We start from the raw sequence: 144,179 nt of genomic DNA on the forward strand, positions 1-144,179 counted from the left end.
ATATGAAGAGAGAGAAAAATAGAGCGCGTCCAATGAGCATGAAGGCTACGTTACGTAGAAAAGTACCTGGAAAAACTCAAAAAATAGGAAAATAGCATAAAACTTTCACGAAACTAGGATTGTAGCATAGTAATTTCCTTACTTTTACCGAGCTTTTAGGTGCTTGCGTGTGGTCCCACTTCTGATATTCTCTCATGGTCATTAACGTACTGGAGGGTGACCATTAAGCCCGCACAAGATATTGGAATTTTGAAACACTTTCCCTCCATTAGAATGCTTTCAAAGTGAATTTCCCTCCACTAAAGCTTTTCTCTGAGAGTTATGGCATCCACGTCTTCTCGCCCAAGAGCCTCAAGGTGTTTACTGTCTCTCACACCAACAAACAACAACGGCACTTTGCCTAGAAGGCCAAGTAGTAGCATATCCTCAATTACAATACCAGCTTCAATAAGTGCAGACAACCAATGGGTTGGACAAAGGATAAACAAAGGTTCATGGGTCCTCATGCAACCAAGAAGACCCAAGAGGTTTAGTGGTATCAACGTTTACCGCTCAGCATGGAAAGCCAGGGTGTTGGATTTCAAAGTTGAGATCGGCAAAAGATCTGTAAAGGAAGTTCTTGTTCAGCATGTGTTTACCCATCCAGAGGTGATAGCAAACGGTGGAAATGTATCAAATATACATCAACCACGTTGCAATTGTAAGTACTCTTGACATGTGAACTTACTGATACTCTCATTATAACTTTTCTTATATATTTTGCAATGTTTCTCCCGCTTGTTATGAGTAATGTCTCTACTCTTCACAACTCAATTACATTAGATTTGTCATTTGTACTTATTGATACTCTTAGTTTAACTCTTCTTTTATATATTGCAGATGTTTATCCCTCTTCTTATGAGCAATGGGAGCCTGTGGAGTGCATAATAGGCCTCTTCCATGTTGTACATGCCCATATTGGTTCTCTACAGTATTCAGAGAGGAGCACCAAAAGATTGGCTGATGAGGGAATCTTTTTTTATGACCACTTTTACCAACTCAGCTCAGGCAATAAGAATGGCATGTTGGTGAAACTACCTCTACCGACTGATTGGAACACTGTGGACTGGCCAGTTCCCGAGGAAACAATGGTGGAGGCAATGCGAAGTAAGCTCTACAAGGATATACAAAGGTCTCTGCGTAGCTCTGTTCCTACCAAACTGGTTCGAATTGCAAACTTTTGTCCTGTTGCACTCTTCATAGAGCTGTTTCATAGCTACAACATCAGAGTTACAAAAACTATGTTCATGTGCAAGTCATTTCAGCAGTCATCCTGTGACAAACTTCTTGACAAAGGATGGTATGCAAAGGAAGAGATTGGTTTACGGTGCGAGGTCGCGCTTGATACTCTAGTTGTCAAGTACATGATTGCAAGCCAATCACTATTACTCTCATTTTGGTATATGCGATCACAAATGCTAAACGGTAAGTACATTCCTATGGACCAAGTTTCTGCAGGTTTGGAAGATAATCCTACTGTGGATGTGGAAGTGATTGATAAAGAGAATGGCCTACTATTGGTGGTTACAATAAGGGAGCTATGCAGTCTTCAGCATTTGCGAAATGACATCATTGAAGAGTCAATGGACAAGGAACTATCAGATTTTTCCTTTTTCTTAGCTGGCCGTAAGGTGATGCGGCGAAGAGAAAAAGATATTTTGTGCAAAGAGTTGGATGGTCGGGTTGAAGTAGTGTCAATGTAACAGATATTCTTGTAAACCCAAGTGTATACAAATGACTTTCAAGACATGAAGTTTATTGATCTCATTTTTCAATTGTGCCCTGTGAAAAAGTGTGCTTGAAATACATTTGTTTACCACGTCAAATCTCTCTCTCTCTCTCTCTCTCTCTCTCTCTCTCTCTCTCTCTCTCTCTCTCTCTCTCTCTCTCTCTCTCTCTCTCTCTCTGTCTATATATTAGAAAAACACAGATAGAAGAATCATCTTAATTCATTAGAAAGTACAAACTCGTCCGTGAACAATGGACTGAGATACAATTTCTGTAAGTATGGAATCAGAATATCTTCAAGGTAAAAATCGAAGGAATGCCCCTCGAAAGAAGGTGGTGAGATGGTTGTTCCCGGCGGATTTAGTTCTCCCTTTTCGGGAGTATCGTCAATTAGTAGTGTATTAGTTGCATCAAAGGGTACACCGATTTGGCTAAACGGTTTGTACAAAAGAGGTAATCCTGGTTTTTTAGGGTGGTAGTGGCCCTCAACAGTAACGCATTTTCTTTGATCATACAAAAAGGCAAAATCTGACGTGTGAGCTTGGCATACACTGCAAACTATTGCAACTAGTGGCGATAAGTTTTGCCTTTGCATTGAAGACCATATGCCAACTCTGAAGCGCGGAAGAAGAAACTCAATAAACTCCTTGGTTCCTGGACGAACCACGACTCGACAAGTTCCCATCCGAAACGTTTGCAAATCATCAAAGGGTCCTCTGTCACCGAGAGGCACCGCATCAGCAGCAATCCATTGACGTCCAAGATAATCAACCTCTGTAAAAGTTGACAAGTACATATAAGTAGTTAGAAGCTGAACATATTTTGCCATACTTGAATAGACATTACCGGAACAACCGTATCTACAGGTAGCAAGGGTCCATACTGGGTCTCTGTAGTGTTCATGTCATTGTTGCTCTCCTCCGCTTTATCTTCATAGTCATCATTCAAAGCTTCATCAGGGGTCTCCCCCATGGCCCTTTCTGCCTGATTCAAGGTTGATCGGCTTGCCTCATACATCCTTTCCTGATCCATATCATTTTGCTCGTCCCGAGGCCTGCTTTCCTCATCCATATCCTTTTGCTCATCTATAGGCCTGCTTTCCTCATCTTCGGTTTCAGCCATAGGCTCTTTTGGCTGTTCCACAGGCTGACTTGCCTCTTTTATTGTCTCCTCCGGTTGAACCTTAGCTGCTTCCATATGCTCATTTGTCCTTTCCTCATCCTCGACTCTTTGATCTTCTGCTGATATGACACCCTCGGCCCGATGTGATTCCACTGTATCGGATGTAGGGGTTTGTCGTGGTGGCACGTCATGTTTTGTAAGAACAATAGTGCGCTAGACATAGTAAGCAGGTGTTGTATTAAACTTACCCGGTATCTTTGCAAATAATCATATGTGTAGTTTTTTAAAGCACTCTGCAAAATTGAAAGACCACATGATGAGAATTCTTTTATAGACTAAACCAAAACTAACTGAATGCATTGCAAAATGGGTACCTTAGTCATGAAAGGTTTTAATGCAAAGTAGCTTTGCAGGACATATTCTGCATGGAGAAGACATCTCCAGCCGCAAGAATTCCCATCGGTTTGATTTGGGACAGGTACTTCTTTGATTGTGGCCTTGTATAGTTCATACCTTCCACATAGCTTGCCATAGGCAAGCAACAACCTCTTTATACAACTGCATTAGGCAATGTCAAGATGTTAGCATGAGGCTTCAAATTTACATGGATATCTATAATAAACACTTTCTGACACAAAACACTTACAGCCTAATTTCAGGGTGGGTTCCTTTTATTGAATTGAACACCCACACTGCTGGTTGGTCAACATCAAGGCATATGAGACTCCAGTGATGGTTGTTCTCATATGGGAAGATGATCACAGTAACTTCCAGCATAGCACAGTGGCGGAACCAGCTCTCAAATGTCCCAGATGGACTATTCTTTTGTCTAATAATTACAGACATTTGTGGATCAAGGAGAAACACCTCTGTGTGAGTGTGCAGTGGGAGTTGACTTTTGATCAGGCTGCAGAGACTCTACCTGAGTTAGCAAACCTATTATCTGAGTTTTCAAAGCTAGCAAGATAGTAACACTTACTTAAGACAAGCATAGATAATTGTGTCTGAAATCTGAGCATCTGGATTCTGCAATAAATCAATGTCCACCTTTTCCAAAGCTAGGCTTCTGGTTCCATCTACAAATGGTATCTCTGCAAGCAAACCATTCTTCATTGAAAGCAGAGTTTCTTGATTCATTGCCTCTATAGACAGGGTCACATTGCACTCTGTTTGTTTCTGGGACACCTCTGCTAATTTTGCTTTCTCCTGAAGCTCTGCTTCCCTCATTTCCTCTGTTTGGCGAGCAATAGTCTCTGCCTTTGCCCTTGTATTCACATCATGTGTGACATCTACAACTGTGAGCTGAGGCACTAGCTCCGGGGGGTATAACAAAATTTCTCTCATTTTCTTGTCCTTGCACACATTGGGGACCAGCAGTTTGTCATACCTCCACCTTATTCTTTTCAATGTCTCACTATCTTTGTCCATTATAGTAACCCTGTGGGCATGGGCTGCAACAATGGTCATGTCACTGAAGTACTCCAGTAGAAAGTCCTCAGCTGCTTCCTGTAGAGCCATCAATGCCACCACCTTCCACCTTTTGGTGCCCCAGGTAGCTTCATCACATATGGACCTCACCATCCTCTGGAAGGGCAGTTTTGGTATGCATAAATCTACACATTTTTGTGCCTTTCTGATTTCTCTGAAAAGTCCCATGCAGGTTTGGAGCTTCTTCATCCTTGGCCCTTTCAGAATTTTATTTGGTTTTCCAAGTCTTTTCTTTGGGGTTGCTGATCTACCACTTGCTTTCGATGCTAATCCTGGACCCTTGCCTGCCTTCCTTGCAGTGGCTTTTGTTCTAGCCATCTTACTGTACACCAAAAGAAGAGTCTCAATCCCCTTCTCTCTTTCTATGAATCTCTCTCCCTCTCTCTCTCTCTCTCTCTCTCTCTCTCTCTCTCTCTCTCTCTCTCTCTCTCTCTCTCTCTCTCTCTCTCTCTCTCTCTCTCTCTCTCTCTCTCTCTCTCTCTCTCTCTCTCTCTCTCTCTCTCTCTCTCTCTCTGACTCTCTGTGACTCTCTCTCTCTCTCTCTCTCTCTCTCTCTCTCTCTCTCTCTCTCTCTCTCTCTCTCTCTCTAGGTTAGCATATATAACTAGAGAGAGAGAGAGAGAGAGAGAGAGAGAATCCACATTACTAAAGGCGCGCACAGACCACTGTTTAACCTCAACAAACACGTCCGCGCGCCGTTAGTATAGGTTAAAATAACACACCGATACTCTCTCTCTCTCTCTCTCTCTCTCTCTCTCTGCTCAATGGACTGTACTAACGGCGCGCATAGACACATGAACTACGGGTATGACTCTCTACGCGCGCCGTTGGTATAGAGAGAGAGGGAGAGAGAGAGAGAGGGAGACAGAGAGAGAGAGAGGGAGAGAGATTGTGTGTGTGTGTGTGTGGGTGTGTGTGTGTGTGTGTGTATTTTTAAGATGTGTGTCTGTGTGTAAGTGTGTGTGTTTGTGAGTGTGGGTGTGTGTGTGTGTGTGTGTGTGTGTGTGTGTGTGTGTGTGTGGGTGTGTATATGTGTGTGTGTGTGTGTGTGTGGGTGTGTATATGTGTGTGTGTGTTTGTGTGTGGGTGACAGAAACAGAGATAGAGAGATTTAGGCAAAGCCAGAGGGAGAAGCAGACCTTCTTTATCTCGCTGCGTGGGGTTGCTGTCGGAGACGCAGGCTTTGCTCTTGCACACTCTCTATCTCACTCTCTCACTCACTCACTCTCTTTCACAAGGTGTAGTTTTTCTCTCTCTTCACCGCTTTATATGGCGTACAAAAAGTATACGGAAATAATTATGACCACACGTGCGACCGCATGCAAATATATTTTAATTGATTGTGACACGTGGGGCGCCGCCGTGTGTATCCGTTAAAGGTGTGATTTTGAGAGAGAGAAAGAGAGAGAACAATAGAGAGAGAGAGAGAGAGAGAGAGAGAGAGAGAGAGAGTCTTAGAGAGACAGAGAGAGAGAGAGAGAGAGAGCAGATTGTCACAAAGAGAGAGAGAGAGAGAGAGTGAGAGTCTCAGAGAGAGAGAAAGCGTGATCAGCTTGTCACAGAGAAAGGGAGAGGGAGAGACACAGATTGAGAGAGATAGAGAAAGAGGGAGTCCTTACTCTCAGAGGGAGAGAGAGAGAGAGAGGGAGGGAGAAAGACAGACTCCGCTTGACACAGAGAAAAGCAATGGAGGAGACACCTCCCTTTGAGTTCCTGCAAACCCCACCAAAAAAAGGTGATCTCTCACTCTTTCTCTCTGTATATCTAGCAGTTGGTGTGTGTGTGTGTGTATGTGTGTGTGTGTGTGTGTTCTTCAACACACACACACCTCAATACCCATAGTTCCATAGACAAATACACAGACACATCCTCTCTCTCTCTCTCTCTCTCTCTCTCTCTCTCTCTCTCTCTCTCTCTCTCTCTCTCTCTCTCTCTCTCTCTCTCTCTTTGCATTTGTCCATTGGACTAAAGGCGCGCGAGGAAGGGAAAGTTCCTTTGGCTACTCTCTCCGCGCGCCGTTAGTAATGCTATTTCTCTGGCAGTTGTACTTAAGGCGCGCGGAGAGGTTTGCACAAGGCACATTTCCTTCCTCGCGCGCCTTTAGTCCTATAGACAAATGCAAAGTGAGAGAGAGAGAGAGAGAGAGAGAGAGAGAGACTAGCTGTGTTTCTGTTTTGGTGAGAGACAGATATATTTATTTATTTATTTATTTATATTTATAGATATATTTATATCTATAAGGGGAGAGAGAGAGAGATCATGATGGTTTGGTTTTGGCAGAATTGTCATGTTTGCTCATGGTTTTGACTTGTTATGTTTCTTGATGATTAGGATTAAGGTCCAGTAGGCAGAAGAGGCTGAAACCAGATCCAGGGCTTGTGCCAGGATTTCAAACCTTGCAGGCTCAGTTGCTTAATGTATCTGCCAAAAGAACTGTTGACTTTTGTCAGGACATATCTGAGGAAAAGTTTCTTGGTGAAGACCAATCAGAGAGGTCACCAGGGCAAGAAGATTCCTCACCCGACAAGGGTGTGGTGCCCTGTAAGGTACATCTCAAGAAAAATACCAGAAAGAGAAATATAGACTTCTCCGATGATGCAGATGTGCTAGAAAGTACAAAATGTAAAGAAAAGGAGGATGTAACTTCTCTGGAAGACCCAGCTGCAACTGATGAGAGGCTGTTTGATTTTGCAGCATCTTGTGGTGCTGGGGACAAGTATGATCTAATTCATTCTATGTTTAATCCAAAGTTTGACATTGAAGACCTATTAGCTCAGCACAGTAATTTCTTGCAGTCCTACAGAGATAAGTTTGAGGTGATGGTGCAGGTAGGAAGGGTTGTTCTGCCTACTATGACTCTTGTGCATTTAAATGACTGTGGTGGAAAGGGACAGGGAGTGAAGAAGTATAGGGAATTACCACCCTCTTGCCGACATTCAGTCTGCCCTTTGCACCAAAAAGAATGCAAACTCATTCAGGAAGCCTTTGGCTTTATGATTTACCTCAACAGCCTGTTTGGATTCCTCATGCAGAATCCTGATGAGGTGTTAGAGGAGCAGGATGCAGCACCAGAAGAGGAATGCGAGGAGACAACTCATATGCAAGAAGTCGAGGAGGTTGAAGACACAGTCGACCTTGAGGTTGAGGCAATTGAAGTACAAAGAAGTAAGATGCTCTCCGTGAAAACCACAGAAATCAAACTTCCATTGGATGTCAGTAACTTCACTGAGAAGCATGCTCAGATGATGTTGCCAGCTGTGCCTGAGTTCAGGATTGGAGACAGGACCTATATCTTCTTACATGATGTGCAAAGTGTGTTTTATTTAAGGGAGGATTTCTCCCTGGCTATTATTTCCAGAGTCCAAGAGGAGAGGAGTGGATTTGTTTCAGAGGATAGTAGTGATGATGAGGCAATGGAAACATCCAGCAATCCAATGGAATGCCTTCGAAGATGCTTTGAGAAAGCTGAAAAATACAAGGAGACACTACCTGATGAAGCCACCTTCCAAGCAATAAGACAAAGCCTAAGACCATCGAAAAGTAACAAAGAAGTGGAGGATTGGTTTAACCATTCAGGTCAGGGGTCAACTACATCTGTAGACCTGTGGCAAGAAAACCTCTTTCTGCAGGATGAGAGCTTCATGGTATCTCTCTCTCTCTCTCTCTCTCTCTCTCTCTCTCTCTCTCTCTCTCTCTCTCTCTCTCTCTCTCTCTCTCTCTCTCTCTCTCTCTCTCTCTCTCTCTCTCTCTCTCTCTCTCTCTGTTTGTGTCATTTCTGACATTGTATGTGCAGTCTTGGATTGCTGACAAGGATGACTTCCTTCGGCGCCGGACAAGAGAGTATCGAGGAAGGGATGCGGCCCTAGCACAGTACCTTTCAAAGCTCTGCGAGTCACCGATAGTAGTTTTTCACAATTCCATGTCACAAGAGGGTTCAATAGCAACTTACACATTCAAGACACTATCACGCTTCTTGGGTGGACCGGTGCTGCCCAAAAGTGCAGATAAAGTCATTCTTGTTGACAAAGTGTTTGCTAGAGATTGTTTTGGTTACTGCCCAGGCTATACAGGTGGTCGGGCAGCGTATTACTACACGTACACAGCAATGGCACTAGCTCTTGGTAGACAAAACCCAGATGAACTTTTAGAGTATGGCAAACATCTCATGATTCGTTACAAGGGTGACGTGCCAAAAAACAAAATTGAACCTGCAAAATCTTGATACACTTCAAGTAGCAATTGTATAAGATCATGTATTACATAAATTTTTTACAATGCCATCCACTCAGAGTATCTTTCTCCACTTGTGATTCACATACACCATTGTCTCTCTCCACCTTCGTTGACTTTCACGAGCTCCGGAGTTGTTGTATGCCATTGATCTTTTAGCTTTTTGTTGTTGTAAATGTCTGATTGCTTGTGCTGTTGCTGAATTTGCCAAGACTTCTTTTGCCTGCATTCGATGAATGATTCTACGATAGAACCATTCAAATAGTTCTCTCAAACTGTTAGCCTTGATTCGAGAGCCACCATGTCGTGTGTGCCTGAAATAAGCATTTCTCGCCATGTAATGAGACTTTTCCATCCCTTGGGTATTCCATATTGCCGGGTTCCCATACTTCTGTATAAAATATGGCAAATGATTGAAGATGATGTGCTGGATATGAAAACAGATTAGTTAGAATGTTTTACACTCACATATTTGCACATAAGAGAGAAAGAAAAACATGATAATACCATGTAGTGAGTAATCTGGGTGTCTGTCCATGCTGTCTTGAATGATTTTTTCAGAAGGTTGAGATTTTCCTTGAACTTGTTCATATCACCTTGTGACCAGTCATCTTTGTCGCACATCAAAAATAGGATGTCTATTGATCGCCAAACCTCAGCCTTCGCGTTACGAGTAGTTGGTTCGTGGTCTTTGACTGCAATATGTAGCTTTTTCCAGCTCTGATACTCTACCTTGCTAACATAAGATGTGTTATATATTTTTCCATGTTTTGTTAGCTTTGGATCTCTTGTACCTTGGGGCTTAGATAAAAACCTCCGTGCCTTCACCCCACCGATGGATGGTTTGCATGGGACATCCTTCTCAGCAGTTGATCTCTTTTCATCCCGCTGGATTTTCACATTGCCACCATGAAGCCCCATATCCGACAGTACCATTTCTAAGCACTGCAAGGCTACTTGTCGTTCTGCAGAGTTCTTAATCTTCCAAGCAAACCCGATGTATAAGTAGACCAATTTCTCTACAATTCTACAAAGGGCATGCATTGTACAAATGTGAACATTCACAAGTGGTATTTTCAAAACTGGTCGAAAAGCAGGATCCTCAATGTGACGTGTTGAAGCTTTTCTCCACCACTTTGGGTTCATGACCTTTGCAGGCTCCATGCAGAACAAACACGGTGACTTTGCCATTGCACCCATTCCACAATTATACATGCACTTTAATGTTTTAAGGTCACCTGCAAGATGCCACTGAACTTGAAAGTCTCCCCTTCCATCTAGACGTAGTACCTCTCCCTGGTTAGTCTGTCGATCAATCAGCTCCGGAATATTAGTTCGATGGAACACCCAATATAGAATCTCATGATCTTCTTTCTTTACCTGCAACACAAAATAAATGAGACTTAAGTAGATCTGAATATTTGAGCTTACTTGAGAATATCGCTTACCTCAAACGCACCAAGCCACCATATGTTAGATTCTGATTGAACACTAAAATATAAAGGATCATCACTGGGACACTTTGAGAGGGCTCTATTCATTAAAGTAATAGTAACACGCTCTAGCTTTTTCTCTTTAACAAGCTCACACTCATCCAGTTTTAACACAAAATGTAATAGTCCACGTGACTCTTCAAATGTGATGTTGTAAAACTCCACCATTCTCTTCTGTAGTATCCGCAGGTCCATAAAAATATTGTTGAACTCATCATATGCCACAGTGTTGGCTCCATGGCCACTGTAAGTTGCTTTAATATGAAAGGGCTGTCCAAGATAGTCTCCCTGTGCCTCGTTAAGCTGAAGCCTCTCTTTCCAAACACTTGAGGCTGATGGTAGAAGTTTGGATTTTATACCCTTCCTAACAAAGATGGATGAGACAGACTTTTGGATAGCCGAATATCCTCTTTTGCTTACACCAAGTGAATCAAGTGTGCCTTGTATCTCTTTTGCAGGCACTGAGTTCTCTGAAATAAAGCGGTCCACTACATTTCTTTGTAGAACCTTAAACTTCTTGTCATGTACTATATCTGCTGCCAGGCTTCTACTTATAAGTGGCTTCAATCTCTTTCCTATATTGGCTTTGGGGTCAATGTTTTCCTTGTCAGGATAGATTGAGTCTCTACATGAAGACAATGCATAAGTAAATAACAGAAAATTTGCTTCACTAACACTATTTAGGCACATGAAAACAATGCATAACAAGAAAAAACAAAGAGATTACTTAACTAAGACAATGTAGCCAACCAAGAAGCATCACCTTAATGCTCGGATTCTTTTCTTGAGACCTCCTGATGCAACCTGCAATGTTTCAAGATTGCGCAATTTCTTCTTTCGGATACGACCACCCAAGATGGTGTCCTTCATTTGACAACTTCGCACCTTTTCTTTCAGTTCTTGTACCTCTGTTTTATGTTGCAAAATGGTAACCTGATCTGTAGAATGTAAATGTGAAAGGCGAACAATCTCACATTGTTGAGATTGGAAAATGCTCTTGTAAGTTCCAGCTTCTCTTGTAAGTGATTTACAATAACCCAGAAGGCCGTTTTCTCCATCACCAGCAAAGGTCAATAAGCTTGTAGGATTGACAAACGGTGGAGACGCATTAGTTATTGGATTCTTAGGGTAGAGAGAGCCTCTCGTCCAGATATCTATGTGTTTAGCTCCTTGAGCTCTGAGCGTGTCTATGGAGGTGGGAGGTATATGTGTGTTTGTTTTACTGCGCTTAATCAATGGTTGGTACTCATTGTCCAAATCAATGTGAAGGTGATATTTGGCTCGTTTGTGGGTAACATTTGTGCCATTTGAGGAGTGCGCCATTAGCCAAATGTGCAGGTTTAATGGAAAGTGAATAGCGGCTGCGGATTTGTCCCTCCATGTTAGCCTCATTCCCTCCGTATTGACGTTGTTCATTCAATACAACTAAAAAGAGTATTATCCCTCAATCACTACGAACGAATGTTCAGAGGGGTAAGGAATCTACTTAAAGTACACTTTTTGAAGTTTTACTATGAAAGACCCAGCTCTTTTATTTGTCATTTTTTCTAGAGAGAGAGTGCAAAAAATACATTTTCTTAGAAGGCCCTCCAAATGACCTCCGAAATTTCCTAATGTGCGAAAAAACCAGTTGAACATCTCCTCCAAATAATTGGATTGCACCATTCCACCATCATGTCGAGTATTTTTGAAGTACACTCCCCTTGCTCGATAATGGGACTTCTCCATGCCTTGAGTGCTAAAAATTTCAAGCCATCCATACTTGTGCATAAAAAATGCACCATGCGCAAACAAAATATGTTGTTCACATGAGTAAACGATCCACATTATTTAATAAAAACAATCCCTTGTAATAAATTCACCACGTAACATGGCTTACCATGTAATATGTGATGTTATTTTCACCCCAAGAAAGGGTGAAGACCTTGGTAAAATCCACCAAGGCTTCTAGAAATGATTGGCGTTGTTCTTTTGTTGTGCTGTTAAGGCCCATAAGCTTGACCATTTTATCAAAATGTGCCCAAACTTGCTTGCACTTGTTTGCAAGCTCTCCATGTGCCCAAACTTGCTTGCACTTGTTTGCAAGCTCTCCATTTAGGAACACTTGAAAATCCGCTTCCAAGCCTTGCTTCAAATTGTCCAGCCTTCTCTTTACTTCATCCAGCTGCGCATCTGCTACATATTTTCTTCGAAAAGCCGCTTCCAGTGCTTCATGATCCACCTTTTCCTCATTAGGCAGGCCATCAAACCATAGCCTCACTTTACCACGAACTAGGAGAGGAAGCATCTGTACCACACCTTCTTCCCTCGACAAACCGCTTTCCAGCATGAACAACCCATAGTCTTGGAGCCAGGTTCCTGCATCTTCGACCCCAGTGAAAATGAGAAATCCCGTCCAAGCCATTACTTCTCTAGCAACACTAGCTCTTCAAAGGCCACACCTTTGGTATCACCAAAATCATCGCTTTGTCTTCAAACAGGAGCATCAGTGTGCTCCTCCGTGGGGGAACCAGAAGATGGAGAGGGGGAATGGGGAACACACACGCAATTGCCCCTATATAGCTCAGGGTATCCACAGCACCCTTGTCCTCTCGAAAACACCTTCAAAAAAGACGATTCACACTAGCAGGGCCTCGCCTGCACTTCGCCCAATGCACACACGCTTTGCACAATCCTCAGACAGCTACCACACCGATCTTGCCCTCTTCCAGCTCTTCCACATCTCAACACCTCTCTCTCTCTTTCTCTCTCTCACACACAGGGGGCCCGGGGGACGCACACGCTCACACACACCGGCATCACACACCCTGGAGACGAACAAAGAAGAAAGGGGAGAAGGGGAGAAGGAGGGAAAGACGACACCAAAATCGATAATGACAGCTTCTCCTTCAAACCAGAAACCATGTACAAACTCCATGAATTATGCTCAAGGCTACACCATGGCCATTGCCGCTTCATACAGAGGGACACATACCTCCCTCAACAAACCAAATCCGTCGGCACACGCCTCAATAGAAAAATTCACCTCTGGCTTCACTTCGGCCATAGCTCCGTGTCTTGGTAGCCCTCGCTAGCTTCTTCTCCTGCAAAGCTCGTGCCCTTCCAAGCCTCTTCGCAGACCACGCGTGGCGACCTCGATTGCCGAGCGCATGAAAAAACTCATTCTTCTCCCAATTCCCTTTTTCAACTCCTCTCCCAAGCCAAAAAGAAAGAAAAAACCCTCCTCTCGAAAACCGCTCTTTCCCATATCTTTTTTTTCCCCTCATTCTAAAAAAAGCTTCTCTAGCAATAGCACCCGGGCGCTATTGCTCTTTGTACATCCTCATAGCTTCTTTCTTAACTTTTGTGACTTTGCAATGGTTTTGAAGCTTAACCTTTCTTTTCTTAACTCCAGCCAAGCTTTTTTATTTGCATTTATAGCCAAGGGGGCTTTTAGTGCCGGTTTCCTATGTGGTCGATGTTCCGTGCATTCAAGTTCGCTAAACACTCATCTCATCAAGCTACCCCTTGTCAGCTTCAAACCTTTAGAACTTTGCCGTATTCCAACCACTTCGCACCCTTCAATAGCCAGCCACAAAAATGGAAAACCCTGTCGCGATTATTTTATCAACTTGAAGTGGGTGCATCATAGTGACCATGACTCATTATGAGAGATCGTGGTGTTTACCGCGGGCCATTACCGCAAAACAAGAGAGAGGAATTCAAAATGAGGAGAGAGAAACCCTTTTGTTATTCAAACAGCATTTTACCGCCCTTATTACGGCGAGTATTTTCGCGATTATTGCAACGCGCATTATCACTAAGGCCATAGACCCCCTTCCCCTCCCTCTCCCGCGGGTTACCATTTAAATCCAATACAACTCAAAATGTATTTACACACTACAACTCCGATCCTACACTCTCCAGAATGCTTGCTCACTTCACTTAATCTCTCTTTCACTCTAAAAATTCTATACATAAATCATTGAACTCAGAACAAAACCATTACAAATACTATTCATAAGCACATAACGAAACATTTGCAAATTAATCATATACTACACCAAGTGAAAGAATGGAGAGTTTTATTAATTCTCATCTTGTATAAGATCTCTACAATCACTAGGATCCATATTTAGACCCATAGTATTCAAATCAATAAACAAGTTTAGAGATTCTTCCTCCTCTCCATCACCTCATGTAGAATCATCATCACTTTCTCCCTCTTCCTCCTCCTCAAGATGACTATTTGCAAAGCTTGGCTGACCTTCTTCAACTTCTACTACATCTTCCTCTGCATCTTGTGGTGATGGTATGATGGGATCAATTACTGACTCAATGTCCGTCTCTGCAAAGATAGATCTACCCCGCGGCATGACTGGAATGACATACCAAAGTCTTCTTTGATATATACATGGCACATAAAAGACCGGTACGTCACACACAAAGAATAAGCTGATATACATATATTAAATTTTTAATTTAATTTAATTGCACATAGCCTAAATTACCTGCTCGCAACTACTAGGATACACCAAGTTGTCAGTTTTTCCCCGATGGAATTGGGTGGAATCCACCATAATGAGCCCATTTTCATGTCTTTTGACCTCACCCGCACCATCGGCACTCAAAGAGGAATTTGTGAAAAGATCTGAAATCCACTTTGATTATTCTCTCTATAGTACCACAATATCTGACCTCATCTGTTGTTGTGTAAAATTTTCCCATCACGCCACAATCATTAGTGGTCCAACGCTCATCTATCTTGCGGGTGCGAAAATGTCGGCCTTCGGACCAAATGGAGTTGAAAATGAGACCCTACAATCACAATGCATAAGAGGTTACATCGCATTTCATTAAGTGATTTGCGGTCTTGCATACATAACATATACACACTCACCTTGCGCAAGCATCCTCGCGCATACTCCCATTCTTTAGGGCTTATTTGTTCTCCTTGTGCTTTGGCATTGGTCATGGCATTATGGATCCACTCTACTTGAATCAATTCAGGATATTTTGCAAGCTCTTTAGGAAAAGAAGGTACACGTCTACCTCCATGGGACCTCTTCCATGCATCTCTATCCCTTTCTCTAGCTGCACGGGCTTCCAAGTACATATTGACCCATTTGGTCATGATAGTGGCATTAAGTAAACAGTAGTTGTTGACTATGGCATGAAACTCTCTATCCATGACCAAGAGTGAGCCTTTTCCACTGGGAATGGTTGAGTGCTTCCTAGGATCCTCTTCTTCACTCCACAGACGAGACAATGATGGATCCACTGTGATGAGATACTGTGAGACATACACAAATGCCTCTTGCACCACCCAGCCTTCTGCCATTCTCGCCTGAAAACATTAAAACCACATATTTTTATTAGTAACTCCATAGCGTATAAATGCTATCTATATTGTATTGATTTTGCATACCTTCGGTTGTGACCTCAATCTAACAAAATCCTTTAAAGTCTTCAAGAATCTCTCCAAGAAGAACATCCATCTAGAGTGAACCACCCCACAAATGGCAATCTCCTCAACAAGGTGAAGCAATAGGTGTATTTGGATAACAAGGATTGTACGTGGGAATGCATCCTCAATAGCACAAACTGTCTCTATTGCTAGCTGATGGGCTACTGGTATGGCTTCTACTTCTATCTCCTTGGAGCTCACAAATCTACAGGGCACAAATAATATAGTAGATAAAAACAAATTCCATTGTTCATGCATGCACAACATGATATAGTACTTGAAAAAAACCCATTACCTCTCAATCTCACCCACTTTGAATATTGCAGCCTTCACCTTAGTGTCCCCATAACCACTAATAGTTATGGGAAGTACAAACTACAAACAATAAAACATCTTAGTGAATGTCAACCTATATATAAGGACACATAGACACCACAAACTGTTCTACTCTTACTTGAAGGATTTTATGCCAATCATGGGATTTCAATCCATACAATTGAGTGGAGCCACCCTTTTTGGTTTTTGTGAAAGCACCTTTGAGTGACCGCATATATCCCGTTGGAGTTCTGATGGATGCAATAACTTGCTTTGTCCGCTCTTGGTCTGCCTTTGACAGTATCCACGGTGCCTTTGGGAGAATCATCTTACTCCCCCATGCGGGGCGTGGCTGAAGGGGAGAGACGTCTCATGGCTCTTAAATCTTGCCTAGCACCCAATGAATCCTTCTTGCCAATTATGTGATCCCATATAGCTTGCCCAACATTTTTGAATACATGCATAGGGTCCAATAAGTGATGAATTTTCAACGAAGCCCAATAGGGGAGCGACAAGAAGATTGAGTACCTCGACATACCCTTTGGAAACCCATTGGGAGGTGGTGAGGTACCATGATGCTCCTCCCAATGGTTCGCCCAATCAGCCATGTTCCAATGGAATGGCTGCACTCCATTGATAGGGGGAGCATATCTACGATGTGAAGGAAGCAGGAAGCGATGGTTGTTGGGATAGATCACCTTCCCAAGAAGAGGAGGTCTCTCTGTCACAAGGGAAGGGCCACAAGTGGGACACGCACTATGTCCAGATGTTGCCAATCCTGCCAAGAGGTAAACAAACGTTACACATGAGATGATAAACCTAAAGCAAAGAGTACAATTAACATGTGCATACTTACTAGATACCTCTCCAAATCCTGGATAATCATGCATAGTCCACATGAGGGTGCACTTGATGATGGCTTTGCGGTCTCATGGTGGCCGTGAAATGTCAATGACATCTATGCATCTCCATAGTTCTTGAAACTCATCAATAAGAGGCTGCAGATATACATCCATGTTTTTTACCTTGTGCTTTCTTGGAATGAGAAGTGATAGTAAAATGTTTCCCTTTTCTGTTGCCTCCCAAGGAGGAATATTGTAGTTTACAACCACCACCGGCCAAGTGCTCCATGAAGTAGAGCGGTGCCCAAATGGATTCACTCCATCACTAGCTAACCCAATCCTCAAGTGATGAAGCTCATCCCTGAACTCTGGCCATGTGTCCTCTATGTGCTTCCACGCTGGTGAGTCAGCTGGCACTCTCATAATACCATCTGTGGAGCGATTTTTTGCATGCCAACTCAAAAGCTCGCTCGTACCCTTCGATCTAAACATGTGTTGGATGCGAGGGATGAGTGGAAAATGCCTCAAAACTTTACGTGGAATAATTTTTCTCTGTATTCCTTCTTTGAACCTAGACTCCCTGCACGATGGACATGTGTCACAATCGGCATGCTCATTACGAAAGAGCACACAATCGTTCACGCAAGCATGAATGCGATCATAATCCATCCCTAATGCAGTCACCACTTCGCGTGCTTTTCGTCTATTCTCTGGCATGTGATTGCCAGCTGACAGCATCTTTCCTAGCAACCTATCACAAGAAGAAAGTACCTTAGAAGCTAATTTATGCACTCCACAAGCATCCTTCACAATCTGTATGCATACCTCAAAAGTGCGTCGACACTAGCATTGCTCCATCCAAACATCGCCTGAAGGTTAAGGACTTCGAGAGATGCCCTTAAAATGGAGTAAGAGGATCTATCATATAGTGCGGTGTGTGCCGAATCGAGTAGCTCACTCCTCGTTCTTTCGGAAGCTTCTTCGTATGCACACTCTGGTTCATGCTCCTCCTCTCGTGCAAGGAGATCCTCAACCATTCTATGCAAATGGTCTTCTTCTGCATCCATGTAAGGAGATGGGATGTGGTCACTCGTAGAGGGAGCAGCAGTTGGCTGATTTGATGTGCTTCCTCCCTCTCTAATGGATTCCTGGCGCATGCGCTCTTCCACCCTCGTTTCCCCTCCTCCACCAACCACACGCCAATGAGGGGTGACATCAATAGCCGCTACAATTCGCGGATCGTTTGTTTCCATCCATGCACGCTTGCGAGGATCGTCCCATAGGCCATAATCTTCTACATGGCTCAAGCATATCCGTCAAAGTCGAGCAATGGCGCATTTGCACCGCACGCATGGGCATGGTAATCGCTCGGCCAACCACCGTGATCTATCCGGTTCAATGGACGGGCCAAAATCATCCCAAGAAACCTACATTAATACATTACATACACTAATTAAAATCAAATTACCAAAAAAAGTTAATAAAATATCAATAAAAAGTAAAAATAAATAAATTTAACATGCATGGTAATCAAAACTTTTAGGTAAAAATGTCATTTTCAAAGTACTAGGAATATTTTCATTTTATATACATTTTATAAAAAACATAGTACCAATAGATTTTGGAAATCAATAGTAATAATGTCAGAACGTGGCCATCTATGTGGATGGGCCGAAATTGCACCGCGGTAATATGAGCGGAAATGCTCGCGGTATTATGAGCAGAAATTCAATTTTTAAATTTTTTTTATAAATAGGGACACCCGTGTGACTCGCGAAGTTCAAAACCCTAAAATTCGAATTTCATCGTCTTCTCCACAGAAGCCAAGAGCACGAACCTCACAACCTTGAGCTCTTCCTCCATCTCTACTCTTCTACTCTCCTACCCTCTCCCAACAAGCTCTTCAATTCCATGTAAGTTTTATTGTTATGTTTTTTTATTTTTTCACACGCATACACACACATGCATACACACACACGCATACACACATGCATACACTCATACACACGCATGCACACACATGCATACACACACACTAATTAGTGCATGTGTTCTTTACACACTAATTACACACACTAATTAGTGCATTTTTCTTTACACACACTAATTAGTGTGTGGATTATTCTAATGCACACACTAATTAGTGTAAGTAAAGTCACACCAAAACCTAAATTTGTTAATTATTAGTTACTTGCAAAATCTAAACTTGTGAAACTTGTCAAATTTGTTAAATTTATTACTTGCAAAACCTAATATGTTAAATTTGGGATTGGCCATGCACACACTAATTAGTGTGTGTTAACACACACTAATTAGTGTGTGATTAGTGTGTGCATTGGCCAATGTGATTGGTCAATGCACACACTAATTAGTGTGTGATTAGTGTGTGCATTGGCCAATGTGATTGGTCAATGTACACACTAATTAGTGTGTGCATTGGTCAATGGGATTGGCCAATGCACACACTAATGCACACACTAATCACATTGGCCAATGCACACACTAATCACACACTAATTAGTGTGTGCATTGGCCAAGTGATTGGTCAATGCACACACTAATTAGTGTGTGATTAGTGTGTGCATTGGTTAATGGGATTGGCCAATGCACACATTAATTAGTGTGTTAACACACACTATTTACTGTGTGATTAGTGTGTGTATTGACCAATGTGATTGGCCAATGCGCGCACTAATTAGTGTGTAATTAGTGTGTGCCTCCGTCAATTAGATTGGCCTGTCTACACACTAATTAGTTTGGGATTAGTGTGTGCATTGGCCAATGCACACACTAATAATGTGTGTTAACACACACACTATTTATTGTGTGATTAGTGTGTGCATTGACCAATGTGATTGGCAATGCGCACACTAACTAGTGTGTAATTAGTGTGTGCATTGGTTAATTGGTGATTGGCCAATGCGCACACTGATTAGTGTGTGCATTGGTCAATTGGATTGGCCAATACACACACTATTTAGTGTGTGATTAGTGTGTGCATTGATCAATTGGATTGGCCATCACACACACTATTTAGTGTGTGATTAGTGTGTGCATTGGTCAATTGGATTGGCCAATATACACATTATTTAGTGTGTGCATTGACCAATGGGATTGGCCAATGCACACACTAATTAGTGTGTAATTAGTCCAATTACACAAGCCAATGCACACACTAATTAGTGTGTGCACAAGCCAATGCACACATTAATTGGTGTATGTTAACACACACTAATTAGTGTGTGCACAAGCCAATGCACACACTAATTAGTGTGTGCACAATCTAATGCACACACTAATTAGTGTATGTTAACACACACTAATTAGTGTGTGCACAAGCCAATTACACAAGACAACACTAATTATATTAAATTAAACAATAATCAACACAAAAACATAAACATACCTCCATGATTAAGTCGTAGGTGATGTATTAGGCACCAATGGCCATCCAAGTGATCGCGCAATCGGTCACACTAATCATATACACAATAATCTCTTATTAGTCAATACACACACTAATATCTTATTAGCACTCAAGGCTTTGCAAGACTCTTTTATAGGTTGTAGAGACACTTGGATTCTTTCCACATTGGATATTATAGAGAATCCAATGTTAAAAAATTCAATGTTTGAAAAAAATCAATGTGTAAATTTTTAATCATATATTCGAATTTTTATGCCCTAGTTTAATCTTTGTCGTAATAAATGCAGACCATGTCTTCTTTTTCCACACCACGCTTTCGCAGCATTGAGGATTTCTTGGCGGACGGGATGTCATATCCCGACGCTCTCTCTGCCTATCATTCATAGTCGTCGCCTCAGCAGTCATCATCAGGGTTCGGCTGGTTTCGGGACGCTCTTGGTGGATCCGCAGCCGTACCTGTGATCGATCCAGATGTGGAGAGGACACTGCGTCTTCGGGCTGAGTGGTTAGGTTCACAATAGACCCTTACGCAGCGCTATTCACCGGCGCAGCTAGCAGCTTTTGGATTATCAAAGGTCTCTACTCCGACTGGTGGCACTCCATACCTGCAGAGTTTTCCAGCTACAGCTCCAGGTTCATCTTTTCCTTCACAGGGTCCAACGCCCCAGGGTTCGATGCCGTTGGGTGCGACGCCACGGGCGTCCACCTATCCATCACCTATCCCACCTTTTGCCCCAGATTCACGTCGGCGCTCTTCTGGCAGTCAGCGCCAGGGAAGCTTGCGCACTAGCGCCGGTCGATCTCGACAAGGGAGCGGAGCTAGTTGTTGTTTTGGGGGGGGAGGGGAGTACTACTTATTCTCCTCCATAGTCACCGCTCCTTGCTCCAACAGAAGATGAGGACCATGACATGCCTTCACCAGATGCTCGCGGGTTATACTACCAGGTTCATAGAGGAGGTATGGTGGATCTTGGGACAGCGTAGGGCAGAAGATTCCGCACACACGTCAACCAATTAATCCACTCCACATATATCAATTGTTTTCTCAAATTTGATCAGCAAGATCCCTACAACCTCACATATATAGAGACAACCATACACATGCGTTTCCCCAACCCTAAGGGGCAACAATTCTCAAGGCAATGGTTGCAAGAGCATGTCAAAACATTTCTCAAGAACAAAATATCTAGTGTGGAGAGCTGCAAAGAAGACAATGGAGTCTCCAGAGCATAGCTATCGGCCAGGAAATGTCCATGATGTGGAGTGGGAGACAGCTATGGAAGAGAAAGAGGAAGAAAGGGCAACGGGTGCGAGGATGTATACGCGTCAGGTTGAGGCCAGATCCCATCAGACTCCTACGCATTATGGTTCGGGAGGGAAAACGGCTTGGAAAGACAAATATGTAAGTAAAAATATTAGTTTTATTGTAAAAAATCTAATGTTTTTCATTTAATTAATTGGTTGCTATTTTTTGTCAGTATAACATTACCATGAGTCGCCCGACCAGAGATGTGCACAGATATAGAGAGAATCATATCGAGTATCAAACTTGGTGTTGGTTGTTTGAAAATCAAATGATCTCTCGAGAGGAGTTCGAAAATGCGTGAAAAAGTTTGCAACATGTAAGTTTAATCTTATTTAAATTATCAAATTGTTGATTTTATATCAAATATTAAATAACAAAGTGTTAATTGTTTCTTTTTCCGGTTTTGCAGAGTCAAGGAGTTCCACGCGAAATGCCGCCATCTCCCCCATGAGCATCCTCTATTTTGTATACGCGGGCCCCGCTTGCCCTATCCCACATGACCATACTCTATTTTGTACACGCGGGCTTTTTTTGCCCTTTATGTAAATGCAATACCTATCATTTTTTGGCTCAATACCTCCCCCAATTGTAATTCCACTTATGTAAATAAAATTATCAATCTTTTTTTGGCTCAATGTATTGTCCAATTGTGATATTTTGTTGTAATTAATAATAATTTTGTAAAATATCTTAAATAAATAAAAAAATAGATGACCTTTTGGATGGTCCTGCAAAGGACAATCCAAACGGTCATCTGTTTTTTTATAATAAACGCGTCTGCGGTAATGTTGGCGATAACATCCACGTAGTAACTGTTGCGGGTATATGTGCAGTAAAGCACGCGGTAATAGGCGTGGAAATATAGCCGCATGCTGTTGAAAAATTTATGGTCTTGCCAGGAAAGCACCGGGCTTATGGCTGAGAGAGTTTGTGAGAGAACTCAACAAAAACTATATGAAGGAGTTAAACCATAGATGCCATGAAGACTAGGGTTTGGAAAGAAGTGCAATCAAAGAAGACTCACTCTTTCTCTCTTGCACTCACACACACAAAGAAAGAACGCAAAAGAGAATGTCAAAACAATACGAAGATGAAAACATCAAGGCTATGGTCATATCGTATCATGGGTAATATGAAAGGGTTAATGGATGAGTTAATGGCATTCAATCTTGGCTGGCCAAATAGGCTACGAATTGTTCTTTGGAATTGTAGTTTTGTGCTTACCATAATATATATATTTTGTCTAGTGATTGGGATTAATTGTGTGTACAAATCCTCTTGGTTCATAGCAAGATAACTACGCTTACATCAAAAGAAAAATTATAGTCAATGAGAGGTAGTATGATGGGATCCGGTGATAGAAGTATTTCATTGAGCCTTTCACGGCCGAAGAGAAACACTATACGTTGTTGAAAGTGTATTTTACGACTAATCCATACGTTAATTCTAATAGATCGTACAGAGTGAAAGCGATAGAAATGATCATCATGTGGGTTATTCATCTAGGATAGTATGTGAGAAATGTAGATATCAGAGAAGTGAAGAGATGAGAAGTTTCCCTCCCAAGCCCTATTCTTGCCCGTAGGCAATAAGGATACAGCGGGGAGAGATGTACCTGTAGCAAGAGAACCTAGAGAGGATGAATTACTAAGAATGAGAGAGATACGTTTTGTTAAGGAGATGAAATTAGATACATATATATATATATATATATATATATATATATATATATATATATATATATATATATATATATATATATATATATATGCTGGATTAGAGATGAAAATGAAAACAACAAGAAATCAAGAAAACATCAATGTAGAACACATCTTACTTGAAACCCTTCGGCACCATTATTGATGGGAGAGAGAAGAAGAGTGGATAATTCCACTTTGATTGATACACCAAGTGCAAGACCTTCTTTGATTAGAGTTGATCTTCCAAGGTTAGCTTGTTGCAAGAATGGCTAGTCTCCCTCTAGGAGAAAGTGTAGGCTTGGGCTTATGTTAATGGCTAAGCACAATTAGGCATTACTACTCACTCCCTCGAGAATTCCTCTCATAAATGGCTTGAATGCTTGAGTTCCTTCCAAGGAAGAAGAGGTCCCCTTTTATAGGTGAAGGGAACCCCCAAGGGTTTACACAAGAAGAGAGGAGCTAGTATGAATAGGAATTGGAAAAGTTGGAAATGAGCTGTCCCTTCATGATGTGGGCAGACTAGGGTCCAGTATTTTGATCATATCTCCTCAACCGTGGCTCCAAATAAAAAAGTAAAAATATGGGCAAAACCTTTAGCTCATTAGCTACGATTTTCATTTTAAAATTGTTTTCCAATTCGGATTGGAACCTTGTGTAAAAAATTCATCAAAATAGGGTCCATTTATGGCAACAAAAGTCTTCATGTGGTCTCCTTAGCCTAGACTTTCATTTAATTCCAAAGGACACCTCATGCCATATGAAAGCATGACATTGCTCCTTGACAAAGTTTTGTAATCATGCTTGCAATAATGCATTAAAATAAGTGTATCTTTGAAATCATGCCACCTAGTGTCCCACTAGGATTTGATTCTCTCCTAGTAGCTATTTAAAAAGAAATATAAGAAAAGTATAAAAAATACATAGAATATATATATATTGGAGTTTACCCTAGATATAGGATCTAGCTAGGGTGTGAGATGATAAAAAAATAGTAGAAATAAAGAATCAATGCTTTTTGTCCCAAGTTAAAGAGGCGGAGCTATTGATGCTTTTCCCATAGTATTTTCTGATGGTAAAGTAAGGATATGCTACCCTTGAGAAAAATAATAGGATGAGATAGAAGGCTTATTATTATACTTAAATATGCATATGTATACTATAGAAAATATAATTATGTATCTAAAAAAATACAAGATAGATCTTGTAGCATGCGTTCCCACTATGTACGTGTCATAACACGACATCCACCCCCTCTAAATCTGCACATCCTCTGGTATGTGCCACATTGTCTCTTTGTAAGATTAGACCTCTTGTACATCTTCCTTGTCTTCTGCTTCACTGGATGATTCCAGAGCTTCATGTTCACTTTGATCTTCACCTGTGTTTTTCTCTTCTTCCTCATCCATATCTTCTAGATCATTGTCTCCTCTTCTCTTAAACATTTTAATCCTTTTTCTTGCAATGGGAATCTTTACTTCTGTACCATCTAGTTCAGACGAGCTGTAAGTAGCATTTTCATGCACATGCTTTACAGCATACCGTCCAAACCATCTTTTTGAGAACTTACGCATGACTGTGTTCTGGTTATCAAGGCTACTATCATACACTAAAACCCAATCACCTTTGTCAATTGCTTTGCTCCTTAGTCGATGTCGCTTATCAAAATAGTCCTTGTTTTTCAACCTTGCATTTTTGAGTCGTTCTTTTGCAGCTTCAATGTCTCCAGGTCTTCTCTCTAGCTGCCTTATACGCAGTGCAAGGAGATCTTCCCTACTAAGCCCCTCTTGCCAAGGTAGTACATTCCATGTGGGAATTGTATCCTCAATCGGCATCACTGGCTTTTGACCATGCATTAGCTCCGTAGGCATGTAGCCAGTTACTGAGCTATGTGTTGTACGATCAGCCCATAAAGCATATGGTAACAATTTTGGCCACTCACCAACTCTTCCTTCGCAAGCCTTGGCCAAAGCTTTGATGATAGGAGGATGCCCTCTTTCACTCTTTCCATTGCCTTCAGGGTTGTAAGCTGTAGTAAGAGAAAGCTTGATCCCTAATCTAGAAAAGAACTCCCTTGCTTCTTCGGCATCCAGTTCACCTCGATCTGCAGTGATTTTTCCCACACAACCATAACGGCAAATCACCTCATCAAGAAGGAATTTGCACACAGCTTCTGTGGTCTTAGCTCTTAATGCTCTTCCTTCAACCTGGTTAGTTAGGTCCTCTCGTGCAAGAACCAAGTATCTCATCTGCCAGAGTCCTAAAGGCATCGTGACTAGATCCACAACCCATTTATAGTGCATGGCTAGTGGATATGTAGGGTGCAATCCATCACGATGTCGAACATTTGAATACATTTGACAAGTTACACATGACTCTACAAACTGAGATACATCTTTATACATACCCTTCCACCAGTATTTTTCTTTCAACTTGGAGAAGGTTGCCCACACACCCCTGTGTCCAGCCCATAGACTCTCATGAAACTCTTGCATGAGCTTTACTTGAGTCTCTTTTTTACATATAACCCGTTGTGGTGTAGCACCCTTTTGTTTAGGATGCTTCCACAAGTAACCATCCCTTAAAAAGTACCCATATGCTTTCCTACGTATCCTCTTGAATTCTTGTTCAGACCAATCATCCTGTTTTGTTAGAGTACTCAAGTACCTTCCAATAGAAAGCCAATCACCTTCATAAAGATCTTTCAAGAACAATTCAAGTGAATTAGTCATGCAGACGTTGTTACCTTTGACATGAGAGATAGAATAGAATTTTGTGCCTACATCATCTCCCTCATCAATCATTTGTGACTCATCTTCATACCTTGCCCTTGAAAGCATATCTGCCACTGTATTGTCTTTACCTGCAATGTGCTTAAACTCGGGATTTAAGGACTTAATGTAGGCAATCCACCGCAACATAGCAATGCCTGGTGTTGAGCAGCTTGTAATCATCCCAAGAAGTGGTAGACAATCTGTTTCTACAACCACACATGCACCAATTAGGTACTCTTTCCCACTTTTCAAGGCTGTAACCATACCCCATAACTCTCTCTTTATCTGTGGATAGTTTCTTTGGCGAGCACTTAGTACCTTTGCTCCAAATCTTACCACATATCTGTGTCCTTCTTTGTCATCTTGCCCTATTGCCCATCCAATCCCTGTAGGACTGGTATCTACTGTCACAATCACTGGCCTTTGACACTCATAGTCTACCTTTCTCAAAGTCGTTGCTGACTCGAGTAGCTCCTTTAGCTTTTTCATGGATTTTACATGTGCTTCTGTCCATTTAAACTTTTGATTCTTTCTAAGCAGCTGATAAAGAGGATCAGCTACATGTGCATAATGTGGAATCCAAATAACATAGAAGACACATGCTCCCAGAAACCTTCTAACCTCAGTGATGCTAGTGCATGTTTCTTTCATTCTTTGGATGGCATCTACCTTTGATGGACAAGGTTTCCTACCATATGGCCCGCACATGTGCTCCACAATGAGCACTTCTTTGACACCAAACATAGACTTTTTCCCTGACAATGTAAGATTCACTTCTTCCAACCTAGACAAAATTTTATCACAATCATTTATGTGATTTACCACAAACCTGCGACATCCCTTGAGATCCAAAGCTTCATCTTTGTCACTTTCTTCACATCCTTTGATAGGCAAATCATCAATGAAAGGAATTGTGATTTGAGGAATAAAGTCACGTAAGACCTTATTCATCCCATTCATCATATGTGCAACCGAGTTGGTTGCTCCCTGTGGCAAGGTACACATCCTTACCAAACCCAAAGGTGTCCTCATGGTTGTCAAGTCTCTGCTTTCGATTGCAAGCTGAAATTGATCATACCCTGAGTAGAGATCCCCCATTGAGTAGATTGCCCTCCCTGCAAATGCCTCTGCAAACTCATCCACAATTGGACCTGTACCTACATTTCTAATTGTCACCTTGTTCATTGGTTGCATATCTTGGATGAAGCGTAGAGAACCATTCTTCTTTGGAACTGTGAACCACCTGTTTGAGTATGGAGCACAAGAAGGCTCCAAGATTCCCATTTTGATTTTGTCATTCATTAGCTCTACTAACTTTGGCAAATGAGCCTTTTGAACCGGAATAGGCCACAGATTCCAAGGCACATGAGGTATTGTGAAAATTACCATAGGAGCTACAATATAAGGATCAACACATCCTATCTCATGTCGCTCAAATGCAAAAGCCTTACCATGCTTTGAAAGCATTTCTTTGAAGCACTTTGTCTCCTTCTGTGTTAGAAACTCCTCGCAACCAATCTGCAACTCTTGAAAGGACTCCTTTGTGAAGGTATACCCGATCTTTTTAGGATTCCGCAAACTTGGTTGTAAAGAAGCCTGTTCAATCTTTTCCTTGTTGTTGGGTGGTAAGGGTGAAGCTACTGGTTTCACATTCTTTGCTACACTCTTGTGTTTAGTTTCAACATGGACTTCTGGGCCAACTGTTTGGCTTTCTTTAAAGGCTTCTATTACTTGATACATTTCCATAGAGCAAACTTCCACAACTTCATTTTCCAGATGCAAATTAGACCCCATTATAGCATCAAGCTCACCCATAGTATCTACAAAAGAAACTTGTTCACACAAACCCAAAACATTTTCAGTAGGCTTTAGCAACCCACTCTTTTTCATGCCTATTTGTACATTATGCACATATTGCCTCTCATATCTCTTCAAATCTTCAAGTTTTGTAAAACATACAGATCCATTCCTTTTTACCAAGGAGCTCATTGAGAAAGTTTCACCTATTTTTGGATCAGGCGATACCCTTTTTCTTTCTGTACCACTGCAATCCCGCTTTACAATGGTACTTGGCAAAAACCCATCATTTCTCTATGATCATGAAACTCTTTGCTTACCTTTGGTAGAGGATGTTCTCTGAGGTTGTCATGATTTCTTTCATGGTTTACACAAACTGTGAGAAATTGGACAGCACGTTTACCATCTTTGCTATGTATCCTAGCATATGCTAAACCATCGTCCATTACCTTTGTTTCCATTCGAACTCCCACAATGTAGGGTTGTCCAAGGATGAGATGATATGAAGATGTATCCTGAACAAAGAAGTTTTGGTCAATCTTTACATCACCTATTGTCACCTTCACACCTGGACATGCTGCATACAATTCACCGGATGAATTGTTTGCCACTTTTACCATCCAACCATGATCTGTGTCCATTGGCCATTTGCACTTGTTGTAGAGACTCTTTGACATTATGTTTATTTCTAAACCATGGTCAATCAAGGCAACAAATGGCTCTTCAAGATCACCTACCTTGACCAAAGTTTCTCTAGTAGCCCTTGCCCAATGACTTCGTGAATAGTAACTCCTAGGAATATCTTCAACTTCTTCATCATCATTTGAGAAATGCACTTGCTTCACTCTCCCACTAGATTGGTAGCACCCTACCATAGCTCCATCATTCTCCTTATTTTGCAGTTTCATCCCTTGTGTCTTCGAGGTTTCCCCTTCAACCTGTGGACGAGAAACTTCAGCAAGGGTTTGCCTCTTCCTCTTGATGATGTCAATGATCTCCTCGTGGAATTCACGCTTTGCAATGCCAAGAACTTCTCCCAGAGTGAACTCAATCTTGCTATTCAAGATCCTTTCCTCCAAGACTTTCTTTAAATCTGTAGCAACCTCAATATCAGATTGTAGTTTATAAGTTGGGCCTTTTGTCTTACCTTTTGTTGGCTCTTTCTTCTTTCCTGTTGTAGACTCCTCCATGAGTACTTCAGGTGGAGATGCTCCTTTTGTTGAGGGTGTTTGAGAAGGAATTGAGTCACTTCTTCCCCCAGTTCTAGAAGCTCTTTTTGATGGTCCTTCATCAGCATTCTCACGTCTGCGCTTCTCTTCTACAATTGCCTCATTTTGTTGGCATTTTGTAATGTAGGCATGCACTGACAATGAGTCCACTGGATCATTCCATCCTGTTTCTAGACGTATGCAATCACCTGCTTCATGTAGAATCTCATTTGTAAGCTTTCCCTTTTTAGCTAATTGCATGACATTTGGCCAAATTTGACAATGATGGTCACTCACCTCTTCATCACAAAAATGCTCAATTTTTACTCCATAAGTAGCTGCCTCAACTGAAGAGGTGGCATGCTTAGTTGCCATATCTTCAACTAAGGTTTGCATTCCCCCCTTCCCAAAGTTAGTTCTCAAGGGTAGACCTGTCTCTCTTAAGTGGATTTTACCATCCTTAAGAAAGACAACATCTGTAGGCTATTTAATCAATTTGAGGAGGTGCAATTATATCATATTCCTAGGAAACAAAATGAAGATGCTGATTTACTTGCACAACAAGCCGTTGCATGTGTAAAGAAAGAAGTGCAGGTCATCATGGTGGCCGCTGCTGTGAAGCAACCGAGGTACCAGGGATTGAAGTCATTGGCTCCCATCATTGGCTACATTTTGGAGGGTGAGTTTCCACCAGACTTCACAAAAGCTCAGAAGAGGAGACTCATGAAGAAGGCAAGCATGTATCTCTTCCTAGAAGGCTCCCTCTATCAAAGAGGGAAGGATAAAGTGTGCAGAAGAGTACCAACTATTGAGGAAATTCCAGCCATTCTAAAAGGTTTTCATGAAGAAGCATGTGGTGGTCATTTTGCCCAAGAATTAACTGTGAAGAAGATTTTGCTTGCGGGGTATATTTGGCCAAGTCTGCATGTGGATGTCCAACATTGGTGTAAAAGTTGTCACAATTGTCAGGTAAATGGGAATAGAAGATTGGTTTATGGTCCAAGGCAAATCGTGCTTGCAAATGGACCCTTTGAAAAGTGGGGCATTGTTGCTATGGGTCCTCTGCCTAGGACAAAAAATGGTAAACTCTACATTCTAGTGGTTGTAGACTATATGACTAGGTGGGTGGAAGCACAAAGTGTGGCAAAGGTAAATGAGAGGACAGTGAGCAAATTCGTCTACACTCACATTTTTTGTAAGATTTGGCACACCTTTGGAGATTGTTTCTGATAATGGTCCAGGGTTTAGAAAGGGATTGCTCACAGAAGTCTGTGAAGAACTTCACATTCTACATCGTCACAGTACACCCAACTATCCCCAATCAAATGGTTTGGTAGAAAAAGCTAATGGTGTCATTGCAGGCATCATTAGAAAGATGGTGAAAAACAAGACAAAGTTGTGGGATGACTTCTTGGATGGTGCCTTGTGGGCATATCGAACCACATATAGGGAAGCCACGGAGTTCACACCATTTCACTTGGTCTATGGTCAAGAGGCTTTACAGCCAATTGAGCTAAACATTCCAACAATGCGACTTCATGGAAAATCAGCACAAGATGATCAAGAAGCATGGATGGATCGACTTCTTATCTTAGCTGAGCTTGAGTGGAAAAGAGAAGCAGCATACGAGTGCTATAAGAGAAAAGCCACACAGACAAAGGAGAAGCTTGACAAGAAACTGAAGGACAAAGGCATCAATGAAGGAGAGCTCGTGCTAAGGTATGACAATCGACTTGACAATCGTTTTGATGCCAAGTTTGAAACTAGATGGCAAGGGCCATACATAGTCAAGAAGGCTTTCAATTCTAGTTACTATCAGCTTATGGACTTGAATGGTAAAGAGCACTACAGGAAGGTAAACGGGTATCGCTTGAAGCCCTATTTGAGTCGCCTTCTACCAAAGGATCTACCAAAGATCTGTCCAAAGGCCGCTGTCTCATGTAAGTATTGTTACATGAAGCATGAGTGTAACTCTAGCCAAAATTCTGAGGGGCCAAACAATAAAGATCTCGTCAAGGACTATGAAGCACTCTCTTTGGAAAAGATGCTCTATGATGGTACATGAATATACCATCATCCAGGGGGAGGGCTAATGATAGCCGTTTTTTGGCTCTTTGTAATTGCCACAGTGAGTTACCTCACCCTACCAAAATCACCCAAACACTGTGGCTATCCCTACCATTTCACTGTACATAAGCGTGCGTGAGTTAGGGGACTTTTCCCATATCTCCTTACTGAAATAAAAAACCCTCAATTAGCTAGTCATTGGGCTAGTTGAGCCAAAAATATAAAAAATATAAAAAATATAAGTATATTATGGCCCATGCGTATGTAAATATTTCTTTGTATATAGGGCCTAAATAAAATATTTTTTCATAATTATTTTGGTATTTATTTAAATATTTCTACTTAGGTGTGTGTTATTTATGCTATGTACATTGCCTCACCATTACCACAATTTTTCTTACCATTTTTCATACTCTTTATTCCATATAGAAATATTTTCATGTAAGCTTCTCTTATATTTGGTGTAACTCCACCCCAACAAAAATCCAAAAAAACTAGTTTTATTTATGTGTATATTTTTTCACTATTGTGATTTTTCCCTTCCTACATCTATTTTGTTTTTTTTTTCTAGAAAATTAGAACACCAAAAATATTTATCTTTTTATGGTAGCCTCATAATGAGAGAGATTTCTTTTGACCCTTTTATATTTTTTCCACTTATATTATTTATATTTGACATGTACATATTTTTTATACCCCTCAATATTTGATTTTCTTAGTTGTACTATTCACTTATATCATGATCTCAACAATATCTTCAATTATAGACCTACCAAATAAGGTCAAGGGTAGGTGGCATGCATACATGCACTATGGAGGGCTCACTCTTGGAGGTCTTCAAAAGAATCATCCAAAGAAGGACCCCACAAGGACCTTGTGCAGTGGAAAAATACGATCGGTTTTGCTGAATTTTTAAAGTTCACTTGCTCTTCGAATTTGAAAAGGTGATACAAACAAAAGTTGTAGCTCGTGGACTGAACTTTTGCCTCAAATGTTTTCATATTTTTTTGAGCTACGAGCTGTGAGCTATGATTTTATTAGTGGACCCCAGTTTTCTCATGCTATGCAGCCACACTCTCTCTTCCACTTTATCATTTTCCTCTTTCACACACACTTCTCCACTCATCATCCCCACCTCTCTCACCACTCCTCTCTGCACCCTACTCACCTTCTCCTCAACCTTGAAGAATAAGAGAAACCATGGTGAACTCATACCTCCCACACACAATTCCATTCCAAAATTGACCACCTAGTCTCATTTTTCCTCCTCCAAATTACCCATATCTATCAAAAAAACCACAAAATTCAGCCTCTTCTCTTAAAAGACAGCATCATGGTGGTTGATTACTCAGCTTCAATTACCTTGTCTCTCAAGGAAGGTCAAGAGTGGAGAAAAAATGTACCATCAAAGCTAGTGGACCGTCAACAAGCGTCAAAATTGGCCCTACTCAAGACATCCACCTTTTCTTACCTCTTAAGAGTTTTTCTTCCTTATTTGTATCCTACATGGATACTCCCATTGTAAATATCCAATTCCATTTGTAAATTAATACTAACTCTACTAACACTAACCCACTATGAAAAGTCCTATCACCTCCATTTCTCTCCTCTCTCTTTCCCCACCAACTTCTTGATAATTCCAAGCAAAAGAAATTAGATAAATTGCTGAAAATCTAACCCAACCATGGTTAGAGGAGTAACCCTAGCCTTCAAAATTGCTATAAAAGAAGGGTGTAGCTAGCATAAAAAGGGGAGCCATAAGCAAGAGCACTATGCTATAGCTTGAGAAGCCAAGCTCAACCTCTCTAGAAGGAGCTCTTGAGTGGAAGCTCATTGTCTTATGCATGTGCATGTGTTGTAATAGGAGATTAGCAAGGGAACTCTATGCCATTGTAAGAGAGAGAGTGATCACTCAATTGAGAGTAGGAAATTTATCATTTCTCCTACTAGTGTAAGCCCAACATTTGCTGAATCAAGGAGGGTGGATTTGGACTAAGCTTGGATACTTTGTCTCTCTTCCCACGTGAAGTAATGGACAACAATGATGTGTAAGTGTCTTGGTGTTTTTTTTGTTAAGTTCTTGATAGCTTGTCTCTAGTGTTGTCATCAATTTAGCCATAAATCCCACATACTATAAGAGGGCGACAGGGTGGAGAGGACTCCCCTGGCCTTAAGATAGTGAGTGGGGTGGTTTTTCTTGTGATGTGTTGTGGTGTAATTTACTCAAGCTATGTTGAACAAATACTAATATCACTTTGATTGGTCATGACGGATTTGTAAGAAGGTATTAGTGCAACAAACACCCCCTCCCCCTTCTCTCTCTTTCTTACATATATAATTGTGTTTGCTTGATCATTGCCGATACGTTTCAAAGCAGCCCAAGCACTCTCTCTCTCTCTCTCTCTCTCTCTCTCTCTCTCTCTCTCTCTCTCTCTCTCTCTCTCTCTCTCTCTCTCTCTCTCTCTCTCTCTCTTTACGCGTCCTAGTTCGCATCCAAAACTAGGTGGTGCCCCAAATTTATGTAGGGTTAGGTTGCGGGTTTGTGCGTGTGTTTGTTGTTTTTTCCAACCCCAACCCAATTGAGCAGCACGGGAGCCTTGAAGGGTGTCTAGAGGTTGCTCTTCTTATTGCCTGCCTCGGACCGCTTCACTACGTATCCTAGCATATGCTGAACCATCGTCCATTACCTTTGTTTCCATTCGAACTCCCACAATGTAGGGTTGTCCAAGGATGAGATGATATGAAGATGTATCCTGAACAAAGAAGTTTTGGTCAATCTTTACATCACCTATTGTCACCTTCACACCTGGACATGCTGCATACAATTCACCGGATGAATTGTTTGCCACTTTTACCATCCAACCATGATCTGTGTCCATTGGCCATTTTCACTTGTTGTAGAGACTCTTTGACATTATGTTTATTTCTGAACCATGGTCAATAAAGGCAACAAATGGCTCTTTAAGATCACCTACCTTGACCAAAGTTTCTGTAGTAGCCCTTGCCCAATGACTTCGTGAATAGTAACTCCTAGGAATATCTTCAACTTCTTCATCATCATTTGAGAAATGCACTTGCTTCACTCTCCCACTAGATTGGTAGCACCCTACCATAGCTCCATCATTCTCCTTATTTTGCAGTTGCATCCCTTGTGTCTTCGAGGTTTCCCCTTCAACCTGTGGACGAGAAACTTCAGCAAGGGTTTACCTCTTCCTCTTGATGATGTCAATGATCTCCTCGTGGAATTCATGCTTTGCAATGCCAAGAACTTCTCCCAGAGTGAACTCAATCTTGCTATTCAAGATCCTTTCTTCCAAGACTTTCTTTAAATCTGTAGCAACCTCAATATCAGATTGTAGTTTATAAGTTGGGCCTTTTGTCTTACCTTTTGTTGGCTCTTTCTTCTTTCCTGTTGTAGACTCCTCCATGAGTACTTCAGGTGGAGATGCTCCTTTTGTTGAGGGTGTTTGAGAAGGGATTGAGTCACTTCTTCCCCCAGTTCTAGAAGCTCTTTTTGATGGTCCTTCATCAGCATTCTCACGTCTGCGCTTCTCTTCTACAATTGCCTCATTTTGTTGGCATTTTGTAATGTAGGCATGCACTGACAATGAGTCCACTGGATCATTCCATCCTGTTTCTAGACGTATGCAATCACCTGCTTCATGTAGAATCTCATTTGTAAGCTTTCTTTTTTTAGCTAATTGCATGACATTTGGCCAAATTTGACCATGATGGTCACTCACCTCTTCATGACCATGATGATGGTCACTCACCTCTTCATCACAAAAATGCTCAATTTTTACTCCATAAGTAGCTGCCTCAACTGAAGAGGTGGCATGCTTAGTTGCCATATCTTCAACTAAAGTTTGCATTCCCCCCTTTCCAAAGTTAGTTCTCAAGGGTAGACTTGTCTCTCTTAAGTGGATTTTACCATCCTTAAAAAAGACAACATCTTTTGACAAAGCATCACTAAAATCATCACAATCCCTTCTTACATGGTCTGTACTATCACACCAAATACATCTATTAACAAACCCTTCTTTGGGCTGTTGTCTTTGCCTAGGAAGTGGCCCTAATGGTTGGCCTTTTTCTTCAAGCTTTGCAAGCTTCACCGTCAGGTCACGCATTCCCTTCACAATCTCATCTATCATGGACTCATCAAACTTAGGAGCGATAAAAGTAGGCTTTACCATTTTGTCAGGAGTTGAGGTGGAAGGACTTGTAGTATTTAGTACCATCTTGTCACTTCTTCTTTGTCGTTTGGCAAGCAGTGAGACAGCACCTTCAACCTCATTCCAGTCGGTCTTTAGTCCTTGCTCAGCATCTTTATCTTCAAGAAGAAGCTCCAAATTTTCTTGAAACTCTTTACCTGCAGCTTGTAAGAAAAGATCTGTATTCTCTGCATCTAGTGTGGCCCTTTCTGTCCTTGTGAGTTGTGCATAGCGCCGCTCAAATTCCCTAAGTAGCTCTATTATTGATAGTCCTTGCTTTGGCCTGACTATCCATTCTAAGAATGTTCTTTTGGTCACTCTCTTAGAGTCCTCCATGAAATATTCCTCCTTTAAAGCTACTTTGAGTTCTTCCCAATTTCTCTCATGCCCGTCTATAATTGCCCTAACATGCTCCCTAATTTCTGGAGCAACAACTAGCTCAAAGATTTGAATCATCTCACCTTCTGACACGCGATGCAGCTCCATCTCCTTCACATACTCGCGTAAGTACTTGGTTACATCTTTTCCATTGAATTGATCCATTCTATTGATGACCGCTTGTATGGCCTTCGTTGCTGAAATCTCCCTTCTTTCAGTGGCATGTTGTTGTTGCATGAACATTGCAAATTCTTGAAACATTTGCATTGTTGTTGGGTCAAAATGCATACTTTGTTGCTCAACATGATCACCCATGGTTACCCACAAACTCTCACCCTGGCAGTTTCGTGTCGGGTTCACCAAAAATATGTCGAGAAATTTGCGGTCTTTCCAAGAAAGCACCGGGCTTATGGCTGTGAGAGTTTGTGAGAGAACTCAACAAAAACTATATGAAGGAGTTAAACCATAGATGCCATGAAGACTAGGGTTTGGAAAGAAGTGCAATCAAAGAAGACTCACTCTTTCTCTCTTGCACTCACACACACAAAGAAAGAACGCAAAAGAGAATGTCAAAACAATACGAAGATGAAAACATCAAGGCTATGGTCATATCGTATCATGGGTAATATGAAAGGGTTAATGGATGAGTTAATGGCATTCAATCTTGGCTGACCAAATAGGCTACGAATTGTTCTTTGGAATTGTAGTTTTGTGCTTACCATAATATATATATTTTGTCTAGTGATTGTGATTAATTGTGTGTACAAATCCTCTTGGTTCAAAGCAAGATAACTACGCTTACATCAAAAGAAAAATTATAGTCTATGAGAGTTAGTATGATGGGATCCGGTGATAGAAGTATTTCATTGAGCCTTTCAGGGCCGAAGAGAAACACTATACGTTGTTGAAAGTGTATTTTACAGCTAATCCATACGTTAATTCTAATAGATCGTACAGAGTGAAAGCGATAGAAATGATCATCATGTGGGTTATTCATCTAGGATAGTATGTGAGAAATGTAGATATCAGAGAAGTGAAAAGATGAGAAGTTTCCCTCCCAAGTCCTATTCTTGCCCGTAGGCAATAAGGATACTGCGGGGAGAGATGTACCTGTAGCAAGAGAACCTAGAGAGGATGAATTACTAAGAATGAGAGAGATAGGTTTGGTTAAGGAGGTGAGATTATATATATATATATATATATATATATATATATATATATATATATATATATGCTGGATTAGAGATGAAAATGAAAACAACAAGAAATCAAGAAAACCTCAATGTAGAACACATCTTACTTGAAACCCTTCGGCACCATTATTGATGGGAGAGAGAAGAAGAGTGGATAATTCCACTTTGATTGATACACCAAGTGCAAGACCTTCTTTGATTAGAGTTGATCTTCCAAGGTTATCTTGTTGCAAGAATGGCTAGTCTCCCTCTAGGAGAAAGTGTAGGCTTGGGCTTATGTTAATGGCTAAGTACAATTAGGCATTACTACTCACTCCCTCGAGAATTCCTCTCATCAATGGCTTGAATGCTTGAGTTCCTTCCAAGGAAGAAGAGGTCCCCTTTTATAGGTGAAGGGAACCCCCAAGGGTTTACACAAAAAGAGAGGAGCCAGTGTGAATAGGAATTGGAAAAGTTGGAAATGAGCTGTCCCTGCATGATGTGGGCAGACTAGGGTCCAGTATTTTGATCATATCTCCTCAACCGTGACTCCAAATAAAAAAGTAAAAATATAAGCAAAAACTTCAGCTCATTAGCTACGATTTTTATTTTAAAATTGTTTCCTAATTCGGATTGGAACCTTGTGTAAAAAATTCATCAAAATAGGGTCCATTTATGGCAACAAAAGTCTTCATGTGGTCTCCTTAGCCTAGACTTTCATTTAATTCCAAAGGACACCTCATGCCATATGAAAGCATGACATTGCTCCTTGACAAAGTTTTGTAATCATGCTTGCAATAATGCATTAAAATAAGTGTATCTTTGAAATCATGCCACCTAGTGTCCCACTAGGATTTGATTCTCTCCTAGTAGCTATTTAAAAAGAAATATAAGAAAAGTGTAAAAAATACATAGAATATATATATATTGGAGTTTACCCTAGATATAGGATCTAGCTAGGGTGTGATATGATGATGAAATAGTAGAAATAAAGAATCAATGCTTTTTGCCCCAAGTTAAAGAGGCAGAGCTATTGATGCTTTTCCCATAGTATTTTCTGATGGTAAAGTAAGGATATATTACCCTTGAGAAAAATAATAGGATGAGATAGAAGGCTTATTATTATACTTAAATATGCATATGTACACTATAGGAAATATAATTATGTATCTAAAAAAATACAAGATAAATATTGTAGCATGCGTTCCCACTATGTAGGTTTCACAGCACGACAACCTATTACCGCATCTGTTACCGCTAGACCATTACCGCAATTGTTGCTACAGTCTTTTCCGCATACAAGAAATTTCATATTACAAATTTGTTTGTTTTTTTGCGGTAATGTGAGCAATAATACCGTACATATGTTATAGTGACTCCGACCGGCGATCCGCAAGTTTTGGCTGACTTCCCACCTTGCATACAACTTTCCAAAACTCTAGCGAGCTCAAAAAACTCTTGTCGGCACGCCCACCGATGAGCACATACCCGACCCCCTACAGATATTTCATAAGCCATAACTTACTCGTCTGAGCTCCGAATGGCAATCCGAAAAGACCGACATACTCCACAACTTGAGCTTTACACGCATATCCACTGATCCCATTTTTGGCCGCATGTCTGTACCTGCCCTGTCCCTTGGGATCTGCAATCCTTCTAACTTCGTACTTGCATATCTTTCACACTGGGACTCCGTTTGAGGAGTCGTCTAGACCAACTTCTAGAGCACATCAAACACTACATGCTTGAGCACCGACTTGGCACTTCGGGAAACTTCACTTGCTATCCCATCTGAACCTATTTTGAAGCGTTTTGGCCTAAAAACCAGCTTTGGACATACATTTTCACCATGACCTGCTTGCCTAGGGCCTTTATTCTTGCTTTAGCCCTTTGCCATGTTCCTGGTAGCACCCTTTGCACTGCATATCACACTTCCCAATGCATACCAAGTTTGGTTGCATCAACGTGTTCCTCCCTTTGTAGAGAGTGTACACATAGGTCATCCATATAGATTTTGCAAGTACTCCTTGAAGGCATGTACCATCAATCTTTGAAATGTGGAAGGTGCATTTATTAACCCAAATGGCATGAGTGGCTATGCAAATATGCCCCATTCTGTGGCAAATGCAATTCTATATTGGTCCTTATGCGTAATTGCAAGTTGCTTTTCACCAAAAAACCCATCCAAGCAGGAATATGCACGTTTTCCTACCACTCGTTCAAGGACCTGGTCCGTAATTAGTAAGGGATAGTAATCCCTTATTGTCCCCGAGGCCCCTAAAGTAGCCCCTGATTCGTGGCCGTGAAAATTTTGGTTTTCAGTGAGTGATTTTCCTTCACGCACAATGGCTTCTCCTCATAATGGGGCCTTACAAATGTGCGCTTTTACCACAGAAAATTACAAGGTTAAATAATGCTCCATACTTAACAATCTCCCACTTGGAGACTGATCTCCAAACCAAACCTGTGACTGCTTTCCATCCCGGCTTCTTATCCTTGAATGCCGATTGAAGATGAGCAAAAGCTCAACTTCTCCTTGTTGACCACCTTTGTAAACATGTCTGCACGATTTTCACTTGTATGCACCTTTCCTAGCTTTAGTTGTCCCTCTTCCAAAAGAGTGCGTATGAAGTGATATCTCACCTCAATGTGCTTTTTCCTTGAATGAAAGGCTGAGTACAAGACACAATTGTCTTGTTTGAATCCAAGCTCTTCTAAGAATCTGTGAAGCTACATAATTTCTTTGCTTGCCTCCGTCATTGCTACATACTCTGCTTCCGTGGTACAAAGTGAAACCACTTTCTGCAGCTTTGAAGCTCAGCTTACTGCTGTGCCTCCAACCGTGAACACATAGCCAGTAGTGCTCCTTCGAGTATCTTTGTCACCTGCCATATCTGCATCAGCATACCCTTCTAGAAAAATATCAGTTCCTCCAAAACACAAAGCATTTGTTGTTGTCCCTTTTAGATACCTAAGTATCCACTTCACAGCTTGCCAATGCTCTTTACCTGGGTTGTCCATGAACCTACTCACAGCTCCCACTGCATGTTCAATGTCTGGCCTTGTCCAGACCATAGCATACATTAGAGAACCTACCGCTGCAGCATATGGAACTTTAGACATATAGGCTATCTCATCTTGTGTCTTTGGACACATATCCTTCGTTAGTTTAAAATGACCAGCCAAAGGTGTAGAAACTAGTTTTTCATTTTGCATTGCAAACCTTTCTAGTACCTTCTTGATGTAATCTGCTTGAGATAGCTTTATTGTCTTCTTCGTCCTGTCCCTTGATATTTTCATACCAAGTATCCTCTTTGCAGCACCTAAATCTTTCATTGAAAAATATTTAGACAGCTCCTCTTTTAGGTCTTTGATGTCCTGCATGTTAGCACTTGCAATCAACATGTCATCAACATACAACATTAGGATGATGAATTTCCCATCTCCCAAATTCTTCGTGTAGACGCAGTGATCAGAGTTGCATCTTGTGAATCCATGATCCAACATCCATCGATCAAACTTCAATACGATTGTCTTGATGCTTGCTTTAAACCATACAAGCTCTTCTTTGATTTGCAAACCATTTTCTCCTTACCTTTTACTTCATACCCCTTTGGTTGAAGCATGTAGATTTCCTCCTCTAAGTCACCGTGAGGGAATGCCGTATTTACATCCATTTGCTCGAGATTTAAATCATGAATAGCCACAAGGCTTAAGACAAGCCTAATTGAGTTCATTTTTACAACAGAAGAAAATATTTCATTGAAGTCAATACCTTTCTTTTGAGAAAACCCTTTTACCACAAGCCTAGACTTGTACCTTTTCTTCCCACCTTCTTCTTCCTTCAGCTTGTACACCCATTTGTTTTGAAGTGCCCGCTTACCTTTAGGCAACTCAACCAATTCCCATGTTTGGTTGCGATGTAGTGAGTCCATCTCCACTTGCATGCTCTTCGTCCATTCTTCTTTGGATTCATGTTGCATAGCTTCTTCGTATGATTCCGGCTCTCAAGAATTTGAGATTAAGAGATGGTTGAAGGAAGGAACAAACCTTTCTGGAGGTCTACTTGCTCTTGTAGATCTTCGGGGAATAGGTTGAGGCTCCTCATTTGGTTGACGTTGTTGCACATTGTCACCGTTTGTAGTCCTTGAGTCTTCACCGTCCTCAAGCTCCATGTACTCATCACCTATTTCTTTTGTTTGTTTTCTTTCCAAGTAATCTTTGTACATATTTTGTTCGTTAAAAATTACATCCCTACTCCTTAAGATTTTACCATCTTTAGGATTCCATAGGCGATACCCAAAGTCACCTTCTCCATAGCCAATGAAGAAACACTTTTTGGACTTTGCATCTAGCTTTGATCTTAGGTTTCTATCTATGTGCATGAAAGCCTCACACCCAAACACTTTGAGAAATGCATAATTCACCGCTTTACCTGTCCATGCCTCTTCTGGAACTCCCCCATCGAATGCTGTTGAGGGTGACTGGTTGACTAAGTACACAGACGTACCTACAGCTTCCGCCCAAAGCTCAAGCGGTAGGCCTGCATGTAGCCGCATGCTTCGTGCTCGCTCCATGATTGTCCTGTTCATCCTTTCCGAAATCCCATTTTGTTGAGGTGTCCTTGGGGTTGTCCTTTGCCTCCGAATGCCATTGCTAGCACAAAAGCTTTCAAAAGCTTGGCTGCAATATTCACCTCCATTGTCGGATCTGAGGCATTTAACCTTGGTACCTGTTTCATTCTCCACAAAGGATTTCCACCTTTGAAATATGAAAAATACATCAGATTTATTCTTCATGAGATAAACCCATGTTTTTCTAGTCGCATCGTCTATGAATGTTACATAGTACAATGAGCCACCAAGTGATGGTGTACTTGCAGGACCCCAAACATCAGAATGAACCAACTCAAGTTTTTTATTTTTTCTTTCATTTCTTGATTTTTGAAATTTTACCCTCTTTTGTTTACCATAAACACAATCTTCACAGAACTCTAAGTCCACTTCTTTCAAACCTGGTATAAGCTTCTTTGTTTGAAGGATTTGCATTCCTTTGGCACTCATATGCCCAAGTCGATAGTACCACACCGCACTGTCAACTTCTGTAGTTGTTGCACAAGATGAAGGTTGTGTGCTAACAGTACACAAGTAAAGTGTACCGAATTTTTCTCCCTTGGAAACCACCAAAGATCCCTTTGAGATCTTCCACCGTTTGTTTCCAAATGCAATGTTGTGACCGTCATCGTCTAATTGTCCTGTAGAGATCAAATTTTTGCGAAGAGAAGGAACATGCCTAACATCTTTAAGCTTCCATTCATTTCCGTTAGCAGTTTTGACAGAAACTGTACCTTTGCCGACAATCTCACAAGCTTCATCATCTCCCAAGTATACATACCCAAAATTACCTTTGGTGTAGTCTTGGAAATGTTGCTTGTGTGGTGTCGCATGGAATGAAGCCCCGGAATCTACTATCCAAGAATTAGACACATTGTCTAATGAGAGAATTAGAGCATCTTGCTTCACTTTACCTTCCACATTGGCCTCCGATGTTGGCTTGTTGGCTTGTTGTCTTGAGACTCTGACTCCTTCTTCTTCTTGGACCAGCAATCCTTCTTGACGTGGCCCTTCTTGCCGCAGTTCCAACATTCAAGAACTGACTTTTGCGTAACTTGCTCCGCCTTGAGCGATCACAACCCTTTTGGTTTTTGAACCTTTTCTTAGGCCTTCCTCTTGTTTCCACTGACAATGCAGTACTTGATGATTCTCCTGTGCTTCTCCTTCGTATTTCCTCGCTTAGGAGAACACCCACAACATCATCAAACTTAAGAGTATTTGTACCAGAGATAGAATTACTTACAGCCATCACAAGGTTGTCCCAACTATCCGGTAGAGATGATAGTATAAGGAGAGCTCGCACTTCGTCATCAAAATTGATTTTCACTGATCGAAGTTGACTTATGTTTGTGTTAAAGTCATTTAGGTGTTCTACAACTGAACCATTCTCTGCCATCTTTAGATTGAACAAGTGCTTCATAAGAAATACCTTATTGGATGCTGATGGTTTCTCGTAGAAGTCGTCAAGTGACTTCATCAAGTCCTCCGTGGTCTTCATCTCCGAAACATTGAAGGCCACCGTTGATGCCAAGCTTAACCGGATTGTTCCCAGTGCCTTTCGATCAAGGACAATCCATGCTTCATCTGCCATTGTTGCGGGCTTCTTCGCAAGACCGCCTAGTGGCAAATAGAGGTCCTTCTGGTAGAGATAGTCTTCAATCTGCATCTTCCAATGTTGGTAGTTTTTGCCGTTGAACTTCTCAATCTTGAGCTTCCCTTCCTCCGCCATAACTCCCACTCAATTCAAGGAATCCTTTCCTTGAGATAATTTAGCTACGACCAAACCTTGCTCTGATACCAGTTGTTAGGAAGTAAGACGTAGCTAAATAGATTTTTGAGTAGATTACTTAATGGAGAGAGATAGATTTCACACACAAGAGATTATATAGTAGAGAGAGAGAGAGAGGGAGAGAGAGTATACACGATATACGTGGTTCACCCAATGTGGGCTACGTCCACGGGAAAGCAGCCACTCAATGGCTTTAGCACTTCAAAAGAAGAAGTAGTTTACAAAGGGATTAAATTCTTAATGGAGCTCCCGCCTTGCTTCACTCTCACCACCTCACACTCACCTTGTTGCATCAACTTCACACTATAAAATGTGTGTAGAAATGGCCTCCTTTCATAGGCCAAAAGGGCTTCCCTCTCTTATGAGAGGCAGCCATGTGTAACCGCCCTTGTGCGAATAAGTCCAAATCGGACCCTCCAATCCGCCCATGTATGGCCGCCCTTGAGAAGAAAAGTCCGCTTTTGAATTTGGCCACCGGCCACCGGCCATTGACTTCTGACCACCGGCCACTGGCCATTGACTACCGGCCACCGGCCAACCGACCGGTTATTTTCCGACCACTTTCAGGCCGCCGTTCAGCCATAATATTCCGGCGAGGAAAAAAAAAGTCTCGGGGGCTTCCACCCCCAAGGCCCCTAAAGTTGCCCCTGATTCTTGGCCGTGAAAATTTTGGTTTTCGGTGAGTGATTTTCCTTCACGCACAATGGCTTCTCCTCATAATGGGGGCCTTACAAATGTGCACTTTTACCACAAAAAATTACAAGGGTAAATCAGGCTCCATACTTAACACACTTGGAGTTTGCCATTCTTTTTGGGTACAACAACAATTGGATATACCCAATCACTGTGTTCTATCTCATAGATAAACTTTGCGTCTTTCAGTTTATCAATTTCTTCCTTGATACGCTTAGCAAAGGTATCATTGTACATGTATGGCCTTTGTCTGCTAGGTTTTGCATCACGTTTTAAAGGTATAGTATGCTGACATATTGTCGGATCTACTCCCTTTAAATTCTTGTAAGACCATGCAAACACATCCTTATATTCCTGAAGAAGGCGGAGAAGCTCCTCTTCCTCATCTCGGCTCAGGTCAGTGGCTATATAGACTGGTTGCGGTTTCTCTCTAGGTTGTGCTAGGTCTACTTTCCTTGCATCTTCTGGCCATCATAAAACTCTTTCTCCCGTCGCTCTCTTCTAGGCTGTGTCAGCACTATCGTCCAGTCTTGAATAGGGAACTTTTTGTAATGGGATGGTACAATCCTATGGTTTTGGCTATTGTCTTTCTCATCCTCTGTTGTCAGCTGTGGTTGTCCATACTTCCCTAAGAGTAAAGTTTCGTCAATTTTCATCAATTTTGGTTCTTCTAATTTTGATTCTGTTTCCATTCTTTTGGATTTAGTTTCTGCCCTCAACTTCTGAGTTCGTTTCTTTACATCACTAGGACCGTCTGTTGTCCCTAGGACTATTTGTTGTCCTAGGGTTTAGATCTTAAGAGAACTGAGCTGATTTTCATTTTTATGCACTCTTTTTCCTTTACCAAAGATAATAATTCCATTCTATTTTTTATGTTTGGCATTGGGTTATTTGATGGTGGTAACACCTTCTAATTCACCCAAGAGTGTGGTATTTCCATCTTCCCCTTCACAGTATTCTCCTACCTTGTTTAAAGGCATTGGTTGCATGTTTACTTGAGGTTTCTCTAATTTCTTGATTCCTTCCTACATTCGTGAATTCGGATCCCTTACTCTAAAATTTTCAAGACATTTTCCTACCATATTTCACATATTAGGTCTTAATCTAAGAAGCTCTGGTAGAGTAATGATACGAGTTACTGGAGTTGATAAGAGTGTTATCAACCCCTGGGAGTACATGTCCTTCCTTGTAGCTAGTTGTTGTGATGGTACAACTTTCACATCTGACTTTGCTTCATACTCTCCCATATATGAGGGTAACATTTTCGGAGATACAGGTTGGCTATCCCAAGATTTCACAGATCCCTTGTCTCCCCAATAAGAGTGCATCTCAAGGTTTGCTTAAGGTCCTGCCTCAATTTCTTCAATAGGAGGAAGGAAGTCATCTTCTCCCATACTGGTTTTGTTAACCCTTTGGCTTAGTTCATTAGCTTCATTGGCTTCCCTTATCTGTCTCCAAAGATCATTTAAGCCCTTGTCACTTTTATACAATTCAGATGTGATAGATTGGAAACTTTCTGATGTTGAGTCTGTTGTGTTCAACACTATCCCTTCTTTCTCTATTGAATGTTCAGGTTTTGATTCAATTTTTGGACTAACAGCTGATTGTTCTGATTTGTGTGTTGGAGGGTTTCTGGGCATTGGTACTGGAAGTTCTACCTTCTCCACATGTTTCCTTGAAGTTGGTTCTAGTAAGATTTGCGCAATTTGGATCATCTTTTGACACATTTCTAGTCTCTATTTTTCTAACTTAGCATAGGGATATGTCATCCATATTTGTTCCTGAGTTTGGTCGATTTTAAGCCTTGAGTCGTATGCTTTCAAGAGTGCATCTAGATGTTTGTTTACTTTCTCTACTAGCACATATCCGCTTGATCCCGCACTTTTGGATTTCATTTTCTTCTCAAGCTCTATGTCTGTTGGTGTTTCTGGTTTTTAAAGTGCTCATCTTTCAAGTTTTTCTAGTCTGTCTTTGGTTCGTTGTAATTCTTTTGTTATGACATTTTGTTCTCTTTCTGTCCTCACTTCTACCCGTGCTTTTCTAGCTTTCCATGTGTTTCGTTGGCTTTTTTGTTCAATGCTAGTTGTTTTACGTCATGGTTCTTCATTTTCAAGTCTCCCTTTCTCTTTTTGATCCCAAGCTCGTGTGATGACCTGTATAGGTATTATTGTTTCATTTTCACAACCACTGCTTGAAGGGATAGCCTCCAAAATGTTTATGGTTGCTTTGACCGCTTTGTTTGGATTTTTTTGACAATCGGCAATCAAATAAGTGATGCCCCAGTATGGACAATACGCATTGACTCGGATAATTTTTGTATGAGGACAGTCTTTCATAAGATGATCGCCTCCACATTTATAGCATGGTCCCAATGGTTGTTTTGGAGCTCCTTGACACCCCTATGTTGGTAAGCATGTCATGGTCCATTGGAACCTCCGTTGGCAATAAACAACAATGTTCTTTTGTGCAAACTATATCTACTTTCTCTTACAGCCTGTGCCGCTATTGGCGGTCCAACATTGCCAATCATGCTCCAATGTTCAGGCACTCTCGACTCTTCTGGTGGGTAGTATGTTGGGCAGGCCATTCTTTCACTTGGCTCTTTGTAATAAACAAGGATAGGCACTAAGGCTTGTTCCTCTAGTTCTTCCACAGCAGGCATGTATCTCACACCTATTGGTCTTGTCCCTGGGAATGGTGGTTGTTGCCCCTGTGGTCATTTGATCCCAACTGGTCCTGGAATATTCCCTGTAGTATATCTAGGTACAGGTGGCACTTGAGGTGGTTCTACTTGTGGTTGGGGAACATATTGTCATTCTCTCACATAGTAGCATGATTCCTCAATAACTTGATTTGTCCATTTCTGTACAATGGCGTACCACTTTAATGGCTTAGCCTGTGGCTTGGCAAATGGGCTAATCCTCTTTAGCACCTCCTCTATCGATCGCTCTTGATTTACTCCTGGTTCATTTTGTTGTACTGTCTTTTCAAACTTTGACCCACTTTGTTGAGATGATGAATGATCATCTCTGTCTCTTAGATCTCCATCTCTGTAGATCTCACAGTTATCTACTAGGAACAAAGCCTCTTTGGTTAACTCATTTAGAGTGGGGCTTTTCTTCATATGCAGATCCTTTTGAAGGTTTTCATTTCTCAATCCTTGGATAAATATCAACATCAGTCTAGATTGAGTAGGTAGTTCTTCCATTGGGTTGAACTTTACGTATCATTTCAGCCATAGGGCTGCCTTCCTAACAGATTCTCCCTTTTTCTGTTTAAACTTGTGGATTTGAGAGACGGTATTGTGGGCTATCCCTCTTTGAGATAATTCCTCCACAAACTCATCAAAAACTTCTTGGATGTCCCAAAATCTCGTCTTTCAATAGAATCAAACCAGGTGGCGGCAATACATATGATTTTTCGTCCCCTTTCATCAGCATGTACCAAAGCCCCATGGGCATTTTGTCCTTCTAAGTAAAGGGTTGTAAACCTTAATGTCCGAGGAGGGTTTCTAGAGGTGCTTTCTCATTCTCCTTGGATTTGTTGGTTAATCGCGGTGTTCCGGTCTGCCATGAGATAAAAGGATTGTTCAGAGGAGGTGTGGGTTCCACTACCGTCTTCTATCATTGGTGCTAGTGGATTTATTCTAGCTTGGGTCACACTCTCCTCCATAGACACTATGCTGACCTGATCTCCTTGTGATTTTTGGTCTCTTTGGAGGTTTCTTCCTGATCTCAAATACATCAATGCCTTAACACACCACTACAAATCCAAACCTTTTACCTTCAAAGTTCGCTCTGTCGTGTCTTACTCTCGCTATTTCAGCTCTCCAAGTGGTTGATTGATTGCACTTCCGATTGGCCTGGACTTGCTGGACCTTGTTGTTGGCTATCTGTACAAAACTTTAGACTCTGCAAATCTTTGTCAATAGTGGTTCTCCTTCTAGTAACATTCAGTATTGATTAGGAAGAGCATGCAAGTATTTCCCGTCCAAAGATTCTTTTGGAAGGTTTGGTTCTTCGTATATGTTATTCTCACTAAATTAACTAGTAAAATGTGTTGTCAGAGTCAAGTGAAATACCTGGCAGTCTCAATTTACTAATTTTGGCTCTTAGACTTTATACGTGTATAAAGTCTATTTGAAAAAAACGGTAATATTTCTTCACCAGATGTTCTCTACCATTCATGTAACTCTAAAAAACTTTCAAAATGACAACTGGGACCACTTTAGTGTAAGTTACAATTTGATGCTGATTGATTTTGGATCCTTTTTCTTTTCTTTGTCACTTACAGGCTCAAGTGCTTTCCAATTTGAATGTAATCTTGGCTATTGGCTTCTAAGGTCCCTTAGAATGCAAGGATATGCCCCAGTTTAGCTTTGGAAGTTAATAGGGCCAAAAAGACATTATACGCGTATAAAATCTTTTTGACTAGATTGACTAAATTTTGTAGGTTTGTGCTTATAGTTGTGTGCTCATACTCCCTGCATGGTTTGAAGTTCAAAATAATGGTCAATAACATCAAAAACACATTATACGTGTAGCCAATTGACATGAAACTTGCTCCAGAGGTAGCCCAAGACTCGGGGGCTTCACGTATATTCTCTGACTTGAGTTTCGGATGAAGTTTGTTCAAGTTGTGGCCAAAAAGGGTGTGTAGAATGTTTGCATTGTTTCCTGGTCTTTTTAAGCTCAGATTTGGTCCAAATGCAATAAAATTTAAGCTATGGACTTCCCCAAGGCTTTAGGAAACTTTGGGCATATACCTTTGTACCATTTGAGTCCATTTTGGGCAAAAGACTTTATACGTTGTTAGCATGCAAGCAAGAAGGAAAATGAGAACCTCTATAGCCTTGCACACACCACACCGTCGGAAGGAAACACCATAAAGCTGCGAAAACACCTATGTCAAACACTTGTAAAGTCAGGCGGGAAACAGGCCTAGCCCGAACCATGACTAAAATTTTTGAAAACCAAGACCATAAAGATGAAGCTCGTGTTGTGTAGACCTCTGTAGAGTATCCATATGATTGATTCCGACAACTGATGAGAGAGTTACAAGCTTTTGAAGTTGGGGTCTCTCTCAAAAACTCCAAAAAAGCTAGTTTCTGTAAGCCAAAAAGGTGTGCAGGGAATTGTAGCTATTAAAAAGGGGCTCTTATCCCAAGGAATTTTCTCTCCTCTCTTAGCCGACAAGGTTCTCTCTTTGGTCACCTTTTAATTGGTCCATTTTGAGCTTAATTTGGGTAGAAAATGGCATGTCGACCACTTTTTGACCAAGGAAAGTGGGGAAAGGAAGTGTCCAGAGGACCAAAAAGAAACTCAGGCGCCTGTCCTACTGGTGGGAACCCATAATGGACACCCTTTCCTCCCCCAAATTCCACGAGCCCTCATGGGCTAGGCAAGTGAGCTCCATTTGCTCCTTTGATACAACCTTAGGGGGTACTCACTTCCCCCCTTATACCCTCCAATTCCCACTTTCTCCCCCCATGAGGGATTACTCCATTTTCCACTTGGCACCATCCTCCCATCTCCCCACTTAAGCATGGAAATTTCTTGTTTTGCTTCCCACACCAAGAAATCTCGCTCGGAGCTTATCACTTTGGCTATTTCCAAAAATCCTTGGCCACATCTTTTCTAATTAAATATATCAAATCAGTCCCACTTGCCTTTCCTCACATGCATCCGCGCCCACTTTCTAAGTAAGGAACCGCCCATTACAAATGCATGTAACTCATGATGTATGAGTCTGATTCACTGTCTATCAAGCACGACTAAAAACACTCATTGAAAACCAGCTTTTAGAAGTTTAACCAACCCAAAACTCTTGCAAATGACTAAGCAGAACCAAGCCTTTATAATGAATTTTACAAGAGCACTCTGAAAACTCAAAGAATTATGTACATTTATGTAGTTGAGGCTAGTGAGCAAGCTTTTTAGCATGGATTAGTGACTTTATCTTCATCCAAAAAATGCATGACATAGCTTGCCAACCCCCCCTAACCTGCTTGATCATTCATGACAAGCAGAGGTGTCTAGGGTGAACAACTGCTACATTTCATCCCCAGAAACCTCATCCACATTTTCAAATGTCTCCACGTGGTCTCCTTCTATTGATAGCATTTCATTAGTCACAATTTTCATCAAACGTGCCAGATATTTCTTCAATCTATACCATTGACACGATATTTATGTTGTGCACCATTTAAGTCTGCCAAGTGATATGGACCATTTTCAAATTTGTTTACAACAGTAAAAGGACCTTCCCATTTCATTTGAAACTTCTTCTGAAAGGTATTGTCCAACTTACTATTGTATCACAACACCAAATCACCCTTTTCAATTTTCTTATCCTCTATGCATTCATTGGCTTTTAGCTGAGCCTTTCTTGACACGTCCTCATAGTAACTCAAAGCTAAAACTCTATCCAATTGCAAGCATTGTAAATCCAATAACCTTTTCTGCCATGCATTTGTTTGCTCTTCATCTTCCAATGACAACAATTTGAGACCAAGAATTTCAACTTCAATTGGCAATAAAGCTTCCTTGCCATTGAGGCGGTCCGGGGCGGGCAACAAGAGAGGCGACCTCTAAACACCCCTCAAGGCTCCCGTGCTGCTCAATTGGGGCTGGGGCAACCACAAGCACAACACAACAACAAACCCACAGCCAAACCCAAACAAGATAGGGGCACCACCTAGTTATGGTATGCGAACTAGGACGCAAGAGAGATTTTGGCACAACCAAGAAGATGCACCACACAACACACACAAGCAACCTCACACCAAGACACACACAAAATGGACCAGAGAGAGCTAGAGCAAAGGGAAGAGAGAGAGAGAAAAGGATCTTGCGTAAGACCTTATTTGTGACTTGCAAATGGAGAAGGTTCGTTATGATGCTATCGTAGAACTTGTACAAAACTCACTCAATGCTTAGTGATTGCTAAACATTGCCAAAACACACACACACACTGTCTTAGGGTGTGGGAGACCTCTCACCACAATACCCTCTTACAATGGACACAAAATTGGCAATGAAAAACACACTAAAACACTTCCTAAAATCAAGATCAACCGATAAAAACTCAAAATACACAAGTCACCTTGAATTCACCAAACCGTATTGCACAAATAGAAGGACGAAGATTTGAACGTCGAATCACGCCTTTGATGCACCAAACCTCAATTTATTGATGATGAAGAAGCATATACAATAGTGGTTTTGAGATTTGTGGAACTCACGCTCTCTCACTTGCAATGTGTAGCTTGAAGGCTTCTCTCACACCAAGAGTGAAGCTCACAAGTGGTTGCTACACCTAAGTCTCTCCTCACGCATAGAGTGTTGGGGTGCTATGTGAGATATTGGAGGTTGTTTTACAAGAAGGAGAGGGGTCTATTTATAGGTTGGAGACCCCTCATAAAGATTATTGGAAATCCTAATTTACAAGCTAACAAATCCGGATTATGATTTTTTGAATATCAAAACATTGCGGGCCTTCTTTGTCTGCTTGAGTCATGGGTGTGGGCTCAAAAGAAAGCATTATTGATGATAGATAAGGTGAAAGTAAGTAAGGAGAGAGAAAGAGAGAGAGAGAGAGAGAGAGAGAGAGAGAGAGAGAGAGAGAGAGTGTTACTATACACATGTCTTGAGGTGAGGTGTCTTTTATGGTTAGGTCAATGCTATTTTGTGTTAGTATGTTAGTCGTTAGTAATCATTAGAAAGTTAATGTTACATTTACAATGGGTAGAGTGAGTTGATTTGATGAAGGAAGAGGGGTGAATTAAAAGAGAATCATTGAGATGGTGAAGCTTTGAAGAAGCTTGAACTCACCCTTGTGTAGATTGTGGAAAAAATGACCGCTGGTCTTCTTCTTCTTCTTCGCTTCTTTACGCCGCCGCCACGGTTGACCACCACGATGAAAAGAGGATTTGTTGATGAAAAATCCTCAATTTGCAGAAGTTATCATGGTTAAGATGCTGAATTTTAGATATTTTAGGAGAGGTAAATGAAATTGTAACATAGAAGCAATAGAGAGAGACATGGAGAGGGTGTATGTATGTAGAGGTTCATAAAAGAACTATAGGGATGAGAGAGAAGGGTAATGGTGAAGAGGGTGGGAGAAGCCATGGAAATTGCAGGTTTGAGTGAGGGAAGGAGAGGGAGGGATGTGTAAGAGTGAGTAGGTGTGTGGAAGGGTGAGAGAAGACTAAGGGCTACTTGTGAGAAAAGTGGGCAGACTAGGGTCCACTCAAAAAATCATAGCTCACCGCTAGTAGCTCCAAAAATCATGAAAAACTTTGAGGTGATTATTCAGAGCGTGGGCTACATTTTCTCTTTTGACCACCGCTCCAAATTCGGAGTGGAGATAGGTGCCAAAATTTTCACCAAAAAGCCTGTTTTTTATGCCTGCAAAAGTCTTTTAGTGGCCCCCTCCTTTGTTGAATTTGTACAATGCATCCAAGAGTGAGCCCCTCCTTTGTCATATTATAATACAAAGCATTCAAGTTGCCCTTGACCCATGAATGGAGGAGGATTATTGGTGAAATAAGAAATATATACATGGTGGGACTGATGTATGGAATATTCATGGACTTTAGCTCAATGAGCACATGGTGTTAGAATAATGAGTAAAAATAATAATAAAAATATGGAGGAGTTATGGATATGGAAAGATATTGGAATCATATGATATGGTCCCTCCTTGGATTATTTTGGGTGAAAGAGGAAAAGGTATGCAAGTAAATAATATAATAAAAGTAACCAATGAGTAGAAATCAATTTTTTGTTTTCACGAGGGTGAGGGTGAAAATGTGGGAGTGATTTGTATAAAGGAAAAATATGAGGTTAGAGTATGTACATATTGGCAAAAAATATAATTATGGTGTAAGAGGATGAAAGAAGGTGTACATAGGTTTAATAAAACACACACCTAAGTAGAAATATTTAAATATAATACCAAAATAATTATAAAAAATCCCTATATTTAGGCCATATATACAATGAAATATTTACACACAAAGAGGCCATAATATACTTTTATTTTTTTATTTTTTTTATTTTTTTTTGGCTCACCTAGCCCAGTGACTAGCTAGCTGAGGGTTTTTTAAGAAGATATGGGAAAAGCCCCCTAACTCACACACGCCTATTTACAATGAAATGGTAGGGATAGCCATAGTGTTTGGGTGATTTTGGAAGGGTGAGGTAGCTTACTATGGCAATTATGGAGAGCCGAAAAACGGCTATCACCATAAACCAAGTGGTAAGGGGAAAATCTTGTGCTCGTTTTGATAGCAATTCTGTAGGCCCATAACGCACAAGGTAACTCTGAATCCCAAGTCTTCCCATGTGTTTGAGTCATCTTTGTCAAGATATTTACCAACTCTCCATTGAACCTTTCATTAAGACCATTGCATTGTGGATAATAGGGAGAACTGTACCTATGCTGTATATTGAGCTTTTCGCATAAGAAATCAAACTGCTCTCCTCTAAATCCTGGTCCTCTATCAGAAAGTAGCTCTAGTGGCACACCAAATTTACAAAATATGTACTCATAAAAAAATTTCCCCATCTCTTTACTGGTAATCTGTTTGACAGCCTCGGCTTCTGCCCATCGTGACAAATAATCCATTGCTGTCAAGATGTAGACATTTCTTATGCTAGTAATAGGTAAGGGTCCAATGGCATCAAGACCCCATTTCACACGGTCATATGTAACCTTCTTGGAAGACCTTATGCAACATGATCTTCATAGCAAAATGGCCTCCACAAGATCCCTCATGATTTTCTTCCAGGATTTTGTAAATTTCCTCTTTCCAAGGCACACGACACAAAACTAAATCGCCTCCTTTCATGTAAATCACATCATCAAGCATTTTGTATTTCTTGGCTTTCCTTATCAACGCATACTTTTTAGAAGATGGCAAACCTTCAGGTAGAACACCTATCAATAGAAAATCCACTTCCTTTGATAGGATTTCCCTCCCATGATATAAAAGGGGCATCTGCCTTTACCACAAACACACAAGTGATCATCTCTTGGGCAGCATCATGGGCTTCTTCATTTAGAGACCTCTCAATATGCTGCAAACTCCATGCTTCAAGATTTTTGAGCAACGCTTTCACTTTGATGCATAAATTTTTCAATTTAGGGTTCTTATTCTTCCATACTCCCAACACTTGCTTAACAACCAACAAAGAATCTCCTTTAATTTGCAAGCATCTAATTCCCAATTGTAAGCAAATATGCAAACCACCTTCAAGAGCCATGTATTCTGCTTCATTGTTACTTTTGGCATCAAGTTGCAGCCCTTGCTTCCTCATAAGCTTTCCTTGTGCATCATAAATAACAATGCCTTCTGAAGCAGCATCATGACTTCTTTGATAAGAACCATCAAAGGATAACATTGAAGCATTAAGGATGGCAAGAGTCCCAACTTCCTTCTTTCACACCACCTATTCTTTAGCTAAAATCAGAGTATCTGTATAAGTGAGAAGATCTGCCAGGGTAGCCCAAGTACTTTCTTCCACCAAAAAAGTGAATTGAAACTCCTGAAGCTCAATAACCCATTATTGAACACTTGTGGAAGCAATGAATAATTGGTGAGGAAGGTGAATGAATTTTGCAGCAAGTAGTGTCTGAATCGTCTGCAAGCATAAACCATATTGGCCATCACCAATTCAATTTCAAAAAATTTCTCTTTCATGAGGAGTCTTCACTCTGCTAGCATAATGAACAGGCTTCATATACTGAGATTCCTTCCCCCTTTTCAATAACATAGCCTCGACAGCATCATCTCTCACTGATGGGTTAACATTAAAGGCTGAAAGCATGCAATGGTGGTACAAAAAGGATTGTCCTTGACACAGCATGGGCTTGGTGGTTCATTTATGTATGAATTGGACCTTTTAATTGGAAATGGAGACAGGCCATATATTTCTTTGTTTTTAGACGTTTCACTATTTGGAGGAGCCACTCCAAGAGAGGAGGTGGGGGGGAGAGGGCTGGGCCCACATTATGGTTATTGGCTTTCACGACACCACCTCTCTCTCTCTCTCTCTCTCTCTCTCTCTCTCTCTCTCTCTCTCTCTCTCTCTCTCTCTCTCTCTCTCGACACACGGTTGTGTTGCTCCTATGCACCTTCCGTGCTCCATAGCCAGTGAACTTGGGTTTCTCTCTCGTTATCTCTCTTTCTCTGGGCGGGCGCAGAAAGGGCGGTGGAAATTCGCCCAGCCCTGCTTTCTTCCACCGGCCCTTCTGTTCAGAGGACACGGAAGGGGAGCACCTTTGTGAGCTTGCACACGTGCAAAGGCACCACTCGATTGGTTGGGGTAGCGGAGAGGACGACGTGGATGCCTTTGCAGGGTGGAAGAAGATCTCTTCCAAGGGGGAAGGGGGGTCGACAATGGCATTGAGGGCCCGAAAGAAGCAGGAGTTCTCCAGCAGCCTATCATTTTCTTGCATGTCAGACGAATGCCCCTTTTCTCTCTTCTTCCACCAGCCTTTGTGAACATGGCCTCTCTCTCTCTCTCCACCAACAAGTTGAGCCCTGGTTTGAATTGACCAGCAGCCGCTGCATCTCTTTCTCTCTCTCTCTCACACTCTGTGCATCAAAAAGATGCACACAAAACCCTGGTTTTAACTGATGTTTATTGACCACTGCTGCATCTCTCTCTCTCTCTCTCTCTCTCTCTCTCTCTCTCTCTCTCTCTCTCTCTCTCTCTCTCTCTCTCTCTCTCTCTCTCTCTCTCTCTCTCTCTCTGTGTGTGTGTGTGTGTGTGTGTGTGTGTGTGTGTGTGTGTGTGTGTGTGTGTGTGTGTGTGTGTGTGTGTGTGTGTGTGTGTGTGTGTGTGTGTGTGTGTGTGTGTGTGTGTGTGTCTTTCTCCTTGCCAATGGACAATACTACAAGAGTTTACCGCTCGAGTGACTCATAGCTACTCTCTTTCGATGAGCTGGATGAGGAGGAATCACACATAGATGAACAGATACAAAACCATCCCATTGTCATTTCCATTGAGACATGTGTCACTAATCAAGATTTTACTCATGATTATTAGGCTACAAAGAAACGCGCACAGAGAAGGAAAGACCAACATCCTTCTTTTGCACTTTGATTACTGAAAGCTAGGTCAAGGAAGAACATTTGTGCAGCGGTGGCACGATGTTGGTGCAAGCAAACACTCGGGATGTCAAGGAATGAGCAAAAGGAAATATTTCAGCAACTATTGGACCACCAAATATTTTTCGGTGCAAAAATCAAATTTCAACAATGTCGAAGACACCGTTCTATCGGGTGTGCGCAACACTTTGGCTCAAATTAAGGTCCCACACTTAGCAAGTGAGCTTTTTGTTAAGAGAACCTCTTTGATGATGATTTGAACAATAGTACAGGTGTAGCCTCAATAAACCAATCCAAAATTGCTAGTGTCCTGGGTTTCCATTGAAGGAATATAGCTGCTGCAACTTCAAGGATGGAGAATAAAGACGAGGATGAAGTGTTGCCATTGAGTGCTTGTGAGAGACAATTGCCACAAAGAACCATTATCACTAATGAAACAAGAGATTTGGTGTATTCCTTTTGGAAATCAGAAACTAGAGTTTCACCTAACAAGAAGAACATATGTAAGAAGAGAATTGGAAGGAAAAGTGTTGTCAAACATCCTGTGCATCTACTCGATGACTCTCAGGTACCAACAAATTTTAGCAATTGTAATTTATTTGGTGATTCTTAAGGCTGATTTGGTCAAGATAATACCAAATTTGGTGGTCTACTATATGGCAGTGGTGGTATACAGTACCTTACAAAGGTTGTATACAGAACCAGTGCATTCCTAGGTGGTTCCAGAGCTATCCTTTATAGAACCAAAGCCCTTGTGCAGTACCAAATTTGGTAGTCTGCTATATGGTAGTGGTGGTATACAGTACCTTACAAAGGTTATATACAGTACCAGTGCACTCCTATGTAGCTCCAAAGATGTCCTGTAAAGAACCAAAGCCCGTGTGCAGTACCAAATTTGGTAGTCTGTTGCATACTAGTGATTCCAAAGCCTATCTGTATAGTACCAAAGCCTCTGTATAGTAACTTTTCCGTCCCTATAGGCACAAAAGCCTCAATCTTTAGTACGAAAGCCTCACTCTATTTTACCAAAGCCTACTTGTGTAGTACCAAAGTCTTTGTGCAGTACCAAAACTATTCCCTGTATAGTACCAAAACATTCTTGTTTATCACCAAAGCATTTGCAAAGTTTCCATATGGGTACTCTTCTACAAACAATTCTAAAATGAATCAAAATCAGACAAAAAGTACAATTTTTGGTACTGCTTACAACCAATTTGGGTTCTACAGTACTATCTTTGGTATTCTTTACAGCCAATTTTGGTTCTACTGTACAATATTTGGTATTGTTTACATCCAATTTTGGTTCTACATTACTAAAATTGATAATGTTTAGATCCAATTTTGGTTCTAAATACTATCTTTGGTGCTGTTTACATTCAATTTTGGTTCTACAGTACAATCTTTGGTACTTTTTACATCCAATTTTGGTTCTACATTACAATGTTTGGTATTGTGTACATCCAATTTTGGTATATTACTATCTTTGGTACTATTTACAACCAATTTTGGTTCTACAATACAATCTTTGGTAGTGTGTACATCCAATTTTGGTACATTACTATCTTTGGTATTGTTTACAACCAATTTTGGTTCTAGAGTACAATCTTTGGTACTCTTTACATCCAATTTTGGTTCTACAGTACTATCTTTGGTACTGTTTAGAACCTATTTTGGTACTACAGTACAAGCTTTGGTAGTGTGTACATCCAATTTTGGTACATTACTATCTTTGTAATGTTTAAAATCAATTTTGGTTCTATAGTACAATTTTTGGTACTGCTTACATCCAATTTTGGTTCTACAATACATTCTTTGGTACTGTATACAACCAATTTTGGTACTACTGCACATTAGTGGCATTTTACCATTTGCATGAAGTTGGAATTTTCTAACTCTTATTGTATTGGTTCCACAGGTGGAGCTATACCAAAGATTCAAGAGGACTCACCCTACAGTGGTTGTGTCTCTTAGATGCTTTAAGGCATTAAAGCCGTACTTTGTTCGGAAGTTGAATGAGCGGTATACCTGCTGTTGTGTATCCCATGTGCAGATACTCTATTTCAAAGAGGCTTTTATTCAGATGTGGCAAAACAAGTTTGGGCAATGATGGGAAAGGTCACCTTTGCACTTGCTCCGTGTGTTGTAGAAGTGATGATATAGGAGAGTGTTTTGCAAACCAGGTAGTATGTCAGTACATCACTAGTATGTGGGAATCCATCATGTGCCCAAAGCCAAGAGATAGTGAATACCATGCCAAGAAATGCTTGATGGGGGACTACTCCCAATGTGGTGTACAAAAGTTGACATTTTGTCCCGATGAGATAGCAGAGGATAGCAGGGAGGTGTCTCTCAAGGTCTTCATGGATGTTGGAACATGACAACTTGATGCAGGTGGGAGTGAGAAGAAGAGAAAGGACTTCATTGTGCGACGAATGAAAAGTGCTGCTTTTCTTAGCCTGTTTTCAGCCCACCTCATAGGATTCATCAAGCACAACTTTGTCTTTCGTTGGCAAGCCCAACAATTCAAGGATTGTTTGCTCAAGTTTCCTAGCAATGTTGTTGTATCAGTTATTGACTTTGCAGAGAATTATTCTTTTAAAATTTAGAATGAGATTCAGTCAATGCATTGGTCGTCTACCCAAGTCACAATACTTGTGCACATCACTTATGTAAGAAATGCAGTAGGTGGTGTTCAAAAGACGTTGCACTTTTACATATCCGATGACAAGCAACATGATACATTGTTTGTCATCGGATGACAAGCAACATGATACATTGTTTGTACAACATTGTCTCTTGCTTCATGACAGGTGGCTGAAACAGCAAGGACATTGTTTGCAGCACCATTGGGTGTGGTCAGATGGTGCGGCTTCACAATTCAAAGCACGTAGACCTTACTATTTTGTGGCCAGTTACTATCAGATGACAAGCTTGCACTTGATGCATAACTTCTCAGCATCCAAGCATGGAAAAGGAGATCATGATGGGCCAGGGACACTCATCAAGAGAACCTTGACACATGACAAATTGAAACCAGATGGCTGGTCTATGAAGTGTGTGGCTGATGTGGTGAACTTTTTGAACGCAACATTTCATCCAAGAGATCAGTCTCATAGGTGTACTACACAGAGAGTCTTCTAGATTATTGGCATGGATGATGTGCAACACAATCTCCAATGGGACTGTGAGCGCATTGTGGGCTCCCGCTCAATTTATTGTGTCGATGGGTATTCAAAGGACAACCTGTGTGTTGTGCGCTTTTGAAGCCTTTCATGCTTCTGTGATAATGTATGAGTGGGCTATGGAGAAGATACAAAAATAGACTACACATAGAAGAATGGAAATATCTTTCCATCAAACCACTGCCAAGTCTAAAAATACAGGAAGGTACAATGAAGCAGATGATGAGGAGGATGACAGATATTCAGATTTTGTGCCGATGAGCCAAGTTTTTAACCTGCCATTGTATGAAGGAAGCCCTAAAATGTTATGTGAAATGTTGTCCATTGGGGATAACTTTGCAGTCAAAGCAGCCAAGACTAAATAGGACTTCTACCTTATCAAATGCACAAAGGAGTTGTACCAGACGCTGAGATCACAAAAGGATATGTGGCATTAAAAGATTGTTAGAATCGGGAAGGTTGTTGAAGGTTTCTACTATGGCCAAGTCGAAAGAAAAGTTGATACATATAGCTTACTGAATCAGACACCTGTAGTCATGATCTACTCACATCTTGTAAGGGCCATACATTTCCCGATGGAGGCTATTGTTGGAGTCCCTAATCAGTTCAAGTTATCTATTGAAGTATATGATAACATATACAATAGCATGCCATATGCTGATGATGATAGTGATGATGGTGCATCCATGATACTTGAAGTTACACAATGTTAAAACCCCTAAGTGGGCAAGTCCATGATTTTCCTCTTGGTCAAAATATATCTTTTTGTCCTCATGGTTTACTATTTTTCTTTTTATCCTTCACTTCCTCTGTTCAGTACTTGAGATTGATGTAAGATAACTGCCTAGATATATCTTTTTGTCCTCATGGTTTACTATTGTTCTTTCTATCCTTCACCTCCTCTGTTCAGTACTTGAGATTGATGTAAAATAACTGCCTGGATATATCTTTTCGTCCTCATGGTTTATTGTTGTTCTTTCTATCCTTCACTTCCTCTGTTCAGTACTTACTTGAGATTGATGTAAAATAACTGCCTGGATATATCTTGTTGTCCTCATGGTTTATTGTTGTCCTTTCTACCCTTCACTTCCTCTGTTCAGTACTTGAGATTGATGTAAAATAACTGCCTCGATATGCACCAACTTGACCCTAACCAATATCAAAATAATACTAACCAAAAGGGTTCTAACCAGTACCAAATTGATGCCAAGAAGTACCAAACTTTCGTATTGTAGCCAATACCAAAAGGGTCCTAACCAGTACCAAAGTGATGCTAGGAAGTACCAAACTTTGGAACTGTATCTAACTTTCCATAATCACAAGACTATGGATCCAAGCTGCAACCCTAGGCTACCAAAAGTTGGTAATGTGAGTACAAAATCGGGTACTGTGTAACACCCAAATACACATAGTACTGGTACTTACTGATACCATTGTATTAACACCAATGTCGGGGATCTTAAAGAAGATGATTTTAGACTAGAAACTACTAGACAACACCAAACAAAAGACAGTACAATTCAAGTTCCAAGACAGTGTACAAAAATAGTGGGTTTCCATTATATATGTGCACGATACGATACAAATTTGGTTCAAGTACCGAAGTTCAAGAATCTCCATTACATTTTATGTGACATGATACACAACTTCACCAAGTACAACACTTTAGGAATCTCCTAGGTCAGGGGGATCTAATCTGTAAGAGTACCCCTCCATCTGTATGAAGTAATTAGCAACGTCTGTAGAGACATCATCTTATGTGTCAAAAATTGGGTTTTTGCGAGTGTATGTTGTTGGGTACCGATCGTGTATCCATCCTTGCAACCAGGGCAAAATACGGTTCAGCAGGTAAAAAGGGTAATCTTTTTCAACCACCAGAGGCTCATATGATCTAATGGCAAGACAATTCTCATAGTCGTTTTTCAATGACTTGTATCTGCAGTCATCCACCTATAATGTGTTGCTAGCATCAAAATGGGGGTGCCTTGCCCACATTGTCCGTAGGTTCTTTAGAAAAACAGGCTTGTTGGCCACATCGTTGGGCACGTGGGGCACATCATACTCTACCACCAACTCTCACAATCTTCTTATGATAGTATACCTGCCATGACATAAAGGCGGTTAGAAGTCTGAGTAGCTTAACATCTAAAGCATTCAAGGCATTGTTACCTACAAAATACTTCTACCTCACATGCTGGGGGAAGCAAGCGTTCAACATATCTATCAATTTTTGCCTTCTATAGCAGGACCACACACAATTATCTTGGCTTTCTTCTTAAGAGTTCGTATGAACTCTTAAGAAGAAAGCCTTACACAACAAACCAGCGAGCTATTGACGTGGATGATCCGTGGTGGGAGCTATACGCCAAAACCCAAAGGCCTTTTGGCAGATCTGTTTAGCTTGTCAATAAGACCCCATTAAGGTCAAGCACAATCATCCGGCCAGGTTTAGCATCCAGATCAGCCACAAGTGTTGTGTTTGGTTGTGTCTCATCTTGCCACCAAGATCTTACTACAATACTAACAGTCCAAATGAGTGGTGGAAAATATACAATGCAAACATTATATAAAAAATAGAGCACCACTATGACACAAGAAGTACAAAATTTGATACTGTACTGTACAGAATTTGATATTGTATTGTACCAAAGTCGATACTATACAGAATTTGATAGTATATAGTACCAAATTGGGTACTATACAGTACCAAACTGGGTACTATACAGTATCATTTTGTGGTACAATATTGCACAGTAGAAGTGTAGCATTGGAAAACTACGTTGTATTGTACAATATCATATTGTGGTACAATATTGCACAGTAGAAGTGTAACATTGGAAAACTGCATTGTACTATACAATACCAAATTGGGTACTGTATTGCAGTGTAGAAGTGTAATATTGGAATACTGCATTGTACCATAGTGAGCAGTAACATTGGAAAACTATATTGTACCATAGTGAACAGTTACATTGGAACACAATTGATGAAAGGCAAAGGCCAAAAGTTGATTGTATTGGTAGAATGAAAAGCACATTGTGCAAAATACATAAGCATATGAGAAGGGCTACAGTTTGCATGCACAAGAAAACTGGTCACGGGCGCGGTTGTGCTTCTTTCTTTGCAGACTAAAAAGCTCAGTCAGGGTCACCAAATCAGTGGAATCACCTGACATCTTTTGCACAGCATCTTCAACTTCAGGATCCGCACTCCCGTCAGTACTATCCACTTTTGCATCCTCCATTATCACTTCCTTCTTGGGATCCTCGGGCCCGTCCCTCTTCATCGCATTGCCTGTCTTTTCCTTTCTGCCTCTTTCCCTTCATGGTCTCCCCGTCATCCCCTTTCTTGGCATCCTCTGCACATTTGTCATCCCTGGCTTCCACCCCCCTCTTGGCCTCCCCCTCAACCCGCTTCTTGTCCTCGTCCCCCATAGTGGCCTCTTCCCCTGCACCTTCCCTTTGCCTGTTTTTGTCCTTGCTAGTGACTCGATCCTTAAGCCTCTTGGCAGTAGCATCTGATCCATCCAGCTCCACTATGTGAGCCACTTTACCTCCAACATTGTCTTTATTCCTTTTAGCATCTTTGTCCTCACAGTCACTATTTTCTTTGCTATCCCACATGGTATGACAACGTTGTCCCTTCTTAGTCCTTTTCCCTTCCATACCACCATGCTTTAAATCCCGACAAACATCCCTTATCTGTGCAGTATCCTCATCCTCCTCCCATGCATGACTTGCAGCAGATTTTGTGGCATATGGTCCATCCTTGACTGCCTGTCCATTTTTCCCACCGGGCCAGACGTTGCAGCATCCTCTTCCTCTACAAAAACAAAGAAAGATAGCACATACTTACAAACAACCTCACATTCAGTGCAGGTAATCATATGATTTGCAAAACACACACATACTCTCTTCACACCACGATGCCCACCAACCCAAGACTTTGCCGCCTCGGGGATCACCATGTTACAACCAGGTTTGGCACAATGATCCTTGCTTAGTAGCAAAGAACTAAATCAAAGGGGGTGATACTGACGTCAGCACTCAAGCATAAAGGTTCCTACAACTCCTGCAAACTCCAAGAGCTCACCACATGCAACCCACATTCCAAACACATGGATCATCTCCCCCTAATCAACAACCTGGGGCTTAGGATATAACATAAATCTCTTCCCGCGTTGAACATCATCAATCATTTTCTTCACAAATAGGACATGTCCTTGTGCTTCCTTCCATGTTGCCTCCAGCACATCATACTCAGACTGTTGTCAACCAGCAGCAATACAAACAGTCCCAAATTAGAACCCAAAAGCTAGCAGACAGTACCAAAGGCATCATGCTACCAATTAGTACCAAAATGTAGCAGACAGTACCAAGGCCATCATACTACCAATTAGGACCAAACAGTAGCAGACAGTACCAAGGCCATTATACTACCAGTTACTACCAAAAACTAGCAGATAGTACCAAGGCCATCACCAATTAGTACCAAAAACTAGTAGACAATACCAAAGCCATGATACTACCAATTAGTACCAAGACCTAGCACACAGTAACAAAGCCATCATACTACTAATCAGTACCAGAACCTAGCAGACAGTACCAATGCCATCATACTACCAATTAGTATCAAAAACTAGCAGATCATCAATGCAAGAAGACAAACTTAAACTACCAAAATTAGTACCAAATCATAACCAAGAGCTACCAATTAGTACCAAATCATAACCATGAGCTACCAACTAATACCAAATCATAAGCATGAGCTACCAATTAGTACCAAAAATCATAACCAGGAGCTACCAATTAGTACCAAATCATAACCATGAGCTACCAATTAGTACCAAACCATAACCATGAGCTACCAATTAGTACCAAAAATCCTAACAGCCACCAAAAAAGACATTGTAAGAAGCTACCCTAAAACCCTAAAAGTACCAATACATTCAAAGTAGTGTCGTTACAAAAGAACCATAAACTACTAAAGGGAGTGCCAGAATAGTACCAAATGCTACCAGTTAGTACCAAAAGCATTATGAATACACCCAAGTCCACCAATAAACTACGCAAAAGCAACCAAAACTACCAAAAGAACATTGTTAGATCCACTCTAGAAACTACCAAAGCATTACCAAAACTACCAAAAGATACCTGTAAGGGTTTAGTGGTACTAGCAACACAACTAGAACTCCAAAACAGCAGATTTATCAGACTACCAAACTACTAAAAACAACATGATAGAAGATACCAAAAAAAACCAAAAGATACTAGTATGGACAAAAAGTACCAAAATAACATTAAAAATCCACCTAGACCTAGCAATATACCTAGAATATGCAACTGCCATACAGAAGCAAAACCACCAAACTCTGTCAAACTAGAAAATCAGCATTTATAGATACTAAAAAGCTGCATGTACTACCAAAACCACTTTCTTAAGACATGATAGGAATTACTTGTTGTAGATGAACCTCCTTCTCTAGCTTCAACATGTCCTCACTATTGCCAAGTCGACGAAGCATGCGTCGATTGGTTCTCAGATCCACCTCAACCTCTTTGATGTCCTCATCATTGAAAGGGTTTCCCTGCTTTAGTTTTGCAAGCTACACTTCATAGTGCTCTATATCATCCTTTATCCGCTTCACAACAGCATTGGAACCCTTGGCTCTCAACAATGTTTCCTTGTTCAGTTGTAGAGATGCTTTCAGCTCTTTCAGCCTGTCCGATGCAGCTGCACTTTTTTGAGGCACTCTCTCAACAATACTTTCCAATTATGTAACATAATCAGGCGACTCTACGTGAAGCTGTGTGGGGTCTACCTCTATACAGAGGTTACTACCACTTTGCGTAAGGTGGGGCTTCTTAATAGATGACCCTAAACTGCCATGGGAGGCACCGTTTTCCCTTTGCCAAGTTTCGACCTTCTGCTCCAACCCTCCCAGGCGGCTGGCACACATGTTCAGTACTGCCTCTCCAAACCTCGCCCATGCAACTTTATGGCGCACAGGGTCCTTTGTTGCCGCATGGCATCTCTCAAAAGCATAGCAGCGCACAAACTTTGCAGTGATTTCCCCACAAGATGGAGGGGCTTGATATACGTTGTGGAAGAGGAACCTGCAATCTTCAAGGAGTCTTGGGTGCATGCGATTCAAGTAGACCTTTGCATTCTTCTGGTAGCTTTGCTTGAACACCGTCATCCACTCATCGTGAGGGAGGTCTTCATCCCTAAGATCCTTTGCAAGCACTCCCTCCATGCTGAGACCATACTCTTCGTGAAGCTCCTCGGCTGTATAACAAAAGTTGGTCAAAATAGGGTATTCTTTCATTTTGTTTTTGCCTGCAATGTGGAAACACAAAGCTCAAATGTTAGACATGCCCTCCGTCTACCAATCCAAAATACCGAAGCATGCTTCCTAAATGACCTTCTATTGGCAACATTTTAGCAATGTGGAGCTAAAGCCTACACCATAAACAGCCCTTTGGTCACGCAGATGACCTTGCCAATGCACAATTTGGTACTGACCAAATTTAAGGCTATAAAAAGTTATCATTGTACACTACCGAATTTGGTACTGTGAAGAACCAAATTTGGTAGTGTACAGTACCATATTTTGAACTCTAAACTTCCTCATTTTCTTAGTAAACCCTCTTGTCCTGCAGGGTTACAATACCAAATTTGGTAGTGTAGAGTACCATATTTTGAACTCTAAACTTCCTCATTTTCTTAGTAAACCCTCTTGTCCTACAGGGTATGATTATAGGGATACAAGAAGACCCTTCTACATAGATGCATAGATGAAACAATACATTCACAATTGTTGAAAAATCTCCTAAAATTGTGTTCGACTGAAATCACATATGCTTGAATCATGAATGCATGCAATGCAAAAAAAGGATAGAAATGCAAAAGCTCCTGAGCAAGAAACAAAACATTGACTTACATGCAATGCATAAATAAAACAATACACTCGTGCAATTGTTAAAATTTCTCCTGAAATTGTGTTCGGTTCAAGGCACATATGCTTTCATGAATGCATAATGCAAGGCTCTTGAGCAAGAAACAGTACATAAACTTGCATGCAATGACCTTACAACCTTTGACATAGCTACCTATCATGAAACAAAATCAAATCCTAAACAGGACATGACAGCATAGAAACACCAACCTCTTGTTTTAGTTGAAGACCAATTCTCGTCCTCGGCAAAAGGTGCTGCAAACTTTGCTGATTTCTCCACAGAAATTCTCCCCCCTTGCTAGCCCTTGTGTTTGGTGTGTTGATGCTTTGGGAGACTTTGTGCCTTTGAGGGGGGAGGTTGCATCCATTGTCCTGGGCTTCTTGCCTTTGGCGGCGGGTGAACCCTTGGCAGCAGCAGACTTTCTCGCGGGTGTCCTCATTGTGGCGCGGGTGCACAACAGGAGACCACGCTAGCTGCACAGATGAATCCTGAAGGTAATTCTTCAGAGCCTTGTGACAGTGTTGCACAATTGAGAACCACTACAAAAAGCCACTGGTACTACGCAGGACACACATGCCACATCACACGAGTTCAAACGTGCTGTAACTCCAATCCATCATTGGCCCCATCCACGATGTCTCTTCAAACGGAGTGGTCACTGGATTTTTGATTTTTACTAGCTTCCCTCCTACACCATTTAATTATAGAGGCCAAAAATGGTTCCCTCCAAAACAACCTCTTGCTTTTGTAGAAGTACCAACTAGGTATAAACAAAAAAGTTCCTTTTTTTGTACTACCATTGCATGCTTTTAGCCAAAACTCCTTTTCCCAATTAGGAGCCTGCATAATGGGGACGTACTCAAAACCTCTTTAACTTTGTCAAAAACCTCGTCACAGTCATGAGACCATTCCAAGGGATCATTCTTGACTGTTTGCTGCAATGGATATAATAGCTGCGATGCGAAGGGTATGAAGCAAGATAGATATTTAACTTTCTATACGAAAGTGGCCAACTATTTGGTATCTTTTGGAGGTGACAGTAACAGCAAAGCCTCCACTTTCTCTAGATTTTCTTCAATCCCATTTTCTGAAATAACATGCCCAAGAAGCTTCACCCATGGCTGTGCCAAATGACATTTTTTAGGGTTTAGCTGACCCTCGCATTCATCATACCTTGCAAAAGTCATTTCAAGCTTTTGAACATGCTGTTTTCTTGAATTTACACTGAAATCATCTATGAATCCTTTGACAAACTTCCCAAGGAACGGGGTAAGGACCCAATCTACTTTTCTTTTAAAGGCTCCCGGCCCATTTGTCAACCCAAAAGGAAGGCAACAAAAGCAGAAACAACCCCATGAAGTGATAAAAGTAGTCTTTTTCCGATCGTCAGGAGTAAGGATAAGTTGAAAGTATCCTGAATACCCATCATAGACATTGTTTCTTTCAAAACCAGCCACTGCATCTAACAATTGATCAATAAAAGGCAAAGGGTAAGGATCTTTCTTGGTCACCGCATTTAGTGGCTTGTAATCAACACAAACTCTCCAACGCCCATCTTTCTTTGGGGTGACTACTATACAGGGCTCACCCACTCATCATTATCCACTAGCACAATGAACCCTGCATCCAAAATCTTATCCACTTCTTCCTTTAAAGCATTCATATGTTCTTTACCCATCCTTCTTAATTTCTGCCGTATTGGCTTTGCCCCTTCAACTAGCTCAATCTTCATAGGATCCCCAACAAAACCCCTTATTTCCTGATATGATGTAATGAAAAGATTTGGAAACCTGTCCAACATTGCTAAGTACTCCTTTCTTTCTACTTGTGTCAAATCAGTACTCAGCATATTTTGAATCAACTCTTTCTTCACTGGTAGTTCCAGTTTAGGCTGCATCAACTCTTCAAGTTGTTCTAAACAGCTTGAAGCATTTATATTCCCTGATTTGCAACACTTCACTAATTTCTCTATGTTCCCCATCCAACAACGAGAATGACACTTCACCCTCATCACTGGAACTCAAAGTGGTACTAATTTTTGAGTCTTCATGACTATCATCACTAGTAGTTTCGGACTCATCATTCTCACTCACATCTTCAAGTGCCATAGGTGGTTTGGTAGTCATATCAAACACTCTCTTTTCACCCTTCTTGCCATGCACACTGATTGTGCCCTTGTCCCAATCTTGCATCACACCAACAGCTCTCAATCAAGGTCGTCCCAAAATGAGAGGAAAGGCTCCCAGACTAGCTAGCATAACATGAAAGTTTACCATAACCTTCATGTTAAAGACTTCGACTTCCAAATTCTTGATCATTCCCAAACATTTCACTTTGGCATGGTTGTTGAATCCAAACCCAGAGCTTCGGCATGTAATGAGACCTAATCTCTTGACACATGACTGTGTGATCACACAAACTTGAGCACCTCCATCAATGTAGGCTTCTCCCATGCCCACACCTTTGTGCCAAGCATTCATACAGGACAAATATCGGGTAACTCTTCCATAGACAACACTCTGACACGTCCATGCTTCGGCTCTTTCTTTGGATTCACTAATGACATCCACTGCCTTTTAATTTTGGGCACCATATTCATCAACTGTCCAAAATTACAATCTACTTTTCTCCCATTCAGGTCTTACTTTAAACTGTAAGCTATTTTTCCTTCTCCCAGAGGAAAATCTACCACTTCAAATCGTCTATGAGGCTTTCACTTTCTCTTGGCTTTTACATCTTCACCCTCTTTCTCCTTCCCTTTCTTTCTGCTAGGCCCTGGTGCTGCATAGCCTTCCCTCTCTCTTTTGCCTACTGGCAGCACATCTGCTTCTTTCTTCTCAACTCGCACAATACCCACATGGACACCAAAGGTTGAGGCCTGATTTTCTTGTCCAGTACCTTGATCTCTCTGTATATCCAATGCATAATCATTAGCCCTGTTAGGAATCCGTTGAGGAAGTGGAAACATATCCCCTCCCATCCTTACTGGCTTTGAACAATAAGTGCTAATATGACCAAGTTCACCACAATTATAACAAGTGGGGATGAACCTCCTCTATGGCTCAAAACTGCCTTGTCCACAACCAGCATTCGCATTAGGCTGAACTTTATATGCCTGAGCCATTCCTCTACCACGACCACGACCACCTCCACCACCAAGAACACTGAGTTGTAATTCTTGCATCATCGTCATCATGTCTTGCATATTTTGTTGTAATTGTTCAATATTAGCAGCCCTTTGAACAGGTTGGCCTCCAGCCTCTGTCTGATTCTCCTCCTTTTGGCTACCATTATTTTGCTCAGGGACCACTTTCTCGTATCCATTAAGCCTTTGAGCTTTCCATTCTTTCTCTCTGGCAATGGTGACTGCATTCTCGAAGGTGATGGGTCTTTTCAGCTCAACTTTGAACTTCAAACTTTCTTTTAAGTTTGCCACAAAGCGGTCCTTCTTTAACATGGATGGAGGGATCTCGTTTCCCAAAGCACAGGCCTATTTATCCCAAAAACAGGTGAATTGCATGACAAAATCATCAACTCTTTGATAAGCCCTCTGAGTGTACCCCAGAATTTCATGCCAAACTTCATCAGGTACTTCGATGGATTGGTATTGTGCCAAAAAATCTTGCTTCACACGATTGTAGTCCAAAACCACCCCTGGATTTTGTGCCTGCATTAACTAGTCAAAATTGTGTAACTAAACTTTTGCCTCATCCTGTAAACTATATTGCAGCAATCGCAACAATATAGCTTGGTCTAGTATATTGTGTAGTAAGCAATTGACTTCCAACTTTTCAATAAACATATGTGCATTTTCATTAGGCAATCCATGAAACTGTGGGAACTCGTCTGCCATGTTTGATTTCCACAAAAACACTTACATGTGACGTTGAAAACTCAAGGGATGTCGATGGATTGCTCCAGTATCTAATCCACCTCACACTGGGTAACCCGACTCCCAGTGCTTGGATTCAAAAAACCTCAAAGGCTGAAATCCAATTATACGACCACCTCAAGTGATGTACACAATTTGCACATACATAGGCGGTTGTCCATAAGGATCCACATCCCTTTTACATTCAGTACCTACAGAATAGACATATTTCACAGGCATTGGAGCATAGGAGCACTTGCTCCTCTGTGGGGGCACCAAAATGATGTTAGCGTGCAAACAATAAGGAGAACAAAAACCTCTTTAGTCTTGCACACACCACACCATCGGAAGGAAACACCATAAAGCTGCGAAAAACACCTATATCGAACACCTGTAAAGTCGGACAGGAAATAGGCCTAACCTGAACCATGACTAAAATTGCTAAAAACCAAGACTTTAAATATGAATCTTGTGTTGTGTAGATCTTTGTAGAGTATCCATATGCTTAATTCCGACAACAAACGAGAGAGTTACAAGCTTTCGAAGTTGGGGTCTCTCTCAAAAGCTTCAAAAAAGCTAGTCTCTCTAAGCCAAAAAGGTGTGTAGGGAATTGCAACTATTAAAAAGGGGGATTTTTTGGCTTTTAACCCAAGGAATTTTCTCTCCTCTCTTAGCCGACATGGTTCTCTCTTTGGTCACCTTTTAATTCTTTCATTTTGAGCTTAGTTTGGGTAGAAAATGGCATGTCGGCCACTTTTTGACCAAGGAAAGTGGGGAAAGGAAGTGTCCAGAGGCCCAAAAAGAAACCTAGGCACCTGTCCTGCTGGTGGGAGCCCCTAATGGGTGCCCTTTCCTCCCCCAAAGTCCACGAGCCCTCATGGGCTAGGCAAGTGAGCTCCGCTTGCTCCTTTGATACAGCCTTAGGGGGTACCCACTCCCCCCCTTATACCCTCCAATTCCCACTTTCTCCCCCCCATGTGGGATTAATCCATTGCCACTTGGCACCATCCTCCCATCTCCCCACTTAAGCATATGAATTTCCCGTTTTGCTTCCCACTCCAAGAAATCTGAGCGGAGGCGTGGCGGGTGACTCTGAGCACCGAATGCAACGTTGTAAAGCCCGGCTTGGAGCTTATCACTTCGGCTATTCTCAAAAATCCTCGGCCACATCTTTTCTAATTAAATCTATCAAATCAGCCCACTTGCCTTTCCTCGCATGCATCCGCACCCACTTTCTAAGTAAGGAACTGCCCATTACAAATGCATGTAACTCATGATGTATGAGTCTGATTCGCCGCCCATACAAGCACAACTGAAAAAACTCATTGAAAACCACCTTTAGAAGTTTAACCAACCCAAACCTCTTGCAAATGACTAAGCAGAACCAAGACTTTATACATAAATTTTACAAGAGCACTCTGAAAACTCAAAGCATTATGTACATTTATGTACTCGAGGCTAGTGAGCAAGCTTTTTAGCATGGATTAGTGACTTTATCTTCATCCAAAAAATGCATGAAAACGTGTATAAAGTCCTTTTGACAAAAATGAACTTAAATCTCAGCCCAAGGTTCTCTTTTGTGTGTACTTAAAGCATATGTGCTCAAAATCAAGTTTCGATATCAATAATTCACCAATTTTCTTTGTTTTTGGTTAGAATTTGCAGAATTCTCTCCAAATGTAAAGTTGGTTGACCAAATGCTGTGGAATCTTGTAGTCAAGCTTATAGACACCTCCCAAATGGCTTAGTGATGACAACATCAAGATATTGCCCAAATCTATGCTGGAGACATTATACGCTTATAAAGTCCCCTATCTTAGAATTCAGATCTGTTTCTACCCTAAGTTCCCCTACTTATCAGCATCATGTACATGTGTTCACAACAAAATTTAAAGCTCAAACGTGCTTACAAACACAAGTTTCTGTTTTTCCGTTACAACCACTCTGAGTTTTGGCTTTTGGTCTCCAATTCTATGACAAAGTTTTCCACTCAAGATGTTCCTAGGGTATAAATACTCATTTAAACACTCTGGTATAGTCAGTTTCCACAACTTTGGTCTCTTTTTAGCCCTGGAGATTTTATATGCGTATAAAGTCTAACCTTGCAGAATTTAGATTTTTATGTGCAGGGCCCTTTCTAATGCCTTCTTATGCCCTCGGCAATCCTCAGTCATGCAAAACATTTTTATGAACCTTGTTTTGTACTGTTTCAACTAAGAATCACTCTCTTTTCAAGATTTCAATGCAACCAATCAAGTCGAGCAAATTTTCATTGATGGATAGCTCTAGATCAAGATCAATTCATCTACCTAAAGCGACTCCTAAACATAAAAAATGGGCTTTTGCAATTGTGAGAAGATAAGCACTTAGCTGACACACACGGACTAGACAATGCTTTTATCACCTCTTCAACCACTCAAGCTCCCAAACCAATACAATTCTTAACTAAAACCATCAACACGTGTGACCAAGGCAAGACACATGCTTCCTAGCACCTCTTTATGGGTCCTAACTAAACTAAGATAGAAAAGAATACTTTGGCACAACACAGGAATTCTCACCTCATAGGATTAGTCTAAGGTCACCTACCTAGGGCTTCGGTCCCCGGCAGTGACGCCAATGTTGGCGAATATGCCACAAGCGGACACTAGCATAACAAGAACAGAACCAGCAACTGTATGTCGACCAAGGGTGAAGCATAATCCGTAGGTGCATGGAAACAAGAAGATGGGTGTCAAACTCTTTCTTGACTTTCTAAGAAAATCTCTAATCGAGGAAATCAAATCCAAGCATTCTTATGCAGCACTAGTGAAAGCAATCCAACCTATGATGCTCATGCTATCAAAATCTAGGCCAAATGCATTTGAAATGTGCCAAAACTCACAAGATATACTCATCTTGTCATGAGATGAATACCCTATGGACTGTGACTCAATAACCGACCTCTAACTACCTCTTGCGACAATTGCGTATAAAGACAGGCAGCAAAATATAGGTTACCATTTTTCATGGCATATGATCCTAATGCGTAGTCCTACTCTCCATGAATCCATAGGTGCAAAGAACTCACCAAACTGACACCTGGTTTGCAAGAAAACTCACTCCAAATCTCGTAGGAGCTCACTTTGCATTGTAGTCGGAATCACACATTCTTGGCATTGAATGGAAGCCCTCGCTGTTGCTAACACAATTGTGGTGTTGCTTTAGAAATGAAACTTCTGTAGCATGCATAGGGAAGAGAAGAAATCTCTCTCTCTCTCTCCTCTCTCTCTCTCTCTCTCTCTCTCTCTCTCTCTCTCTCTCTCTCTCTCTCTCTCTCTCTCTCTCTGAGACACCACGCATAGTGATAATCGGACTTGATTAATTCAAAAGTTGGGTTTAGGGTTACAAAAATTGACTTATATGCATTCCTCCTTAGAGGCTTGTTGCCACAAAGTCTAATGGTTGCTCAAATATTACAAAAAGTATCATTCCGCTTCAAAAAATAATGATACAACATATTGGGGAAACTTCTTTTGTGTTCCATCATCAACAATATGTTATATAAGGACTTGATAAAATTGGGGTATGTAAAAACCATATCTCTTAAAACTACATTAATTATCTGTTATCCCAAAGGAGTGGTGACCTTTGGATGGCTTCCCATTAAATTAACTTAAAAAAGAACAAAAATACACCTTTTTCAACAAAATTGATTACTTTGGATGATAGTCTAGGTTAAAAAGGTCGTAAGTTGGACATGGATAACAACTGATATAGTCCATTGACACCTGTAATTTACATTTAAGGTTAACATAATTGTTGTCTTGTTTGAATGGATGAAGGTGAGGAATCTATCCTTTCTTGGAATCTCTTTGGCTTTTCTAGAGTCCATCCTTCATATATCAAACTAATCCCACTTTTTGAAGCAGATAGCTCTCTCTCTCTCTCTCTCTCTCTCTCTCTCTCTCTCTCTCTCTCTCTCTCTCTCTCTCTCTCTCTCTCTCTCTCTCTCTCTCTCCTCTATGCACATGTAGGATGGAGCCTTCTCTCAAGCTAGGGGTGTGTGTGTGTGTGTCTGAGTGATGTTTGGTCATGTTGATGTCTTGAGCTCTTCTTCATGGTTTTTATGGATGTATGTTCATGACTTGAGTACTTTCTATGTAGGTTTTCTTGAGCGGGCTCCAAGCCCACTAGTGCACACCCGAGTAGAGTTTCCTAATAATTTTACAGGATGCTTATGGGAGTATTGGGCTGCACAAAAAAGGTAACAAAGAGAGGCAAAGTCACATCCCAATGCTTGAAAGCGAAAGTATGTCCAGCTTGATGAGAATCAAAAAAGGAATATTCTTTGTGCTATGTGAAAGTGTTGGTGGCTAGAGCAGACACAAGGATTGACAAACAAACTCCAAGGAGAGATATTTGATCAGCTATTCTAGCAACCAGTGTTCTGTAACCTCCATAATTAACAGAGAGAATAAGTACTAGTGTTTCAAACATTGCAGCACCTTGTCAGAAGTCAAGGTCGTGCATTTATCCACATAAATATTGTTTAAGACAGAAAAAGTGATGTCCTGCATTAATTCTAGGGATAGATGCAAGGGCCTTTACCAATAGAGCACTTGCAAAGTCACTAGGAATACGTAGAATAAATATTGGTTTTGCAAATTCACAACTACACTTTGAGGAGGAGAACAGTTGTTTTCCGGTTATAGCATGTCAACAACAAGTTCATTGTTCTACATGCATTCACAAAGGACATTAAGGATCTTGTGCTTGGTTTCTAGATAGCAAAGATCCAAGTCTCTCCAAACAAGAAAGACATATGCCAAAGGCATTTCGAGAGAAAGGCTATTGTTAAGCATTCATTGCATCTGCTAGATCAACCTTAGATATTATGAACCATGCAATATAACTCTATTTCCCTACACAGTAAAAGTAGGTACTAGGTAAAGTGCTTTCAACCACCACTTTGAAGTAAAATGTTAAGTGCTTTCAGTGACTTTAGGGGGCTATTGTTTGTATGAGCACTTAATAGCGGTTAAACATTGAGTAGAACCATGCAAAACCACTTTATGTGTCTATTACTCTTGATAGCACATAACAACATGTGAAATGCGAACAGAAGCCTTCAAACTACACTTAAGAACCACTTTCAAGTAATTTGTTGACCATTGTTAACCAGTTTTTGGGGGCTGGATTTTGGCAAGCTTTTGAAGGTGCTCCTAAACACTTTGAAGTGGCTTCAAAAACCAACAAGTGGTTTTAATCACTCTTAGGTGATCTTGACCACCGCTATCAAACTGTCACAACCATTGATAATTAGGAAAACCACTTGAAAGTGGTTTAAAGACCTCAAATACCACCTTAAGGAATTTTTGTGGTGTTCAATACCCTTTCAAGTAGAATCAAGATGCTCTTTCAGGTGGTTGTAAATTTTCCAACTACTTATAGATTCTTCTTTAAGTACCACTTTCAAGTAATTTGATGACCGCTAGAGAGGGGCAACAAACCCAACACACACTAAAGATGCCTCTCTATAGCTCATCCTCTTGGAAAACACCTTCTGACAATGCGGCGGCACTTGCAAACCACTGTTTGCACACAGCTCAATGCACTAACACACTCAACAAGACCACTTTGTGGATCAACATTCACAACATCCACACATATTCTATCTCATAGACCATCGACACCCCCCCCCCCCCCCCCCCCTCTCTCTCTCTCTTTGCAGCACAAAATTGTCTGTGGGGTCCATTGGCCCGAGCCGCCAATAGCTCTTGAAAGCTTGCATGCCAAACTTTGAACCCGTGCAAGTCCCACCGTTTTAAACTCCGTCTGACCCGCTATCTGAGGCCGCAAAAATTGAGCGAAAATAATATGAGACCGCTCTACTAACAAGTGCCATCAAACTTTCAACTGGCATAACTCAATTATCAGGGCTCCGATTGTCAAGCCCTCAGTTCTTCCTATCTTAGCACAATGCATAATCCCTTTGGAACCTAGTCAAACCCAAAAAACCATATGATGGTGCGATTTCCAATGCAACCAAATGGGCACATACCTGGCCCCCAAAAAATCTTCAGCTGACCACAACTTTCCCTATGGAGCTCCAATTGAAGATTTGAAAAGATCGGCATGCTCCACAACTTGATCTCTTCAACTTTATGCACTTGCACTAACTCGGACCACCTACCCATACCTGCCTTGGCCATCAAGGATCTGCAAGACCTTCCAACTTTGGATAACTCTATCTTCCACATCGTGGCTCCGTATGACGAGCCGTTTGAACCAGCTTCTAGAGAATCTCAAGCACTACATTCTTGGGTGCTATTGTAGCACTTTAAATAATTTAACCTTCCATCCTAAATGTCGCATCTTGGAGCTTTCTTGGCCTAAAAATCCACATATACCATACATTTCCACTATCCTCTTTTGCCTAGCACCCGTATGCACCCATAGCACTGCCTGGTACCATTTCTAGCTTTGATCAACTTTTTGTGTACCTTCATTGCCCAACCCCCTTGACCAAAAGAATATTTACAAAATATGAAAAACTGCCCCACACTGAACAAACAACCAAAAGAGATCACATAACCACAACCATATGTACAGGAGATCTACAAAGCCTTGTCTCCTACGCACATTGAATACTTTTAGGTGGGTTCCCCACCCCCCTTGGCTACAATTTGATGCACATCAAGAACCACTCCTCTATCAAATTACAGCTTGAGCTGCATACAATTTACTCTATACCTAATAAGCTTAGCATTGGCTCTCACTAGCTAATAGGTTCCATTCAAAAAGGCCTTCTGTACCTTGTATGGATCCGTCCACTTCTTCTGAAACTTTTTATGGAAGGTGAAGTTCAAGTAGCTCTCATACTTCATCACAAGGTCTCCTTCTTCTATACTTTTGTCTTGCAGACTCTCATTGACTTTGGCTACCCGTTGCATTGATGTGCCACATGCCGTTCAAAGCTCCTAGTTGTGCATGCATCAACAACATTGTGTCTTTACCATAGACCAACTTGAATAGAGTAAAGTTGGTTGCCACTTTGTAGGACGTCCTGTATGCCCAGAGACCTTCTCTAGATTGACCTCCCACTTTGTCTCTTGCTTGTACACATACTTTTTTTGCATCTTAATGATTTGCCCATTGGCACTCTCTGTTAAGTATGGAGCCTGATTTACCCGTTGTAATTTTCTGTGGTAAAAACGCACATTTGTAAGGCCCCCATTATGAGAAGAAGCCATCGTGCGTGAAGAAAAATAACTCGTCGCCGGAAGATTATGGCCAGACGGGGGCTGAAAAGTGGTTGGAAAATGAACGGTCGGTTGGCCGGTTGGCCGGTAGTCAATGGCCGGTGGCCGGTGGCCAAATTCAAAAGTGGACTTGTCTTCTCAAGGGCGGCCACACATGGGCAGATTGGAGGGTCCGATTTGGACTTATCTACACAAGGGTGTCTACACATGGTTGCCTCTCATGAGAGAGGGTAGCCCTTTTGGCCTATAAAAGGAGGCCATTTCTACACACATTTCATTGTGTGAAGATGATGCAACAAGGTGGGTGTGAGGTGGTGAAACTGAAGCAAGGCGGGAGATCCAAAAGGGTATAATCCCTTTGTAGCCTATTTCTTGTTTTGAAGTACTAAAGCCATTGAGTGGATACTTTCCCGTGGACGTAGCCCACATTGGGTGAACCACGTATATTGTGTGTACTCTCTCTCTCTCTCTACTCTATAATATCTTGTGTGTGAATATATCTCTCTCCATTAAGTAATCTACTCAATATCTATTTAGCCATGTCATATTTCCTAACACTCTCCACAAGACCATTGCATTGGGGATGATAAGGCGAGGAAAATCGATGCTGACTCTTTAGCTTATCCACCAATGCTTGCATAAGCTTGCTCCTGAATCCCTGGCCTATATCAGAAACGAGTACCCATGGCACTCCAAAAGGGCAATGAATGTTGTCAAATACAAACTGGTCTACAAATTATGCATTTACCTCTTTCATAGCTTTGACCTCGACCCACCCGGTGAGGTAGTGGATAGTTACCACAACATAATTCTTACCACTTGTAAACTTAGGGAGTGGACCGATGACATCCAAACCCCACTTATTGAAAGAATTTTGAGCGACAATGGCTCCCTGCAACTCGTCTACCAAATGCCTCTCTCCTATAGTTTGACATTCGTGGTAGGTCTTGCACCAATAGTGCACATCCGTCACTACCAAAGCTAATTTCTTCCTTGTAGAGCACTCTCCTTAGGACTCCATCTCGATTGTAGGTCATTAGGTCTTCACCTACTCATGTAAACTTGCAAGCATTCTGCACTATCCTCTTCCTCTGCAGTTGGATGAACCTTTGGGACATTGCCTTGTATTAAAAAAATCTTCTATCTCCTTTAATGACTCCCTACCTATGTAAGTGGTTGGGACCACATATATTCTTGCAACATGTACCTGCACCTTGTTGCTTGCTAGCCGGTCTGCCTCTTGGTTTTTCTCTCTCATCACATGCTTAAAGTGGATCTCCTTAAAGAAATTCAGTAACTTCTTGATAGCAAAGAACCAAGTCTTTAAGGAATCACGCCTTAACTTCCATTGGCCCAAAAATTTCTTGTTTGATGACCAATAATGCCTCACCTTTCAGCACCAACCTAGAAATGCCGAACTCCATGCATTGCTTCAAGCAGGATGGAGGGGAGATATTTTGCTTCATTGTTGGTGTTGACATCCTCCAAATCATAGGCCTTTGAGAAGGTTACTTTGACTTGTGGATCCTATATCACCACACCTCCACCTGATTCTTGCATCACCCTCCTATATGCGCCATCAAACCACATGGTAAAATCTCCCACCAAGTTTGGCTCCTCCTTGGCTTCATCTCGTACCACCCTTGGGTAAATTGGTAAATGGACAACCTTACTGACCAAGGTGCCTACCAAATGAGATCAACTAGTATGATCGATCTTGAGTTTGAACTTGAACTCTTGCAACTCTATCACCCACTTCATGATCCGCTTCCCTCGCTTCAAGTGTAACACCACTTCAGGTGATAGATTGTTAGCCGTCAACACATAAAGTTTTACACAATAACTTGCACTTTGAATTTCTTGCCAGAAAAATCAATGCCATGACCCAATTCTCGGCTTCGGTGTAGTTTGCCTCTCCACGACTTAGCACCCTGCTCAAGGCTTTATAGCTCCTTTCTACCTTTTGTTGTAACACCGCTCCAATAGCCATGGTACCTACCGTCATTGTCACATAGAAATTGTCCCCTCAATTGGGAGGACACATAGTCTGAAACTGACATATGATTTCTTTCACCCTGTCAAAAGCCTCTTGAGCTTCTTTGTCCCATGCGAACACATGAACTTGCTGAGCTCTCTTTTGGAGAGGATACACATACTATGACAACATCCAAAAAAATGCAACAAGTACTTTAGCTTATGCACAAACGAGGCCAAACCTTTCACACTAGAGGAACGCTCCATCAAGACTAGATTCTTGACCTTTTTTGGATCTTCTTCAATCCCATTTTGTGACACCACATGGCCCAGCAATTGAGATCGAGGCTATGCTAGCTTGCAAAACCTCATGGCTGTGCAAGCTAGCACTTGACTAGAGCCTTGAACTTTTTTGAATCTGCTTCAATCCCGTTTTGCAACACCAATGGTCCAAAAATTGAGCTTGAGGTTGTGCTAGCTTGCACTTCTTAGGGTTTAATTGACCTCCTTCTCCATCAAGTGTCTGTAAACATAGCCGCAGCTTCGACAAATGATCCTCCCTTGAGCTATAACACCCAATGTCATCCATGAAAACCCTAATGAACTTGCTCAAGTAGGGACTAAACACCCTATTCATCCAGTCATGGAAGGTGGCATAGGCATTCACCAACCCAAATGGCATCTTGCGGTAGGAAAAACATCCCCATGGAGAGATAAATGTCGTCTTTATCTGGTCTTCAAATGCAATACCTATCTAAAAGTACCCAAAAAATCCATCCATGATAGAGTACCTCTCATGGCCAACCACTTGATTTAAGATTTCATCTTGAAACAGCAACGGGTAGTGATTTCTCTTGGTTTCTACATTCAATGGCTTGTAATCGACGCACACCCGCCATTTCCCATTCGTCTTAGGGGTGATAACCACCACGGAAACCCACTTTAACTCCTTCACAAGGTATATGATACATGCATCCAACAATTGGTTAATTTTCTACCAAAGGGCTCCCTTTTGAATCTCCCCTTACCTCCTTAGCTTTTGGCTTGTACCCTTCTTTAAGGACTATCTTGTGCTCTACACCCTTCGTTCCTTGCAAATTCTTATACTTTGTTGCAAACAAATTTGAAAAAGAGAGACATAGATGGACATAGACTTCTCTCTCCTACTTGGTCAAATCTTCACTTAACATAGTAGCTACCTCCTTCGCACCTATGCCATGAACCTACGGTTGCACCTCTTCTTTTGCATGAGATCCTTCTATAGTAACCCCAAACAAATCCGCATCTATCTTTAGCATGACATCCTTGCTTTCATCTTCCTCGATATTTGTGTAGCCCTTATCATAGGATGTCTCGGTCTTGTACTCGTAGCTTTTCATATCATCTTCATCTCTTGCCACCATAGGATGGAAACAAATTTCTTTGGTCTTCAAATCTCCCTCTCTCTTTGTCAAGCAAGGTGAACACCTTGCTTTTCCAATCCTTTTTAGCACCTATTGCAAGAAACCATGGCCTACCCAAGATGATAGGGTACACATGCTTTCATCACAAAGAAATTAGTTAGCCACTCAATGCCCAACACCTTCACTTTCACATCTTGAGCCATGCCCAAACACCTATCTTTAGCATGGTTAGCCATCCTCATATGCACATTTGATTTAGCCACCTCTTTAACACATGTTTTCCTCATAGTAGCCTCCGTCATGACACAATCATGTGCTCCACCATCTATATAGGCCTACACTCATATCCTCTTTTCAATGACAACATCCACAAGAGAAAGAAAATCTGCTGGACTACCCACCCTTAATGCCAAATTTTGCACTGCATGCACATTTCCCTTAGCTTTCCTCGTGCTCACACTCATAGACCAATGTCTCCGTAGCTTAGGACTCAAAGCCAACAATTGACCAAAAGTTATATTAGCTCTTTGGCTTTGCACATTACTTCCCACGTCATATTTAGGGTAGCCACGTCCTAGCTGGAAATTGGCTTGCTTGATTTTGCGATGCCTTTTCTTCTTCCTAGTTTTTGGCTGCTCCCTACCTTTGTATACCTTCTCTTTGCCTTTGCAGGCTCAAGTATCCCGCTCAGTTTCTATTTTTCTTTTAGCTATAGCCCTTTTGTTGGCCAAAATTTCAACACCCTACTTATCCACTCCAACTACGTTCACCCTAGGGACTTGACCACCATCTGGATAAGCTGGTTGTGTTGAATTCTCAATCACATGTTCCCTCGGGCCATTGAACTATGCTTGGCCTCTACCTCTATCAAAAAACGGGTAGATACCACCCCTTTCTCTTGGCATATGAGGAAAATAGAGCTCATAATGTCCTTCTTTCCCACAATTGTAGCACCTAACGGGAAATGGTCCTACACTACCCCTTGCTCCTCTTGGTTGTCCTCTATCCATCACACTTAGCCACAATTCTTGCATTTTCTTGGATAAATCATGTATGGTTCACACCCAATTCTGCAGCACAATGGCTACACCTCGGTTCGCATGGTTCTCCTCATGAACAACATCCCTCAAACTCTGAGGCTGGATAGGAATCACCGTTTTGTAGCCCGACACGCCCAGCTCAATCTTCTTTTTTATCTTCTTGCTCTTGCCTTTGCAATGGCCACTCCACCATCGTAGTTCTCTGGGCTCTTGAAATCCACCTTTTCCCTCACTTTAGGATGTAGGCAAGCCATGAACTTGTCCAACTTGAACTAATCACCATTAGCCAATTGCATGGCAGCCGCTAGCTCAGCCAACCAAAAAATCCAAAAGAAAACTGAATTCTTCACACTCACAAGCCATCGCCTTCACATTTCTCAATACATGCATGCTAGCAAGACTGCCATTTAACTCACACACACCGTCAATTCTTGTTTCAACACACCCAATGCACACAACTACTCAAGTTTCACTCCCTTTGCACCACAAAATAGGCTGCAGGCACACACTTCTATCGGCACCAACACACAAAGAGCATGAGGAAAGAGAGGGGAAGGGCAAAATGACACTATAAATGGGGGACAATGGCTTTAGATTGCTTAGCAAAAGAGTACACTAGCTTCCATACGCCACAAATGGAAAACTTACCAAAAAAACTACCTCTAAGGCTTACACTTGGCTCTTTTGCACTCTAGGGTTAAAAATAGGGGGGGAAATCTCATTGAAATGATTTTAAAAGTGGGTTTATAGGGGAGCCCCACCCTTTTTTTGCAACTTCCATTTGATTGCCTCATTCGGGCTTTGAACTTAGCAACTTTCACTAACTTGGAGGCCTCAAAATTGACATTTCTCAGTCTCCCTCACATTACCCAATAGTCGAGTTCAAGGATGAGGGACACTAGCGCTAGTGCCTCATCGAGTTTTCCTTCATTAGCACTAGTGCCTCATCGAGTTTTCCTTCAAAATTTGTGTCGTGGGGCCACGCCCATGTGAAATTTTCTTATCAGGCTCGTATGTCATGTCATCACCATTCGTGAGCCAACTGATTGCTCCAATCACCGCCACAATGCCATTGTTGCTAATGGCCAAAACCGCCATCCTCCTCGGCCATGTTGTTGCGCACAATGCACACACAATGCCTATAGACTTGCGCCATGGCCACGGGAGCTCCAAGGAGTCTCTCCCTCTTGTGATACCCCCTAATACCCACAATACTGGATATATACCATGGCCTCTTGCCCCACAATCGTGCATGTGGGTTCACTTTGCTGCCATGTGGCATTTGCTTGTGAACTCCTCAGTAAAGGCCTCCAGGCTCACCCAAAAAACACTTGAAAAATTCCAACAAAAATCTTTTTTTTTCCACAAGCTTCAACCACTTGCCAATTCGTGTTTAGTGGCCTACTGCCCGATCTGCCAACACCCCCTGAAAATGTACATTTTGGACTTTGACCCCATGCAAGTCCCACCGCTTTTGGACTCCGTTTGGCCCACCATCCGATGCTACAAAACCGAGCAAAAATCATATGAGACCGCTCTGTCGACAAGTGCCATCAAACTTTCAACTAGCATAACTTGATCACCGAGACTTTGATTGTCAAGCCGCGAGTTCTTGCTATCTTCACACAGTGCATACTCCCCTTTGGAACCTGGTCAAACCTGAAAACCCACCAGATGGTGCAATTTCCAATGCGACCAATTGGGCACAGACCTAGCCCCTCAGCAAATCTTCAGCAGACCACAACTTTCCATCTTGAGCTTCAATTGAAGATCTGAAAAGACCAGCATGCCCCACAACTCAAGCCCTTGAGCTCTATCTACTTGTACCAAATCTGCCACCTACCCTTTTCGTCAAGGATCTACAAGACCTTCCAAATTTGGATAGCTCTATCTTCCACACCGTAGCTCTACTTGACGATCCATCTAGACGAGCTTCTAGAGAATCTCAAGCACTACATTCTCGGGTGCTATTGCAAAACTTTGGACACTTTGATCGGCCATCCCAACTATTACATCTTGGAGCCTTATTGGCCTAAAAATCCGCATATACCATACATTTCCACTTTTCTTTGCTTACCTAGGGCCTCCATGCTTGCTTAAACATTTTGCCAAACACCCATATGAACTCAAAGCACTGCGTGACATCACTTCTAGCTTCAACCAAATTTGCATGTACCAACGTGCTTTAGCACTCTAGCTTGCACTCATAGGCACCCATAGCTCTGCATAGCCCACTTCCTAGAATCAACCAACTTTGGTTGCACCATGATTTCCCAACCCCCTTGTGGAACATTTATGTTCAACCACAAACAAGCTTATTGAATTGCAAAACTACACAAGTAAACAAACACTCTATACATACAATTACTTGCTACCATATGTACAAAACCTGACTCTGATACCCACTACCCCTACTCAAGCGGGTTTCCCAACCCCCTGCATCATAGCATAGCTTCATCTTGGGTCAAACACTTGATTTTTTGATCTCCTCCATCCACCTTCAATAGTTTTGCATAATGCCTCACCTAGCCAACCACCACACACATAAACTCCCCATGGAATATCTCCACTTCTTGAGGCATCCATTGGCATACTTCCCACCTTCAACCAAGCATCAACAAACACATCGTCACTTTCATTGCACAACACATACCTTCACTTTCATTGGACTTACTTGACCCTCCCTCCCAACCATGTACAACAAGGTTCTCCTCAAGATGACCTTGTATCTGCTTTTGATAGGCCATTGCACAACTTGCATTTCTCCGTGCTCCTCACCCATATTCACTACATCTCTACTCACATGCAAGAGATAAAAATTATTCATACCTTGACTAAGATGACTCAATTTTCCAACTTGTATCTGCACCTTCATCCTCTTTTTGCTCCACAAAATCTTGACCATCCTCTTGGCTTCATACATGCTCTTCACCCACTTCCGAGCTCTTGGCATCTGCAACTTGGTGACACTCTACTACCTTTTCATTTGTGATCTCCATGAAAACATGCTCTTTTATCTCTTCATTCTATTGTTGAGACTTGGTGTCACAGCTAACTCTTCTACACACAGGCTCTCTTCTATGAAATTCTCATCCTCATTGAGAAGCTTGTCCACCATTGGCATGGGCACACCACAAACAGGAAACTTCCTAGGACCATAATTGACCATTGGCCTTACCACTTCGAACATTTGGCACCACTTTTGATTCAACAATAGAACACATTTTTGCCGCAACAGACACATGGTCTACAGGATTTAGCAAGTCCAACTCTAGCTTTTGCTTCCCCTTCTTTCACTTCACCTTGGACAAATAAATCATTTCTTCATAGCTATCCGCACCAAACTCCACCTTATCTATTCTTTTGATGCAAACAATCAAGGAACTTTGACAACTTGAAGTTCTGGTTGCCACTAAACCCCGTAGCAACCTCCAACTTCCAACATGCTTCAAATTTCTCAAAACAATTTGAGAAATCTTGACTTACATCTTGATGCAACACCTTAAAAATTTGCACCCGCTTTTGCCGGAGAAACCATCTTTCAAAACTGCCCAAGAAATTGAGACCGCAACTCTTGCCATTAGCTTTGATCACCACCCTTCAAACCATCAAGCTAGAGCTTTTCATGTCCGTACATCTGTAGCGGTACGTCTGCAACTTCTCGACTTCTGTCACCATATGCATCGACAAAATCCATAGCACAAAATCTGCTACCCAATCCTTCGGGTCTTCAACACCCGTAAAAATGAGGCCAATGCTTGGCTCCACCATCTCTTTCAACTCACACTTTGACCACTGAACATTCCACTTGACTAGTTGCCAACCATCTATCGGCTTCAAAATCAGCCTTTGACTTCAACTAGGAGCAATCAACATGGTCACCATAAGATGGAGAGGGGGAATGTGAAAAACACCCACCCACCACACACAAAAATGCCTCTCTAGAGCTCACGGTACTTACAACAACCCTATCTTCTCAAAAAATACCTTTGAGCAATGCATCGCACTTGCAAACAATGGTTTACACACAACCCAACACAACAACACGCTCACCAAGACCAAACACACACACACACACTTTGGGGATCAACATTCACAACATCCACATAGCTCACAGACCATTGACACACAAAAACCCTCTCCCTCTCTCTCCCTCTCTCTCTCTCTCTCTCTCTCTCTCTCTCTCTCTCTCTCTCTCTCTCTATATATATATATATATATATATATATATATATATATATATATATATATATATATATATACACACACACACACACACACACACACACACACACACCACAAAACGGTTCGCAGGGACACACATCCACCAACACCAACACACACCCAAAGAGCAAGAATAGAAGAGAAAGGGGGTGGGGGGATAGACAGACTATCAGGAAATACATTGCTTTTTTTGATCCAAAAAAATATCTTTACATCGTCATGAGCGCTACTCTATGGCTGACTCAACAAAGTAACACACCCAAAAAACTCCACAGGCACACACTTTTGTTAGAGCAGCCTCCAAAGACCCTCCTCTATCTTGAAAAAGACCCCTAAAAATCATTGATGGCTATGCCCTTGAACAACTGAAAACCATCAACTAGTTCTATTTTGTTCTCCTCAAGTGAAGGAAGACAATAACTAGAAAATGATCATGTTAGACTAATTTCATGGCAAGTGGAATTAAGCCGAGTATAGTGAACTCACCCCCGGGCTCCGTATATGCAATTTTTAGTGCCCAACACTTGGAATTCTCTAAAATCTTTACCTTGCATATTGGGTAGTTGCACTCTGACCTAGTGCCACATAGTACTGCAAAGCAAAATGGGTGATACTTGTGTTGACATTCTAGCAAGAAATCTCTTTTCATGTGGTAGCTGAGAGGGGTTTCTCACAGACAGCACAATTGTCAAAAATATATGCAATTGGTTTCAAAACGGAGACCATTGTAGGTGGTAAAGGCACCATCAATGATCTATACTCCTATTGGATTTATTGGATTGTTGTATCCATGAATGCTTTTTGAGACGTCAAGAACCCTAATTCACATTCCAAAGCATTCTTTCTCTCTTGCCAATGATAGCATTGACAACAACATAGAATAAGATCATTGTTTCTTGAACACACTTAAATGTGCTTTATGTTGTTATCCAACTTATCCTTAACAATTAAAAGAAAATTTCAGAATTCTTGGCAAGAACTTTTGAAACACTTACAAAGCACTTTCTTATTACTTCCAAGCACCCACTAAGCACTTTTTAAGCACACTCTCTAAACTCTTTCTGCGCACTTCTAAGCACTATGAAGCACCTCTCATTAGTTGCTAAACTACTTTCTAACCACTTGGTCAGCACTTTCTAATCACCTATAAGCAGTTTGAAGCTTTTTTGAAGCACTTCAAAGTACTTCTGAAGAACCATTGAGCACTCTGAAGCACTTCTAAGAAGCTGCTACATTGCTTTCTTACCACTTGCTAGGCACTATCTAGGGGGGTGCACTATGTAATCATGTTAATGTATAACGTGAGTTCAAAAGGAGGGGTTTTAAAATGAAAACATTTTAGGCAGTTTAACAGAGATACATTAAAATAAGGAATTTTTATATTCAATTTTGGAAATATTTCCTAAAGTAAGGGGTCATTTTATTCATTCAAACATGTTAAAAGAGGGGTTTTGTAATACCCCAGAAATGCATGTTGTATAGGGGGGGTACTAAATGGTAAACCCCTCGAGGGAACCATCTAATCACCTCATAAAACTTTATAGCTCTTCTGAGCACTTCTTAGTACTTTCTAATCATATTGAGCACTGTGAAGCACTTCTTAGTAGTTGATACACTGATTTTTTACCATCTGCTAAGAACTTTCTAATAACCTCATAGCACTATGAAGCTCTTTTCTAAGCATTTCTAAGCACTATGAAGCACTTCCAAGCAATTTCTACACTACTTTCATACCACTTGATAAGCATTTTTAATCACCTCATAGAACTTTGAGGTCTTTTTAGGCGCTTCTTAGCACCGTTGAGCACTCTTTTCTACTAAGAAGTTGCTAAAATTCTTTCTAACCACTTTGACCTTGTAAGCACTTTGAAGCTCTTTCTATGCACTTCTAAGCACTTTCTATTCACCACTGAGCGTCGTGAAGAATTTCTAAGGATTTGCTTCACTCTAAAGCATTGTGGAGGACTTCTAAGTAGTTGCTTCACCTCTTAGCACTTTTGAGCTGTGTCTAAGCACTTCTAAGCACTTTCTAAGGTCCATTGAGCACTATGAAGCACTTCTCAGTACTTTCTAGGCACCTCGTTAGAACTATGAAGCTTTCCTTGAACTTTTTTTTTAGCACCTCATAAGCACTATGAAGCTATCTCTAAGAACTTCCTAGTACTCCATGTGCACTTTTCAAGCACTTACTTTGCACTTTATTTAGCACTATAACCACTTATGCATAGCTCAAGTAGTTGCTTAGTAATTTGAGAGTGGTACAAGCATGTTTCTTGCTCTTTGAGCAACAAAATCGCGTGCAAGGGTCCAAATATTCTTCAAGCCGGGCCAAATCAGTGTTGGCACTTACTTTGGAAAACATTTTGTTGATTGCTTTAACTTCTATCTCCTTCCAGTCAACCTCTTGTTGATCAAAATTTGGTGAGTTCTTGAGGACCTCTCCAACCCCTTGTTTAGTTTCTTTAATGCAGTGTAGAAGCCATTATAAAGAGAGAACAAGCCTTCATTTTTGAGCCACAATTCCGTCTTTTGATGTAGCTACACTTTCACCTCAAACAATAGCCTTTGTAGCTCATCCTTCTTGGCATTGATTCTCTCTGCCATGTTGTTGGCGGATATTCCGTGAGTAGATGCTAGGCACTGATATAAAGAGACAGATGGGATCCTAGGGTCAAAGGAAAGTTCTTGGACAATCAAAGTCGCTATTTGATTCCTAAAATGAGCTTACAGACTTCATACACGTATGATGTCTAAGTGCTCAGAAGTAGCTCAAACTTGAAATTTAGACTCTGCTTGATGTGTTCTATTCACATCAAGTTCTGTTTTGTGATTCAGACACCTGTAGGTAGGTCAATCTCCCCTAATTTGGTCTTAGTTTCTATCAACTTCTCTGGGAGGCATTCTAAGTCAAAATTGCTCCAAATTGGATGAAACTTGGTCTCTAATCTTGTTTTGTGGTGCCAAACACCTTGGTTAACTCTAATGTCATCTTTGGTCCCCAAAAATGCCCTGTAGATATCATATGCATATGACGTCTAGGTGATCAACTTGAATTTCCAGAGGTCTTCCCCCTCACAAGCAAGTCTCAACAGCTTTCAAAACTTAATTTCAACACTTTTAGTGCTAGATATGATCAATTCAAGCATTCACTTGCCTAGATCCGTCTCTTGGCCTTTACAAGCCCAAAAATGCTTAAAGTTCAATGGAATTTTGCGTATTTTCTTCCTAAATGCTCTAGATTACAAGGGTGCACATAGATGTGTACTTTGGCTCCAAATCTGGCCTCTAGGACTTCGTACAAGTATGTTTATCTGGTCAAAATGAAATTCTATTTCTACCCCATGTGCTCCTTGATGTGTACAACATGAACATGTGATGTCAAACTTGCACAAATTCACCACTTTTTGACAAGGAGTTTCCCTGAAAGAGTAAAATCCTCACAATACTCAATCTGTATGTCCAAATGAAATGAAACTTGGTATATGTGCTCCACACAACATGCAAAAGATGGGTGTGGAGTCAAAAGTTCACTTTGGCTACCAGAATCACTTCTCAAACATCATACTCATATGATTTTTGCTGGTAGATTTTTGTCCAAAATTTACCCACAAGCATCCCTAAGTCTCTAGCAATAGTCTTCATGCACTTTGACCAATTTTCATGCAAAGATATGCTCAGAATCACAAGTTTCTATTTTTTCCGTTTTTGACACTCCTTTTGTCTTTTGGGTACTAAGTGTTGGTCTAAACTTTAGTCTCAAGGTGTACTTTGGGTAAAACACCCCTTTTGAACACTCTACTGCAGTTTGTTTTGTCAATTTTCGCCTTCTGCTAGCCCTTAGGACATCATATGCGTATGATGTCTAGAGTTGCAAAATTACAAGTTTTCTTAACAGATCTGTTGCATATGCTTTCCTACATCAACATCATTCAATCATGCACAAATATTCCAAAAGGCTTGTTTGTTGCATTTTTTCCTTAAAAAGATCAAGCATTTTTAGGATTTTAAATGCAAACAAGCACACCAGCAAATAAGTCTGTGAGCCCTAGATTATAATCAACATGTCCTATCTACAACTATTCATACACATCATATGGGGTGTTGCATTTATAATTAGAAGAATGCCTCACTGCCTCACAAAGACTAGCTATCATTTTTATCACCTCACAAATCACTCACACTCCATTAACACTAAAGAACTAAAACACGACTAATACTACCTATGGCGAAAAATCCAAGCGAGTCACACGCTCCCTAGACCCCAAGAGTCCAACTTTTGGATCCTACCTAAAATAAAATAACAAGACTCTTGGGAACCAGAGGGACTTCTACCTCGTAGGACTAGTCTAAGGTCATCTACCTAGGACTCTCGTCCCCGGCAACAATGCCAATGCTGGCGTATATGCCACAAGCAGAGGCTAGCATAGCGAGAACTAAACCAACATACCAAAATTTTGGCCAAGGATGTAACTCGATCTGCAAGTGCGTGGAAGCAGATAGATGGTTGTCAATTGCCTACTTGACCTTCTAAGACAATCACTACTCAAGGAAATCAAACCCAAACATCCTATGTACTTGTGATTGCAAAACATCCTTACCTTGAAACTTATAAGGGATATTCTACTTACCTAGTGGTCACTACCCTACAGACTCTGAACCTATATCCTGCTCGTAACCACTTTGTGCAGCAAAAGCATATAAAAACAGGCAATCTATTATAGGTCACCGATTCTCAACTTGTATCATCCTAATGTGTAGCTCTACTCGCCACGTTGGTGCAACCAAAGTTGGTCTATGAAGGGAAGTGCTCTATGGCGAGCTATGGGTGCTAGCACGCGCACAGCAAAGGGTTCAAGTAGGAATGAAGGCCTTGGGAGAGCATGTCATAAAAGAAGTGTATATCTAACGCGGTCTTTTAGGCCAAAAAAGTCCCCAGAATGGTCCAAGTGGAATAGCTGGTAAAGGTGCCTGGCATGCTGAGACAATGTTCATATCTGTGGTCTTTGAGATGCTCTATGAGCCCGTCCAAATGGCTCGTCAAATGAAATCCCGGTGTGAAAGTTATGATTGTCCGAAGATGGAATGCTTTGCAGATCTCCGACGAGCAGGGCAGGTATGGACAAGTGGCCAAAAATGGGATTAGGGTTACACTTGTAAATCTCGAGTTGTGGATCATGCCGACCTTTTCGGATTGTTAATCGGGCTTCAGACAGGCAAGTAATGGCCTATGGAATATTTGCAGGGGGTCAGGTATGTGCTCATCGGGCCACATTGGTAGGTGTGCCAACATGAGTTTTTAGAGCTCGTTGCGATTCTAAAAAATTGCATGCAAGGTGGGGAGTCAACCAAAATTTGTGGCTCATTGATCAGAGTCGTAGGCACCAAAATATGTCAAGTTCATATCGGTAGACAATCACGGCAGGAAGGGTTCGGATGGTTTTTCCCGTTTTGGGATGTGGTACCCAAGGCCATGGTGACTTTAAATGATGGAGAAGCGCCACGATTTTGGGGTCGGCAAAGTGAATCTCCCATGTGGCATGACCGAAGAGCTTGTGGGTGAACCTGAGCATGTGAAGCACCGGCACCATGTGAAAGGAATGCAAAAAAACCCTTGAACTATAGGTGCAAAAAGGAAAGGTGAACTGGGGTTTTTTTTAAAAGTCTAATGAAGTAAAGCTGAGGAGTAGGAGTGGTTTCTCTGTCAAGCAGACAACTTGTAATCCTTTGACCCTCAAGGCTCGGTCTGAGCTTGAGGATTAGTGTATATTTTTGTTCTTAATACTATCCACTCACAATTGTGAGTTTCTCAAAAAAAAAAGTCTAATGCAGCCTCCAAAGGCTAGGAGGAATTTTAAGGAAAAAGGAAAGAGAGGCCTGGCGCTACTGCTCAAAAAAAGAAACACTTTTTTCTTGGCCAAAAAAGGAAAAGAAGAGAAAGAGGAAAAAAGAGAGAGCGACGTTTTTCCGGAGACAGGAAGGGTTTTTTTCTTGGGGACTTAGAGAGAAAGAAGGAGATTGAGAGAAATGAAGGAGGGGCCTATGCAATCGGTGATCGAAGTTGCACGAGGGAATTCACCAAAGCGACACCAAGTGGTGAAGTGCGGCATAGCAGCTTGGAAGTGAAATAGTAGGAAGAGTTCGCCAAGGCGCTTCCTCGCAGAGGCGAATGGAGAAGGATGATGATAGTTGAAGACTCGATTGGCGGTTCTGGATCGAGGATAGTGTATGTCCAACAGCGGTAAGTTTTTTGGGAGCTCCTTATATGGAGGATTGCACCTGTGGAGTGACAGTGTTTTTTTTAAGACAGCCATGGCCGTGGTGTTTCGAAAGTTGTAATCAGTTTTTGAAGCAAGATCAAACCAACTTTTCCCCTATCAAGTGTTGATTTTCCCTTCCCCCTTTCTCTTTCTCTGGCTCTCATTTGTGTCGTGTGGTGTCGACATTGTGGAAGTGTGTGTGCCCCCCCGAACCGACGACATGTGTGTGTGCACAGAGAGGGTGAGTAAGAGGAGTTGTGTGGGTTGAGAGGGTCATCACTTTGGCGATCTTGTTGGCGGTAGGTGCATCAGGTAGAGTGCAGGCGAGGCCCTGCTAGTGAAAGTTGTTTTTTTCAAAGGTGTTTCTAAGAGGACAGGGGTGCCGTGAATACCCTGAGCTATATAGGGGCAGTTGTTAGTGTGTTGGGTGAGATCCCCATTCCCCCTCTCCATCTTCTGGTGCCCCCACTAAGGAGCACACTGATTGCAACCCGTTAAGTGAAGAGAAGCATTTGGTGTTGGTCGACATGGCGTCTCAAAGCTATGGGCCGATTTTTACAGGTGAAGAGAATCCTAATGAGTGGGTGGCAGACTTTGAGCTGTATATGTTGTCGTTGCGTATGCCGAACGAGGACAGCAAGATACAGACATTTCCTTTGGTGATGTGCGAGAAGGCAAAGGTATGGTACGAAGCTTTGGAAGGTGAGCCGAGGCATGCTTAGCCGGCTCTACGGGCGCGTTTTCTACATGATTTCCGCAAAGAGGCATCCCCAGTCAAGATGGATGCCAAACTGAAGGCACTCAAACAGGATGTAAGTGAAGAGTTCAGTTTGTTTTTGGATCGTTTTGAAGTGTGCTGGGCAGAGTTAGCGGGTGCCATGCAATTGGCCAATGGCGCCTACTTCAAGCTCAATAAATTCATGGTAGCCTGCATCCTAAAGTGAGGGAGAAAGTGGATTTTGAGAGCCCAGAAAACTATACTGGTGCGGTGGCCATCGCAAAGACAAAAAGCAAGAAAATCAAAAAGAAGATTGAACAGAGTGTGTCGGACTATGAAGCAGTGGTCCAACCTTAGGGTCTAAGAGATGTGGTTCATGATGAGAACGAGGCAAACCAAGGTGTAGCTGTTGTGCCACAAAACTAGGTGTGAACCATGCAGGATTTGTCTGAGCAAATGCAAGAATTGCATCTAAGCGTGATGGATAGAGGTCAACCAAGAGGAGTGACGGGCAGGGCAAGGCCACTGCTTGGCCGGTGTTATAATTGCGGTGAAGAAGGACACTATGCGTCGGATTGCCCTCATCTGCTAAGAGAAAGAGGCGGTATTTATCCACTATTTGGTAGAGGTAGAGGCCAAGCACAGCTCAATGGCCCGAGGGAGCAGATAGTTGAGAATCAAGTGCAGCCAGCTCCTCCAGATGGTGGTGAAGTCCCTAGGGTGAATATCATCAGAGTGGATAAGCAGGGTGTTGAAGTTTTGGCCAACAAAAGAGCAAGGATGGAAGGGAGACAGAAATCGAGCGGGAGATGAGGGCCCGTAAAGGTAAGTAGAAAGTGTACGAAGGCAAGGAGCAGCCGAAAACTAGCAAGAAGAGGAGAAGTCGCAAAATCAAGCAAGCAGACTTTCAGCTAGGGCGCGGCTACCCTGAATACGACCTGGTAAGCGACGTTTGAAGTCAAAAGGCTAACATTACCTTTGATCTGTTGTTGGCTTTAAATCCCAAGCTACGAAGACAGTGGTTTACCAATGTCACCACGAGGCTACCAAAGGCTAAGGGAAATGTGCATGCAATACAAAACATGGCATTGAGAGTGGGTAGCCCGACGGATGTCCTTCCTCCAGTGGATGCGTCATTGAAAAAAGGATGCAGGTTCAGGCCTATATAGACGGTGGAGCACAGGTTTGCATTATGATGGAAGCTGTTATAAAAGAAACAGGTGTCAAAACAGTAGCTAAATCAAATGTACACATGAGGATGGCTAACCATACCAAAGCGAGGTGTTTGGGCGTGGCTCAAGATGTAAGAGTGAAAGTGATGGGCATTGAGTACCTAATCAATTTCTTTGTGATGAAAGCAGGTGATAATGCTTATCAAATCATCTTGGGTAGGCCATGGCTACTTGCAATAGGGGCTAAGCAGGTGTTTACCCTGCCTAACAAGGAGAGAGGGAGACATGTGGTGCTTGATTTGAAGACCAAAGAGAGCCGTTTTCACCCTGTGGTGGAGAAAGATGAAGGTGATACAACAAGCTATGAATACGAGACCGAGACAGCCTATGATGAGGGCTACACAGATATTGAGGAAGAGGGAAGTGAGGAGGATATGCTAAAGATATAAGCCGACTTGTTTGGGGTCATGTTGAAGGCTCCCATGCAAAAAGGGAGGTGCAACCACAGGTTCATGGCATAGGTGTGGAAGAGGTAACTGCTATGCTAAGCGAAGATTTGACCAAGAAAGAGAGAGAAGGCTATGTTGAGTTGTGTGCCTCTTTTCCGAATTTATTTGCGACGAAGTACGAGGATCTACGAGGGGCAAAGGGTGCAGAGCACAGAATAGTTGTTAAAGAAGGGTGCAAACCAAAGGTGCAAAATCTAAAGAGGTTTGGGGAGATTTAGAAGGAGGCCCTTTGGTAGGAGATTAACCAGTTGTTAGATGCAGGTATCATATACCCCATGAAGTAGTCGGAGTGGGTTTCTCTAGTGGTTATCACCCCTAAGAAGAATGGAAAATGGCGGGTGTGCATCGATTACAAGCCATTGAATGCGGCAACCAAGAGAAACCACTACCCGCTACCGTTCCAAGATGAAATCTTAAATTAGGTGGCAAGTTATGAAAGGTACTCTATTATGGATGGATTTTCAGGGTACTTTCATATAGGGATTGCTCTTGAAGACCAGTTGAAGACGACACTTATCTCTCCATGGGGATGCTTTGCCTATCGCAGGATGCCGTTTGGTTTATTGAATGCCTACACCACCTTCCAAGACTGGATGAATAGGGTGTTTGGTCTCTACTTGGGCAGGCTCATTAGAGTTTTCATGGATGAAATTGGATGTTATAGCTCAAGGGCGGATCATTTAACAAAGTTGCGGCTATGTTTTCAAAGGATGGATGAAGAAGGAGGTCAGTTAAACCCTAGGAAGTGCAAGTTAGCACAACCTCAAGCGCAGTTGCTAGGCCATGTGGTGTCACAAAATGGAATTGAGGCACACCTGGAAAAGGTCAAGGAGCTAGTCTTGATGGAGCCTCCCTCTAGTGTGCAAGGCTTGGCCTCCTTTGTACATAAGCTAAAATACTTGTCGTGTTTTTTCTGGATGTTGTCATAGTATGTGTATCCTCTCCAAAAAAAGGGCTCAGCAGGTGCATGGCTTTGAATGGGATGAAGATGCTCAAGAAGCTTTTGACAAGGTGAAAGAAATTTTGTGTCAGCTGCCAACTGTGTGCCCTCCAAACCAAGAGGATAATTTTTATGTGGCAATGACGGTAGGTACCGTGGCTATTGGGGCGGAGCTACTGCAAAAGGTAGGAAGGAGCTATAAACCTATCTACTTTGAAAGCAGGGTGATATGTCCTGCAGAGGTGGCTTACACTGAAGCGGAGCAGTGGGTCATGGCATTGGTTTTTTCTTGTAGAAAGTTCAAAGTGCACCTCATTGTGCGTAAGTTCTATGTGTTGACGGCTAACAATCTATAGCCTGAAGTGGTGTTACACTTAAAGCTAGGGAAGTGGATCATGAAGTGGGTGAGTGATAGAGTTGCAGGAATTCGAATTCGAGTTCAAGATCAACCATACAAGTCGGTCCCATTTGGCGGACGTTTTGGTCAACAAAGCTATGGATTTACCAATTTATCCAAGAGTGGTACGAGATGAAGCCAAAGAGGAGCCCGACCTGATGGGATCTTTTACCATGTGGTTTGATGGTGCATATAGGAGGGTGATAAAGAAAGCTGGTGGAGGTGTGGTGATACACGATCCACATGGCAAAGTAATCTTCTCAAAATCCAATGATTTGGAGGATGTTCATACCAACAATGAAGCAGAATATCTCGCCCTCTATCTAGGTTTGAAACAATGCGTAAAGTTCGGTGTTTTCAGGTTGGTGGTCAAAGGTGATGCGTTATTGATCATCAAGCAACTGCTAGGCCAATGGCAGGTAAAGCGCAATTCCTTAAAACATTGGTTCTTTTCCATCAAAAAGTTGTTGAAGTTCTTTAGAGAGATCCAGTTCAAGCATGTGAAGAGAGAGCACAACCAAGAGGCGGACCAGCTAGCAAGTAGTAAGGTGCAGGTACATGTCACAGGTATATATGTGGCCCCGGCCACATACATAGGTAGGGAGTCATTGAAAGAGTTGGAAGATTTTTTGAGTACAGGGAAGTGTCCTCAAGGTTTCTCTAAACTCCAAAGGAGGAGAATAGTTCAGAAAGCACGCAACTTTACACTAGTAGGTGAAGACCTAATCACGTACGACAAAGACGGGGTGCTCTACAAAGAAGAGATTAACTTGGTGTTGGAGCAATGTCATGAAGAGAGTGGACACCAAGGGAAAGGTCAAGTACTCTTTCGAGTGTTGAGAGCGGATTTTTGGTGGCCTTCAATGGTAAAGGATGTGCACTATTGGTGCAAGACCTGCCATGAATGTCATACTATAGGAGAGAGGTGTTTGGTAGCTGAGTCACTCACAGGGAGCCCAGAATGCTTTCAAGAAGTGGGGTTTGGATGCCATTGGTCCACTCCCTAAGTCTACAAGTGGCAAGAAATATGTTGTGGTAGCCATAGACTACCTCACCAGGTGGGTTGAGGCCAAAGCTGTGAAGGAGGTAAATGCACAGGTTGTGGCCCACTTTGTTTTCGATAACATTTGTTGCAGGCATTGGTGGAAAAACTAAAGATTCAGCATCGGTTTTCCCCGCCTCATCATCCCCAATGCAATGGTCTTGTGGAGAGTGCCAATGGACAAATCATCAAAATGCTCATGAAGTATGTGTATAAGCAGGAGACATAATGGGAGATCAATCTAGAGAAGTGTCCAGGACGTCCTACAAAGTGGTGACCAACTTTACTCCATTTGAATTGGTTTATGGTAAGGAGGCAGTGCTGCCAGTGCATGCACAGTTGGGTGCTTTAAAAGGTATGTGGCGCATCAATGCCACTTCACAAGCTGTCTTACAAGATAGGATTGTCAGCCTTGAGGCATTGTAGATGGATAGAGAGGCAGCAGCAGACTACTATGTGAAGCAGCGGGAAAGGAGAATGGCCAAAGTCAATGAAAGTCTGCTAGAAAAAAAAGATAGAAGAAGGGGACCTAGTAATGAAGTATGAGAGCTACTTGGACTTCACCTTCCAAAAGAAGTTCAAAAATAAATGGATGGGTCCGTACAAAGTACAAAAGGCCTTTTTAAATGGGACCTATCAGCTGGTGAGAGCCAATGGTAAGCTTCTCAAGCACAGGGTAAATGGTGTACGGCTCAAGTTGTACTTTGATAGGGGAGTGGTGCCCGATGTAAGTCAGATTGTGACCAGGGGGGTTGGGCAACCCACCTGAAAGGGCTCAAGAGTAACAGACATACAGTTTTGTACATATTATACATAATATACATATGGTGGCCAAAAAATGGATTAGGGTTACTCTTGTAAAGCTCGAGCTCCGGATCATGCAAACCTTTTCGGATTGTTAATCGGGCTTCAGACGGGCAAGTAATGGCCTATAGAATATTTGTAGGGGGTCAGGTATGTGCTCATCGGGCCACGTTGGTAGGCGTGCCAACATAGTTTTTAGAGCTCGCTGGGATTCTAGAAAATTGCATGCAAGGTGGGGAGTCAACCAAAATTTGTAGCTCATTGATCGGAGTCGTAGGCACCAAGGTATGCCAAGTTCATATCGGCAGACAATCACAGCAGGAAGGGTTCGGATGGTTTTTCCCGTTTTGGGATGTGGTACCCGAGGCCATGGTGACTTTAAATGATGGAGAAGAGCCATGATTTTGGGGTCGGCAAAGTGAATCTCCCATGTGGCATGACCGAAGAGCTTATGGGAAAACCCGAGGATGTGAATCACCGGCACCTTGCGAAAGGAATGCGAAAAAACACTTGAACTATAGGTCCAAAAAGGAAAGGTGAACTGGGTATTTTTTTAAAGTCTAATGAAGCCTCCAAAGGTTAGGAGGAACTTTAAGGAAAAAGGGAAGAGAGGCTTGAAGCAGTAGTGCAGGCGCTATTGCTCAAAAAAAGAAAAACTTTTTTCTTGGCCAAAAAAGGAAAAGAAGAAAAGAGGGAAAAAGAGAGAGCGACGTTTGTTTCGAGGCAGGAAGGGTGTTTTTCTTGGGGACTTAGAGAGAAAGAAGGAGATTGGGAGAAACGAAGGAGGGGCCTATGCAATCGGTGATCGAAGTTGCACGAGCGAATTCACCAAAGCGACACCAGGTGGTGAAGCGCGGCATAGTAGCTTGGAAGTGAAATAGTAATAAGAGTTTGCCAAGGCACTTTCTCGCAGGGGTGAATGGACAAGGATGATGACAATTGAAGACTCGATTGGCGGTTCTAGATCGAGGATAGTGTATGTCCAGCAGCGGCAAGTTTTTTGGGAGGTCCCTATACGAAGGATTGCACCTGTGGAGTGAAAGTGTTTTTTTTTTGAGACAGCCATGGCCGTGGTGTTTCGAAAGTTGTAATCAGTTTTTGAAGCAAGATCAAACCCACTTTTCCCCTATCAAGTGTTGATTTCCCCTTCCCCCTTTCTCTTTCTCTGGCTCTCGTTCGTGTCGTGCAGTGTTGACAGTGTGGAAGTGTGTGTGCCCCCCCGAATCGACGACATGTGTGTGTGCACAAAGAGGGTGAGTAAGAGAAGTTGTGTGGGTCGAGAGGGTCGAGATCAGTAGAAGCGGTGTGTGCATGTGAGTGGGTGATCTTGTTTGTGGTAGGTGCATCAGGTAGAGTGCAGGCGAGGCCCTGCTAGTGAAAGTTGTTTTTTTCGAAGGTGTTTCTCAGGGGTGCTGTGAATACCCTGAGCTATACAGGGTCGGTTGTTTGTGTGTCGTGTGTGTTCCCCATTCCCCTCTCCAACGTGAACCTGTAAACTGGTATGAATAACTCGCAAAGTAGACACACAGATTGCAAGATAACTCACTCAAAAGCTTGTGGGATCTCACCTTGCAATGCAACAAAAAATTTGCAAACTTGTCTTTGGTGCACAGCCCTCGCTGTTGCTAGCTCATTGGTGGTGTCGGCTTCTTAGTGACTGCTCCGTAGTAGCAAAGAGATAGACCTCTCTCTCTCTCTCTCTCTCTCTCTCTCTCTCTCTCTCTCTCTCTCTCTCTCTCTCTCTCTCTCTCTCTCTCTCTCTCTCTCTCTCTCTCTCTCTCTCTCTCTCTCAGTCACAGAGACACGGTGTCGGAGTGCACGGTTCTCCAGGGTCAACTGGGAAAGCACCACGCCTCTGGCTGTAGATAGCAGCTTAGCACACAATAAAACTCAGATAAAAGAGTACAGATAGACTTAATTAATGTCTTAACACATGTAATACTGGTGATCAAAGAGAGTTTAAACGAGAGAAGACTGCTAATAAGGATGCTAGGAATTGAAAGGACAAAAAGAAACAGAGATTCAAGACTCAAGAGATGCTGACAGCTAACAGCAGATACATCTTAAGATATATGATTGCTCTTTTACAATTCCATTGCATACCCCCGCCTTTGGTATGTCTTTCGAATTGCAACTTTTGGATCAAAAAACGCCATCTAGTCGTTTCATGCTCTCAATGCTTTTCCCGTCCTTCCCTTGTCTTCTCCAACTGCTCTCAAGCTCCAAAATTCCCTCCTGCCATTGGTTCCCCAAAAAGCCCTCCCATTAACCCTCAAAATTGGCCCAAAAAGAAGAACCCCCTAAAATTGTGTGCATCCTCTTTTAAAGAGTAGCTAAGACCAAAAGAAATAAAAAAATTGGGTGTTTTTTCTCCTTGTACAATCAACTTGAGCTCAATATAGCATCTCTTTGCATTGCACCGATTTGGCCTGCTCATTTTAAACATCCTTGCATGGCCACCACATCGGTTAAGCTTGTAATCTATCTCTCTCTCTCTCTCTCTCTCTCTCTCTCTCTCTCTCTCTCTCTCTCTCTCTCTCTCTCAGCTGCACATGACTCCTCCCCCGCTCCCCTCTCTCCCTCTTTGTGTGATAATGAGGGGCTCATACCCTAGCCTATATAGGATTTGCTTTTGGGATGATTTTTTGCATGCGGAATTTCCCCCAGTTCCATATGGCACTCCCTCTTCAATTGAGCCTCCAGAGCCTCAAAACCCATCCCAAAAACACTTTGAAAAAAACAAACATTTTCCCCCAACTTGCAAGCATTAGCATTCCGTACCTGGCACACTGATCTCCGAGCCACCAAATATTTCTCAAAGTTTGCACACTAGGCTACGCCCCCCTCCACCTGCTCTCCTCCTTGACATTCCAATGACTTTGAATAGCACGCCCCCAATTGATCCAGAACCAACTATTCCAATGTGATCGCTATGATCGTCAAACTTCATTCTGCTATAAAGCGACAACCATAAGTCCAATGGATGATCCATCTGTTAGCAGCGGCTAACGGTTGCACCAATTATGCACCAAGTTGTGGATATGTTGTGGATGTGCACAATATTTACTTTTCATTGTATAGGGCTTGGGCTCATTTAGGAGTTCCAAAGTTGTATGAGTCTAGGCTAGAGAGCTCGCTTTATCCCATAGTTGAAGGGTTTGAGGCCCAAAACTATAAAAGAGACCTATGCTTAATGAGAGGTCATTCTTGAGTGGTCCTTTTGAGAACTCTCTCCCTAGAGGAGGTCTTGATGGCCTAGCCTTTGAGCTTAATGCCCATGCTTAGAAGGATAGTGCTAATCACATGTAATTAGTGTAATCCTCTCTTAATTAATCTATTCTTCATTATGTCGTCAATTATGTCTATCTACTTTCCTTCATTGTTTTGAAGTGTTGATCTTCTCTAATCTAACTCTTACTTATGCTAAGCTACTCCGATTAGTGGAGTCCTTATCTAACTCTCTCGATTAAGTGGAGTGGACTTACATGTGATTGAGGAATTAGAGTTGTCCTCTAATGGTGTGCTTGTGTGTGTGTAGGTTTAAGAAGCCTTGAGCTTAATTTGATTATGTGTGACTTGATTTGGACACCATGATTGGCATGGTTAGGGTGGCCGACTTGAATGCGATCTTGTGTGCTTAATCGTCAATGCATGTAATTAGAGTTGTGCTTGAGAGATTCCAAGATTAGTGTGTTTCACTTGGTTGCTTGATGTGTGTAGATGATTGTTTGTATTGATGCTTGATGTACGATTAGCATTAGTTGATTTGGGATGATTTCTATTTGCATTGGAGGATGCACGCTCTTGAATCCTCTCAATCTTTGCATCCGATGACGCTCTCGCACATTCTTTGTGTGATGCCTCCAAGCCCTAGCCGGGTCATGCTCTCTCTCTCCGGATTGATACATTTTGTGGGAGATTGCCTATGCTATGGCAAGCCCCCAACATTGGCGCCGCTGCCGGGGACGGGTTGCCTACGCTAGTGGAGTTGAGGTTGCAAAAGATAAGAGTAATTTGATTACCGATTTCTTGTAATTAGGTAGGATTTGATTTGTGTGTAGTGTAATTAGGTTTAATTGGATGTGTATAGAGTCATTTCACCCCAAAAACCCCTAAATTCTCTTTTGATTTTGCTAATTTTTCACTACCCTTCACTAATTTTGCATCCCATTCATGCTAATTTCGTGCTAATTGTACTAATTCCATGCTAATTCCATGCTAATTTCATGCTAATTGTGCTAACCTAACCACTAATTTTGATTTGGAATGTATGCTAAATCCCCTTAATTGAGGAGGATCATCAGTCTTAATTGCTCTAATCTATGCCTAATCATGTGATTGAGTGTTGATTTTGGTCAATCTTTTTGATCGATTTTGGACCAAATCGGAGTTGTACACATGTGTGTGCAATGGAGTGTCTACGCGGGGAGCAAAGATTAAGCGAGCAAGTAATCAATTCTTCTTTTGCAAATAAAAGATCAAGAGACTTCTCTACAAAGGGGATGCTTGCTCAAGGATGCTCAAAGAGCATGAATAAGTGTAATCCTTCCATGATTTTGCTCTTTGTTCATCTCTCCATTCTCTTGCTTGGATTAGGTGAAATTTTGCTTCTAAGCTATGATTTTTTTCATGTTAGAAAGCTAGGCATCGTAAATTTTCAACACCCTACTTTGTGAAAATTTACTCACAAAAAAATAGGTTTTATGAATGTTAATCATAGGTAATTGGCCTTGACCTTAGGTTAATGTAGGTACATTTCTTGCTAGACCTAGATTCATAGTGATAGGTCTTAATATTCCATTCATTTTTGTCATGACCTAGGGCTATGATTAGGCTTTAATCTTTTTAGTCCAATTGCCACTAGTATCTCATAAAGGAAGCAATAAAAATGTGCTAAAAAATGAACCATGAAGCAAAGAAGTGTCCAAAAAAGTAGCAAAAATGCTACTAAGGCACATGAAAATAAAAATTATATGTTATGTTGTGTCTATGAAAGGCCTAGCACCTTATCGGCACTTGGTAGGCGAGGGGAATCACCTTGGCTCGTTTGGTCAAGGCCCTAAACCGATGCCCTGGGTTGATAGGGGTTAGCCGTCGCCTTGGTAAGCTAGTAGGCTTTTGGAACACCTTCTTGAGGGTTCAAGGAGCTGAGAGTCGCACCTAGACTTGCCTTGGGGTGGTAGCCTTGTAATTGTGCTTTAATTTTTCAATGAATGACTAAATCAAAACTTCCATGAGCTTCAAAAAACTTTGACAATGTACTAATAGATTAGGAGCTTTTTTATAGCCCATAGACATGATAGACTTGAATGATTTATTAAGATTGTTCACATAATTTTTAGGCTAGTAGGTTTATGAACTTGCATTAGCCTAGGGTCATAATTGATTGCTTATGTTTCATGCATAAAACTGAAATTTCAAGTGGTTTAATCTTCACAATAGTTTGAGTATTTTTTTACTTTATGTTGTCTAGTTTTTTACTATGATTGACCCATCTTTTAGAAGCAAAAAAACACTTTGCATGATTGTTCATTTGTGCTTTATGTTTTATTCATTATTGGTGGCCTTTGATGCTCATTACTTGTTCTCATGTTTTGCAGCTCAACATTTCTTCCATGGACTTGCTTTCTACCATGTCACCGTGTCTTGCTTCACCGGCACACGAGGACGTGCGCCAAATTATGAAGGGGGGAGTGTTAGCAGCGGCTAACGGTTGCACCAATTATGCACCAAGTTGTGGATATGTTGTGGATGTGCACAATATTTACTTTTCATTGTATAGGGTTTGGGCTCATTTAGGAGTTCCAAAGTTGTATGAGTCTAGGCTAGAGAGCTCGCTTTATCCCATAGTTGAAGGGTTTGAGGCCCAAAACTATAAAAGAGACCTATGCTTAATGAGAGGTCATTCTTGAGTGGTCCTTTTGAGAACTCTCTCCCTAGAGGAGGTCTTGATGGCCTAGCCTTTGAGCTTAATGCCCATGCTTAGAAGGATAGTGCTAATCACATGTAATTAGTGTAATCCTCTCTTAATTAATCTATTCTTCATTATGTCGTCAATTATGTCTATCTACTTTCCTTCATTGTTTTGAAGTGTTGATCTTCTCTAATCTAACTCTTACTTATGCTAAGCTACTCCGATTAGTGGAGTCCTTATCTAACTCTCTCGATTAAGTGGAGTGGACTTACATGTGATTGAGGAATTAGAGTTGTCCTCTAATGGTGTGCTTGTGTGTGTGTAGGTTTAAGAAGCCTTGAGCTTAATTTGATTATGTGTGACTTGATTTGGACACCATGATTGGCATGGTTAGGGTGGCCGACTTGAATGCGATCTTGTGTGCTTAATCGTCAATGCATGTAATTAGAGTTGTGCTTGAGAGATTCCAAGATTAGTGTGTTTCACTTGGTTGCTTGATGTGTGTAGATGATTGTTTGTATTGATGCTTGATGTACGATTAGCATTAGTTGATTTGGGATGATTTCTATTTGCATTGGAGGATGCACGCTCTTGAATCCTCTCAATCTTTGCATCCGATGACGCTCTCGCACATTCTTTGTGTGATGCCTCCAAGCCCTAGCCGGGTCATGCTCTCTCTCTCCAGATTGATAGATTTTTTGGGAGATTGCCTATGCTATAGCTCTCAGCTCCAAGGGCCTTGGTAAAGATATCCGCTAGCTGCTCCCCTCTGTGCTGACGTAGACCAAGTCGATGTCGCCCGCCAAAACTCGCTCTCGAACGTAGTGGTAATGGACCTCTATGTGCTTGGTCCTGGCATGGAACACTGGGTTCCTAGCCAACTGCATGCTGCTGAGGTTGTCACAATGGATGACAATCTCTTGGTCCACCTGCACTCCCAAGTCCTCAAGTAATGTGCGTAGCCAAGCTACCTCGCACGCCGCAACTGCTGCACCTCTGTACTCGGTCTCTGTGCTCGATAAAGCAACCATAGGCCGCTTTTTGCTACTCCAAGTAACAGCAGCACTCCCAAAAGAGTGTTGCTCCAAGTAACAGTAGCACTCCCAAAAGAGAACATGAAGCCACTCGTAGATCTCCTATCAACAATTCTACCTGCCTAATCTGCATCTGTATACCCATACAATTCTAATGGCGCATCTACTGCGTAGAACAATGCGTAGTCAAGAGTCCCTTGCACATACCGAAGTGTGCGTCTTACTCCATCCAAATCTGTCTTCCTCGGAAGCTGCATGAACTGACTCTCCAAGCCTACTGTGTAGCTCAAGTTTGGCCTCGTGATAGTTAAGTAGATTAGACTACCCACAATCTTCCTGTACATGTTGACATCCTCAACAACATCACCCTTCTCTGCCACTTGGCAATGGCACCAACTCCCATGTGTCGTTTGCTTCCAATGCAGCCATCTCTTCATTCATTGCATCATCCCAATGCACATTTCCAACTGCATCCTCAAAACATGTGGGCTCCACATCCTGTATCACCTTAGCCATGTAGGCTTGGTGATGCACTAGATACCCATCATAAGTCAATTTATGAACTGGATTTCTGACTCTTTTAGATCTGCGCGGTCCTGGGTCACTCCTTTGCCCTCTAGCATCTTCTTGTACTTTCCTTACACCAGGTGTCCTGACAGCCGGAATTCCAAATTCCTCATCAAGACTTTGTTCAGAACCATCTGAATCCATGTCTACATGTGAAAACCCTGATGATGCATCAGCCATAAAGGGAGGTTCATCAACCTTTTCCTTTCCTTTTCGTGATACATTCCAAAGCCATTTGGATTGAAGCGAACCTGCAAACCCTGCTCAACCATTTGTCCAACAGAAACAAGATTCTTTGTAATGTTTGGGACATGAAGTACATCTGCTAAGTACTTTGATTTCCCACTCTTCGTATTTAGAGGTATGTCCCCTACATGAGCAATGGGGTGAGCTATGTCATCTCCTATCTGCACATAGCCTGACACATCTGGTTTGCGCATATCTCTAAACCACTCTCCACGAGACGTCATGTGATTAGAGGCACCTGAATCCACATACCAAACATCATCTTGAGTGGAATTCTCTGCAGTCATTGTATTCATTACATGCTACATAACAAACATGCGCTCGTTTTTGCTGTCATCTGCATCTCTGCTAGTAGATGCATAGTTGCCCTGTTCTCTCTTTCCACTTGCTTTTCCCTTTGGACAGTCACGTGACATGTGACCTCTTTCACCACAAGTCCAACATTCTCTGCTATCTGCAGTATGTTGCTGCCTGCTTGATCCTGCACCACGACCTCTTTGACTCCCCCTGCCTTGAGACTGGTTTCCCCTGCCACCTGTATTGTTTTGATTTGATTGACCTTCTTGAAATTGGCCCCTGCAACCCCTTGGGCCTCGACCACGACCTCTACCTCTACCTCTGTTGGAGTTAGAATAGAAGACCTGTTCAGAATTATTTCTACCATGAGAAGAAGATGTGTCAAGGTTCTTCTCCTCAAGAATAAGCATAGAAATCAAATCTTGGAACACGGGGATGTCGTCTCTTGTATTCATGGAAGACCTGAAATGTACATACTCATCTCCTAGACCATCCAGGCATGCACAGACAATGTCATCGTCTTCCACTGAAACTTTAATAGATCCAAGAGCCTCAATGATACTCTTGATCTTCAAGGCATAATCATTGATTGAGAGGTTGTTCCTCTTAACCAGATTTAGCTCCGACTTTAGTTGAAGCTTCGTGGCCTTGGTGTTCACCTCGAACACTCTGCCTAAGTTTTTCCATGCAATGGCGGGGGTTTCAGCATCCTGTAGATAGCCCATCATGCCATCTGTGATGCTCATAGAAAGCCAATACATCACTTTGCTCTGGCCTTGTTGCCAGTCCCTCAAAGCTTTCCTTTGTTCTGCTGTAGCATTTGCCTCAAGAATCTCTGGTTCCTTTTCATTGTCTCCTTCTACATAGTCCCAATAACCTTTTCCTTTTAGGAAATTTGTTATTCTGAACTTCCATGCAGGGTAGTTATTTTTCTCAAGCTTCTTAGAAACACTCTGACTGAAACCGTCAGACATTTTGAAGCACTAAGACAAAATAGTTGCAATCTGCAAAAACTTGCAAATCTGTTGAACCTGCTGTCGTGGTACCTGTAACGCTTTCTACACTCAACGAGTGTCCACAATCAAGCGTACATACAACCACTGTACTTGTACAATAAATCTCTGTGTACTGCACTTTGGATACCTGTTCAAAAACTTGTACGAAAAACTTGCATCTGGTCGTGGATTGCGAACGAAGGGATTGTGATGCTTTTGCTCTCTTAGCCTCTCTTGCCTGCACCAGGCTCTGATACCATGTAAAGAAAGAGGATGCAAGAGAGCTACACAAGACAAGCACAAAGCACACAAAGATGGAAAGCTTCTTCTTCTTCTCACAGAAAAGAGAGTACAAAATGACTAAGTGCTAAAACTGAAAAGTAGCACATATGTACATGCGGTCACTAAGTGTGAACTCGCTAGAAGTGTACTAGGCTGTCACTATAAGTGTAGTCCAGCTGTAGAATCACTGGCAGAGATCCTCTGTGTCGGTCACCTAACGCACCTATGAGTAAATGTCGTAAGCGGTCAAGACCCGTAGTGGATGCCAGCTCAAGATGTAGAGCTCGACATCTCAACAGTGCTATCATTGCATGCAACACCATCATCATCATCCATTGTAGCACAACTACCATCTCCTACAACGTTGTTGTTATCGTTCATTCAACTGTCATCCACCATCATTTGTAATTGCCATTGATTGTCTCCATTGCCACTTTCTGTAGCACCACTCATCATCACGACAGCCCCCAGTTCACAACCACTTCTAGTTGCAATAGCCCATCGGCCGCCTCCTGCCAGAGTCATAGTACACCACCACCTTTACCAATTTCTCACAACCATCGGAGTAATCTCCATGCATGCTTGTCGTTCCCGTGTGTTGGTTGCCTCAACCAAAAATCTCATCATCTGCTCTCTCTCTGCTCTGTTATTACATAGAATAGAGATTAATACAAGGCTCCAACTTATTGTAGGGCATCAGTGAAGGCAATTTCTCAAGTATTAAGCTCACTAATGGGATTTCACACGTGCGGGCAACAATAAAGAAAATCTCTCAAGACGGATTCTCTATGCCAAGTTTGACTACAACGGTTATGGATTTCTTATCACAAACTCTTGCAATGGATTTTATGACTCACCACGATGCTGATTCATTACTCTTGGAAGAGAGGGGGGTGATTATTTTACTTTATGGCTCATTTGTTAAGCATTGTGTATGCAAATCTCCATTTTTTTTGTTTTTCGTGCATATGTTTTCCAAAATAAAAAATAAAAAATGTTTGCCCATCGTAGTGTGTCCATGCCACTCTCTACTTCTCTAGGTTTTTTGGGCTTGCTATCACTGGTTGATTGCAGGCTTAACCCTAACCAAGCTAATTGGTCATAGATGCCAAGTGCTTTTATGCTATGGAACATGTTCATCAGTCACCTCATGTGGCCGGCCAACACACTCCACATCCATAGACCCTCCCGTTGGACCTAGTGTGCCCATAGAGGCTACCAACACTAATGACCCACTTCTGGACAATGAGCCAAATTTCATGGAGATCAACGTCTCCGAGAGGGACCATGAAGAACCCGTATATGATGATGACAAGGACTATGACCTAGCTGACCTTGCCAATATCCTGAACAGAGATAGAGCTCTCTAGCAGGATATTCAAATGCTTTAATGCAAAATTGACCACCTTAGAAAAAGTCCAGGCTGATGTAGTCACAATGTTGTAGAGCATGTCCACACACCTAGATGTGTTGACAGTCTCTTCAATTGGCTGTCCTCTTCCTTGTAGTAAGAGGACACGTGGCACAAGTGAGCATAGCCTCACCCATAGTTACGCGAGTTCAGGCCGATGCACCTACAGGACCGTCCATAGAGAAAATCCTTGTCTCTACTCAAGGATTTCAAGTTTCCTAGCTTTGGAGGCGAGGAAAGAGAGCAGAACAAAGTTTCTGTGAGTATGTTCCTAGCAAAGTGGTCCGACATTCGTGTGTGGTCAAGACGTGCATAGTGAGGCTAGGAAAGAGAGCAGAATAAAGTTTCTGTGAGTATGTTCCTAGCAAAGTGGTCCGACATTCGTGTGTGGTCAAGACGTGCATAGTGCGGCTAGGAAAGCGTCGAGCCTTTGATTGTTAGGGTTTGAAGTAAAATCAAGTAAACCATAGAACCTTTGAAAAAGACACACTCAAAGAGACCAAAACTCCAGTCATGAAATTATCACTCTAGAAAATAATCAATATCAACAAAAAACTCTTGTGTGTGTGATCATTTGGTGTAGCCTCGCTCCGAATCGCATATATATGGTCGTGACCATTTCATGGGAGCTCAAATTTCACTCCTAGCTGAGAAAAGATGGTTCCATCATTGATATGGAATTTTGAGCTATTTTATGCTAATTTTGGGCTATTTTTTTCCATTTTTAGTCATTTTTAGCCCAAAAATGCCCTTTTTGGTCCATAAAAGGCCCGAACAAGCTCGAAAAAAAATTTGAATTTGAGGAAAAATTGCATTGGTTTCAAATTTATTTCCAACCTAGATTTCTCACTTGGCAAGCACTTTGTAGACCTCTTTTACAACCACATATGATACTTGTTGTTTTTAGACAAGAATCGCCCGCATTGAACTTTCTAGACAAAACAAGTGTGCCATCTCAAAACACTTAACATTAGTACATTTCTAAAGCAAATTAGAATATTTTATTTAGAGAAAACATGTCAAAGAATATATTTATGACTATGGCATCCGTTTTCACATATATCAAACTATGTACATTAAGTTTTTTTTCATTCTCCATGCACGATCAAATTTCATGTTAAACCTCATTTTCTCACTTGGATAGAACTTTAGATACATCTGTTACAGCCACACGTAAAACCTACTATTTTACGATTGAGATCATCTGCATTGAACTTTCTAGGCAAAACAAGTGTGCCACCTCAAAACACTTGACAATTATACATTTCTAAGAGAAAATTATGCATATTTTATTGACAAAAAATATGCCATAGTACCATGTCTAGGTTCTCACCTCCTAGTAAGGTATATACATAATTACGAACGTGGCATCTATTTTTGCATCTATCACACTGTGTACATTATAATATTTGGTTCCACATAACAAAAGCATTAACCGTGACGTAGATATTTTAGTTTCACATTATGCACACGTCACGGCAGTACATCCAACCTCTAAACTTGCACATCCTCCATCATGTTCCACACATATATTTTTTCATGTTCACTCTTCAATTAATTCAACATATAGGTCAATCCCATTTTCATCTTCAATGAAGTCTACTATCATCCTCATCCATAGCATTTTCATCATAATCCTCATTTTGACTTTCTTGCAAGTCAAAGGACTCTTTGGCAACTCTTCTTTTGAATAGCTTGATCCTTTTTCCTGCAATGGGAATCTTCCTTTCTTTCACATCCAACTCATACAAAGTGTAAGTTGCATTCCTATGTACATGCTTAACCCCTAGGGGATTCACTTATACTTCGGGGGGATGTCACCTGCGTGCAACCATATGGGGAAAACCCTCTATCTACTACGGACCCCTGAGCACTAACCCAATCCCCTATCTCCAAATTCCTAAAGTATCCATATACCCCCTTTCTCTAGTGCTTGTATAGTCGATTGTCCCTCTTTGTAATATATATACGGGTTGTAAAAATTGTCGTTTTTTGAAATTTTGATAGTTTCCATTGTACATTGACAATAATTTCAAAATATTGTTATTTTTAGAGAGTATGATAGTTTCCTTTGTATAGTTTTAAAATTTTCAAATCATGTTTTTTTTCTTTTGCCTAGCATGCATAACACTACGTTAAAAGCAAGCATGGGGACGATGGTGGGGAGATGGGCAATGGATCAAACACATTTTTCTCTCCATAGAGAGCTCATCAATGGTTGAGAGGGGATAAGAGTTACAAGAAGGCAAGGGGGGGGGGGGGGGGGGGGGGGGGGGGGGGGGGGGGGGCTGGGCTAGGCTGTTTACTTCAAGTGTAAAAAATATTTGAGGGGTGTAAGGTGAGTTCCATGAGGGAGGTGTATAAGTTAGAATGGAGCATCCACTTCTAGTGAGCAAAATCACATCTTCCATTGAGCAGGTGCAAAAACTATGGCTTAATGAGATGATTGCAAAATTGAAGATAAGGGATATTGTAAAGAAATTGGAAAAGTTCTAGAGAATCTTGGAAGTAAAGGATAAAATTTGCCAAATGTGAGAGGTATTTAGTGGAATTTTAAGATTTGAGGGTTTCCCCTCTCTCCTCCCTCCCTTCTCTCGACCTATGGTAGATATCAAAAATACGTGGGGGGTTACCCCTATTGTATACGCTTATGGTATCCCTATTAAAAACACACTCACGTAATACCATATGAAACTACATAGTGAATCCCATGGGGCTTAACCACATAAGGACCAAACCATCTCTTTGAAAGTTTTCTTATTGTTTAATGTTGGTTGTCAAGACTCTTGTCATACACCAACACCCAATCACCTTCCTCGATAGTTTTAGTCTTGAGCATATGTCTTTTTTCAAACCTATCTTTATTCTTTAGCGTTGCATCCTTTGATCGTGCTATTTCAATCTTAATATCTTGAAGCCTTCTTTCTTATTGTTGTATGCACAAAGCAAGAAGGTCTTCCCCTCGGCAGGTGCACGTTTAATAAATTATTCATATAACGTGTGTTCAAAGGGTAATAAAGAAACCCCTTTACTTACATACTTAAGGTAATAAAATAACCACTGTTTCTTCAAAAACTTATGGGTTTTTTTAAAAATCAATTTAAAAACCCCTTTTGATAACATAATCTTGTTAAATTTTTAAATATTTTGCAATTAAAAAACCCATTCATTTGAACTCACATGGTAACTTACATGTCTAAGAGATGAACCCCCCGAGGTCTTCCCTACTTATTCCATCCACCCAAGGAAATGCATTCCATGTTGGAATTACAACCTCAATTGGCATTACAAGTTCCTAACCATACATCAACTCAAAAGGCATATAACGAGTAACTTAGCTATGAATTGTACAATCAGCCCATAAAGCATAGGGCAATAGCCTAGGCCACTCTCCTAGTTCACCTTTGCAAGCCTTAGCCAAAGCTTCAATGATATGAGTATGCCCACGCTCCGATTTACCATTTCCTTCAGGATTAAAAGCAGTATTGAGCACAAGTTTAATGCTCAACCTAGAGAAAAAATCCCTAGCTTTGTCAGCATCCAATGCACACTTGTCTGCTATTATTTTACCAACACAGCCATAACATCTGATCACATGTTACAAGAGGAACTTACATATCCCTTCTATGCTCGTTCTTTTTGTTCTTAGAGCACAATTTGAAACCTAGTTAGTTAAGTCTTCTCATGCAAGCACTATGTACCTCATCTACCATAATCCTAATGGCATTGTAACCAAATCTACTATCCACTTATAGTGCATGTCCAACGGGTAAGTAGGGTGTAATCCATCACGATGATGCATATTTGAACACATGTGATAGGTTTCACAAGCCTCTACAAAGTGAGATATATCTTTATACATACCTTTCCACCAATACCTCTATTTCATTCTAGTAAAGGTGACACATACACCTCTGTGACTAGCATAAATACTCTCATGAAACTTTTTGATAAGCTCATTTTGAATGTACTTATCATTTACAACTCTCAACGGTATCCCATTTCTTTGTTTTGGATGCTTCCACAAGTATCCATCTGTCAAAAAGTATCCATAGGCCTTTTTACATATTCTTTTGAACTCTTGATTAGTCCACCCTTCTTGCCTTGTCAAAGTGCTTAGGTAACGTCCAATGAGCAACCAATCACCTTGATATAGGTGCATTTGATAGGCAAACTGATCACCCTTGGCATGAGAGATACTATAAGAACTCGTGCCTACGTTATCACCCTCAACAAACATTTCTTCTTCATTTTCATACCTTGCTCTAGAAAGAATATATGTAATTAGATTATCTTTACCCACAATATGCTCAAATTTTGGATTCAAGGAATTTCCGTAGACAATCCATCTCATCATAGCAATGTCAAGAATTGAAATGCTTGTGATCATTCCAAGAAGTAGTAGACAATCAGTCTCCACTATTGTAACATTTAATGGCCTAAAATCTTATGTGTAGCGGAAATTAGCATGAACATAGTGAGCATTTCATTAGAGTTGATTCCTAATGAGAATTACAAGAGTGCTTGGGTGGAGAGAGCAACAAAAAGCATAACACCTAGTTAGATAGCATCGACAATACTTTCAAAAGAGAGAGAGCAATTAAGCTATTGACAACAGTTGAGGACCGGATTTGCATGGAGCCGGTCCCCCCTCCAAAAGGCTTTGTATTATGGTTTCTCCCATCAAGAGAGACATTGTACAATACAATTCTTTGTGTTCCTTCAAGACGAGCTAGTGCAATGAAGATGGAAGCTTCATACACCAAGCAAAACACTTAATCAAACACAACTTGAATTATCCCCGTTCTCAGACCCAAGACCTCACACACCTTCGAAGATGGTGAGAGCTAGCAGGGTATGAGAGTAGATTGAGAGGAAAAAGAAGTATCTTACGAGAAAGAAGTACATCTCCTCACATAATCACTCATATTAGCATAGCTTAGCTTAGTAATTAGCTTGGTAGAGAAGATGAGCATGCATTGAAGCTTGGCTCTTGGTTGGATTTGCATCCACATGCCAAGAGAGTGTTGATGTAGGCTTCTATCTCACAAGCTTGGAGTAGGTGATGAGCTCTCCATTAAAGCTTGGGAGGAGATAGAGTATTTTCCCTTCACACATGGTCAAGTGTGAGAGTGTGTGTGTCAATGCCAAGCAAAAATCAGCCCCCTCTCTCTCTTGGGCGAGCCCTAGCTGCTAAGTTAGTCTGGCTTTTGCCTCATTGGACCTCCCCAGGTCAAGCCAATAGGGATTAAGCAGCATAAGTGATAGCCTTCTGACATGTGTCCCCCTTTCCCCTTTTGTGAGAGCTTTAGATAATTAAATAATTAAACTAAACTCTCATTGGACCCCTTTGCCTCCTGGCCAATAGGAATCAGGCAAGCCATGGGGCTCCTGAATGCTCATTGGACCCCTTGGGAGACTGTCCAATAGTCTTCTAGGACACTTAATTCTTATTGGTTTCTTTTATTAAATGTTTTTAAATTAATTAAACTAGATTTACTCTAGCCTAATTCTCATTGGTCCACTTCAAGGGTCTTCCAATAGGAATTGGGCATACCTTGTGGGCATCTGGCCTAGGGAGCTGACATGTGTCCCTCATTCCCTTTGTGTAAAGGGAGCCTGTGTGTGTGTGTGTGGCTTTCTCTCTCATCCCCTAGCTTTGGGGCTCGCCCCCTCCCATGTAGGGATGTAGAAAGACTTTTTGGGCACACACTAAGCATCCAATTTTCCCTAAGGTTGACCTTTGGACACAACCTTTGAATTTTGGAACCTTAGCATTTTGGAAGTCTTAATGGGCTGAACCTTAGGGTCTTTTTAGCCCGTTGTTTCACATGGCTCTTTTGCAGATGGCCCCCCCTTTGGATCCCTATTTTCCCTCCTTTGGATCCCTACTGTGGCCGGTCTGCTAACTTAACCAATATTCTAGCTTTTTCTCCCTTGGCACTTCCCCACATTAAATGATCAGTTTAATGTCATAATAATCAATATCTAATTCTCCTAAATGATTTTCTCATATTAAACTGATCATTTAATGTGGGGAAGTGCCAAGGGAGAAAAAGCTAGAATATTGGTTAAGTTAGCAGACCGGCCACAGTAGGGATCCAAAGGAGGGAAAATAGGGATCCAAAGGGGGGGCCATCTGCAAAAGAGCCATGTGAAACAACGGGCTAAAAAGACCCTAAGGTTCAGCCCATTAAGACTTCCAAAATGCTAAGGTTCCAAAATTCAAAGGTTGTGTCCAAAGGTCAACCTTAGGGAAAAAATGATGCTTAGTGTGTGCCCAAAAAGTCTTTCTACATCCCTACATGGGAGGGGGCGGGCCCCAAAGCTAGGGGATGAGAGAGAAAGCCACACACACACACACAGGCTCCCTTTACACAAAGGGAATGAGGGACACATGTCAGCTCCCTAGGCCAGATGCCCACAAGGTATGCCCAATTCCTATTGGAAGACCCTTGAAGTGGACCAATGAGAATTAGGCTAGAGTAAATCTAGTTTAATTAATTTAAAAACATTTAATAAAAGAAACCAATAAGAATTAAGTGTCCTAGAAGACTGTAAAGGGAGCCTGTGTGTGTGTGTGGCTTTCTCTCTCATCCCCTAGCTTTGGGGCTCGCCCCCTCCCATGTAGGGATGTAGAAAGACTTTTTGGGCACACACTAAGCATCCAATTTTCCCTAAGGTTGACCTTTGGACACAACCTTTGAATTTTGGAACCTTAGCATTTTGGAAGTCTTAATGGGCTGAACCTTAGGGTCTTTTTAGCCCGTTGTTTCACATGGCTCTTTTGCAGATGGCCCCCCCTTTGGATCCCTATTTTCCCTCCTTTGGATCCCTACTGTGGCCGGTCTGCTAACTTAACCAATATTCTAGCTTTTTCTCCCTTGGCACTTCCCCACATTAAATGATCAGTTTAATATGAGAAAATCATTTAGGAGAATTAGATATTGATTATTATGACATTACCTCTCTCTTGAAATCATAGTCGTCCTCGACTATGGTGTAGAGAAGATAAAGCATATGCATGAGTCCTTTTCTTAGCGGGTAGAGGATCCCTATGTTACCCTACGACATCATTCCATAATGGATGACTAGTCCATTTGGCGCTTGAGAGCCTGAGGCTGCCGCAAGCATGTCTGCACATTAGTCCTATCAGTCTTCCATAGTAGAGTGACAAGCTCTACTTGGTGTTCGGGAGACGTCGTCTCCGCAAACTTGATCTAAGCATGCATACTACTTCATTTTTGTGCACAAATAAAGAAAAAGAGAGTCTTATAAGACAAAAATTTTTGTTCATTTTTAACATTTTGTACATTTGCTTACTCTTGGGAAGCATTGTAAGCATTGACAAGGTTTAGGTTATCCTTTAATTGTATGCCTTGCATCCATCTAGCATCTTCAAAAGGATAATTCTTAAACTTAATAAGATATCGTCGGATAGTCTTACCGCCTCTTAATACCTTGTCTTCATGTCGGAGAATGGACTCGGGCTGCAGCACCTCCTCGTGGTCCTCGATCTCCGGTGGGTCTTCAATAGTTGGTTCTTGAGGTGGCTCTCCTTTGTAAGGCTTTAAGAGGCTCACATGAAAAGCATTGTGTATGAGCCAATGATTGGGCAACTTAAGTTGATAGGCCATCTCATTGATTGGCCTAAGAATCTGGAAGGGACCATAGTACCTTTTTGCTAGTTTAGCATAGTACTTTTGGTGGCCCGTAGGATTCTTGCCCGTCGTGTGCCTTAATCGAGCCTTGGGAAACTTTAACAAGACCCAATCGTTTTCTTTAAAGGCTTGGGCTCTTCTGTGCTTGTCAGCAGCAGCCTTTTGCCTTTGCTGTGAGATAGAGATAGCATCCTTAATCTTTTGGAAAGATTCTTGTAGGTCTCGGCTATACTCATCTGCAGCGAAGATCTTCCCATGTACCTTAAGTAGCAAGGGACTTTTTGATCTTCCCTCAATTACCTCGAAAGGTGCTTTTCCTGTAGAAGTATGTACAGTGTTATTGTAAGCATACTCTACTAAGGGTAAGTACTTCTCCCATTGGGATCTTTGATCTACTTCCGTTACATAGGCTTTTAGTAGATCGAGAATAGTTAGGTTAGCTATTTCACTTTGGCCATCAGTTTGTGGATGATAGGCCGAAGAGAAGTTTAGCCTTGTTCCTAAATTCTCAAAGAGACCCTTCCAGAAATTACTGGTCATTCTAGGATCTCTATCCGACACTATGGACATTGGCAAGCCATGGTACTTGAAAATTTGTGAAATGAAGAGGGTTGCCATTTGATGGGCTTTGATAGTCTTTTTGACAGGTATAAAATGAGCTTGTTTACTGAACCTGTCTACTATCGTCCATATTCCCGTATTCCCATGGATAGACTTAGGCAATCCAAAGATAAAATCCATGGATATGCTCTCCCATGGTGAATTAGGGATTGGCAAGGGTTGAAGCAATCCAAGTTGCTTCCCTCTATCAAATTTTGTCTTTTGACATACCACACATTTGGAAACATACTCATGTATGTTCACTTTCATGGTAGGCCAATAGAAATATGTTTCAATTCCCTTTAGGGTAGACTGAATCCCTCTATGCCCCGCATATGGGGGAGCATGAGATTCATACATTACTTTCTCACGTAGTGAGTTAGTAACGCATAGTCTATTGCCATAGAGAAGATAACCATCTTGTAAAGTAAATGGTTCTTCTTTCTTCCCTAATGCAAGGGCTGAAATCACATCTCTAAAATCGGGATCAATAGCATACTCATCTATCATTAAAGATAGATCATTGTGAGTTGCTATGGAAACCGCATTCACTCTCGGTCGTCTTGAGAGTGCATCGGCTACTTGATTATGCTTGCCAGCAATGTGAGCAATATGAAAATGAAATTGCGAAAGGAAATTTGCCCACCTCATTTGTTTGTCGGAGAGCTTGGTCTGCGTCATGAAGTACTTAAGACTTTGGTGATCCGTTCGCAGAATGAAAGGAGTCCCCAATAAATAGTGCTTCCATGAGTCTAAGGCATGTAGAACTGCAAGGAGTTCTTTTTCGTATATGCCTAGAGCTTGCTCAACAGGGTCGAGCCTTCGACTCTCATAGCCTATGGCGTGCCCTTCTTGGAGCAAAACAGCCCCAAGGCAATCACCACAAGCATCACATTGGACCTCAAATGGTTTTGAGAGATCCGGTAGTGTAAGCACAGGTTGAGAGATAAGCTTTTCGAAAGCATTGTTCTCCTTAGCAGACCACGTATACCTAACATTTTTCTTTGTTAGGTCATGTAATGGTCCCGCAATTTGTGAGAACTTTTCTATGAAGCGTCTATAGTATGCACACATACCTATAAAGCTTCTTAGTTCATGAAGATTCCTTGGTTTAGGCCATCCTTTTATTACCTCTAACTTGGATGGATCCATTTGGATTCCATCTTGAGAGATAATGTGACCTAAATATTGAATCTCTTGCAAGAAAAATTCACTTTTCTTTCGATTAACATAAAGTTTATTCTCTCTTAAAACTTGAAATATTACCTGGAGGTGTTGCTTGTGTTCCTCTAATGAATTAGAGTAGATGATAATATCATCAAAGAACACTCCAGTGAAGGTTCGATGAGGTCTGAACAGCTTCTCCATCAAGCGGTTAAATGTGGCTGGTGCATTAGTCAAGCCAAAAGGCATGACAATGTATTCGTAAAGACCAAATGTAGTACGAAATGCGGTCTTTACAATGTCTTGATCAACTATCCTTATTTGATGATAGCCACTTTTTAGGTCAATCCTACTGAAGTAGGTCGATCCTTGTAGCTTATCAAATAGGTCTTCTACCCGTGGAACGGGAAACCTATTCTTGATAGTGATCCTATTTAGTGCTCTATAGTCGACACACATACGATATGTGCCGTCTTTCTTTTGCACTAATAGCACAGGTGAGCAAAATGGAGATGAGCTAGGCCTAACCATGCCCTTCTCAATTAACTCATGCACTTGCCGCATAATCTCCTCTTGTTGAGCTTGAGAAACTCTATAAGGAGGTTTGTTAGGCGGTGAACTTCCTGGAAGAAGTTCAATTGCATGGTCGTCATTACCTCGTTTAGGAGGTAGCTCACAAGGGATGTCGTCAATAAAGACATCTTGAAACCCCTTGAGAAAATTGGATAACTCTAATTCCTTTTGGTTGCTTTTATTTTCTTTTGCTAAAGCATTAGGTTCATTTTGAGAATCTTTAACAAAAATCATGTACACGGAAATAGAGCTCTTTATTGACTTGTTGAAAGCTGGTGTATGTACAATGGGGATGGTGTTACCCATCTCCCTAGCATCTATATACATGTCCTTTTCCCTGAACTTAAAGGAGATTCTCCTTTCAGGAAATTTAACATGGCAGCCAGACGGTCAAACCATGGTGCCCCTAGGATTACATCCTCATGCTTGAGAGGAGAGATAAAGAATCCTCTTTGTCCACATAGCCTTGGACATGAAGCCTCAATTTCCCGATTAAGGGAGTGACTGAAGCTTCTTGCCCCTTGAAGGCACTGTCTGCGGGTAGGATATCTCCCATCTCGTAGGATTGTATGCCTAGCTTGGTGGCTAACTCCATAGATATGAAATTGTGAGTAGAACCAGGGTCAAAGAGAATAAAAGCATCATGTTCTCTTACCTTTCCCCAAGCATGGCATAGAGGAGATCCTTTGTGGTGAGTTTGGTGAATCTCCTCCTCTTGGATTTCAACCAAAGAAGCTCTAGGAGGATCTTGGCGGTTGTTCTTTTGGGGACAAGCGCGGTACGCATGCCCTTGTTCGCCGCACTTGAAACACCGGTTATCTTTACGATAACGCTCAAGCTCTTCAGGAGAGAGTTTATTCTTTCCTTTGTAAACTCCCTTCTCTTTAGCTTTGTTGGAATTGCCCTTAGGAGACTTTTGGACATTGTCCTTCCCCTTAGGCTCATTGGAACCTTTGTTTTCCGGGGGCTTATTATTTCTTTTACCCCCCGTTTGGAAATTGATTCGCGAGGCCACCATAGTATGGTGTATTACCGCCGATATGGTACGTGGCCTTTGGGAGTTGACATACTCCGCCATTTCTTCGGTTAAGCCCGCACAAAATTGTTGCTTTTGCTCTCCAAAATCCAACTTTTTGAAGACAGTGGCTTTGAGTTGTAGGTCCCAAAACTTGTCTACATATTTGTGGATGGATTCATTGGGAGAGAGCTTTAAGCTTCGCCATTCGGTGAGTACTTTGTCTTTGGCATCGGTGGCCAAAAACTGCTTCATAATGGAAGCTCTTAAAGCCTTCCATGTTCGTGGAGCTTCACCGTTGGCTCGTAGGCTAGACCACCATTGTCTGGCGGACTTTTGAAAGTGCATAGCTACATGGCGTAGCTTAGAGGACTCCGTGAAGCCCTCATCTCCAAACGCCGCATCGAATTGCTGGATAAAGGCCAAAACTTTGTCTGTAGCACCGAAGGTGCCATCATAGGTAAGGAAAGAGATGCTCTTCCCTCCCTCTTTGAATTTCTTCAGCTTGGACGACCTCTTCCATGCGGCATAGGATTTCCTATGGCCTCTTCTTTTTGATGGTTCAAAAGTTGCACCATCACTTTCTTCAGAAGATGAAGAATTTGAAGAAGGTGGAGAAGAGGGTGACCTCTTTCTCGCCTTTTTCTTGTCTTGATCTTTGTCGTCTTCACCATAGCTTTCATAAGAGGAAGAGGATAAAGAAGATGGAGAAGAGGGTGTCCTCTTTCTCGCCTTTTTCTTCTCTTGCTTTTTATCATCCCTCTTTGAATTATGGCGTGGAGAAGAGTGTGATGGTCTTCTCCGCTTTGGTGGTGATGGAGAGCGTTTAGCCCGCCGTCTTCGTGGAGCCATCTCCGCCGAGGTGGCGGGAGACTCGCTTCTTTCTCGTTCCTTCGGTGGAGGCTCTTGAGTTCTCCTTTGGGAAGGAGATGCATCATCAAGAAGTAAGTTCTTGAGCCCTTCATATGGATTCTCTTCTTCTTCCCGAATCGGAGAGAGACCTCTTTTGGTAGTCTCACAAGGAGGCTTCCTAGGTGTTCTCTCGTCATGGTGATGAGCTTGGAGAATCCCGTGAGCACGGAGCTGCCGTTGCACTTCACTTTGGAGAGATGGATTGCCCATGGCTTGTTGAAGCCTAGAAACAAGATAATTAACAAGCATTGAAGCATCATTAGTAGCTTGCTCATGAGCAAAATCAAAGTTATCAACATTAATTTCACTCTCTTTAATATTGTCAGCCATTCTAACAACTTTTAGGTGTAAACTTTTTAGGTGTACTTTGGCACTTCAAGCCCTAGTTGCTACTCCTCTTTACCCCTTTAGAAAAAGCACTCAAGCTACTGTACCCGCGGCTCGAATACCATTAATTGCAAGGAATAGAAGAGAGGGTCTTTCGACACCAAAACAGCACCGGCTCCTGTCAAGCTTCTAATAGCTCAATAGTGGTTAAGCCGTAGGCAAGCCCCGTAGGACTCCACTATTAAGACCATAGCTCTCGACGGTGATGCCCCGTTAACTGCACAAAGGCAGGCGCACTGCAAGGCTGAAAAATCCCTATTCTACTTACTCACAGGCAATTAATAATACCAACCATTTGTAGCTAGCTTGAGGACCTCCCTTCTTGAGCAAGAAAAGAGAAACCTTGAGCTCTGATACCAATGTAACATTTAATGGCCTAAAATCTTATGTGTAGCGGAAATTAGCATGAACATAGTGGGCATTTCATTAGAGTTGATTCCTAATGAGAATTACAAGAGTGCTTGGGTGGAGAGAGCAACAAAAAGCATAACACCTAGTTAGATAGCATCGACAATACTTTCAAAAGAGAGAGAGCAATTAAGCTATTGACAACAGTTGAGGACCGGATTTGCATGGAGCCGGTCCCCCCTCCAAAAGGCTTTGTATTATGGTTTCTCCCATCAAGAGAGACATTGTACAATACAATTCTTTGTGTTCCTTCAAGACTAGCTAGTGCAATGAAGATGGAAGCTTCATACACCAAGCAAAACACTTAATCAAACACAACTTGAATTATCCCCGTTCTCAGACCCAAGACCTCACACACCTTCGAAGATGGTGAGAGCTAGCAGGGTATGAGAGTAGATTGAGAGGAAAAAGAAGTATCTTACGAGAAAGAAGTACATCTCCTCACATAATCACTCATATTAGCATAGCTTAGCTTAGTAATTAGCTTGGTAGAGAAGATGAGCATGCATTGAAGCTTGGCTCTTGGTTGGATTTGCATCCACATGCCAAGAGAGTGTTGATGTAGGCTTCTATCTCACAAGCTTGGAGTAGGTGATGAGCTCTCCATTAAAGCTTGGGAGGAGATAGAGTATTTTCCCTTCACACATGGTCAAGTGTGAGAGTGTGTGTGTCAATGCCAAGCAAAAATCAGCCCCCTCTCTCTCTTGGGCGAGCCCTAGCTGCTAAGTTAGTCTGGCTTTTGCCTCATTGGACCTCCCCAGGTCAAGCCAATAGGGATTAAGCAGCATAAGTGATAGCCTTCTGACATGTGTCCCCCTTTCCCCTTTTGTGAGAGCTTTAGATAATTAAATAATTAAACTAAACTCTCATTGGACCCCTTTGCCTCCTGGCCAATAGGAATCAGGCAAGCCATGGGGCTCCTGAATGCTCATTGGACCCCTTGGGAGACTGTCCAATAGTCTTCTAGGACACTTAATTCTTATTGGTTTCTTTTATTAAATGTTTTTAAATTAATTAAACTAGATTTACTCTAGCCTAATTCTCATTGGTCCACTTCAAGGGTCTTCCAATAGGAATTGGGCATACCTTGTGGGCATCTGGCCTAGGGAGCTGACATGTGTCCCTCATTCCCTTTGTGTAAAGGGAGCCTGTGTGTGTGTGTGTGGCTTTCTCTCTCATCCCCTAGCTTTGGGGCTCGCCCCCTCCCATGTAGGGATGTAGAAAGACTTTTTGGGCACACACTAAGCATCCAATTTTCCCTAAGGTTGACCTTTGGACACAACCTTTGAATTTTGGAACCTTAGCATTTTGGAAGTCTTAATGGGCTGAACCTTAGGGTCTTTTTAGCCCGTTGTTTCACATGGCTCTTTTGCAGATGGCCCCCCCTTTGGATCCCTATTTTCCCTCCTTTGGATCCCTACTGTGGCCGGTCTGCTAACTTAACCAATATTCTAGCTTTTTCTCCCTTGGCACTTCCCCACATTAAATGATCAGTTTAATATGAGAAAATCATTTAGGAGAATTAGATATTGATTATTATGACAACTATTACATTTTCTCATTTCAAATACTCTTTATCACATTTTAGTGTTGTGAGTGCTCCCCCATAAGGTGCACATCCTTACCAAACCCATTTAAGGTGTCCTCGTGGTAGCCAAGCCCCTATTTTCCATTGCTAGTTGGATCTAATCATACCCTAAGTACAAATTTCCCATAAAGTATATTGCCCTTCCTGCAAATGCCTTTGCAAACTCATCTACAATTGGCCCTGTACCCAAATTTCTAATTGTAGCCTTTTTCATAGATTGAATATCCTAGATAAAGTATAAAGAACCATTTTTCTTTGGAACTCTGAACCACCTGGTTGAATATGAAGCACAAGAAGTTTCCCAAATCCCCGTCTTGATCTTTTCATTAATCATCTCAATGAGTTTTGGCAAATGAGCCTTGGGAACTAGAACATGTCGTAAGCTCCAAGGTACATGAGGGATAGTGACGATTACCATAGGAGCAACAATGGAAGGATCAACACACCCTATCTCATGCATCTCAAATGCCAAAGCCTTTCCATGTTTGGAAAGCATCTCTTCAAAGCATATCTTTTTAGCTTTATCAAATTGTCCTTGCAACCAATATTTAAATCCTTCAAATATTCATGCATAAACTTACGCAATCTTGCTCGAGTCATGAAGATTAGGTTGCAAAGAAGCTTGCTCCATCTTTTCCTTGCAGTCTTTTAGTAGAGGTAATGCCACTGGTTTCACTTTCTTTGTCATAAACTTATACTTGGTCTCCACTCGTACATCAATATTTTGAGAATTTTCAAAATCCCCAATGATTCTCTACATTTCTATGGATCATACTTTCACAACCTCATTTATAAATCCTCAATTTGTTCATACATCTATCTCTATGGAGCATACTTTCACAACCTCATTTCCCATACACAAATTGCAATCCACTAAAGACTTCAAGTCTTGCATAGTATCCACAAATGAGACACACCTACAATGCATTCATCGTCCTCTAAAAAAAAAACCATTGCTCATCAAACCTTTCTGTACACTATGTACATTTTGTCTTTCACCCCACTTCAAGTCCTCACACTTTTTAAAAGAGACAGATCCATAGATTGTTAATCCTACAAAACCTGTAGAAAACATATTTTTTGCATATACATCATGCGAGAGCTTTTCTCTTCTTATAACACTGCAATCCTGCTCTACAATGGTACATGGGCGAAATTCCACCCTCATATCCTTGTAGTCTTTGAATTCTTTGTTTATTTTTGGCAATTTTTTCTCTCTAAGAGTGTCATGGTTCCTTTCATGGTCCATGCAAATAGTAAGGAATTGGACCACATGTTGTTCATCACTACTCCTTATCCTAGCATAAGTTGATCCATCGTCCATCACCTTTGTTTCCATGCGAGTAGCAGTGATGTATGGTCGCCCAATGATAAGAGGATATGCAGACATCTCCTGTACAAAGAATTTGTTTTCCTCTTTCACATCCCCTATAATCACCCTTAAATTTGAACAAGCTCCATATAGCTTCTCTTTTATTTTCTACATAAATCATCCATCCATGACTCATATCGATTGATGATTTGTCTTTGTAATGTAGACTCTTTGATGTGTGGCTAATCTTTGATCCATGATCTATCAGTGCAATGTATGGCTCTTCTAAGTCTCTCACTTTTACCAGGGTCTCAGTAGTTGCTCTTGTCCAATGACTCTTAGAGTAATAACTCTTTTGAGTGGTCTCAACTTCATCTTCATCACCAAGAAGCGAATTCTTTTCTCCTCCTCTAGACTTGTAGCATCCAACAATGGTTTCATCACCTTTCCCACCATAAACTTGTACTCCTTGTGCATTTAAAGTCTCTCCTTCACCTTGTACATGGATAAGTTCAGTAAGAGACTCTCACTTTCTCTTCATAATATCAACGATTTCTTCATGGAACCCCTGCTTTTCTATGCCAAGGACCTCACCCCAAGGTAAATTCAACCTTATTGTTCAAAATCCTTCCTTTCAAAACCTTTTTGGAATTTGTTTCTACCTCTATAATGGATTGAATATTATAAATTGGACCATTTTCTTTAGCTTTTGCTGCTTCCTTCTTCTTTTTTTCAGAAGCTTCTTGCATGGGCACTTTAGAGATAGTCATCTCTTGTGGAGAAGTTGATCTAGAAGGAACTATGTCATTTATTCCTCCACTCCTTGTGCCATTTTTGAAGGTCCTTCATCCCTATTCTAACACCTGCATTTCTCTTCAACAACGGCCTCATTGGCTTGACATTTGGCAATGTACGCTTGCACTGACAAAGACTCTACGTGGTCATCCCAACCTATTTCTAGTGGAATGCAATCTTGAGCTTCATGCAAAACCTTTTCATTCATTTTACCCTTCATACAAGATTCTATTGCGCATGGCCACAATTGTAGAATTTCATTAAGTGCTTCGTCTCCAACCTTGACTCCTTTGTGGTTAATAGGTTCCATCTTCAACCCATAGGCGGTTTCCTCAACCATTGAGATGGCATGGCTATTGGCCATGTCTTCAACTAGCTTCTTCATCCCTCCTTTGCCAATATTTCGTTCTTATTTTTTTCAGAAGCTTCGTGCATAGGTACTTTAGAGATAGGCATCTCCTGTGGAGAAGTTGATCTAGAAGGCATGATCTAGAAGGAACTATGTCATTTCTTACTCCACTCCTTGTGGCCCTTTTTGAAGGTCCTTCATCCCCATTCTCACACCTGCATTTCTCTTCAACAACAACCTCATTGGCTTGACATTTGTCAATGTACACTTGCACTGACAAAGAGTCTATGTGGTCATCCCAACCTATTTCTAGTGGAATGCAATCTTGAGCTTCATGCAAAACCTTTTCAGTCATTTTACCCTTCATAGCAGATTCTATTGCATCTGGCCACAATTCTAGAATTTCATTAAGTGCTTTGTCTCCAACCTTGACTCCTTTGTCCCATAGGTGGTTTCCTCAACCATTGAGATAGCATGGCTATTGGTCATGTCTTCAGCTAGATTCTTTACTTCTCCTTTGCCAAAGCTTGTCCCCAAGGGCTTCCCTATTTCACTTAAGTGAATCCTGCCATCTTCAAAGAAGACAAGCTCCTTCATCAGAGAATCTTTGGAAGTTCTATAATGCCTTCTTTCATGGTCATTATTGTTTTAGCATACGCATCTATGTATAAATTGTTCTCGGTTTTGAGGCCTTTGCCTTGTAGATTGTCTTGATGGCTGCCCCTTTTCTTCTAGCCATGTAAGCTTTGACTTCAACTCTTGCATTCCTTTAACACTATCATCTAAGATGGATTTTTCAGTCTTTGGAACCAGAATAACAGGCTTTATGGAACACTTGGGATTTGAGGAGGGTTGACTATCATCTTATCTCTTCCTTGTAGATTGTCTTGATGGCTGCCCCTTTTCTTCTAGCCATGTAAGCTTTGACTTCAACTCTTGCATTCCTTTAACACTATCATCTAAGATGGATTTGTCAGTGTTTGGAACCAGAATAACAGGCTTTATGGAACACTTGGGATTTGAGGAGGGTTAACCATCATCTTATCTCTTCCTTGTAGATTGTCTTGATGGCTGCCCCTTTTCTTCTAGCCATGTAAGCTTTGACTTCAACTCTTGCATTCCTTTAACACTATCATCTAAGATGGATTTATCAGTCTTTGGAACCAGAATAACAGGCTTTATGGAACACTTGGGATTTGAGGAGGGTTGACTATCATCTTATCTCTTCCTTGTTGCTGCTTTGCTAGAAGTGATACTGCATCTTCGACCTTATTCCAACCGATCTTTAAGCCATGTTTAGCATCCTTGTCCTCAAGTAGTAACTCCAACTTCTCTTGAATCTCTGTCCATGTACCCTACAGAAAGAGCTATGTCTTCTCTGTAGTTAGAGTAGGTTTTTTAGTCCTTGAAACTTGATCATAGTGCCATTCACAAATGCTCTATCTTAGGAACCACAACTAGCTCAATATGTTGTACCATTTGTGCTTTAGGCACTTGATGCATCTCCATCTCCTCTACATACCCACAAAGATAATTTGTTACATATTTATCATCAAATTGGCCCATTTTATTCACAAGTGATTGAAGGAATTTGGTTGAAGCAATCTCCCTTCTTTTAGCAACTTGTTGCTGCATAAACATAGCAAAGTGTTGAAACATTTGCATTATGCCCGGATCAAACCGCACCCCCTATTGCTCTTATTGATCCATATCTTAAAATCTTTGATTTGAGACCTTCAAAGAAGAATTTGAACCCTCGCCCTAGCCTACTTCACGTCCAAAACACCAAAAATATGTCAAGAAGTGCGCAATGCAGCTAGGAAAGTGTCACGCCTCTAACTATGAGGCGTCTCTGACTGTGAGGGTTCAAAGCCAAATCAAGATCATAGAACGTTTCAAGCTAAAGGCATACTCAAAAGATTGAAAATCCAGCCATGAAATCATCACTTTGTAAAATAACCAATATCAACTCAAAACCCTTGTTTGTGTGGTTTAGTGTAGCCTCTCTCCCAATTGCACATATACATTGCTCTTTTGCCCTTATAAAAACCCTAAATTTACGCTTCAATTAGTTGTCTTGACAATTTCATGGGAGATTCATAAATTCATTAGACAAGCCCAAGTGATTATTTGAAGAGGGAAACCCCGAATTTGGTGGCCTCACGGTTTCGAACATGTAGTAGAAATAACACGCGACTCCACTAGCACCCTGACTTAGAACTACAGTATCTTCTTTCCTAGATGTCCAAAAGAGCTTCTTTTTTTCTCTATAAACTCAAATCTCACCTTGAGCAATGATGGCACCATCATTGATGTGGCATTTTGAGCTATTTTAGGCTAAGCTTGGGCTATTTTTGACTATTCTATGGCCATTTATAGTCCAAAAATATCCTTTTTCTGTAAAAAGCCCAAACGAGCTAGGAAAATTCCCTAAATTTGTGGAAACATTCTGTTGAGCTCAAATTTCATGTTGATCCTCATTATCTCACTTGGCAAGCACTTTGGACACATCTTTTATGGCCATGCATAAAACCTACTATTATTGGCCGAGATCGTCCGCATTGAACTTTCTAGGCAAAACGAACGTGCCACCTCGAAACAATTGACATTTGTACATTTTAAAAGAAAAGTAGGAATATTTTATTGAGAGAAAATATTCCATAGTACCACATCTAGAGTCTCACCTCTCTGATGAGATATGCACATAATTACAATTGTGGCATCCGTATTTGGATATATCACACTATGTACATTATCACATTTTGTTTCACATAACAAAAGCATTAAGAGTGAAGTAAATATTTTAGTCTCACATTATGCACGTGCCATGGCACGACAACGCTATGAAAGCATCCTAGCCGTGTGCAACCTGTAGAGGCTAGCTTCTTGTGGATTGGCAAGGCGTACAAGTGGTGGTTGAATTTGACTATTCATCCGGCCACTTGGGAAGAGTTCAAAATGATGTTTCAAAGAGATTTCTTGCTAGGTAATGAAGAAGAGGGAAACAAGGGAAGTTATGGAACAAGTTCTCGATGGAGAACAAGTCCTTAGCTCAATACATCTCGGACTACAAAGAGATAGTACTCAAGTTAAAGGGGTTGATTCATTCCAAACTTTGCAGAGCTTCAAGAGGAGACTCACAAATGATTATTTTGAGTACGTTAAGCCTCTTTGCCTGAAAGACTTATCCAAAGTAATCAAATATACGCAAATTTATGATATCATTAAGCATCATTGTTGTTTGCTATTTAGGGTATTAGGTGCCCCAAAACTCAAGGAAGAAGAGTTAAATAGTAACAACTCCATAAACACACTCAAAATTACATTTTGATTACAAAGACACTTCCAAAATATTCATCAAAATGTGAATTTTATTAGCAAATCAACATAGAAAGTTTTTTGTAAATAGACCATAGCTTCCAATACATAGGCTTTCCATTTTATAGAAGCACAAGAACACCTTTAGAAATACCTATGCTAGCTATGTTTAGGTCACTAAGTTATGTTTTAGGGTGATCTAATGCCAATTTCATGAAAATTGGCCAAAAAGAGCACGCGTATTTTTGCTCGAGTTAGGTTTAAAATAGTTATTCAAACCCGACTCTAAAGGTGGAATAAGTAGCCCAAAACAATTCCAAGTTTTTTTCAAATCATAAGCTATCTTTGTGGATATAGGGGACTTCCTCCTTGGAATGCAATAATTCTAGGAAGTTGTTGAGTTAAGAGGACATAAAAGTGTCATGTTACCAATTTAGTGTTAATTAAATCCTAGAGGATATTTCTTATGTAAGTAAGAAGCAATTTAATTGGGAAGAATATTTAATTCATTTTGAAATTTTCTTACAACAATTCCAAACATGCAGCAACTGGATTTACACCATTCATGTTTCAAGGAAATCTATCAAGGATTTCCTTGAAGATATGAATATTGAGTGATATGTTGAAATAGGCAAAGGAAAGCATTCATAGTGCACAGGATCCTGCTAAGACGTATGCTGACAAAGGACAAAAAAAAGGTCCCTTTACAGAAAGTGACTTTGTATTGTTAAAGGTTCCTATGAAGTCACAAACCATGAAAATGGAAAAGTGTGACAAAATTTCTCCTAGATACTATCGTCCCTTCAAATTTCTTAAAAGATTGGGACATAGCATATAAACTTAATTTACCGGAGAGAATTGAGACCACCCTTTCTTCCAGGTTAGTAAAGTAAAGACATCAATGCAGAATTTGGAAAATGTATTTACTTCATAAATTTTGGTTGACTTGATAGAGTCACCAAAGATACCGCATGAACTAGAAAGGATTCTAGGGTATCGAGACCGATAAACATGTTGTAAGGTGTGTCAGGAAGTACTGATTAAGTGGAAAGATTTAGACAAGGAAGATGCAACTTGGGAACGCCATAGTGCGATTGCCAAGAGATGTTCACATGTTGTTTTTGAGGACGAAAACTCGGGGGGGGGGGGGGGGGGGGGGGGGGGGGGGGGATGTGGTGTAGCCTGTAACGGCACTGACCAGGTTACCCACCTTCCGATCATAGAGTTGGAAAGGCAGGGTTCAAGGACAGACTACCGACCATAGTGCCCGGGCGACCGGACCAATGTGGACGGTAGGCCACACTTACTTAAAGGGTTTGGGATGAGGGGCATTCCTCCTTGTCTCACATTTGGATAGAGATATGATAACCTTGCTCTCTCTTGGCATAGTGTCCGTAGCGGCGCTCTGGAGATTTAACAATAAATTATTGTTACTACTTAATTTAGTTAATTATTTCTATATTTATTATCTAATTTAGCTATTTGTTAGATATTATGTAATTTAGTTAATAAAACGTTTTATTTTAATATTACAACATCAAAAATAGCATAATAAAAAAAATCAGAGTGAGAGGCAAAGAGAGAGACGAAGAAAGATTGAGGGAGAGAGGGAGATACATAAATAAATTTCATTACCTTCCTCAAAGGTCAAACATGACCTATGGAATCAAAAGAGACATATCATGTGGTGTGTATGGAGCTGATAAGGGACTCAATGCTCAATAATTGTGGAAAGGAGCATCGCAATAGAGAGTCCACATCGTGATTAGGAGAGGAATGTGTGTAGGGAAGCTCATGGCTGAAAATGTAGGGAAAGCAAGCTTTAATGTGATCAACAGCTAGGCACTCAAATAAAGTATGATGCTTAGACTCGCGCACTTCAAGGGAGACTCCTTGCGGATGCCCCAACAACCTATCTTGCATTGTAGACAGTGAGAGCCAAGACAGTGAGAGCTAAGACAGATGGAGGCAATGGTGCAGATCACACTCAAGGGGATAGGCTTGAGCATGTAAGTGTGGGTGTGGTTTCCTGGTTTGGAGAAGGATGGTTTTGTAGTCAAGGGCAACATACATGCTATAATATGTGAAACGTGATCCCCTGGATTTCTCCTAAGCCCTGATACATTGGTGTTGTAGAAAAGCCTCATTCACTTTGGAGTCTATGGAGGCATCATGAAGCAAGTGTGATGCATCTCATTGCTTCCTATGCAATTCTTGGAGTCGATATGAAGGGTTTTGCTGCATCTTAAACATGTGCTGCATGAGACTCTCCATACCTATAACCTCAATGGGACGTGATCCGGACTCAAGAAGTACAGCATGTATTGAATTTGTGTCTTGGAGAAAGTTCGTGAAGCTACTTTTGGGCATTCTCAAAATCTTTGCAAGTCGAGTTAGAGATGCTATTATCACATACTTCAACTCCTACCAATCCACCGTTCTTGGGTGATAGAAAGTTTATTCCACTTTCCTTCTCTCTCTCTCTCTCTCTCTCTCTCTCTCTCTCTCTCTCCACACACACACACATGAGAAAATAAGTTTTAACGTTGTAAGAACAATCCCAAGAGACCTCAAAGATCTATCTGAAGATTCGAGACCTCATGTCGTATTATTAAAGAGAGAAAAAGAGATATAAAGACATAAGGATATAGAGAAAGAGAGGTAGAGATTTAGAGAAAGAGAGATAGATATAGATAGAAAGAAGAAGATAGTGAGACGTAACTTGGGCATACGGCTAGCATTACTTTATGATATCATTGCAAAATTGCACAGCCTGAGAATAGATCCTCAAGTCTAACGATAGTTTTCAAGAGGTGGTAGCCGTCTTGCTTTGTCTCGACCAAAATCAAAGCTTTCAAGAGGTGGTAGTCGTCTTGCTTTGTCTCGACCAAAATCAAAGCTCAATCTACTCTTTCAGTGCCAACAATTGTTGCAATACTTTTGCTTGGCCACACAACTAGCATTGCATTTTGATTCCAAAGTGGTGGCGGTCTATCTTTGTCTTGACGATTTCTAAATTTCCATGAACTCTTGCCATGCCAACAATTACCTCGATTTTTGCTTGGCCACACAACCATCGTTACCTTAGTAGTGTAGTCCATGCCGTCCTCAAAATTGTAGCTCATGTTGAAAAATGTCATCTATCAACTTGTCACTATAACCCTTTCGTGATGAGAGATGGTGGCACTCTTATCTTTTTCTCATTGATATCGAAAGCTCCATCTGCTCTCTTTGTGCCAACGTCTAGCTAGGCACCTTTGCTTGGCCACACAGCTAGCATTGCTTTATGCTGACCACAAAGCCCAAATATGCAAATGTGAGAAAAGTGAGGCATGATGAGCTTAATTAAAGCAATTAATAAATTATGAGTTTCTTTCGAGGATATGCTAGGGTTAAGGATAAAATGTGTGGAAGATGATGAGATGGCCGCTCTAAGAAGAATTGAGAAATGGGTTTGGCAACGCCTCTCATCTCATTGTGTTGTGTATTTGGTCTAAATCTATGTACCTGTGGGAATGTTCAATGTTGAGCAAGTGTAGTCTCCATTGGGTATATGCCTCCATTGTTCCTTTCAAGGTGAAACCTAAGTAAGCCAACTCTCGATGGTTGTGGCTCTGACATATCAATTATCATCATCGTCTACTACCTCCATCTAACACATTGGTGCTCCTCCATGCTAGCTATGAGATTGTCCTGATAGATATAAGGCATCATTATGTGGACTCCAAATAATGAGGAACTTTGTAAAGTTGTCTTGTCAAGTGCATAGATTTTGCCAAAAGTTGAACATCAACACAAGTTTAGAAGTTGGAACCTCATCTTGTAGTTGGAGCATCTTCAAGTAGATCGTCATTCGTGCATAGCCTCATCTTTGATAAAGATTGTGTCCGCCAAGAGTGCAGGCACTTGTGAATTTTCAACATTCGTAGCAATACTATTTGATGGCATAGGAACATGTCTTCATGGTTGAAAATAAGTTAACCTTTACTCGCTATGTACATGTGAAAAAAGTGGAAGAAATCGAAGCTTGACTAAGTAAAGCCATCAAAGTTTTGTTGGATTCAAAAGTACAAGATAGCTGAGGCATGTTTATAAGGAGATCTAAGCTCGCGCATGTTCATGCAAAGCTACCACTAGACTTTATTGCATGGACTCAATCATGCATACTCTAAGCTGGCCAATGGTGCTCCACATGGCATGTGACATGTATATATCCATATACCCTTGTCATGGCTCAATAAGCTCCTGCTCTGCAACCCATAAGAAATGATCTCTGTACAACACCTTCGTGGGCAATGGAGTCGGTGGGTCTACCCATGTCTGCCTTGCATGCATCAGGCTACATCTAATAACCGGATTCCACTCTGAATCATAAACCTCTCCAAGTCAGACAGCTGTATATGCAATGCATGTAAACCATTCTGAAATGACAAAATGAAATGAAATGAAATGTTGTATTAACGACTTCAAAATGCCAAAATGACCTATGAGACCACAAAGTTCCAACATGGTGGAATCTAGTACAATGTCTGGGTACAAAAGATAAAAAGTGGGGTGCTAAAAAAAATATCAAAAAATCCCTACCTACTAGATGGGAGGGGGGGGGGGGCTTGGGCTCATACAATATCTGATACAAAGGCTGATACAGGGCTGAGGCATAAGCGATACAAGGGCAAATACAAGAGTGAGCATGATATACAATAGTCATTAGGATCACATGAAGTCCAACATCGGTCGCTGGCAGGTCTGATGAATCTGCTCCATGGTTAGTAGTCTAACCGAGCATCGTGCATATTGGGCAAGATTTCGTTGATGTAGTTTTCGTCGATGCTGTGTAGTCCTTAGCCGTGGGTGCCTAGATCTCCCAAGCTCAGTCACTCAATCGATCAGCGTGCCTCTGGTGTGAGGAGAGTATGAGCTTTGTTGTGGTCGATGCACCTCCAGCTACACAATATCTGCTCTACAAAAGAAGCCTTTGATCCGTCTCTAAGACTGGATAGCATCTCCTCTCAACAAGCTCTCTTTGTGTCTTTGTAGCTCCAACAAGAACAATCCAGACATCTCCGGTCCTCATACCCCATGACTCTAGAAAGCGATCCAAAACCCTCTCTGAACAAGCAATGGAAGCGATCTCATATCTCATAGTAAACTGGGCAATGGCATACATAGTGAAACTCTATTTCAGCCTCCGTATGACATATGGGACATGTCCTAGTCTCTGCTGACACTCCGATGTATCTGCCAGTCTCCACCCGAAGCTGGTGTGAAGATATGCATATCAGGCCAATAGCACACCGAATCCCATGAGATAAGTGGGTGTCCATGTATCTAGGCCTCACTACAAAACCGTCCTTAGTGAGCTGGAGAAGATTCTCCCTATAGAAATCCATCTTCGTGCCCAACTCCTGTGTCGGCTAAATCCAAGTCCTCCTGGTATCCAACTGAGTCATGTCTTGGCAAATGAGCGTAAGAGTCAGAGAGGGGGCATCCAAAGCGTACTGGAAGGGGGGTAGTCCATCCATGTTGAATCCATGTAGCTCAAACCATGGTGTCATCTCTCCATACCATCATGTCGTGTCTCCCTGCAAAGCTAACTGTCAAGAGGACTCAAGTGCTAAGCGGGCATATGTGTCTCTGGGAAGGTCCCACAAGCGATCTATAAAGGAGACTGAACTGGTAAGCGCCTCAACCGCTATGGGGAGGGGCAGCTAGCTCTGCTCAAATAATTTCATGTGGTACTAAAAACTTGGCTCTAATAAGTCGTGCAATCATAGAGACCAGAGGCTTCTCCATACCTCCCTATCCATCAGTGCGACATTTCCTCCCATGGTTGTCCACGGAAGGTCCCCATAGTTGAAGTCCGTATAACAATGCAAAAGCCACTAGAGTGTCAAAAGGCCAGAGCTTCCTCCAAGGCTCCTAAAACTGGATCTGTGAACACATCCTCTCCAATCCACCCAATGCTACATAGGCTCTGGTCAATCTAGTCTCTGTTGCTCTCCTCAAAGAAAATATACGCCCAGTAAAGATCCCCCCAGATAAGCGTAAGCATCTGTATGCTCCACTCTCTCATAACCGTATGTGAATGCCTGTGTTGGTCTCCTAATCCACTATGGGGTGGTGTTAAACACCATAACTGTCACAAACTGATGACGTGGCATGCTCAGACACACTCAGCAGAGCAGGGTACAGGCCTGGAATGTACACATGGCAGGCAGTATGGTAGCTCCGCAATTTTCGACGTGATTTCCGCTGACAGGCTGACGTGGCACCCCTACGAAATTTTCGCGATTTGCGGTGCAAAAAGCCGGCAGTTGTACGAAAGTGTTGCTTTTGTGCTGCTAAAAATCCTACGCTAGCTGATTTGAGAAGCTATTGGATAAATTGCTTCAATTTTACAAGCTTTTAAAGTTGATAGCTTTTAAGGCTCTGCTTTCAGGCATCCCTTGTAACCTATAGATAAGTGGGCAGGGGCCTCACTTCTCAAAGCATCTGGACGCAGAGTCTTAGAGTGAGAACCCTCCCACTCTCTTGTACTTTGAACACAGATTAATACAAAAAGAAATACCAAAAGGGACACAAGTCTTGGGGCCAATATCTCTAGGCACGGAACTCCGTCGGGCAGTGTCGAATCAAGTGTGAATTGTGTACTATTACAATGGTATCAGAGCGCGGCCGATTTCTCTTCTATCGGGAAATCCGATCCTTTTCTCGCAATACTTATGGATTCCAACAAAGAACAGTCGACTCTTCTGTATCTGGGGATGCGGGAAGAGATCACAAAGAAGATTCGCATGAAGAGTACGGCCCACCTTGGCCTACTCAGGTAGAGATTGAAGAGATGGAACGTCGAAAATTGGTTGACGACGTGACAAAGATGATGATCAACATTGCGAAGGATCCGAAATCTGCAAAAAAAAAAAAATCAAACGTGCTTCAAAGAAGTGCACACCCACTGGCAGAAGGCCACAGAGCCACCCATCAAACCAGCACTCAAGAAACCTCCTGCTCCGAGGATGTTTACAGAACAAGAATTTGAAGAGGTGGTTGATGCACGGACTAGTCAGCTTTTTGACGCAAACAACAAAGCCAAAAAGCACGACAAAAAATAGAAGAAAGGAACCAACTTTCCGGGTTATTTGGGTCATCAATCTACCTTTGCATCGGCAAGAAAGCAGAAGAAGCATGTGCAATTTTAAGGAGTATTCAGTTCTTCTTCTTCTTCTTCTTCTTCTTCTTCTTCTTCTTCTTCTTCTTCTTCTTCTTCTGACAGTTCTTCTAGCTCTTCTGACTTGAGCGAAGAAGACAGAAAAAGGGAAAAAGCAAAGCAAAAAGAAAATCTTCGAAAAGGATAATAAAAAGGCAAAGAAGCCTAAGTTTCGCCCAATTTCTGACAGTTCTACAAAGGACTCATCCTCAGATAGTTCAAACTCCGACGATCATAGATTTTACGCAAAGAAGAAGCATTTATATAAAGCCAATCAGTATGACTTCCTCAAAGATAAAAGCAAGAAAGTTAGAGAATTTAAAGAAGGTGGTTAGTCAATTAATTTTGACACTTTTTTTGGATTTCGAGATGCTTCGAGGGCTTTGGCCTTCATATAGCAGTTTGACATAGCTTTCTTTGGAAGGCATTACTCAGAGCACTCCAAGATTCGCATGGCTGCCTCTTTCTTCAAGGGAAATGCTCGAACATGGTGGTCCACTCTTCTACTGAACAAGGAAGCGCCAATTAAATGGCTGAAATTCAAAAGGCTTTTTATTTCTTCTTGGCTGACTCGGGAGTAGGAACGAGATATACGAACTGCTTGGAATCATCTTCGGATGACCGAGAGAGATTCTTTGGACGCATATTGCGAGAGATTTTGGAGCTCTTTTCTACCAGCATCTCCTCTTGTTTAAAGAACAAATTGAGCGGTTTTGTTGCGGGCTTCCTATAGAGATCCGACATCACTGCTTAGAAGAAAATTCAGATTCTATTCAAGAATTTATGGGTCATGCGAAACGGGGTTTTGCCATACATTCAGGCAATCTGACTTACCCCACATATGAGATCATGACTCAGAGAACCGAACAGACTTCTATTAATAAAAGTAGAAAGGAGAAGAGCCCCCAAGAAAAGAAAGATAAGGATTCACGACCCCGGCTCACTCTTCGAGAGAGAGACAACTACATCAAAGAGGGGAAGTGTTTTGATGCGAGGAACATGGGCACATCTCCACGAAGTGCCCTAAAAAGGCACAGCAAGAACAAAATGAAGAAAGGCCAGAGAGTTTGAAAGCAACTGAGGAACGTGGATGAAAAGGCAAGATGAAAGCAAGATTGGTTCCAGATTGCATGGGTACTAACCCCAAGCACGATTGATGAAAGTACAGAATTTTGCCGAGCTTGGGGCAAAGTGAAAGATCAAGAAGCCCTGATTTTCTTTGATGGAGGAGCCAAGGCCAACTTCATTTCACATGAATTGGCAGCGCGGCTCGAGATTACACCCGATCGGATGGGACCACAAGCAGAGGCAGTTCTAGTGGCACCCAGCAGGGATGTAGCTATTACACCTACCATTGGCAAACTTCGATTGCATTGACAGGGGTATTTAGGGCACGAGTACTTCTACATAATGCCCTTGGAAGGTTATGATGTCCTCCTAGGAGTCCCTTGGTACCATAAGAACAACGCCGTGGTCTATTATCGGGCGAAGAAAGCGACATTGACTACTGAAAAGGGCCGAAACATTGTACTTGATGTGAAACTGAAGGGCCAGTCTGTCCCTATTGTATCGGCTTCTGCCATTTTGAAATTAATGAAATCGAGTCTGTTTGTTTACTCGATCTTTTTGAAAGAGTTGAATGATGAACATAGAACAAATATGTCTGAACTTATAAAGAACGCCAATATTTTCTCCACACTCATGCCGATTGCTTTTCTGAGGGCCTGCCAGGCGAGTTTCCACCAGCTCGTCTTGAGGATCATACCATTAATCTGATACCTGGAAACACACCACCGAACCGGCCACCTTACCGTGTGAGTTGAGCCCAGAATGAAGAGATTATGAACCAAGTGAAAGACCTCTTGGAAAAGGGTCTTATCCAACCGAGTACTTCACCTTACTACTCTCTGGTGTTGTTGGTTTTGAAGAAAGATGGATCTTGGAGAATGTGCATTGATTATAGATCTCTCAATAAAATCACCATCACGAACAGATCTTTGATTCCTAGGATCGATGATATTTTTGACCGATTACAGGGATCCTCGTGTTTCAGTAAGATCGATTTGAAGAGAGGATATCAAGATCCGAATCACGCCGGGAGATGTCTACAAGACAACTTTTCCGACGACCTTCGATTTATTTGATTTTTTGGTGATGCCTTTTTGCCTTACCAATGCTTCAGCGACCTTTAACCAAATGATGGACAGGATTTTCAGAGAGTACAGAATTTTTATCAGCACTTTCTTTCATGACATTATTGTCTTCTCCAAGGATGAGGTAGAACATAGAGAACAAGTCTTTAAGGCATTGAGAGATCACAAGTTGGTGATCAATGCAAAGAAAAGTAAGTTTTTCTTATCAGAGATGCACTTTTTGGGACACATCGTCTCAGCAGCAGGAGTGTAGATGGACCCGGCCAAGATTGAGACTATACGTGATTGGCCCAATTTGAAGAATGTCCATGAAGTTAGAAACTTCTTGGGCTCATGTTCTTACTACCGGCGGTTCATTAGAAAGTTTGCAGAGGTTGCTTCCCCTTTGCATATTTTGACACAGAAAGGAGTCCCTTTCTTGTGGGTACCCACAGAGGTGACTGCCTTTCAGACATTGAAAGAGAAATTGACTACGGACCAGTTTTGACTTTGCCGGATTTGCAAAAGTCGTTCGAAGTATATTGTGATGCTTGTGGTCGTAGTCTGGGTGTGGTCTTAATGCAAGAATGCCATGTCATTGCCTATGAGAGGCGATTGGTTTCAAGGCCAAAATTGACAACACAGATATATGAGAAAGAGCTTTTGGCGGTTATCCATGCTCTTACTCAGTGGCGATATTACCTACTCGCAGCCGATTTTACGGTCTTCACAGATCACCAGAGTTTACGCTACTTCTTGTCACAAAAGCAGCTATCGGAAAAGCAGATGTGGTGGGCGAACATCTTGTCACAATTTCCATTAGGAAAGAAATGGACTCATTTTCGGGCCTTTCAACTCTAGTGAGAGAATGCTCCTTAGCCAATAGGAACAAGGCTAATGTTACGTTGAAAAAACATTTTTTCTCATTTTGAAAATGTCCATGAAAACCATTTTGGTGAAATTGTCACTATCATCAGAAAAGTAAGGCGCTTGATAATGACAGCTGGCACAACCGCCGAACGCCTTTTTATGACCCATTGTTGCTATCCTATAAAGTGAAGTACTTGTACTTGTGCATCTCGCACAAGTATCAATCACCTTTTTATGAAGTACTTGCAATTTAAATTCGAACAGATTGTACTTGATAGTGATTGATAGGTACTATTTAAGACTATGAAGGAGTCATAACCAAGTGAATAGGGACGCTTGAGGGGTCTCTGGGACCTCTATTCGCTTGGTTCTGACCTTATGAGCCCCTAAGATTAAGATATAGCACTTTTTAAGCCCACGGATGCATTCGGAACGTCCAAAAACCGTAGGATAGCTCTTTAAAAACACTGAAATCTGACGTCTCTAGCTCAAATTATAGCATTTTTAAGCCTAGGGCCTCATGAGGTCAGTACCAAGCGAATAGAGGCCCTTGAGGATCTTAAATAGTACCTATATCAATCACTATCAAGTACAATCTGTTCGAATTTAAATTGCGAGTACTTCATAAGAAGGTGATTGATACTTGTGCCTCTATTTCGTCGCATTATTTTTGTATTTTAAAAACAACTCTTATGTGTTTTCTCTCATCGCACATCACATCACTCATTAAGATTCACAGACATGGAATTTTGTGTACACTTAAGTTGGGATCTCGAAAAGCATTTTGTACGAGCATGCATTTAAGTGATTGAGAAAACTTTTACGTATGTACTATGAGAAATAGAATTCCAAAAAAAAACTTTTGCATTTTTCATAATTACCTCTCTCTATGCTGAGTTGGCATTTCTTACAGGGCCCAAAATTGAGTCCAAGTTTCTCCTAATGACTTCCAGATTGTCCATATGCAAGGACAGAAGAACTTGGTGGCAGATGCTTTGTCTCGAAAGCTGTTTGTCTCGGCTATTTCCGCAATACATCATAGAATCTTTGAGAATATGGTCGATCAGTACGCCACAGATCCAGATTTTGCAGATGTATTCGGTCGAATACATAGTGGGAAGATAATAGCTGGATATTCCATTCGAGATGTCTACTTGATGAAGAAAACGATGTTGTGCGTTACATAGTTGTTGAGGAAAAAGGCTCTAACCGAATGCCATTGTGCACTATTTATGAGCATTATGAGAAAGTTGGACTCAATTTTGGGCCCTATAAGAAACGCCAACTCAGCATAGAGAGAGGTAATCCTGAAAAATACAAAAAGTAGTGTTTTGGAATTCTATTTCTCATCGTACATACGTAAAAGTTTGCTCGATCACTTAAATGCATGCTCGTACAAAATGCTTTTCGAGAGCCCAACTTAAGTGTGTACCACCTTGAAATGTGTGGAGAGATACTTCTTTTGGCCGAGACTCAAGGACGTGGACGATTTTGTAAGCAGATGCTTGGTATGCCAGAAGGTCAAGTTTGACAGATATAAAGCACAAGGATTGTTACATCCTTTACCCATTCCCACCCGCCCCTTGGAAAGTATTGCTATGGATTTCATTTTTGATCTCTTGAAGACACAAAGTGGGCACAATGGTATATGGACTGTTATTGACAGATTTAGCAAGCAAGTTCATTTCATTCCAGTGAAGAAAACAGTCAAGCCGGATCACTTAGCAAGACTATTCATTGCCCACATATTCAGATTACATGGCATGCCTGAGACAATTGTCTCCGACAGAGATCCCCGATTCACGAGTTTGTTTTGGAAGGCTATTTGGGAGAACATTGGTACAAGGTTGCAATCATCGTCATCTTTCCACCCGCAAACAGATGGGCAATCTGAGATTGCAAATTGAGTCATACTTGGTTTATTGAAGTCTTATATTTCGGATCAGAAGACTCAATGGGAAAGGTTTTTACCTTTGGTGGAATTTTCCTACAATAACACGATTCACTCTTCGACGGGGAAGGTGCCATTTGAGATTATTCAAGGTGCTACGAAGGTTCCACCCTTCTTAAGCATGAAAGATAAGATTTTTGAAGCCGACCAGTAGACGAGGGACTTGGACACTGCTTTTGCCAAAGTCCGGGAAGCTTTAGAGAAATCTCAGGAAAGACACAAAAAGGCAGCAGATCGACACCGTCGCATTTTGAAATTAAAGGAGAACGATTGGGTGCTCTTACGTTTTGAGAAGGCACATCTGAGAAAGAAAAAGGGAAAGGAGCGGCTTTTTCCAAAGCTTAGCATGAGATGCTATGGACCTTTCCAGATAAAAGAAAAGATAAATGATGTCTCCTTTAGACTGAAGCTGCTCGATACTTGGAGAATTCACAATGCTTTTCATGTGAGTCTCTTGAAGCCTTTTAAAGGCGATGTGCCCGATGGGGAGCCAGATGAGCAACCCGAAGTGGAGGAAAGCGAGGAAATACTCGTTCCAAAACAGATATCGGCACATAAAAATAGAAAGATAAAAGGTAAAGTGATAAGGCGGTTCTTGATTACTATCCCGCATTGGATGTGAAGTGGATGGAAGAGGAGGACCTGGCAGATACTCCTCAGATTGTGAACCTTTACCTTGAAGCATTCGGTTTAGCATAGTCTACTTCGATAGAACCCCGATTTCAGCATGGGTGAATCTAGTGCAGCGGGTATGCACAATAGGGGAGTCACTCCACTCCTTTGTCGATAGACTGCTCTGATACTTTGATTTGATATAAAGTCACTGATGTCCCTTTGGGTTTCACAGATACTGCTGAGCTGACAGTATTCTACTGTATGACTTTATGAACTGGAATTCCCGATAATGAAAATGATATTGATTGATTTGTACTTGACTTGTTTGAGTGCAGGAACTGAAAGACGAAATGACTGCAGCATTTCGGTCTCATGAATCTCTATAGATAAGATTGCAATATGGATGGTTAATCGGGCATCTGTAAAGTCCCGACTTGATCTAGATGTGATTGCTAAATACATTGTCGATTAATCATGGTCTGAGATTTGGAATGATATTTGAATTTGATTTGTCCTTCGATGTCTTGTGATGTCAAGTGATGTCCTGTGATGTCACTGTCGATTGGTACATGTGCTAGATGTGTTGTTCCTAGTGCGTCAGTACTAACAGTCAGTGTCTGATAAGACAGTTTATAGCCTCTATCTGCTTTGCAGGCATAATCGAGGGCAATTACAGTGCTTTCAAGAGGGGGGTATGTCACAAACTGGTGACTTGGCATGTCCGGACACACTCAGTAGGGTACAGGCCCGACTTGTACACGTGGCAGATAGTACGGCAACTCTGCATTTTTCGACGTGATTCCCGTTGAGACATGCTGACGTGGCACCCGTATGGAATTTCCATGATTTGCGGCACAAAAAGCGGGCAGCTGTACGGAAGTGTTGCTTTTGTGCTACTGAAAATCCTACGCTGGCTGATTTGAGAATCTTTTGGATTAATTGCTTTATTTTTACAAGCTTTCAAAGTTGACAGGTTTTAAGGCTTTGCTTTGGGGCATCCCTTGTAACCTATAGATAAGTGGACAGGGGCTTCACTTCTCACAGCATCTGGACGCAAAGTGTGAGAGTGAGAACCCTCCCACTCTCTTGTACTTTGAACACAGATTAATACAAAAAGAAATATCAAAAGGGGCGCCAGTCTTTGGGGCCAATATCTCTAGGCACGGAACTCGGCCGGGCCGTGTCGAATCAAGTGTGAATTGTGTACTGTTTTGAAGTGAATCTCTGATGTGTCGCGGTAGAATCTTGACTTGGGGTGTCCAAGTTTGTTACAATAACCTTGGTTTTGCCAAGGTTGACAGACAAACCACTATCATGAACAAACATGTGCAATGCATCCAAAGGACGTTGCATCCCCTCTAGAATGTCAGAAATCAACACAATATCATCAGCATATAACAATAGTGGAATACATGTCCCTGCCAATTGAACACTTCATCCACATACATACCAAATAGTGTAGGAGATAGTGGGCAACCCTGTTTCACCCCGATAGTGGAGTGAACTAAAGTAGATAGCCACTTTGACATGCGTACATGTCTCACTTCTGACCTGTATAGTGCCATGATCCCCCAAATCAGCTCTATAGGAAATCCCATCTCCTGCAGCCTGCGCATCAATCTAGCTCTAGGTACTGTGTCAAATGCTTTGCAAAAGTCCACAAAGCTACAATAAATCCGTGCCTTGCCCTCCTTAATAATGGCTCTGAGTGTCAAGATGTGATCAAGAGTAGAAAAACCTCTCTTGAACCCTACCTGCCCTACGGCTCGTACACCCTCCCACTCTTCCCATCTACTCAGTTGGGCTGCTGCTCAAGAATAGATGCGTACAACTGTGCCAGTGTGTGTCCAATCATGATAGTGTGATAGTTCCCATGCTCCATAGGGTCTCTTGACTTGAAGATAGGCACAATAGTGGATAAGCTCCAAGTATCAGGCAAGTCCTCACACATGGCACGGTTGTCTCCCACCACGTAACGTTACTCATACATTCTCTCTCCAAAAGTCTTTTCAAGTCTAGAAGGTGGTGAAATTTTGTTTTTTTCCACGTTTTCAAGCGCAAGGTCTTGCATGCTACATAGCCATGATTGTCAGCTCAACATAGCAAGCGCATTACTAACATCTACTTCATATCTTCAATTATTAGCTCCACACACCCTACATGATATGTTTGTTTTGGTCCCATATATCATATTTGACCTTGAGGATGATAATGAAATCTCTCTCTCTCTCTCTCTCTCTCTCTCTCTCTCTCTCTCTCTCTCTCTCTCTCTCTCTCTCTCTCTCTCTCTCTCTCTCTCTCTCTCTCGTATTAAATACTATGCTACCACCATCATGATCATATGCTCTCCCGGTCCTCATCCTATCAATGGCCTTCTTAACCATCTCAGTGGTGAAAAAAGCACGTGTGCGAACATGACTCAGGGGAGTCGGGAAGAGGTGGTTTTCCAGGCATTGTGTACAAGGATGATGCATACTAGCCCCAAGACTTTGTAGAAGTGATGGCAAGAGGAGTGCAGTGCTCATGGAAGAGTCTCCATGCCTCACCTGAGTCGTGACTCAAGAATAGCTGATATAGATCCTACTCTAATCGTGCAAGAAATGCCTCTTCTTCCGCCACATTGGGCGTCGGAAGGCAACATGTGATTGTATGATGTCTCCCAAAAGTACCTCTCTCTAGAGTCTGGCCCTCATCTCGCAGCACTCCTCATCACACCAGCCGTTCTGGGGCATGCTCCTGCTCAGGCTGTCTGTGTGGGTATGTCTCTGCTATTGCATCATGCAATGTGTGTGTCACTATAGAAGTGAGCTCCTGTCACAAAATGGTGGCGTGGCAATGCAACCCGGACACACACACGACAAACTGATGACATGGCTGACTATATGAA

This window comes from Adiantum capillus-veneris, chromosome 22 (assembly GCF_014529385.1).
Source record: "Adiantum capillus-veneris isolate H3 chromosome 22, ASM1452938v2, whole genome shotgun sequence".
Classification (NCBI taxonomy): Eukaryota; Viridiplantae; Streptophyta; class Polypodiopsida; order Polypodiales; family Pteridaceae; genus Adiantum; species Adiantum capillus-veneris.